Source organism: Onychomys torridus, chromosome 8 (genome assembly GCF_903995425.1).
Source record: "Onychomys torridus chromosome 8, mOncTor1.1, whole genome shotgun sequence".
NCBI lineage: Eukaryota > Metazoa > Chordata > Mammalia > Rodentia > Cricetidae > Onychomys > Onychomys torridus.
The window spans coordinates 4,632,778-4,773,038 of record NC_050450.1 but is presented as its reverse complement, the minus strand read 5'-3'; the positions used below and the strand labels follow the sequence as shown (position 1 = coordinate 4,773,038).

Below are 140,261 nucleotides of genomic sequence, written 5' to 3'. Positions count from 1 at the left end.
CTCTGTGAGTTCCAAGATAGCCAAGGTTATTACACTGAGAGACCCTGTCATGAAAAAACAAAACCTAGCATGCATCCAGAGCCCTCCTTCAGTCTACAAATGGCTCCTCCCACTATGTATGCCACGCCACTGTGCCTGTGCCAACCCTCTTATAGTCACAAGTGGACATTCAAGCTGTCTCTATCTTAAGACATGGGGTGGGTGGTAAGAGGACCGTCATCATTACCCAAGGTTGCATGCAGCAGAATGAACTGCAGAACCAGGCACACTGAGACCTTCTAAGCAAGTCTAGTCACCACCACCCCCAAACTGACCTGCAGATGCCCTGCTTAGCCAGGCTCCAAGAAACCTCTTCAAAGAAATAGCACTTCCTTCTAGCCCACACCCTCCTAGTGATCAGACTCAGGAGGCAGCAGCCTTCAATCTCAGTGGACAAGAGCAGGGATGGGTGAAACCGACACCTCAAGGTCAACAGACCAACTAAAAAGGGCAGAGACATGAGTCCCCTAGGTAAACTGAACTTTATTTATTCCTTCTCACTCCTCTCAGTTTCCAAAAACAGCCCCTTTTCAGGAGCTGCTGATCAAAAGGTACCTCTTGGCTCGAAGCAGCTCACAATCAGGAGTGTCTTACTTTCTTCCTGAATGTCTTTTTTGAGACAGGGTTTCTGTGTAGTTTTGGAGCCTGTCCTGGAACTCAATCTATAGACCAGGCTGGTCTTGAACTCACAAAGATCTGCCTGGCTCTGCCTCCCAAGTGCTGGGATAAAAGGTGCGCCGCCACCACCGCCCAGCATCTTTCTTTCTCTTAATCCTAGGGTTAAAAAATTGCATTAAAATTTCTCAGAAGCCTAGTTCACTGTCACAAACTTTTAATCCCAGCACTCAGGATTGGGAGGCAGATGAATCTCTGTACATTCCTGATCTACCTTGTGAGTTTCAGGAAAGGAAAAATTTACAGCAGATGGTATCTGTTGACTTTGCAGGCCAGTGTGTACTATAAAGACCTTGTTCCCGTGTTGTTGTTGTTTTACCTTTATATGCAAGGACCTCATTAGTGTTCAGTGTCTTTGGAGGCCTACCCCACGTTCCCTGAAACTGAGGTTATATGTGGTTGTGAGTCACCTGGGTCCTCTGAAAGAGTAGTACTCATCTTTGGGTTTATTGGGCTTTTGTTTGTTTGTTTGGGTTTTTTGTTTGTTTTTCGAGACATGATTACTTTCCGCAGCCCTGGCTGTCCAGGAACTCACTTTCTTGTACCCACAAAGATCTGCCCACCTCTTCAGGTGTGCCACCACTGCCCAGATTTTCAACCCTTTGTTATTTAAAAAAAGGTCATAGTGGCACCTGACATTAATCCCAGCACTCTGGAGGCAGAAGCAGGTAAATCTAGGCAAGCTTGGTCTACATAGTTAGACTCTCTCTCTCAAAATAATTTCTTGGGCCAGAGAGATGGCTCAGTGGGTTAAAGTGCTTGCTGACTAGCCTTCTGACTTAACTTTGATCCCCAGGACCCATATCATGGAAGAAGAGTATCAATGCCTGTCAGGTGTCCCTCTGACCTCTAGTAGACTACCTATCTACATACATACAGGGAAATGAATAAAATAATAACACCTCTTAACAAACTCCAACTCCAGTTAAAAGGAAAAGGATATTTCATGTCCTAACCCCACTCCCTCAAGCCTGACCTTGATAGGCAATAAAGACTCACAGGAAGATTGCATAGCATTCCCTGCAGCTCAATAATGCAAACCCTACTGCTCTCTGTCCACAACAGCTGACTTCAAGTGGATCAGAGGCTGTGCTTACTAACAAAATGAGAAATTTGATATGTGGAAAGAAAACACTATGTGAGGATTAATCTAGGATTGCAGCTTGTGAAAAAGGCTAGGGCAAGACCAGGAAGTGAGGAAGGCATCCTGCCTACCTGTCCTCAGAGCAGGCACTCCGTGGCAGAATGGAATACTTCACCTCTGCCCGCCTGCACTTCATCTCCTCCTTCCAGGAATTACAGCAAATCATTTTGGCTCTCCTTTAATTCAAGGCAGGGCTTGCTCTCTCAAGCTGCTTTTTCCTCTATGTGAAGCCAGCAATCAGAGAAGATTTTTCTTTTCAGGAATTGCTCATAAAAGCTCAGTGACTAATAATAATATACAAGTCCCAACAACTGGCAGGAAAACACAGCAGAAGGAATTCTGGGCACATAGCAGCATTCAAGCAGCCAGAGAAGCTGGTCGACAAGCACTCTCCAACACCTAACAACTACACTGTAAAAAGCTGAGAGCCAGGCGGAAGGCTGAGCAAAGAGCACTGACCCCACTCACTGCAAGCAGGTAGGCAAAGGCAAAGACTCTTCTCAGCTTTTCCAGAAAAAGCTTGTAGGTTTTCATTAGAACTTTAACTGCACAGGGCAGAAAGATCACCTGCAGGCAATATGACTTCCTGGGAAAAAAAAAAAAAAAAAAAAAAAACCTAGTCTGAAGGGCTCTGCTGCCACATCTCTAGAGACCAGGCTGGCCCATCTGCTTTATTTCAGACTACTCCAGAAGCTCTGCTCCACCCAGCATACTTTTTCTCCTTGAGCCAGGTCTACAAAGTGGTCACATAGCCTACAATCCTAAAAATGTCTGTTTGAAAGCCACAGATTCCAGATACAGGAAGATAAGAACAGGGGAGAGGCAAGGCCAGGAAGAATCAGAAGCAATAACAAATTCGGCATCCCTCTAGGATTTGGCTCCACCTCTCCATCCTGTGTCCCAGACGGGAAATCCCAAGTTCAGACTAGAAGGTGAACCCCTCCACTACCTGCCTGATCTCCCTGCGCTAGGAGCAAAAGACGCAGCTAACAAAACCCCAGAAACAATCCACAGCCACAGGATTCCTATAGGCAAGGAACCGCCCCTCCCCCACCGCCACATATGTCAGAGGGGGTGGCCTCTCCGTGTTCCACCCCTCCTGCTGTTTGGGACTGAGGGGCCTGTAACAGCTTTCCAAATGCGCCTGACAATTATAACTAGAAAAGACACCGTGAAGAGGGAGGCAGAAGACATAAGTAAATAACTTCTAAATCTCTCCGGCCAGCCGGGATCAGCTCTGGACTCTCGTCTCGAGGCAGTCCGAAACTGTGCTGGGTGGGGCTGCTGGGAGTATTATCTGGCCTCAATCCCTCCAAGTACGTTAAGTCAGTGCCCCCCTGGGAGAGGCATTTCTCCCAGCACACACACCCAGACCTGTGTGCATATGAATGAACCATTTTGGAAGATAAACAGAGAATGACAAGCTAGGGCCCCTCAGCTCACTCCCTGAGCCAGCCAGTCCCTTCCTCTTGCCACCCGACCCCCTCCCCCAAGCCCATCTCTCTTCCTGCCAGGCGGCTGCCTACAGCAAAGGTCTGGGGGCAGGGCAGAAAGCCCACCCAGCCACGGAGCCGGGCCCTCCAAGCCGTGTGTGTCCCTGCCACGGCCAGTCTCCAAGCCAGGAAGGGGACTAGAGGAAAAGGACAGCAGACCATACACAAGCGCGGTTCTGGAAATCGTCAAACCTTCCAGCTAGGGGCAGCCGCAGGCGCACAGCCCTTTGCATAATGGGAGTCCGCCCGCCTGTCAGGCAGCACAGCTCGCCCGACGCCGTTCGGATTAGATTGCTAATGAAAAGGCACAAAGAGCCGGCGCCCGCTACCCGGTCGACCCCCGCACCACAGACTCGCGCCCCAAGACTGGCGCGGCCCTGGGGGCTTTGTGCCCGGAGTCCCATGCTGGCCGCAACCCGCCGGGCACCTGGGCCACAAAGCCCCGGCCGTCCGGGGTCCCGCGTGCGCCTCGGTTCAGGACTAGGGGCCGTGCGCGCGCCTCGTCCCACGCGCGCCCACGCCCCCCTCTTCGGGAGCGCGCCCGGCCCGCGCCCCCCTCACTCGAGGACACGGCTTACCTCATGTGCCTGCCAGCGGCCCCCGGTCTTCGGCGCCCGGCCTGCGCCGCACGCGCCTGCCCTGTCCGCCCGCCGCCGGCCCCGCTCGGCTCCCCGCCCAGCGCGCCCAGAGCGCCGCTCACAGACGCCCGCTCCGCGCCATCTTGGAAGCTTGTGACGTCAGCTCCACCCGCTCACCCCTGACCCACATCTGAATGGGCAGGCAACGGGGCGGACCCTCGTGGGGCGGGGCCTCGTTGGGGGCGGGGCCTCGTTGGGGGCGGGGCCCTGGGGCGGGGCGGAGCCGAGGAGAGGTCTGAGTACAGAGAGGGCCCGGCCGCTGCTGGACAGCGTAATGGGGGAGGGGCGCACGGGAGACCCTGGGAGCCCTAACCAGGACGCCGACCGGATCCCGACCCAGGTGCCAGAACGGGGCGACGGCAACCTCATCTCGAAATACTTGCCCCGCACACCCTGTGGAACAGGGACTCTGTTCTCTATCACATGCCTATGCCTAGCCCCCAAACGGAAGAATGCTGCGTTTGGAGCCTGACCCTGACCCTTCAGAACCCACCGACACGGTCACCACCTACCCGGGTCAGGTGGCCTACGCCTCGCCTCTTCCATCTGTTTGCGTCCCTTGGTCTTCATCTATGCAGAATAGCCCAAGTCTATAAGGTTTAGTCCCCAAAGACTGCTAGCTCCACGGTCTGGGATGTAGGAAAGCCTGCGTGGTTCTGACTTTTAAAAAAGCCCAGGCATCCTAACCGCAAATGTCTCCTGGGGTCCTTGGTGCCCACACCCACGAAGGTCGACTTGGCTTGCTCAGAGGGCCAGGAGGTCCCTGTACACCCTTTGCTTATCCAGAGTCTTCCGGTGACCGCTGACCGCAGCAGGTCCTGGGAGTCAAAAGGCAGCCTGTAAGACCCAAGGCTTCTGACCACCTAAATGTATTGGGGCTCACAGGGAGTGAGTCTCTGTGGGTGGGGGGGAGCTACTGAACAGCCCTCTCTCTACTAAAGGAAGCCACCACTGTTAAGGTCAGTAAAGTCCTAGCCAGTGCCCACAAATGCTCTATAGGGAGGTAGTGACCCAGGGCCAATCAACATTGAAATCCAATTCAATAACCCTTCGCAGAGACTAATAGTGCAACTATGCTGTTCTCATGTACAAACTTAATTCCTAGTTCACCCAAATAATACATAGCTAAAAACAACTATCATCGCCAGTCAGTGGAGGTGGCCCACGCGTTTATTCCCAGCACTCGGGAAGCAGAACCAAGAAGATCTCTGTGAGTTCAAGGTCAGCCTGGTCTACAAAGCAAGATCCAGGACATGCATCAAAAATTGACATTGAAATTTCATCTCACACCAGTAAGAATAGCTGTCATCATAAATTAAAAAAAAAAAAAAAAAAAAAAAACAAGCTGGTGATGATGGAGGGATCTTATACTCTGTTGGTTGTGTTGTGGCCACATCTCCAGACCCTCAAGCAAGACCTCCACAGAGCCAATATCTGATGCAAAACACACAGGGGTTTATTGGTAACAAGCAAACCTGGGCTTGGTCCTCATCCAACACATTGGCTAGGCAGGTGAAGGAGGACAGCCCAGAGCTCTCACAGTGAGGGTTTTTTAAAGGGAAAACCGGCAAACAGGGTGGTACAAGCTTTGGCGTCATATGATTGGGTGAGGGTGTGTAACCTTTGAATTTACTGGTTGGGGGTTACAGTTACCATTTTGGGGCAGGCCTGGACAAGTCCCAGGCTTTGTCCTTGAGTTGCCGCCATAGGGGCTGGCTGGGCTAGCACATACTGACTGTGGCTGACTCAGTGGCCCAGGCTCTGTCCTTGAGCTGCCATGGAGGCTGACTGGCCTCCCACCTTCTCATTGACCCATACATGTAGCTCTAAGTTGATGAGGGGTCCCAGACAGTAAAGAATTGGCTGAACCTTGAGCAGCCAGAGTACGTGCAGAAAGGGAGCTACTGAAAGGACTATGTCATAGCCCTCCTAGAAACTGCTTCTTCAAGTCTCAGGAGACTGAAATTGAGGCCTGATCTCCGGGAGAAGACTGAGCAGCTTGTTATGGCATCTGCTTGATCCTTTCAGTTGAAATGTAAATCAGGCCAAACACTCTGAAAATTAGTATGCAGTCTCCTCAAAATACTAAGACAAGGGGCCTGAGAGATGGCTCAGTGGTTAAGAGGACTGGCTGTTCTTCAGAGGACCTGGGTTCAATTCCCAGCATCCACATGGTTACTCACAACTGTCTGTGACTCCAGTTCCAGGGAATCTGACACCTTCACACCCATGCACATAAAATAAATTAAGAAAAAATACTCTAAGACAATGGACTGGAGAGATAGTTTAGCAGTTAAGAATACATACTAGCTGGCATAACTGAATGTCAACATGCAGAAGATTGCAAATAGATCTATATCTGTCACCATGCACAAAACTCAAGTCCAAGTGGATCAAAGACCTCAACATAAACCCAGTTACACTAAATTTAATAGAAGAGAAAGTAGGAAGTACTCTTGAACGCATTGGCACTGGAGACCACTTCCTAATGGAGACCACTTCCTAAATATAACACCAAGAGCACAAACACTGAGCACAACAATTAATAAATAGGACCTCTTGAAACTGAGAAGCTTTTGCACGGCAAAAGACACGGTCGGCCGGGCATTGGTGCGCAGGTCTTTAATCCTAGCACTCGGGAGACAGAGGCAGGCGGATCTCTGTGAGTTCGAGGCCAGCCTGGTCTCCAAAGCAAGTTCCAGGGAAGGCACAAAGCTACACAGAAAAACCCTGTCTTGAAAAACCAAAAAAAAAAAAAAAAAAAAGACATGGTCAATAAGACAAAAAGACAGCCTACAGAATGTGAAAAGACCTTCACCGACCCCACATTTGACAGAGGACTGATCTCCAAAGTATATAAAGAACTCAAGAAATTAGACATCAAAACAATCCAATTAAAAAATGGGCTAAACAGAGAATTCTCAAAAGAAGAATCACAAATGGCTGAAAAACATTTAAAGAAATGCTCAACATCTATAGTGATATTTTATTTGTACTGAAATGTGATTTTATTTGTATATTAATAAAGTTGCCTTGGGGTCAGAGCAAACCATAGCAGAAGCTGGGTGGTGGTGGTGTACGCCTCTAATCCCAGCACTTGGGAGGCAGAGCTAGGCAGATCTCTGTGTGTTCAAGGACACAGCCAGCATGGAGACACCTTTAATCTCAATACCAACCATAAAAGACCTGGAGGTCTATATACAGACAGGCAGTGACAAGGAGGTCATGTGGCTGGGTTTACAACCAATGAGAAGGCAGAACAGAAAGTCTATACAAAAGAGAAAAAGACAGGAAGTAGGTCTCTTGAGGAGAGGAAAGACAGAGCAGCAGTGAAGGGTAAGGTTTTCTGCTCTCAGCTATTGCTCTGACCTCTTGGCTTTTAACTCTGCAATTGGCTCTGTGTTTCTTATTTAACAAGTCGGTTACATCTACAAACATCCTTAATCATCAGAGAAATGCAAATCAAAATGACTCTGAGATACCATCTTACACATGTCAGAATGGCTATGATCAAAAACACTAATGACAGTCAATGTTGGAGAGGATGTGGAATAAAGGGGACACTCCTCCACTGCTGGTGGGAATGCAAACTTGTACAACCACTGTGGAAATCAGTACAGCGGTTTCTCAGAAAATTGGGAATCGATCTACCTCAAGACCCAGCCATACCACTCTTAGGCATATACCCAAGGAATGCTCAATCATACCACAAAGATGCATGCTCAACTATGTTCATAGCAGCACTATTTGTAATAGCCAGAACCTGGAAACAACCTAGATGCCCGTCACTGAAGAATGGATTAAGAAAATTTGCAGGCAAATGGATGGAACTAGAAAATATCATCCTGAGTGAGGTAACCCAAAACCAGAAGGACAAACATGGTATGTACTCACTCACAAGTGGATTCTAGATAGAAAGCAAAGAACAATCAGACTGCAACCCACAGAACCAGAAGGCTATATAGCAGGGGGGACCCTAGGATGACTGTGGCTTATAATAAGTTTTGGTTTTACTCAATTACTGGGCAAGCCTCAAGCAAACATTTCACTATTAGGATAAGAATTTATACTGTACAAGCTGATAATAGAAAAATAAATTAATTAATTTTTTAAAAAAAAGAATACATACTGCTTTTGCAGAGGAACAGAGTTCAGGTCCCAGCATCCATGTTAAATGGCTCACAACTGTCAGTAACTCCAACTCCATCCTCATCTGGCTACTTGGGCATCTGCACTCATTTGAACATACCTATACACAGACACATCATAGAAATTTTTTTTCCAGGCAGTGGTGGTCCACACCTTTAATCCTAATACTCAGGAGGCAGAAGCAGTCTCTGAGTTAGAGATCAGTCTGGTCTACAGACGGAGTTCCAGGACAACCAGGAACAGAGAAACCCTCTCCGGAAGTGGGGGTTCTACTTTTTGAAAATAACAACAAAACTATAACCTTTCCACTAGCAGGGGAGAAAGACTCACAGGTCCTGCCAGTCCCTAGGTGACGGTTGTGGGAAGGCACATTTTCTTCAGTCATGGTAGATTGCCCTGACTCCCATTAAATAAAAGTCACTTATGCCACTGTGAGTAGTTCTAATTAAATCTACTATGTCACAGAACATGAAGAATGAAGTACAACCAAGACAGATTGGTAACAGGAATGGGATCAGAGGAAATGGGAAGAGACAGAGGCAATGGGGGAGCTGTGACCAAAACACACTATATAAATGCGTGACAATGCCACAGACACATTATTACATGTACTTAGTCTATGCTAATAAAAACCTTAATAAAAATGAAAAGCAGGCCAGGCGGTGGTGGCACACGCCTTTCTTTAATCCCAGCACTCTGGAGGCAGTGACAGGCGGATCTCTGTGAGTTTGAGGCCAGTCTGGGCTACAGAGTGAATTCCAGGACAGCCAGGGCTACACAGAGAAACCCTGTCTCAGAAAAAAAAAATGAAAAGCAGAACTCCCACATGGTCCAGCTGTACCACTCCTCTGGTAGCTAGGTCAGCTGGCTTCCTGAGGTACCTCCAATCAGCACATCCTTGATTATTGTAACTTTTTTTTTTATAGAATATATTCTGATCATGCTTTCCCTTCACCCATCTGCTGCAGCTCCTACACACCATCCTTGTTTGTTGCTGTTAATCCCCCCAGGGTGGAAGGGTGTTATTTGGGGTTTGTTTGTTTGTTGCTTTGGCTTTTTTTTTTTTTTTTTTTTTTTTTGTATTTTGGTTTTTCGAGACAGAGGAGTTTTATAGATGTAACGGTCTTGTTAAATAAGAAACACAGAGCCAACTGCAGAGTTAAAAGCCAAGAGGTCAGAGCAATAGCTGAGAGCTGAAAACCTTACCCTTCACTGCAGCTCTGTCTTTCCTCTCTGCAAGAGACCTACTTCTGTGTGTGTTTTCTTTTTATAGACTTTCTGTTCTGCCTTCTCATTGGTTGTAAACCCAGCCACATGACCTCCTCATCACTGCCTGTCTGTATATAGACCTCCAGGTCTTTTATGGTTGGTATTGAGATTAAAGGTGTGTGTCTCCATGCTGGCTGTATCCTTGAACACACAGAGATCCACCTAGCATCCGCCACCACCACCTGACCTCTACTATGGCTTGCTCTGACCCAAGGCAACTTAATTAACATACAAATAAAATCACATTTCAATACAAATAAAATATCACTATAGAGTTTCTCTGTGTAGTTTTGGTGCCTGTTCTGGATCTCGCTCTGTAGACCAGGCTGGCCCCTGAACCCACAGAGTTCTGCCTGGCTCAACATCCCAAGTGTTGGGATTGAAGGCGTGTGCCACCAACGCCTTCCCAGCTGTTTTTTTTTGTTTTGTTTTGTTTTGTTTTTGAGCTGAGGATCGAACCCAGGGTCTTGCGCTTGCTAGGCAAGCTCTGTACCACTGAGCTAAATCCCCAACCCTGTTTTTGTTGTTGTTGTTGTTTTTAAATGACTTTTTTTATTTTTATTTTATTTTATGTGCACTGGTGTTTTACCTACATGGATGTCTGTGAGGGTGTCAGATCCCCTGGAGCTGGAGTTACAGGCAGTTGTGAGCTTCTACGTGGTTGCTGGGAATTGAACCCAGGTCCTCTGGAAAAGCAGTCAGTGATCTTAATGGCTGAACTATCTCTCCAGCCCCCATTTGTTGAGATGGGGAGTGGGGGGGGGGTTGTCTTACATGTAACCTTGACTGTCCTAGAACTTGTTAAGTAGACCAAGCTGATTTCAAATTCACAGAACTCTTCCTGCATCTGCCTCCTGAATTAAAGGTGTGCACCTCTAACCATGGCTACGCACGACTTCAATCCCAGCACTCAGCAGGCAGGGGATGGTGGATCTCTGAGTTCGAGGCCAGCCTGGTCTACAGAGCGAGATCCAGGACAGGCTCCAAAGCTACAGAGAAGACCTGTCTCAGAACACAAAGCAAAACAAACAAACAAAAAAGCTAATATCCACATATCAGAAAAAGGGTACCATATTTGTCTTTTGGGGTCTGGGTTATCTCACTCGGAATATGTTTTCTAGCTCTTATCTATTTACTTGTGAGTTTCAGAAATTTTTTTAAGAGTTGAATAATTTAATTTTCTAATGTGTAAATATACCACATTTTAATTATCAGTAGATGGACATCTAGGCTGTTTCCAGTTTGGGACTATTAGGAATGGAGCAACAGTGAACATGGGTGAGAATCTCTAGTAAGATGAAGACCCTAAGGGTGGTATAGCCAGATCTTCTGAGGACTCACCACACTGATTTCCATGGTGGCTGTACAAGTTTGCATTCCCATCCACAAGGGATGAACGTTCCCTTCCCACATCCTCCACAGCGGGAGCTGCCATTTCTTTTATTAGTTTTATTGATCTGGGCCATTCTTGATGATGTAACATGAAATCTCAAAGCAGGTTTAACTTGCATTTCCTTGAAGGATAAGGATGTTGAGGATTTCTACAAGTGTTTCTCGGCTGTTTATGCTTCAACAACTCTCTAGTTAGTTCTGTACCTCTTTCTTCCTTTCTGTCTTTTTTGTTTTTGTTTTTTGTTTTTTTGTTTTGTTTTGTTCTTTTTCAAGAAAGGATTTCTCTGTGTAACATTTCTGGCTGTCCTGGAACTCACTTTGTAGATCAGGCTGGCTTCGAACTCACTTAGATCCACCAGCCTCTGCTTTCCAAGTGTTGGGATTAAAGGTGTACGCCACCACCATTGGCTTTTTTTTTTTTAATGTTCATTGGTGTTTTGCCATGGGTATCAGGTCCCCTAAAACTGGAGTTACAGACAATTGTGAGCTGCCATGTGGATGCCAGGAATTGAAACCCGGTCCTCTAGAAGAGCAATCAGTGCTCTTAACCACTGAGTTATCCCTCAAGCCTATTCTTTCTTTTTTTGAGACAAGGTCTCTCTATGTAGCTCCGGCTGTCCTGGAACTCTCTATGTAGACCTCAAAGTCACAGAGACCCGCCTGCCTCTGCCTCCTGAGCCCTAGGATTAAAGACATGCGCCACTACACCAGGCTTGATTATTTTCTTGATATTCAGTTTTTTTAGTTCTTTATATATAAGATGTGGAGTTGGTAAAAATCTTTTCCCCTTTTGTAGCCTGCTGCTTTGAACAAATGATGACGTCCTTTGCCATACAGAAGCTTTCAGCTTCACAAGGTCTCATCTATTAATCGTCACTCTCTCTATATATCTATATCTATATATATCTATATACATAGATATAGATATAAATTCTGTATTACAGCTTGAAATCTGAGATGGTGATACCTCCAGTAATTCTTTTATTATTCAGAATTGTTTTAGCTATTCTGGACATTTTTTTTTTTTTGTTTCCATGAAACTGAAAATTATTTATTCAATTTATTGAGAGTTGTGTTAGAATTTGGATGGGATTAAGTTGAATCTGTGGATTGCTCTCTGAAGGACGGCCATTTTCACTATGTTAATCACATTGATCTATGAGCACTGAAGATCCTCACCTTCTGGTGTGTTCTTCAGTTTCTTTATTAAACATCTTAAATGTTTTATTGTGCCAGTTTTTTAACTTTAATTTTATTGCATTAGTGTTTTGCCTACACGTATGTCTACGTGAGGGTGTCAGAGTTCCTGGAGCTGGAGCTACAGACAGTTGTGAGCTGCCATGTGGATGCTGGGAATTGAACCCGGGTCCTCTGAAAGAGCATCCAGTGCTCTTAACTGCTTAGCCATCTCTTCAGCCTGGTTATACTGTAGTAGGATATTTTAAGGTGTGTTACTTTTGTTCATGTTGCATTTGTTTAACTCTGTGAAGCTGTGTTACTGTGCTTGTGTAAAACACCTGATGAGGGCGGGGCGGTGGTGGCGTGCACCTGTAATCCCAGCACTCGGGAGGCAGAGGCAGATGGATTTCTGTGAGTTTGAGGCCAGCCTGGTCTACAGAGCTAGTTCAGGACAGGCTCCAAAGCTACAGAGAAACCCTGTCTCGAAAAACAAAAAGAAAAAGAAAAAAACAAACCTGATGGTCTAATAAAGAACTAGCCAATAGCAAGGCAGGAGAAAGGATGGGCGGGGCTGGCAGGAGAAAGTATATACAGAAGGAAAAAACTGAGGGGAGATGGAAGATCTGGAAGCCAGAGGAGGAGGACTCCAGAGGCCATCCATCCATCCAGCTACACAGCCAGTCATGGAGTAAGAGTAAGATTTATAGAAGCCAGAGAGAAGGAAAAGCCCAGAGGTAAAAGATAGATGGGTAAAGGAAAGCTGGGTAGAAACTAAGCCAAGTTAAGGCTAGGCATTCATCATTAAGAATAAGCCTCTGAGTGTGATTTATTTGGGAGTTGGGGGTGGGGGGCAAGAGCCAAACAACAATCTAGGATATTATACAAATTTGTCATCTGCTTGGTTAGAGTTATCTTCAGATTTTTTTTTTTTTAGGCTATTGTGAAAGATGCTATTTCCCTGATTTCTTTCTCTATCTGTTTGTCATTTCTATATAGAAAGGCTACTGATTTTTGTGTGTTAATTTTGTACACTGTCACTTTACTAAAAATGTTTACCAGCTGCACGATTTTCCTGGGGGAGTTTTAGGGTCTTTTATGTGTTAAATCATAACATCTGCAAATAACTTTTGATATCTTGGACTTCCTCCTTTCCTATTGCATACCCTTGATCTCCTTCAGTTGTCTTATTGCCCTAGCCAAGACTTCAAGTTCTATGTTGAATATGTGTGAGGAGAGCAGACAGCCTTGTCTAGTCCCTGATTTTAATGGAAATACTTTGAGTTTCTTTCCATTTAGGTTGGTATTGGCTATGGGCTTGCTGAAAACTGCCTTTGTTTTGGTTTTTGTTTGTTTGGTTTTTTTGCCTTATGTCCCTTATATCCATAGTCTGTCCATGACTTTTATCATGAAGGGATATTAGATTTGCCAAAGGCCTTTTCTGTTTCTGAGAAGATCATATGTTTTTGTTTTGTTTTGCTTTGTTTTGTTTTCCACACAGGGTTTCTCTGTTGTAACTGCCTGGAACTGCTTGAAGACCAGGATGGCCTGGAACTCAGAGATCTGCCTGCCTCAGTCTCCTGAGTGAGTACTGGGATTAAAGGTGTGCTCCATTACTGCCTGGCCTGATCCTGTGGTTTTTGTCTTTCAGTCTGTTTGTGTAGTGGAGTACTTTTATTGATTTATATATGTCTAACCATTCTTGCATCTCTGGGGTGACACCAACTTGATCAAAATTGACTATCTTATTAATGTGTTCTTGGAATCAGTTTGCAAGTATTTTATTGAGAATTTTCGCATCTATGTTCACAAGGGAAATTGGTGTGTAATTCTCTTTCTTTGTTGGGTCTTTGTGTGGCTTAGGTATCAGACAGATAATAGTACCTTTGTGAAAAATAGGAAATGCTTCTCCAGTTCCCATTTTACAGAATTAATGAGGAATATTCACATCCATTCTTCTCTGAAGGTCTGGAATAATTCTGGGTTGAATCCTTCTGGCCCTGGGCATTTTGATTGGAAGACTTTTAATTACTGCGTGTGTGTGTGTGTGTGTGTGTGTGTGTGTGTGTGTGTGTGTGTGTGCACGCGTGCCACTAATTACAATAGCCAAGAATCAGGTCAAAGTGGCCATCAGCAGCTAAATGGATAATGAAATTGTGATGGGTGGAGGAGGTGGCTCAGTAAGTAAAGGGACTGATGTGTAAGCTTGGGGGCTTGTGTCTGAATCCCTAGCACCCAAGTACAAAGGTGGGCATGGGGCATAGTCTGTAACTCCAACACTTGGGAGCAGATGGATGAATACCCTTGGAGCCACTCTAGCTGAATCCATGAGCTCCATGTTCAGTGACAGACTCCCCATCTCGACAAAAGTAAATAAAATAGAAAGTAATAAAGGAAGACACTTCTGGCTTCTCCACCTATGTGAATGCACAAATACCCACATGTACACATATACACATACCCACACAAACACACACACACACACAAGAATACATGCTAAGCTAGGTGTATACCTGTAGCCCTATCCTTCTGGAGGCAGAGACAATCAATCTCTCCAGGAGTGAAACCAAGTGAGCCGCAGGGCAAGTAAGACCACCTAGTGAGACCTTGTCTCAGAGAGAGACAGAAAAGAAGGAATTATGTACGTACACACACACACACACACACACACACACACACTGAACTATTTAATCGAAGAAAACTTAATCAAAGAAACATTAGTCATAATTTGAGCAGAGAATAGTGGTGCACACCTTTAATCCCTGCACTCATGAGGCAGAGGCAAACAGATCTCTGAGTTCCAGGTCAGCCTGGTCTAAGAAGTGAGTTCCAGGAGAGCCAAGAACTGTTTCACAGAGAAACCCTGTCTTGAAAAACCAACCCCTGCCCCAAAAAAAGGAATATACAGCCAGACGGTGGTGGCACACGCCTTTAATCCCATCAAGTGTGAGGCAGAGGCAGAAGGATCTCTGTGAGTTCCAGGCCAACCTGGTCTACAGAGTGAGTTCCAGGAAAGGCATCAAAGCTACACAGAGAAACTGAAAACAAACAAGAGAGAGAGAGAGAGAGAGAGAGAGAGAGAGAAGAATATACATATATTCATTTTTTGTTGTTGTTTTTTGTTTGCTTTGTTTTGTTTTTGTTTTTTGTTTTTTGAGACAGGGCTTCTCTGTGTAGCTTTGTGCTTTTCCTGGAACTCACTTGGTAGCACAGGCTGGCCTCCAACTCACAGAGATTTGCCTGTATTTGCTTCCCAAGTGCTGGGATTAACGGCGTGTGTCACCACTACCCAGCTTCATTTAATTTTTTTTTTTTCTTTTGAGCTGAGGATCGAACCCAGGGCCTTGTGCTTGCTAGGCAAGCGCTCTACCACTGAGCTAAATCCCCAACCCTATTTTCATTTTTTGAGACAGGGTTTCTCTGTGAAGTTCTGGCTGTTCTAGAGCTTGCTGGCCTCAATGATCTGCCTGTCTCTGCCTCCTGAGTCCTGAGATTAAAGGCGTGCACCACCTCTGCCCAGTGAAACAAGCCAGATTTAATAAGACCAATAGCTCATATTTTCTTTCATATGTGCTTATGCAGAAACTAGATTTTGAAAAATATACAAAAGCAGAAGAACTATTTAGGAAATGAATGAGGACAGAGAAATGTGGAAGGGATATGACAATGTTTGGAGGTGAATGTGATCAAAGTTATGCCCTGAATAAAAGCATCATTAAACCTTTTGCTTTTAAGACAGTCTCCTGTATCTCAGTTTGTCCTACAATTTGATGTCTGGCTGACGATAATTTTTAACACGTGGTCATCTGCTTCCACCTCCCTGGCGATAACATTAAAATGACCCACCATGCCAGGTGGTGGTAGTACATGCCCTAAATCCTAGCACTCAGAGACACAGGCAGGTGGATCTCTGAGTTCGAGGTCAGCCTGGTCTACAGAGCAAGTTCCAGGATAGCCAGAGCTGTTACACAGATAAACCCTTTCTGGAAAAACCAAAACAATAATAATAATAACAATAAATGTACATGCAAATATGTGTATGTACATACATATATATACTTGTATATTTTTTATTCGAGACAGGGTTTCTCTGTGTAATTCTGGTAGTCCTGGAACTTGCTCTGTAGGCCATGCTAGCCTCCAACTCAGAGATCAGCCTGCCTCTGCCTTCTGAGTACTGGAATTAAAGGTGTGTGCCCCCACACCCAGCAAAATAAGTATATCTTTTTTTTTTTTTTTTTTGCCAGAGCTGAGGACCGAACCCAGGGCCTTGTGCTTGCAAGGCAAGCACTCTACCACTGAGCTAAATCCCCAACCCCAAAATAAGTAAATCTTTTAAAAATTGTCATTAATGCCAGGCAGTGGTGATGCATGCTTTTAATTCTAGGATGCAGAAGCAGGCAGATCTCTGTGAGTTGGAGGTCTACAAAGTGAGTTCCAGGACAGCCAGAGCTCCTTCACAGAGGAACCCTGTCTTGCAAAGCCAAACAAACAAAAAAATTGTCATTTATTGTGGTGTTTTATATTGATTGTCAACTTGACAGGCTCTAGACCCACCTGAGAGACAAGTGATTAAAGGAACTATCTAGATCGGGTTAGTTATAATGGGAAACCATCTTGATAATTTTCTGGGTTGAAGGAGAAAGCAAGCTAACACTACACTCATTGCTCTCTGCCTCCTGATGTGGATGTAATGTGACCAGTTATGCCATGTTTCTGCCACCGTGACATCCCTACTGTGGCGCCCAAATAAAGCCTTTTTCCCTAAAGTTGTTTGTAACTTTAGGAAAAAAGTAACATATTCATATTAATTTTAAAAAAATTGCGAGGCAATAGTGGCACATACTGTTAATCCCAGCACTCAGAAGGCAGAGGTAAGTATATCTCTGTGAGTTGGAGGCAAGCCTGGTCTAAATAGTTGGTTCCAGGACAACCAGAGCTATATACTGAGAACTGATCTGAAGTAAACAAAAGAAATTGTGAAGCTTCACATTAAATCTTACACTTTCATTATCAAACATATTTTATAAATTTATCAACCACCAGAACAAAACAAAACAAAACAAAACAAAACAAACCTGACAGGATTAGAACTAGGAAAACATTAGCTTATCTCCTTTTGTAACTAGTGACGTCATGCTGAGCATTTGTTTTTCAAGACAGGTTTCTCTGTGTAGTCCTGGCTGTCCTGAAACTTGCTCTTAGATCTGCCTGCCTCTGGCACCTGAGTGCTGGGACTAAAGGCATACACTACTGGGTTGGGGAAAATTTTTTCTTTTTCTTTTTTCTTTTTTTTTTTTTATATATATATAACAAATTTCCATCATCCATTTATCTGTTGATGGACAGCAAGGTTGGTCCTAATACTTTTCTTTTTTGGGGGAGGGGAGGGGATATTTTTTTGATACAGGTTTTCTCTGTGTAGCTTTGCGCCTTTCCTGGAACTCACTCTGTAGACCAAGCTGGCCTCAAACTCACAGAGATCTGCCGAGTGCTGGGATTAAAGGCGTGCATCACCACCGCCCAACCTTAATACTCTTCCATAGTGAAAAAAGGACTGATAAACAGGAGTGTAGATGAATTTCAGATGGGTGGGACACAGGAAAACTTTCAGCTACACAGGGGTGTGTGCATATATCTCTGGTAGGTCATGGAGTTCTCTGAGTATATGTCCTGGAGTAAAATAGGTGGTCATATAGTAGGTCTATTTTTATGTTTTTCTGAGAAATCCCCCAACTGATTTCCACAATGTCTGCATTAAATTTCATCCCCACCAGCAGTGAATAAGAATTCCTCTCTCCATATCCTCCCCGGCATTCCTTCAGCGCTCTTGATGATAATCATTCTCACCAGGGCCAGACATCACCTCCAAGTAGTTTTAATTTGCATTTGCCTGATAGCTAGGGATATTGGACAAAGAATAAAATAGTTATTGGCCATTTGTCCTTCTTTCTTTGGATTTCTGTTTTGTTTTGTTTTGAGCTGAGGATCAAACCCAGGGCCTTGCGCTTGCTAGGCAAGCACTCTACCACTGAGCTAAATCCCCAATCCTTTCTTTGGGTTTTTGAGACAGGGTTTCTCTGTGTAGTTTTGGTTCCTGTCCTGGATCTCGCTCTGTAGACCAGGCTGGCCCCAAACTCACAGAGACCCACCTGCCTCTGCCTCTGAGTGCTGGAATTAAAGGCCTGTGCCACCACCGCCCAGCCCGATTTCCCTTGGTATTTACCCTCTGTGGTTCTTTGTAAATTTTGGGTATTAGGCCTTTGTCTGCAGTGTGGCTGCCAGAGATTTTTCTCTCATTGTGTTGGATGCCTGTTAATTCTGCTGTTTCCTTTATTGTACGGAACCTTTTTATTTTCTTGTATCTATTTGTTGATACTTGTAGTTAATTTCTGTGGTATTACAATTCCAGTTAGGAAACAATTCCAGTTAGAAGTTCTTGCCTATCCCAATATCTTGTGTTTTCTTCAAAAACTTTGTGTTTCTGGCTTTAAACTAAAGTCTTTTACAGGGCAATCAATGATAGCGCACACCTTCAGTCCCAGCACTCGGAGGCAGAGGCAGGCGGAGCTCTGTGAGTTCCAGGCCAGCCTGGGCTACAGAGCTAGTACATGTACAGCCAAGGTTACACAAGAAATCCTGTCTTAAAAAAAACAACAAACCCTCCCCCCCAAAAAAAAGGATAGACAAACTCTTAGATAATCTAACTAAAGGAAAGAGAGAGAAGGTACAAATTAATAAAATTAGTGATCAAAAGGCTGTCATTATTTACTGAATCTAATAAAACTCAGAACATGATTAGAAATACTACCCTGAAAAGCAGGATACCACAGAAGAAATGGAATAATTTCTAATTGCACAACATTAAATTATAAATTAAATTAACCAAAATTAAGCCCCAAAGACACAAACAACCTAAGCAGACCTTTGCAATGATGAGAATAAAGCTGTTGCTAAAAGCCTCCCTCTGGGGCCGGAAAGATGACCAACAGTTAAAAGCACATGGCAGCTGGTAGTCATCCATAACTCAAGTTTCAGCTCCCTCTCCTCATGTGATGCACAGACATTCCAGCAAAACATACACATAAAATAAATCTGAAAATAATTTTTGTTTTTCTGAGACAGGGTTTCTCTGTGTAGTCCTGATTGTCCTGGAACTAGGCTCTAAAATTGTTAAAGTCTCCCCTTGAATAAAAAGCCTCTAGCCCGCCGGGTGGTGGTGGCACACGCCTGTAATCCCAGCACTCAGGAGGCAGAGGCAGGTGGATCTCTGTGAGTTCGAGGCCAGCCTGGTCTACAGAGCTAGTCCAGGTCAGGCTCCAAAGCTACAGAGAAACCCTGTCTCGAAAAGCCAAAAAAAAAAAAAAAAAAAGAAGAAGCCCCTAGCCAGTAGGATTTGCTGCTGAATTCTACCTAATTTTTAAGGAATATCTCATATCAATTCTTGTAAACTTGTTCCACAAAATAGAAATCAAAGAACACTACCAAATTTATCCTGTCATTGCGATACCCAAGCCAGGTAAGGTATTGCAAAAAAAGGAAGAAGGAGGAGGAAAGAGAGGAAGAGAAAGAGAGAGAGAGAGACAGAGAGAAAGAGAGAAAGAAAGAAAGAAAGAAAGAAAGAAAGAAAGAAAGAAAGAAAGAAAGGAAGGAAGGAAGGAAGGAAGGAAGAGAGAAAGAAAGAAATAGAGAAATAAAGAAATAAAGAAAGAAGAAAAAAGAAAAAGAAAGGAAGGAAGAAAGAGAAAACTACATACCGCCAGGCGGTGGTGGCGCATGCCTGTAATCCCAGCACTTGGGAGGCAGAGGCAGGTGGATCTCTGTGAGTTCGAGGCCAACCTGGTCTACAAAGCAAGTTCCAGGACAGCCTCCAAGCTACAGAGAAACCCTGTCTTGGAAAAAAAAAAAAAAAGAAATGAAAAAAAAAAAGAAAAAAGAAAGAAAACTACATACCAACTTCTCTGAGTGCCTTGAGACAGGATTTCTACATAGCGCCAGCTGTTCTGGAACACACTTTGGAAGACAGAGAATTCATTCAACAAATGGGTTGGTATTTTTTTTTAATAAAATATCTTTTATTTATTATTTGTAAGTATCATGAATATAAGATATGTATCTTTAACATATCCACCCCAAGTCCCCCTTTCTTTGTGTTTGTTTTTACTGAGTCTGCTTAGTGCTGCCTGTTGGAATGTTAGCTGAGCTTGTCAGCACTCTGGAATTATCTATCTATCTATCTATCTATCTATCTATCTATCTATTTGATTTATTTTGCTGGGGAATCAAACCTATGTCCTCACACTTGCTAGACCACAGAGCTATGTCGCAAATCTCATCTTTTAAATTCTATTTCAGTTATTTATTTTTTATATATGTAAGTTTCTTTATCCCTGACTCAACTTCTTTTTGTTGGGTTCTGAGGCTTAAACCCAGGTCCACAGGCTTGTTCTGCAAACACTTTACCAACTGAGTTATCTTTACAACCTTAATCTTACTTTTTGTGTTTTCTTTATTTAGAGTCTGGTAAGACAGCTCAGCTGACAGAGGCTCTGGCTGAAAGCTGGAAGACCTGAGTTCTGTCCACAAGACCCACTGGGCAGATGGAGAGAGCTGACTCCTGACAGGAGGTCATTCTCTGACATCCACACTTGAACCAGGGCACGTGGCGCACACCACCCATAAATAGAGTGTCATTAACAAAAATGTAAAGGATCTATTTATTTTAATTATGTGGGGGGGGAGTATATGCAAGTGAGTACAGGTGCCCAGAGGCCAAAAGATGTCAGACCCCCTGGAACTAGAGTAGCAGGTGGTTGTGTGCTGTCATATGGGTGCTGGGGATTGAACCTGGGTCCTAAGAAAAGCAGCCAATGCTCTTACCACTGAGCCAACACTCCAGCCCCATAAATAATTTTGTTTTGTTGTGTTGGAGACAGGGTTTCTCTGTGTAGCCATGGCTGTCCTGCAACTCGGAGATTAGCCTGTCTCTACCTCCTGAGTGCTAGGATTACAGGTTTGAGTCACCGCTGCCTGGCCATAAATAATTTTCTTAAAGAAGAATATTTGGAGGCTCAGCAGTTAAGAGGGGATCTAGGTTCAGATTCTAACAACCTTATCAAGAAGCTTTCAGTTGCCTGTAATTCCAGCTGTATGGGGTCCTCTTACTGCTATGGGTAAGAGTGTTTGCCAGATGTGATGGCACACACCTCTAATCCTAGCACTCAGCAAGCAGAGGCCGGCAGATCTTTGAGTTCAAGGTCAGTCTGGTCTACAGAGCAAGTCCCAGGACAGCCCGGCTACACAGAGAAACCCTGTCTTGAATCACCCCCCCCAAACAAACAAACAAAAACTTTATTATTTATTGGCAGTCTCCCTACGTGCTTCAATGTCCCCTTGATACACAGCACTCTCATTTCCATTTTTAAATTACAGAAATCTAGGAGGATGTTAATTTTATTTATGTATTATCTGTGTGTGTGTTTACATGGGTGTCAGGGATTTAAACTCAGGTAAGTCCTCATGCTTAAACATCAAGCTGTCTCACTCACTGAACCATCTCCCAGCCCATTCTCTAAATAACGTTTACCCCTGTAGCCAGGACTACGGGAGCGTGTCGCCACTGGAGCCTGCTTTTAGAAAACAGTTGCAATGAGGCTAGAGTGTAATTCAGTTGGTCAAATACTTGCTTAACAAGAGAAGAGCACTAGTTTTGATCTTCAGTGCTGAAGAAATGGCATGTGGTGGTACAGCTCTTTACCTATTCTAGTACTCCGAAGTGGAGGCAGGGGTCAGATGTTGAAGGTCAACTGCCACAAATCATGTTTCAGTCTGGGTTCAACGAGACCCTTCATTTAAAAAAAAAAAGAAGAAGAAAGAAAGAAGAAGAAGAAGCCTGGCAGTGGTGGCGAACGCCTTTAGTCCCAGCACTCAGGAAGCAGAGCCAGGAGGATCTCTGTGAATTCGAGACAAGCCTGGTCTACAGAGCAAGATCTAGGACAGGCACCAAAACTACACAGAGAAATACTGTCTTGAAAAATCAAAAAAAATCAAAAAAAAAAAAAAAAAAGAAAAGAAAAAGAAAAAACAGACAAACAAACAAAAAACAGTAGCATACACCTTTAATCCAGCACTCTGGAGGCAGAGACAGGCAGATTTCTGAGTTTATGTGTTTGATGCCAGCCTGTTCTGAAGAGAAAGAAAGTCCCAGGACAGGTAGGGCTATACAGAGAAACCCTGTCTCCTGTCTCGAAAAAAACAAAAACAAAAAACAACAAGAGAGAGAGAGAGAGAGAGAGAGAGAGAGAGAGAGAGAGAGAGAGAGAGAGAAGGAAGGAAAGAAAAGAAAAAACCGAGAGGAGTTTCGTCTCTGCCTCCTGACTCTGGCTAAGTGCACAATGTACGCAGCTGCCTCAGAAGCCTACCAACACCACTTCCGGTTGCGGGCTGTAGCCTCAAACTATAAGCCAAAATGAACCTCTCCTTTCTTCCTTAAAAAAGAAAAGAAAAGAAAAAAGCCAGCGAGTTTTACCCGATCAGTCTTAAAACAACCTTGTCCATCTCTGTTTCACCTGACCCTGGATTTCCCGAGTCCATCACTTGACCGTCAGGGTCTTCCTGGAATCTGTCCATAGGGTGCTGTGATCCAGGGACAAATGTGAGTAATGGTGAGAGCAGTGTACTCAGAGGCAAAGATCACACACACACACACACACACACACACACACACACACACACACGTTCACTTCTGTGGGCACCCCATGGCTTTGAATCCTAGTATATTGCTGACCAGCCTGTTGCCCCAGAACTGACCTCCGTGGGCTGTGGTTTTCTCACCTGTAAAATGGGAATAAATAGCCATATTTACTTTTTAGGCTAGGGTGAATGTGAGGAAGGCAGATAGGCAGGCAGCATAAGCTCAGCAGTCTCCATGCATGGCTTTGTAGAGAAACGGGCATAGAGGGTATTCCAGGGGAAAGGGGGTACAAGGTTAGGCCACATGCCAATTCCCTACCCAAGGTTCCTTCCCAGCAGCTGAGAGGACAGAAATAGTGAAAACAGATTTCAGTGTACAAGGGGTGAGGGTCCGAGGCACCAGGAATCTCCAGGAGGCTAGGAGCTGACCAAGAACAGGTGGGGAGAGGCTCAACATGTCCAAATCTCAATCCTCCCCCATCACCAGGTTCTGATGGTACTCTTGTGGTAATGGGGGAAGGAGCTATCTCCTGCCTGGCCAGGACACCAGGAAGCCCCAGGGCCCGGGACAGGAGCCTTTGGTCATAATCACAAGGGAGGCTGGGCCTTATTGCAGCTCTTATCTGGCCTGACCTTGTGGCGGCTGACCACTCCCAGCTTCTGGAAAAAGCGCCCTCTACCCTCTCTGAGGCCTCTCTCTCCTGGGGTGGGCCCTCATCACCAAGTTCTACCCCTTGGCCTAGCACCTTGGGATGCTTTTTCGGGTCCCCACCCAGATCTCTCTGAAATCTCTGCTTCCACCTGGAATCCCTTAGGAGTCTCTGACTCAGCAGGCAGGATTTGCTCCAGGCCCCTTCCAAGCATTGCTAGGCTCAGGACCCTGTTGCCCAAGTCCTAGCAGCTGCCACTCCCTGTCCCCTCCCCCCCAAGTCCTCCCAATTTGAATTCCTAACCTTCCCTCTGCCTCCTCCCTAGACCCTGTTCCTTCTTTCCGGTGGGTGGGGAAGGAATCTTCCAGATAAGGACAGGAGGGCAAAAGAACACACCTGGTTTCAGACCCAGGCCCTGCCACCCACTTGCTGACCGACCTTGGCAGATGACCTCTGCTCTCTGAACCAGTGTTTCCCCATCTGTAAAGGAGAGCTGAACAGAACTCTGCATGAAGCTGCTTGGAGTAGAAAAATGTGAGCTAAGGCACAACGTTAGGACTCTGCAGTCCCCAAAGGGCACTTAGAAGCCAATGCTTTCTTGACGTGGTCTCAGCCACAAGTTGATTGATCCCTTCCTAAGGTACTGTGCTATATACCACAGCCAGCCATAAATGTTGACAGTAAGGTAAAGGCATTGTTAGTTGGGGGAGGTACTGGGGTAAATGAGTAATTCTAGGGACTGGGTTTTATGCCTGGGGGCTGTTCCAGCATGCAGGAAGGTCAGTTAATCAGGAAGGATTGAGATAAAGATAGTTTCCCCAAGAGATGATGAGGAACAGTATTTTTGTTTCTTTTCTTTCTTTCTTCTTTCTTTTTTTTTTAAGCAAGTATCTTCCTTCATCTTATTTCCCCCAGGGAGCTATAGCAAATGCCAGGTTGACTGGAGCCTTTCTGGGCAGTGAGAAAAACAAGCTCATTCACTCATAGTAAAACCTGAAGTTTCCACCCAAATTAAGACTCTGTGGATTTCGTTTTTCTCTTCCTCACCATTTGGAATTTTTTTCCCTTTTTTTTTTTTTTTTTTTAAAGATTTTATTTATTTATTATGTATACAGAAGAGGGCGCCAGATCTCATTACAGATGGTTGTGAGTCACCATGTGGTTGCTGGGAATTGAACTCAGGACCTCTGGAAGAGCAGTCGGTGCTCTTAACCTCTGAGCCACCTCTCCAGCCCTGGTTTTCTTCTTTTTAGTCAGGGTCTCACTATGTAGCCCAAACTGCCCTGGAACTCACCATGTAGCCCAGGCTGGCCTTGAGCTCACAGAGATCTGCTGCCTCTGCCTCCTGAGTGCTGAGATTAAAGATGTGTGCCACTATACCACTAAGGACAGTTTTTTGAGACCTGGTCTTATATAGACCAAGCTAGCCTCCAATCAGCTTTGTAGCTTAGGCTACTCTTCAACTCATGCCCTCTCTGTGCTTCCCCAGTGCTGAGATTATAAGGTAACTTTTGAAGAAGATGGCAGGATCTAGTTGAAGCCTCAGTGCAGATGGAAGGCCATTAAAAAAAAAGAAAAAGAAAAACATTAATTCTCTCTGTCTCTCTCTCCAATTTGCATTGGAACAATTGGGCCGTCGTCAGCTATCTCTTTCCACAATGTGGGTTATGAAGATTTAATGTAACTCACTAGGCTTGGTAGCAATCTGCTTTGCCTGCTGAGCCATCTCATTGGCCCTTCAGAAGGCCATGTTTGAGAGGAAACTCAAGCTGAGAATCAAACAAAAAACTGCTGGTGGGTGGAGAGAAGGCTCAGCAGCAAGATGCAGACTTTTCTTGTACAGTACCTGAGATTGGTTCCTGTAATTCCAGCTCTAGGGGATCTGATATGTTATTAGCCTCTGTGCGCGCGCGTGCGCGCGCGCGCGCGCGCGCGCGCGCGAGAGAGAGAGAGAGAGAGAGAGAGAGAGAGACACACACACACACACACATAAAAGACACACATCTTTTTTTTTTTTTTCCATTTTTTAAAATTTATTTATTATGTATACAGAAGAGGGCGCCAGATCTCATTGCAGATGGTTGTGAGCCACCATGTGGTTGCTGGGAATTGAACTCAGGACCTCTGGAAGAGCAGTCGGTGCTCTTGACCATCTCTCCAGCCCTTTTTTTCATTTGTATTTATTTATTTTTCTATTATCAGCTTGATACAGTTTTTTGTTGTTGTTGTTTTGGTTTGGTTTGGTTTTTTGAGACAGGGTTTCTCTGTGTAGCTTTGCGCCTTTCCTAGAACTCACTTGGTAGCCCAGGCTGGCCTCAAACTCACAGAGATCCACCTGGCTCTGCCTCCCAAAGTGCTGGGATTAAAGGCATGCGCCACCACTGCCCAGCCAGTATAAGTTCTTTTAAAATATTTATTTATTTATTTATTATGTATATAATGTTCTGCCTGAATGTATGCCTGCAGGCCAGAAGAGGGCACCAGATCTCATTACAGATGTTTGTGAGCCACCATGTTGGTGCTGAGAATTGAACTCAGGACCTCTGAAAGAACAGCCAGTGTTCTTAACTACTGAGACATCTCTCCAGCCCGATACAGTATAAATTCTTATCCTAATAGTGAAATGTTTCACTGAGGCTAAAGGCACACATCTTTAATCCCAGCACTTGGGAGGCAGATCTCTGTGAGTTCAAAGCCAGCCTGGTCTACAAATCAAGTTCTAGGACAGCCAAAGATGTTACACAGAGAAACCCTGTCCTTGAAAAAACAAGAATTAAAAAAAAAAAAATCTTTTTCTAAGAGCTGGAAAGATGACTCAGTGGTTAAGAGCACTGGCTGCTCTTCCAAAGGTCCTGAGTTCAATTCCCAGCACCCACATGACAGCTCACAACTATCTGTAACTCCAGTTCCAGAGGATCTAGTACCCTCACACAGACGTGCATGCAGGCAAAACATCAATGCACATTAACTAACTAACTAAATAATTTTTAAAAAACCTTTTTCTGTGTATGGGTGGGTTTTCTTTTTTGTTTGTTTGTGTTTTTGTCTGTATGTATGTCTATATGCGTGTCTGGTAGGTCAGAAGAGGGCATCCTATCCCTGAAACTGGAGTTACAGAAGGTCGTGAGCTGCCATGTGGGTGCTGGGAATTCAACACTGGTTGCTGGGAGAACAACCATGGCTATTAATGGCTGAACCATTTCTCCACCCCCACGGTTGACTTTTTTTTTTTTTTTAAGATTTATTTATTCATTACGTATGCAGTGTTCTGTCTGCATCCCTGCATCCCTGCAGGTCAGAAGAGGGCACCAGATCTCACTACAGGTGGTTGTGAGCCACCATGTGGTTGCTGGGAATTGAACTCAGGACCTTTGGAAGAGCAGCCAGTGCTCTTAACCTCTGAGCTATCATCTCTTCAGCCCATGTTTTTGTTTTTTGAGAAAGGGTTTCCCTAGGTAGTCCTGGCTCTCTTGGGACTTGTTTTGTAGACCAGGGTTGTTGGTTAAATTGGTGCTGCTCATGGCTGGCGGGTGGTGGCCATGCTGATGGAGGAGTGCTGGTTGGCGGAAGAATCACAAGCCATGGTTACCTTTCTAGAGCTTTATTGGGAGAGAGGGGGAGGGGAGAGAGATAGAGGGAATGAGGGAGAGAGAGAGAGAAAGAGGGAGAGAGAAGAGAGAGAGAGAAAGGACCAGAGAAACAGACAGACAGACCGTGTGTTCGCGAAGGCAAGAGAGCAGAAAGAGAAAAGGGAGGCACACAGAGGGCCCACCTGCCTTTTAGGCTGGGCCACATCCTAGGCTGATGATGTAATTAAGGACAGAACCCTTACAAGGGTAGCCTCTGCCTCCTGAGTACTGGGATTAATGGTGGTGCCACCACAGCCAGTTTTTTCTGTGTTAAATAGAATCTCACACAGACAAGGCTAACATCACACTCTATATGTTACTGAAGAGAATGATCTTAAACTCTTCTTTCTGCCTTGCCCCTCTGAACACTGGGATTGCTGATGTGTACCCTGTGCCCCATGGTATTCAGTGTGAGGAATCAAACCTAGTACTTCCTGTCTACCAAGCAAGCACTCTACAAACTGAGCTATGGCTCCAACCCTGCTTTGTTTTAAGACAGGGTCTCTTACTCTTACCTAACTGGATGGAACAGTTCATCTTCAGTTTTGAAAATACTCAGGTACAGACAGTGACAGGAGCATCAGGAACAGGTAGCATGGGGACAATTGGCAAAGGTGTTAGTCAACACCAGCTCAACGATCCCTATACTTAAGTTCTTCTGCCCACGGCATAAGCCCTTCAGGTATTCCTTAGCTACCTCCTGAACAGGAGTGAACTTAGGGTCTCTATGTTGGTTAAATCGGCACTGCTCATGGCTGGCTGCCACCCAGGGCAGCCATGCCGCCGGAGGAGTGTGCTGGTTGGCGGAATAATCACAAGCCATGGTTACCTTTCTAGAGCTTTATTGGGAGAGGGGGAGAGAGGAGGAGAGAGGGAGGACCAGAGAAACAGACCATGCTCGGAGGGAAGAGAGCGGAAAGAGAAAAAGGGGGACACACAGAGGGCCCGCCGCCTTTTAGGCTGGCCCGCAGTCTCAGGCTGATGATGTAATTAAGGACAGACTCTTTACACTCTAGCCATGTGGTCAGCCAGGCATCCAGGTCCTTCCTGGTTTGCTTATAGCCTTCAGGACCTCACAAGACCCACACAGCCTTCGCCTCTTCCCCGCTCAGGGTCTCTAGCTCCTCAGGGTTCTTGAAAGAACCAAGCTGGATCAAAAACAATGCCTTCCTGTCCCAGTGTTCTGCTGAGGCCCTTCTTCAGCCTCCTGTCCCTTCCAGTCTATTTTAAAAATTATTTACTGAAATTTCCTATGACCTCTGGGATTTAAGATGTATGGGAGCAAAGCTGTGAGAAGATTGCAGCTTGCTGCCAGGCGGTGCAGGCCTGACTCGTTTTCAGTCCCTAGAGAAATGATTCCTGTGGGTGTGTGTGGTACATTCTAGTGTGCTCTAAGAGGGTATGGGGTGGGGAGAGGAACCAGGGATGTGGCTCAGTGGGTAAAAGTGTTCCCAAACCTAAGGACCTGAGGAAGATTTCTGGGACCCACAGGATAAAAGTGATCATACACTCCAGATTGTTCTCTGACCTTCACATGCATGCCCTTCCCCAATACATGTGTGGGGAGGGGAGCCAGCTGGATTCCAGCCGTGAAAGGTGAAAAAAAAAAAAAAGAAAGGAAAAATCCTGTTTTCTCTGACATAAGGTCTTACAACGTAAATGTGGCCCAAACAGGTCTGCCCTGATAGAATGTTGCAGAATAGACAAGGAAAATGGCGGTGAGAACTCCCTGCAGGGGCCTGGTCACAGCTCTGACTGAAAGCACTCCAGACCCTGTTTCAAAGCAAGTTAGTGGTTAGGAGGAGCTTGGGGGCAGGAAGGGCACTATAGTTTGGTAGATTTAGTTTCAGTTTCTGAAAGGAAAAGTTCCTGGGACTTTTGTTGAGACTGTATAGTTAAAAGTGGTTAAGATGGTGGCCCATATCTTTAATCTCAGCACTCAGGAGGCAGAGGCAGGCAGATCTCTGTGAATTCGAGGCCAGCCTGGTCTACAAAGGGAGTTCCAGGACAGCCAAGGATTGTTACACAGAGAAACCCTGTCTGGAAAAACACAAAAACTTAAAACAAAACAAAACAAAACAAATTTTTTTAAAGAGGCTGTGGTGGCACAGGCCTTTAAGCACTTGGGAGGCAGAGGCAGGTGATCTCTGAATTTGAGGCCAGCCTGTTCTACAGAGTGAGTTCCAGGACAGCCAGGGCTACACAAAGAAACTGTCTCCAAAAATTTTAATTCAAGGTGCTTTTTTAGCATGCTAGGTTTCAGACACAGGGCCTTGCACATTCTAGGCAAATGGTCCACACCAAGTTACATCCCTAATTCTTGCAATACTGAATTTTATATTTTGGTTGCTTTTTACATTTTAATTTTATTTTTAAGGATTTATTTATTTTATGTATATGAGTGTTTTGCCTGCGTGTATGTATGTGCACCATGTGTGCCTGGTGCCACAGAGGCCAGAAGGAAGTATTGGATGCACTAGATCTGGAGGTCCAGGCAGCTGTGAGCAGCCATGTGGAACTGAACCCCGGTCCTCTGGAAGAGCAGCCAGTGCTCTTAGCTGCTGAGTTGTCTCTCCAGCCCCTTCAGTGGTTTGTTGTTGTCGTTTTGATCAGGGAGTGGTACAGGGTCTCTCTCTATAGTTCTGGCTATCCTGTAACTCGATATAGACAGGACTGGCCTTGAACTCACTAAGATCCACCTGCCTCTGCCTCCTGAAAACTGGGATTAAAGGCATAGGCTATTATGCCCAGTGGGGTTTTTTGTTTGCTGGTTTTTGTTTGTTTGGGTTTTTTGTTTGTTTTTGTTTTTGTTTTAATGGAGCTGAGGACTGAACCCAGGGCCTTGCGCTTGCTAGGCAAGCTCTCTACCACTGAGCTAAACTCCCCACCCTGCCCAGTGGGTTTTTATATTTACTGTGCATGTGTATGTAGGCCTGTGAATCCCACGGCACAAGTATGGGTCAAAGGACAACTTGAAAGAGTTCTCTCCTTCCACAATGTGGGTTTGGGGACTGAATTCAAATATGTAAGGTTGGCTGCAGATGCCTTTACATACTGAACCATCAGCCCCAGCATAACAATTTTTAAAAACTTGTGAGGTCTCTAAGATGCCTCAGCAGATAAAGGTGCTTGCTACCAAGCCTAAATCCTTCATTGCATCATTGGGACCCATATGGTGGAAGGAGAGAACTCATTTCCACAAGTTGTTCTCTGATCTACACACACACATACAAATACACTGATTAAAATAGTGGAAGGCATTGTTCACAGCTGGAGTAAGAGAAAAGAAAAGGCCTGCCTGCTCTCCAGAGTCAGAGGTTATGTCCAGCAAGCTGAGCAGTTCACGGTACCCTGATTAGCTGCAGAGCCAGCCTGAGACTATTCCTCCTGGGTCAGAGACTGAAAGAACAATAGCCCTCAGGCCATGGGGACTCGGGTGGATTTCCTCTCCACTCTCAGCTCTCAGATGGTGAAGGAGTGTGTGGCTGTACACCATGGCTTTTAGACCTCTGAGGGGTCTCTGTATTGCCCCCTTCTTCTTCCCACTGTCAGTCAGCAGCCTTCAAGTGTAGGTTAACCTCCTCCACGTGGAACAGAGATAGCTCACTGTTTTTGCCTCGGGGGCTTCCAGTCATTTCTGGCTACACTAGGAAAGGCAGAGTTCTTTCCCTGACAACACTGTTGGATCTGAAGGAAGAATAATAAAGACCGCCCTCCATGTTCACTGGCCTGGAGAGCCCTAAAAGCCCATGGGAGAAGGTGTGTGATTCCAGACATGAACCATTTTTTTCCAATCCCCATAGATCTTTCTGCAAGGTTTGGCATGAAATACTTTCCCAAGCGAATCTCTTACAAAGCATCATGGGGGCAGCATCAGTAAGGAACACTGACTCCACCTAACAGTACAGAGCCCCAGCCCAGGGACTTCTCAGCTATGTCTTTGAGTTCTCTTTAGCTGGATCAGCCTGCCCTGAGTAAGGCTCAGCCTAGGGCAAGGATGTGCCTTCCTTTTCAGGAAAATGCTTCTGCTGCCATTTCACACCCACTGGGCAAAGGGGAACAGAGAGGAGGTATATATGGTCTTGTTCCCTGGGTCATGCTTTAACTTCTGAAGTGCTCTCTTTTTCTATGAATTGTATTTCATGTGCATTCATATGTTTTGTGTGAATGTATGTCTGTGTGAAGGTGTTGAATTCCCTGAAACTGGAGTTATGGGCAGTTATAAGCTGCCATGTGGGTGCTAGGAATCAAACCTGGTTCGTCTGGAAGAGCAGCCAGTGCTCTTAACCGCTGACCACTTCTCCAACCATTCTATGAACATTTTGTTATTTTGTCTTTTTTTCCCCTCCAGAGCTGAGGACCAAACCCAGCTACCACTGAGCTAAATCCCCAACCCCTCTATGAACATTTTGATGAGGGTTAAACATAAAATAGGAAAAATAGTATACTGATTGCTTCTTTATTTTAAGATGCAACTTTTCTTGAGACTTTCATACAAGGCAATGGATGGATAATGTTAGCCTGCTGAAGAAATCATGCCGACCACAGAAAAAGGCAGTTCTAACACCTGTCGTGGTTGTTCATGTCTGAAACAGCCTATCAGACTCTCAGGGCTTGGCTGGCTTAGTTTTCTTTTGGAAATAACCCAGATTCAGTCCCGCCTCTGTTGGACACCTGGATATCTGAGGACTGTTAACACTTTCAGGTGATGCTGCCTGGAGCCAGTGTTGCTCAAGGTGACTGGTGAGGAGGGGTGTTATGTGAAAGTACACGTGCTTGCTTCTCTTTCCAAGGGGTGTGGGCAGCCAGAGGCTACCACCCTACAAAGGAGTCGTGCTTACTCTCCATGGACAGGCAAGTCATCCAGCAGGTGGGCTGGGACCAGGCCTCTGTGTCCACAATACTCACCATAGTAGAATCCCTTATTATCCACAGGCCCATAAACTGTGACCACATCACCAGTCCTCAGCACCAGCTTGCCCTTTGCCCGGACCCCTGCTCTGCCATCCCTGGGGTCATAGTCCAGAGCTGCCACCATTGTCTTTGGGGTCCACAAGGTGGGTGTTCTGGAGTTCCCTTGAAGCATGAAAGGTCCCTGGAAGTTGGTTAGACACTCCAAATCTTCATGTTGAGCCTCAGAATGCAGGTGCCCTTGTGGCAAATGCCACCTCTCCCCAGTCTGCTCAGTGCCCACCTCCACCTCAACTATCAGGTGCCCAGGAATTTTGCCCACTTGTCCATTGCACTCTCCACGGTAGAAGCCATGGGGATCCCGTGAGCCCCACACTCTCAGCAACTGTCCTTTCCGGAACACCAGCTCCTCCTCTGTAGCCTTGGAGTTGACAGACATCACCAGGGGGCTGTGATCGAAGAGGGCCATAAAGACCCTGACTGGGCTGTTAGCTTCTGTCCCCAGCTGCTCTGGGACACCACAGGCCATCTTAATGACTTTGCTGGTTGGCACTGGGCACAGCATTGAGGTAGGCTCCTGAAACTGGCACTCTCTCTTGCCTCCTGGAGTCTCCTGTCTTTGTCCACTTTGGAACTGGTTCTTTTTTTGCCCGAGCTTCTCTGTGCACCGAGAACTTAAACACAGAGCCTCCTTCTCCTCCAAAACATGATGGAGGTCAGCTGTCAGGCACAGGATGGAGCCTTGCTGGTGAGGAGGGAGCATTGGGGCATACTGCTTTTGAAGAAGGGCTTTCTCAAGGTCAGGCTTCTCTGAACACAGTCCTTCCCTGGGCACAATCTCTGGGGAGAGATGGATGAATCCTGGAGCAGGTCTTCCACTGATGCACGTGTGCAAAGAGCGGCCTTCGTCCACCCCAGACTGGCCAAAAAGCAGAGGTGGCTTGTGCTTCTGGGGACTCTCCTGAAAAGATGGGCCCTTTTCACAGTCCTTCCAGGCTACCTGGACTGGGTTGTCTGCCCCTTCTGAGCTCAGGCTGGATACTGGTGAATGCTTCCTTGGGGGTTCCTCAGGGAATGTTTCTAAAAACTTAGCCTGAGGCTCCTCACAGCTTCTAGGGTTATGGGGGCTGGGCTTGGTAGTCAGAGAAGCTTGACCAACAGGGAAAACAACTCTGCAGGTAGAAGGGTCACCATCTGTGAGGCTAAAGGGAGGTGTCTCCAGGAACGGGTAACAAGAGAAACAGTCCTCGGGGATCTGAGCTGGTACAGAATCCAGAGACTCACCATAGAGTGACATGGTCCTCACAGAAACCTTCTGACATGCTAGGGGAACATGAAGCTGGGAAAATTCTAGCAAGGTGTTTCCAGCAGTGGCATCAGCAACTTCTGTCACCTTGAACCCATCCACATACACAGCATAACCAGTGACCTGCACTCCATTGGAGGACCCAGCTGAGTCAATAGTCACAGGGAGCCAACTGACCACCAGGACACCTGGAGAGGCATGGTGCTCCACCAGCACATCCAAAGGAGGGTCAGGGGGTCCTGCTAAAGGGGTATCAAAAGTTACAGTGGAGGACATTGTTTCCCAGAGCACCTGTAGCAGGTCCCTAGGTAGCTGCACCCCCACTCTCACCCGGTACCGTGTGCCAGGATGTAGGCCTTGGAAGGTGTAGCAGCTCACACCTGAGGGAGTCAGGGTATGCTCTTCATCTTCCAGGTACACCACATGGGGGTATCTATTGCTGCCAGAGGCCCATGTAATCGTGGCAGAGTTAGCTGTGACATTCTGTAGCTGTAATTGCATGGGGGCCAGACAGAATACTCCTTTAGCCTCCAGAAGAGGTCTGGAGAAACTCTGCTCATCCATGTTAGGTTTCAAGCCCAGCCAGCAGGCTTCTGTCTTGGTTTCCAAAATCTTTACTGCCATATCTGTCTTAGTGTTGGCCCTTCCCACCTGGCACAGGCCTCTCTCCAGTGACCCCTTAACTTCCCCAAGTAATAGGGGGCCTTTCTTCAAGGCTTTGCTGTGCTCAGCTGGTAGTGCAGTGGGACCGAGTTCCGGGGACTTGGGGAGTAGGTGGCTCAGGACAGGGCTTCCTGAGATCTGTTCCACCAAGTTGGAGGGCACCAGACCGTGCTGCCCATTCACAAGCTCCCCTTCATAGAAACCGTCCTCATTCATGTCCCCAAAGACATATACATGATCTCCGGCTGTGAGGGGCAGCTCGCCTTGAGAATGCTCACTTGGCCCTTCAAACGGATTGTAGCTATACCTAGCCAAGAAGATCTTGAGCTTGGGAGTGGTGGGAGCCTCAGCGCTCCTCATTTCCAGGGGAGTGGACACACTGTCTGGTTCTAAATCATCCACTTCACTTGCTGTGTCCATGTCCAGAGAAAGGCAAGATGGCACTGTAGCCCACATGGACTCTACCTCAGAGGAGGAATTTGAGTGTGAACTGGTTTTCTTGGCTTGGGGCCTGGAGTCCAGAGGCTGACTGGTAGGATTTTTGTCTGACACTTGGAGGACACCAGCTGGCTCCCCAAAGGTAACTGAGTTCTCCTGCTGGGGGAGACAAACGGGAGGTTGTATGTCTTTGGTAGGCAGTGACAATGCATGTTCTTCAGACTTTGGCTTGAACTTGGACCTCCTGCTACCCCTGGCTTGGGACTCCGAAGCTTGGGTGGTCTCCAGTGTCTCCGGGGGTTGGCCAGGCTGACACTGCAACCCCTGCATCTCTTTCCCGGAAGCCTGGAGGTCACTCGGGGCTTTATTTTGGTAGTACTGCAGCTGCCACCACCTGTCTTGCACATATCCCGCATGTTGCAGCAGCTGCTCAGCCAGCAGGCCATTGGCTTCGAGTTCCCGCCTCAGCCTGGCGTGGTTTTGCTGCCGGGGAACATTGCTGTTCTCATTTGCCATCTTCTTCACCCAGTTGGCCAGAGCCTGCAGCCTCATGTTCTCCTCTGACAGCCTGGCACCCTTGTGCAGAGCAGCCTGCAGTTGTGCCTCTTTCTCCTCCTAGCGCCGCTCTGCTGCGGCTGCCTGAGCGCTCAGCTTCTCACATTCCCGCCACTGTGCACCCAGCTGCTGCTCCAGAGTCTGCACCTGGTGTCGTGCTGTCTCGGCGGGTGAGCTGAGGCTGCCTGCGTCCGCCCGGGCGCCGCCGGCTTTACTCTGATGTAGAGTCAACTGTCTTTGCAGACGCAGCACTTCCCGCTGAGACTCACGCTGCAGCCGGTCCAAGTCATTGATGTTGCACCATTGCGCGCAGGTGGTGTCCTCTCCAGGAAGCGAAAAGCTGCAGAGGTCCGCGGCGATGAGCGCCAGCAGCAGGTGGCACTCTCGCCTCAGTGCTTCGATCTGCAGGTCCTTGGCTTGCAGCACGCCAGCCTGTTCTGACAGGTCCTGAGCGCGATGATGGGCAAACACTTGGCCCAGGTCCTGCAGGCTCTCACCAGGTACAGGAGCGCTCACGGCCCGAAGGTTGGTCTCCTGCAGCTTGCGGGCCCTGTCTTCAAGACGCTGAGCGAGATGGGTCAGCTCTGCGTGCTTCACCTTGAACCACTTCACTTTCTCATGGGCCTCATCGGAGAAGCCCGCGCGCCGCAGCTGCAAGTTCTCTTCGCGCAGGCCACAGCAGCGGCGAATCAGCACCTGCAATGCCTCGCGCAGGTCACAGCATCGGCGAACCAGCACTTGCAATGCCTCGGCCAACTCTGAGTTCTGCCTCACCAGTTCGTTGTAGTCCTGACCGAGCTTGTTCTCGGGTCTTTCTTCCTGCAGGTCAGTAGGTTTTCTATGTATTGATGGTAGCTGGGGCGGCGGATGGGGACTGGAGGTGTCTGAGATGGGTGCGCTGGTCGGAGAGGCTCCTATCTCGGACTCGGAAGCCCGGGGACAACTCAGTGTGCTGTCGAGTGAGCAGGAATGTGCTGTTGCTAAGTATTCGAGGGAGCTGGCGCGTGTGGGCAGCAGGTCGTTTGGAGAGCTAACCCTGACGCCACTGCTCAGGCTTTCGAGAGATCCGAGGCGACGAGCAGGCTTTGGGGTGCCACGAGTGTTGCTCTGGGCTTCTAGGGGTGGCTCTTCCAAAGGATGCGCGGCTTGGGGGTCCGTGAGTTCCCGCAAAGCAGGCTGCCAGCGGAAGTGATCTACTATGTATTTACAAAAGAGCTGGCGCTCCGCGTCCAGCGCCGCCTGCAGGTGGCGGATACGCGCGGCTTGCTCGCCGTCGGTCTCCCAGCGCAGCAGCGCCAGCACTTCCTGCAGGCGACAGTGGCATTGAGCCGCGGAGGCTTCGGGTGCCCCCGAACGTCCGCAGTAACCGCGGTTCACTAGCTCCTGGGCCAGTTGGCGCTGGAGTTCCCGAGCCTGGCGCACTATAACATCGCGCTCCTGGTGCAGCAGCTGCTGCAGCTGCCGAAGCTCTGCCTCCTTCCAGCGCAGCAGCTGCCTGATCTCGGCCTCACGCTCGCGCTGCACCTCCTCCTGCAGCTGCCGCAGCTCCCGGAGGCGTCGAGCCTCCCACTTAGAGCGCAGATGGTCAGCCAGCTGCTGCCGCTCCTGCTCGGCGGACTCCCGCAGCTGGCGCGACTGGGTCGCAAAACGCCGCCGTTCCGCCCGGCTGCGCGCGCGCTCGGCCTCCAGCTCTGCCCGCAGTTTTTCTAACTCTCGCCTCTGCTCCTCCAGCACTGCTGCCGCTGGGCCAGGACTGCCTGGCTTCTTGGGCGGCGCGCGGCCACCACCCAAGGGAGTGGGTGAATCCTTTGTCATTGTGGCCGCAGCAGGGCAAAGAAGCCAGAGCTAGCTTGGAAGGCCAGTTAGCCAACGGCCGCCGCCCCCGGCCGCTGCCAACCGCCCCGCGCGCCCCTTCCGGCCGCCCTAGGGACCCTCTGCGCGCCCCTTCCGCCTTGGTGGTGGTGGGGTGTCTCTCTTACAACCTGCGGCTTCTCCCTAGGCAGGGCGCGACTCCTGAGACTCCTTTCAAACTGGCCTCGGGATACCTTGGGCATATTTTTGAGTTCACACTTCATCTGCTTCATGGCTTTTGTGACGCATTCTACTCTCTGCTGGACACTGTGCAATCCCAGTGAGATTACCCAGAGTGGCTATAACATTTCTGTGCCTACTCTTCCAAGGACCCCAGCTTGCTAACCGTTTTCATACATCAACTGAAACTTTTATGTCTTTTTTAAAAAATTTATTTATTTATTATGTATCCCTGCATGCCAGAAGAGGGCACCAGATCTCATTATGAGTGGTTGTGAGCCACCATGTGGTTGCTGGGAATTGAACTCAGGACCTCTGGAAGAGCAGTCGGTGCTCTTAACCATCTCTCCAGCCCACTTTTATGTCTTTTTACAAATGAGAAGTCACTATGCTTGGGCTTAGTGTCATCTGAGGCACCTATCTTTCAAGACTTGGGATTTGTACCTGCATACCAGTGAAGTATTCTCTTACTGAGTTCCAGCCTCAGCCCTTTGATGGCCTTGAACTTCTCATTCTCATGTTCCTACCGCTCAAGAGCCAGAATGGTGCTATCACTACTGGCTTCCTGTTTTTGTTTTTCTGAGACAGGGTTTCTTTGTGTAGCCTGACTGTCCTAGAACTAGCTCTGTAGACCAGGCTGGCCTTGAACTCCCTGCCTCCGCTTCCCAAGGGCTGAGATTAAAGGCCTGTGCCAGCATCACCTGGCACCACTGGCTTCTTGATTCATCTTTACCTTCATCTAGTAAGGATGCTCAGAGATGAACTTTCCATGGCCACACAGCTGGGAAGTAGCTAAGTGGGGATTCAGACTAGCAAAATTCTACCTCCAAAGTCCATGAGTATCCTCTCTCTAATTGCTCCATCTCAGGGTCACTTGTGAGGACTCCCTTCTCAGTATTTTAGCAAGGCCATTTACAATTCTGTCTCAGCCTCACTTGTTATTTGCACTGAAAAAAAAATTTTTTTGACAAGGTTTCTCTGTGAAGCTTTGGAGCCTGTCCTGAAACTCACTCTGTAGCCCAAGCTGGCCTCACAGAGATCTGCCTGCCTCTGCCTCTCAAGTGCTGGGATTAAAGATGTGTGCCACCACCAACCGGCTTTTACACTGAATTTTTAAAGTTTTTCTTATGATTTTTTAAAAATTTTGTGTGCAGTGGTATTTTGCTTACATGTCTGTGTGAGGGGATTGAATCCCCTAAAGTGGAGTTAGAGATAGTTGTGGGTGGACATGTGGGTGTTGGGAATTGAACCATGGTCCTCTGGAAGAGCAGCTTTTAACCACTAAGACATCTCTGCAGCCCCTGCACTGAATTTTTAGATTAACCAGTGCAGTGGTGGAAGCTCAAAGCTTCTTAAGTTTTTTCCAGCCTGGGTCCTGTCTTGGACATATGTCTGAGGACTTTTCTTTGTTCCTATGTTATTTTGTTTGTCTGTTGGTTTTGAAACAGGGTCTCTCTTCATAGCCCTGGCTGTCCTGGAACTCACTAGGTAGACAAGACTGGCCTCCAACTCACAGAGATCTGCCTGCCTCCACCTCTTGAGTGCTGGGATTGCAGGAGTTGACCACCATGTCTTATATCTGAGCCTTTGAATCAGAAAGGAGGCAATGACTGAGGCTTGATTGCACCCAGAACCACAACCATGCTAGACAAATGTTATACCACTGAGATACATATACTCAGCTTCTGTGTGTGTGTGTGTGTGTGTGTGTGTGTGTGTGTGTGTGTGTTGGAGATAAGGTCATGCTATGGAAGTTGTTATGTAGACCTGGCTGTGTAGATGAGGCTGACCTCAAACTCACAGAGATCAGCCTGCCTCTGCCTTTCTTTTCTTTTCTTTTTTTTCTTTTCTTTTCTTCTCTTCTCTTCTTTTCTCTTATTTCCTTTTCTTTTCTCTTCTTTCCTTTCTTTTTCTTTTCTTTCTTTTTTTGGTTTTTTTTTGAGACAGGGTTTCTCTGTGTATCTTTGGAGCCTGTCCTGGAACTCACTCTGTAGCCCAGGCTGGCCTTGAACTCACAGAGATCTGCCTGGCTCTGCCTACCGAGTGCTGGGATTACAGGCGTGTGCCACCACCGCCTGTGCCTCTGCCTTTCAAGTACTGAGATTAAGAGTATGTGCCTGCCACCATACCCAGCTTATTTATTATTATTATTATTATTATTATTATTATTAATTTATTTTTTTTTTTTTTTGGAGATGAGGATCGAACCCAGGGCCTTGTGCTTGCTAGGCAAGAGCTCTACCACTGAGCTAAATCCCCAACCCCATTATTATTAATTTTTAAATTTTTTTGAGACAGGATTTCTCTGTGTATCACTGGCTTTCCTGGAACTATGTAGACCAGACTGGGCCTCCACTCACAGAGATTTGCCTGCCTCTCCCTCCTGAGTGCTGAGAGTAAAGGCATGTTCCCCCACCTTCTAGATCCCTTTAAAGCTGGATAAAGACCTAGGACCAGACGGACAGGAAGGACAGATGATGCTGTCCAACTTGGTCTTCTGGCCTGCTTAGCTCCAACACTTGGATACCACCTGTCAGCAGGGCCTGGAGCTTCAGGGTGTATACTGGCCATCAGGGTGTTGGGCAGAGGCCGCAAGATGCAAGGAGTGAAGGCCAGTCTTCAGCCAGGTTGTTGGCAAGGTCCATTCCCCAAAGGAGATGCAACAGACTCTCCTCCTTCCCCCAAAGAGAAACAAGACTCCCCCCACACACACACACAAATCACCTATGTACTTCTTCTTTTTTTTTTTTTTTTAAGATTTATTTATTATGTATACAGTATTCTGCCTGCATGTGTCCCTGCAGGCCAGAAGAGGACACCAGATCTCATGATAGATGGTTGTGAGCCACCATGTGGTTGCTGGGAATTGAACTCAGGACCTCTGGAAGAGCAGTTGGTGCTCTTCACCACTGAGCCATCTCTCCAGCCCACCTATGTACTTTCTTCTGGCTATTTTTGTGGCTCATAAACTCTCCTTCAGTCTGGTTCCTTCCTCTTCTCTAGGCCTTGGCATTAAGTGGCTTACAAGGAACACACCAACACCTGGCATTCTGTATTCATACATTCCATCAGAAACTCCTTATGGTGCCTGCCTAGCCTAGGAAGCACTGGGCCTTACAACTAAGGTGTGTACTCAGCACCTGACCTTCTGATTGCTATACTTATTTTCCATACCAGAGTCCCCTGAGCCTATAGCAAATACCGGTGGGAAACAAAAACATGAGAATTATGGTTCAGGATAGTCATTTCCAGAGCTGACGCAGATGTGGTGTGAGGGGGGCAAGTGAGAAAGTAGGATAATGTCCTTAGCCTTGACTTTGTCATGGGTTACAAGGGTCATTTTTTTTCTTTTCTTTTTTTTTTTAATTAAAATGTTTTCCATTTTACATACCAACTCCAGTTCCCCCTCCCTTCACTTCCCCTGCCTCCTCACCTCCCTCCCACTCTACCCCCATCCACTCCTCAGAGTGGGTAAGGCCTCCCATGGTAGTCAACAAAGTCTGGCATACCAAGTTGAAGGAGAGCCTAGCCCCTCCCCATTGTATCAAGGCTGAGCAAGGTATCCCACCACAGGGAATGGGCTCCAAAAAGCCAGTTCATGCACCTAGCATAAGTCCTGGTCCTGCTGCCAGGGACCCCACAAACAGAACAAGCCACACAACTGTCACCCACATGCAGCGGGCCTAGTTCGGTCCCGTGCAGGTTCCCGGGCTGTCAGTCCAGAGTCAGTGAGTTCCAACTAGCACCCGTCAGCTGTCTCTGTGGGTTTCCCCATCGTGATCTTGACCCCTTCTTCTTCCTCTTCTTCTTTTGTTTTTTTGTTTTTTGTTTTGTTTTTGTATGTGGAGCTGAGGATCAAACCCAGGCCCTTGCGCTTGCTAGGCAAGCACTCTACCATTGAGCTAAATCCCCAACCCCTGTTTTTTGGTTTTTTTTGAATGCCAAATGCCATTTATTGAAGGAGGGAGGAGGTCTTACAGTACAATGGGAGAACCCTGGAGGGCAGAAGAAGTTTGCTTCTGATTTTTTTTTTTTTTTTTTTTTTTTTTTTGAGCTAAGGATTGAATCCCTAGGCATGCGCTCTACCACTGAGCTAAATCCCCAACTCTGTTTCTGATGTTTTACAATCTTGCATCTAAACTGTTAACGCCCAATATGCAGGATACACAGACAAGGAACATCCCTTAAGCATTCAGGAGGGTGGAATCTCGCAGGGAATTAGCATAGGGAGGATATTATAAGGATCATTTTTATGGAGCCCTTACGGGGAGGGCACTGCTTTACAGAGAGGATCCATGGTGTAGGTGGCTTTCCAGGGCACCTGGCAACTAGCTTGTTATTTCATGGTGGTGGGGTGGTTTCACAGCTTGTGTGACTTGCTGCAGCCTTAAGTGGGACCTCAGGCAGGTAGGTCTGTCACAGGGGGAGGGTTTGAAATGGATCATTAGAGTCCCTACAGTCATCATCTGGGCTAGTCATGCCAGAACCCTCTCAGCATGTCAGAGGTGTTCCAGAAGATGGTGGAGTGTCTTTCTTGGTCTCCACTCTGTTCTTTTGTGAGACTCAGGACACCACTGTACACAAGCTATATGAGAGTTACTGTTTTCTCTGAATCTCTGAATCTGAATATGTATGTACCACTAGGTGTATGTAGTGCCCTCAGAAGCCAGAAGAGAGTCTCAGATACCCTGAGATTAGAGATAATTGTTATAGATGGTTGTGAGCCATAATATGGGTGGTAGAAATCAAATTTTGGGGCTGGAGAGATGGCTCAGAGGTTAAGAGCACTGGCTGTTCTCCCAAAGGTCCTGAGTTCAATTCCTAGCAACCACATGGTGGCTCACAATCCTCTAAAATGAGATCTGGTGCCCTCTTCTGGCTAGCAGGCATACATGCAGGCAGAACACTATAAATAATGAGCAAATAAATCTGAAAAAAAAAAAAAAAGAAATCAAACTTGGGTCCTCTGGACCAGCAGCACCCGTGTGTGTGTGTGTGTGTGTGTGTGTGTGTGTGTGTGTGTGTGTGCATACATTCTCATACATGTTTGTGGGAAAATAAGAGGTCACTGATTCTCTTCTTCTACCAGACTACATAGCAAGCCTTTTTCTTAAACAGCAACAACAAACAAACAAACAGAAAAGACTTATATTGTTTGAAACAACTTTGACAGCCTCTGAGTTAAATGCCCTCCTGAAAGAATAGTTTGAGTCAGCCAATGGATAGCAAGGCGTTCTCCTCACACCTCAGCTGGCCTCACATTGCCAGCTCTGTATTTCTTATAGTGTCTCCTTAGAGCCCCAGCCCTTCTTGAAACATGGGGTCTGAGATCTCTGTGGCCTAGTACACCACTCCTCACTGGTGTCATGTGATTTCTCTTGGGAGACTATTCATCCTAGATAGAAAGGGCACCAGAAGACCGAAGGAGATTCCTGCTGAGGAGTTGATATGTTACTGATGGGAGTACAGGTAACTCAAAGGCACTCCCAGCACTTGGAGTTTAAGGTCATCTTCGGTTTAAATAGTGAATTTTGAGGCCACCCTGGGCTACAGGAGACCTTATCTACATCTCAATTTCCCCCAACAAAACCTCTGCGCTGGCAAAACACTGCCTGTGGTTAGCATCTAGTAGTTTCGTTCTCTTTGGCTCTTTCTGCTTCACTCTCTAAACTGCTAGAGTCATGAGATGATAAGTGTGTGACACTACTTTTGACAGCTACTACTATTTTTGAGATAGATTCATCCTATGTAGCCTAGGCTGGCTACAACTTAATAGTCCTGCCTACCTCTCAAGTGCCAGAGTTAAAGGCATAATCCACTTATGTTTGGCTGTTTTTTTTGTTTTGTTTTGTTTTTGTTTTTTGTTTTTTGTTTGGTTAAGATTTATTATTTATTATGTATACAGAAGAGGGCGCCAGATCTCATTACAGATGGTTGTGAGTCACCATGTGGTTGCTGGGAATTAACTCAGGACCTCTCGAAGAACAGTTGGTGCTCTTTATTTTTTCGAGACAGGGTTTCTCTGTGTAGCTTTGCGCCTTCCCTGGATCTCGCTTGGTAGACCAGGCTGGCCTCGAACTCACAAAGATCCGCCTGGCTCTGCCTCCCGAGTGCTGGGACTAAAGGCGTGCGCCACCACCGCCCTCTGAACCATCTCTCCAGCCCCGCTGTGTGTCTCTCCCTCCCTCCCTCCCTCTCTCTGTCTCTCTCTCTCTGGTTTTTTGAGACAGGGTTTCTCTGTAGCTTTGGAGTCTATCCTGGACTAGCTCTGTAGACCAGGCTGGCCTCGAACTCACAGAGATCCACCTGCCTTTGCCTCCCGAGTGCTGGGATTACAGGTGTGCACCACCACCGCCCAGCATGCTCTCTTATTCATACTATTTCTTCAGTGAGACTTCCTGAAAGTAGATTCTTGTAGTTACTTGTGTGTGGAGGCTGTAATGTGAAAGTCACACAACACACACACACACACACGCACACACGCACGCACGCACGCACGCACGCACGCACACGCATGCACGCACACGCACGCACAGACCTGAGGGCCACAGTTGTTTTTCCATGCTTGCACTTCACAGATTTTCTTTTTGAATCTGAGGCTCACCCATTTAGTTAGACTGGTTAGACAGAGAACCTCAGGGATCTGCCTGTATCTGTCCTCCTCTAGTGCTTGCTTTTTATGTGGGTATCTAAACCCAGGTCCTACTTGGACATGCAGGCACTTTACCGACAGTATCACCTCTTCAGTCCCACAGTCATTTTCTCATCTCCCAGTTTTATTTCTTCACAGTGTTTAGCAGTGCCTGAAATATCTTGATTATTCAATTATTTTATGTACACAATATTTATAGTGCACCTACTACGTGCCAGGCACCGTATGTATTGGCCGTCGGATTGGAGGCTACATAAGGCAAAGGCCTTTAGTTACCCGGGTCATTTATGTCTACACAGGACTCCCCAGCACCGGGATCCGCACACAGTAGGCACACGCCTCTGCTCGGCGCTCTTCCCGGTTCGCCCCTCCCCCGTTCCAGGAAGTGAGGGGGTTCTAGCCGCCTGGCCTACCGCGATGCATTTTGGGAAAGCAGCAGCACCAGATCCAAGATGGCGGCCAGCAGGAGGCTGATGAAGGTAAAAGCCATTCTCTGGCGCTGGCCAGGCGGGGGGCGGCGTCCCCGGGCCGGGACCCCCACGCGGGCCGCGGCTCCTTGGGGCGTCGCCACCCTCCATCCCTGGTTACGTGGCTCCGCAGTGCCGCTGTGCCGCGTGTGGAGGAGAGCTCTAACGGGGCCGCCTAGGCCGCAGCCTGGGCGGGAGCGCAAGGCCGCGCCGGGAGCCGCCGCCGCCGCCGGCCCCTCGGATCAGCTTGGGCAGTTCTCGCGCCCCCTCCTCCCGGAGCGGAGCCGGGCCCTCCGTCGCAGCGGCCGCGGTCCGGGTCGAGGACGCCGTTGATGTGTGGGCCGGGCCTGGAGGCCCCAAGCTGGGCGCCCTCGGGGAAGAAAGCCGGAGCCCCGGCTGGGAGTCCGCGCCGCGGAGCCGCCCGGTCCTGGGCCGCGGTCGCCGGACTCTGAGCCCCGTTCCGCCAGCCCACAGCTCCGGGACTGGGAGGCTGCGAGGCCCGAGACGGGAAAGGAAGGAGGAGGGCAGGCGGCCAAAGTTAGGTCAGTTAGTTGGTGGTCTTTTGAAATTGTGTTGGGTCCTCGCAAACTGTCGCCTTGTGACTGCAGAGTCACACAGCGGACAAGTTCCAACTCTAGGAAGGCGTGGGGTCGTCCCCCGTCGCAGCTGGGCTCTCCTTCCTATCCACCTCTTAGTCATCCTGATCTCCTTCCCCCGATGAAGCAAAGTGACATTTTTGAGGTGGGGGTGGGGGTTGGCTTCTGTCGTTCGAATCAAAACCGGCCAAAGTTTACAAAAATAACTTGGTGTACGCACTTTGTATCTTGAATGTAGCAGAGTGTCATCTCACTAATTGGCTCCTTTGGTGAGACATCCATGTGCTCAGTTGATTTCGGTTTTTCACTGGTAGATTTGCCGACATCCTCTAAAGATAACCCCGCCAGTGTTTGAGTGCTACCTGGTAATGCAGTGGAGCTACCGCCTGACCGGAAATAGGAAAGCCAGGGAGCTGGCCCCTGAGAACAGATAGCTGGGCCTCATCCTGGCCCGAGTTGTATTTGGTTGATGGAGTCACTGGAAACAAAAAACCGTTTATTCACTGAAACCTAGAGAGAACATTTAACTAAAACTAGAGTGGAAATGGGCACAAAACAATTGTGACCAAGCTCCTTATCTGCTCTGCACTCCATCATTTTCCTAAATGAAAGGAATGCTAATCACTTCCGTGTTCAAATTCCCCAAAGTTGTCGTGCCTCTAGACTTGTAGATTTCAATTTAGGAAGATATGTGAATGCATGTTGTTTCTCCTGATTTTATTGAAATTACTTGAATTCATTCCCCTCTTTCAGGTACCCTTCTACATATTTACTTTTCTCTGACTACCCTTCATGGACTGGAGTTCTTTTCTCTAAAGCAAGTGTTTAATTTTTCCTTCTGGCTAAAATCCTCTATGGTCTTGTCTGAAACAATTAATTTTAACTTTAAAAATTTAAAAAGAAATTATTAATTTTAATTTTATATGCATTGGTCTTTTACCTGCATGTATGTCCGATCTGTGTGAGGGTGTTGGATCCCATGGAACTGGAGTTACAGACAGTTGTGAGCTGCCTTGGGGGTGCTGGGAATTGAAGCAGGTCCTCTGAAAGAGCAGTCAGTGCTCTCTCTCCAGCTCTCCTAACTTCTTTAAAAATGTTAAGGTGCATTTCTTTCTTTTCTTTTTGGTTTTTCCAGACCAAAAAGTTTGGTGGCTATCCTGGAACTCACTCTGTAGACCAGGCTGGCTTTGGACTCACAGAGATCCACCTGCCTCTGCCTCCCAAGTGCTGGGATTAAAGGCATGTGCCACCACTGCTGGGCCATTTCTTGATATGTGTGTGTGGACAATATGATGTGCCTCAGCATCCATGTGGAGGAACTTGTTAGTTCTCTCCTTCCACTCTATGGCTTCAGTGTGGTCCACTCAGGTGGGTAGGCTTACTACACTGTCCCATTTTAACTTACTTGGCATAAAAGACCTTTCATTCTTTTATTTGTTCGTTTGTTTTGAGACAGGGTTTCTAAGAAAGACCTTTCTTAGGGATCAGTCTCTTGGTCTCACTCCAACTTAAGAGGTTCTGGATGCTTTTGCACCTAATTATTGCAACAACTACCAATTTTCCAGTTTTTATTGTGTGCTTCATGTTCATGATGGTGTTTAGTCTTCCTTTTGAGTTAGATATTATCATTCCAATTCTGTAGATGAGAAAAGAGAATGCAGACAGATTCTTTGGCTTGCCTCTGACTACCCCACAAAGGAGAAAATAGTATGTGATGTAACTAATTTCTGTGAGTCAGTCCCAGACAAAGCTTAATGATGGTACTCACTTTGTGATCTCCCCTTTGTATGTGTGTTTGGCCTGAGAAAAAGCAGTCTTCCCAATTTGCTCTCCTTCCAGAGGAGTCCTTGGGGTCACCACCTATCCCTGCAACTGCGAGCTTCCCCTCCAACATGGAACTACATTTCTCTTTGTAACAGTCAGATTTCTGTCGTATGCTGTGTTTTCTGTTTCTGAAGGGCAGGAATTGGCTTTGTTCAGTTTTTTCTTTTTGCCTCTTGTTTTTGGAGACAAAGGCCTTTCTCTCTGTATTCCAGGCTGACTTCAAATTCAAAGTAATTCTCCTGCCTCAGCCTCCTGACTGCTAGAATTACAGGAGTGAACCACCTAATTTCATTCTGGTATCTCCCTTGTCTAGCCCTATTGACCTAGTTTGGAATCCCTAGGCTGTCAGACATCTAGGAGGGGAATTATAGTTTTTAAATTGTTTTCAAAAATTTGAGCTCAGGAAAAAGTTTAAGTACTTACTAATTCAAGCTTATTTTACTTAAGTTCTTTTTTGTTTTCTACACTCAAAATTAGTCTGTTGTCACCTCTATTTTTGCAAATGAAGCAGTTTTGAGTTTGGATAGATTGAGAGAGTTGTAACTAAGGAGGAATGGTAGATCATGGTGAGGTGAGATGATGAACTTAGTCTCCCTGGCTTCAAGTGTGAAATCCTGCATTCTTTGCCAGATTGCCTCCATTTTTTTCTTCAAGGCTCAGGGAAGGGTGTGTGTGTGTGTGTGTGTGTGTGTGTGTGTGTGTGTGTGTGTGTGTTGTGGATGGAGAGTCCGTTCAGGCAGGGAATTTTATTTATATGTTGCTGATCACTGGCTTTGAGGGTTTAAACCTGGTTAGTTAGTTCTGGCCATTCTGGAACTCACTGTATAGATCAGGTTGGCCCCAAACTCACTGAGATCAGTCTGCCTCTGCTTCCCAAGTGCTGGGATTAAAGGTGTGCACCTGGCTTTTGTTATTAGCATTTTGCCTGGGTGTTTGTCTGTGTACTATGTACTTCCCTGGTGTCAGCAGAAGCCAACAGAGGTTGGATCCCCTGGGACTGGGGTTGCAGACAGTTGTTGAGCCACCTGTAGGTTTTGGGAATTGTATCCAGCAGTCTGAGCTCTTAACCAGCGACCCATTTCTTTAGCCTTTGATATTTCTTTATAATGATGGTTAACACGTATTATAAATACAACAGTAATAAAAAGCACAGTTTTGTCAGACAGTGGTAGTGCATGCTTTTAATCCCAGCTCTCAGGAGGCAGAGGCAGATGGATCTCTAGATTTGAGGCCAGCAGCCTGGTCTACAGAGTGAGTTCCAGGACAGCCAGGGTTACACAGAGGAATCCTGTCTCAAAAACAACAACAACAACAAAAAATAAAAAAAACAAAAAACCCTGACACCACCACAAAAAAGCACATTTTTATTTATCTTCTTTGTATTTATACCTATGTATAAATATGACTGAGAAGTTATTTAGGAAAAATGAATTTGAGAAAACTTGTTTTTTTTAAAGGTATATTTACTTTATGATTGTTTTGGATGCATGTCTTTCTGTACGTCACTTGTATGAATGCTACTCTCAGAGTCAGAAGAGGGTATTGGGGCACTCTGGAGGCAGAGGCAGGAGGATCTCAGTTTAGGGCCAGCCTGGTCTACATAGTGAGTTCTAGGACAGCCAGGGCTATGTAGAGACCCCATGTCAAAAAAAAAAAAAAAAAAAAAAAGGGAAGAAAAAGAAAAGAGAATATTGGTTTTCCTGGAATTAGAGTTATGGGCAATTGTGAACTCTCTTGTGGGTGCTTGGAATTGAACATGGGTCTTGTTTAAGAACCAAGTGCTCTTAATTCTTGAGCCATCTCTCCAGAGGGAAGTTTTGAGAAAGTTTTAAATTTCAACATTAGCAAGAAAGATTTACAATGTTAACAAAGCATTAAATACATTTTAATTTGCAAAGCAGCTAAATTCAATATTGAAGGCAACACCTAGATTGTAACCATTGCTTCTGTCAAGAACAAGAAAATAGCTACAAAGCCCAAAGCAAATACTCTGTGTAGAAATTGATCGGGCTGATCATGTGTTGATGGCCTCACACTACACCCTGCGGCCCTCCCATTGAGTAGCTACCCACAGGGACTTTTCTCACATGGAACTTTGGATTTACAGGTGGGGAAGGTACATTTTATTAGTTATTGTGTTATAATAGTTGAGCCACAGAACTGAAATTTGTAGCTTTTTTTAAAAAAGATTTATTTATTTATTATATATACAGTGTAATGTCTGCATGTATCCCTGCATGCCAGAAGAGGGCACCAGATCTCATTACAGATGGTTGTGAGCCACCATGTGGTTGCTGGGAATTGAACTCAGGACCTCAGGAAGAGCAGCTGGTGCTCTTAAACGTCTTTTGAGTGCTTTTTGTTTGTTTGTTTGCTTTGCAAGACAGGGTTTCTCTGTGTAGCTTTGGAACCTGTCCTGGAACTTACTCTTATAGACCAGGCTGGCCTGGAACTCATAAAGATCCGCTTGGCTCTGCCTTAAAGGCATGCACCACCACTGTCCAGCTAAGAGAGTTTGTTTTGTTTTTGTTTTTGTTTTGAGCTGAGGATTGAACCTCAGGGCCTTGTGCTTGATAGGCAAGTGCTCTACTACTAAGCTAAATCCCCAACCCAGAAGTTTTTTTTTTACATGATGTTATACATGATAAGCCATTATCAATGACTTGAATCCATTTTGGGAGTAGATTCTGGGGTTTTGAAATTGAGAAAAATAATTGCTTTTGTGTGTGGTGTGTGATGGGTGGTGTTTGACTTAGCGGTCTACATATGTAGACATCAGAACAAGTTTTGGGAGCTTGTTCTCTTCTTCCATTATGTGCAGATGAAATTCTGAATGGTCGTATTAAAAAAGAAGCACAGAGCCGAATACAGAGTTAAAAGCCCAGAGATCAGAGAGCAGTAGCCAAGAGCTAAGACCACCTTCTTATCACTCACTGTCGCTGCCGTCCTTCCCCTGAGAAAGAGACATTCTCCTGTGTGTCTGTCTTTTTATTGCCTTCTGTTCTGTCTTCTCATTAGCTGTAATCCCAACCACATGACTTCCTTGTCATTGCCTGTCTATACAGACCTCCAGGTCTCTATGGTTGGTACTGAGATTAAAGGCTCGTGTCTCCATGCTGGCTGTGTCCTTGAGCACACAAGAGATTCTGCCTGCTATGTGATCAGGATTAAGGGCATGTGCTACCACTACCAGATTTCTGCTTTAATGGCTTGCTCTAGCTCTGATCCCCAGGCAACTTACTTTGTTTGTTTGTTTGTTTGTTTGTTTATCTATCTATCTAGTCTGTCTGTCCATCTGTTCGTCCGTCCGTCCATCCATCCATCCATCCATTCATTCATTTATTTTGAGCTGAGGATCAAACCAGGCCTTGCGCTTGCTAGGCAAGCTCTCTACCACCGAGCTAAATCCCCAACCCCAGGCAGCTTTATTTTTTATTTTATTTTATTTTATTTTATTTTTTTGGTTTTTCGAGACAGGGTTTCTCTGTAGCTTTGGAGCCTGCCCTGGACTAGCTCTGTAGACCAGGCTGGCCTCGAACTCACAGAGATCCACCTGCCTCTGCCTCCCAAGTGCTGGGATTACAGGCGTGTGCCGCCGCCGCTGCCGCCACCACCACCCAGCGCAACTTTATTAACATACAAATAAAATCACATTTCAGCACAAATAAAATATCACCATAATTATGGGCTTGGGGATCAAACTTATATCAGGCTTACATGGCGGAGAGTCTGTTGAGCCATCTTGTCAGGTCCTACACCCACCTGTTTTTTTGTTTTGTTTTTGGTGCTGCTGGTAGAACATGAATGCTTTTGCAGGTGTGTTACATTGAGCTATACCCCTACCTACCTGTCACATTTGCATTTTTATCCTAAGGTTATTTATTCTAGTAAATTGAAACTAATTCAACTAATTCAGCCATCCTTATTGATACTGGTCTATGGGTGTGGGTGTGTGCGTGCACGATGGATACCCAGGGTGCATGGTAGGTGAGCATCCTACTATTTAACTATATGCCTTCCCATCCCTTCTTTGTCATTTCATTCATTCATTTATTGTTTTTTCCAGGACAGAGTTTCTCTGTATAACCCTGGCTTGGCTGTCCTGGAACTTGCTCTCTAGACCAGGCTGGCCTTAAACTCAGAGATCACGGAGTGGGGGGAAAAAAACTCAGAGATCACCTGAGCACTAGGATCAAAGGCGTTTGCCACCACTGCTGGCTTATTTATTTTTGAGACTGAGCCTCAGTGTATATCTCCTGGCTGGCCTGGAACTTGCTATGTAGACCAGACAGACTGGCCTTGAACTCAAAGAGAGTTGCTTGTTTCTGCTGGAGTTCTAGGAGGATATTTGTTGGTTGTTTGAACTTGGTTTTGATGTGTTTCTCAGATTGACTTTGAATTCACAGCAAGCAGTTCTGTTTCAGCCTACTATTAAGTGCTGGGATTATAGAGGCAGTCCACCACTTTTTTTTTTTTTTTAAAGACAGAGTCTCCTAGCCAGGCTAGCCTCAAACCCACTTTGTAGCCGAGGATAACCTTGAATTTATAGTTTTCCTGCCTCCACTCTGAATGCTTGAATCACAGATGTATACCACAAGCTTAGTTTATAATAAGCAGTGCTGGGATCAAACCAGCATGCTAGGTAAGTACTCTACCAATTGAGCTACATCCCTTGTCTCCACCAGAAGAGATCCTGCTGAGCTATGCCACTAGTTTCTCTTCTGTCTGTCTCTGGTGGACCATCTGCATGTTTCTAGGATTCTGTTTCAGTCTGTCTTTCCTGTTATATACAATTCCTGCCCAGCTATGGTCAAAGTGTGTGTGGTTGTATGAGCTGCCCAGGTGCATGCTCAGAGATTGGGATTGAAGGAAGGAAAGCAAAGGTGAGGCTGAGACTCTGGTTTAACAAGTTTACATTCCTTAACGTGTTCCTTCAAGATCTGATTTCCAGCTTATCTGCTTCCCACTTGGAAGGGAATCACCTAAACATAGTGTGCTGTTATCACTGAATTTACTATTATTATTATTATTATTATTATTATTAGGTGTCTTGAGACAGGTCTCTGTAGTTTTGGTGCCTGTCCTGGAACTCGCTTTGTAGTCCAGGCTGGCCTCAAACTCACAGAGATCCTCCTGGCTCTGCCTCCCAAGAGCTGGGATTAAAGGCGTGCGCCATCACCGTCCGTCTTCTGGACGGCAGTCTTTATGTAGAGGCCAAAGCATGGCTTATAGAAGTTGTTTCCTCCTTTCACCAAGGCTTCCGAGTTAGGCTTGAGCTACATGCCCTTTTATCTGCTGAGCCACCTCTCCCTGCTACTCTGGATTGTTTCTTTTGAAACAATTTACCTATTTTATATACATGAGTATTTTTGCATGAATGTATGTCTGTACACCATCTGTGTAGTGCCCACAGAAGCCAGAAGAAATGTCTGATCCCTTTAGAACTAGAGTTACAGGCAATTGTTAAGTTACCATGTTGCTCTGGGAATTGAACTCTGGTCCCCTGGAAGAGCAGCCTGTGCTATTAACTGATGAGTGGTCTCTTTAGCCCCAACTCTGCATCTTTTTTGTTGTTTTCCCACACCACCTGTCCTCTCCACCCCTCTGCAGTACCGGCCTCTCCCTCAGGGCCTTGTAATGCTATCACTGAGCCCTATCACTGACCTCTAACTCCCCTTTTTTGGCGTACAAGGAATCTAACCCAGGGCCTTAAGCATGTCAGGCAAGGCACTCCACTCTAGTGTGATGTGTGTGTATCTTCTCTGTACCGAGTGACTTCTTAAAGAGTCCTTTGAGACTCTGCATAAGGGGTACTTTCTTTGAGCCCTGGCGAGTGAGGTATGAAAAATGGTATACCTCTAGCTCTCAGAAGTTCCATCTGTCCATTGGGTATCCCATGTCTGCCAACTCAGTGATGCCCATCCCCCAGCACTGAGGAATAGGTGGCATATGGCTTAGTCCTGTAAGAATTAAATAAACTTCCAGTAGTTGAAGAGAAAATCCTTGTGGAACTGCACATTTTTCTTGCAGCCAGCCTTGGCCTGCTTAGAATATAGTCCAGTGAAACTCCATTCCTCTTCTCCCAGAATGGTTATGGGCAATGGCTCTGAGACCTGCCCTAAGGAGCCCCAGAAACTTGGGTGAGCTTCCTAAACAGGCAGCCTACTTCTGATACTGTATTGTATCCTTAATTTTAGTTAGGCTAGCCCGTCGGTGCTTTCCACAAGCACCGAGGGACTGGTGCTTTGGGTTACCTTTGGGTTGGCTGTACAGCGTCCCTTTGCTCTTAAGCCGTGAATCTTGGCAGGCCAAGTTCTCCAGCCAGCTTCTGGAAGAGATGTTACAGAAGGTGATGCTGATGGACTTAATGACAGGTAGTAGAGTTGCCTCATAGCCTTTAGGTTTCAGTTGAAGTCCTAGGAGTGCCTGGAGGGGATGGGGGATGAGAGAGACTGAGACTCTCCTTTTTGGACTGCTGAGAGCTAGACTTTGTGGTTGAGAGCTTAAGTTCTCAATTTTGAGTCTTGGACCCGCCACATGAGAGCAAGTAAGTGGTCCTGAGCAAGTTAACTTCTCTGCCTTAAGTTACTCGATCTGCTTGTAGGTTAAATGAGTCAAGATCAGTCCTTGGCAGAGTATTTGTCATATACTAAGATATTATAGATATCATTAATAAAAGTGAAAGGACACTGGGTATCATGGTACACTATGGTCTCACTGTGTAGACCTGGCTGGCCTCAAATCACAGAAATTTGCCTGCCTCTCAGGTACTGGAGAAATAAGGTGTGTACTACCACACCCAGCTGTTTTTTTTTTTTTTTTTTTTTTCTTTCTGGAGCTGAGGACTGAACCCAGGGTGTTGCGCTTGCTAGGCAAGTGCTCTACCACTGAGCTAAATCCCCAACCCTGCTGTTTGTTTTTTAAACTGAGAAAAATCCCTGAACTAAATAAAATGTCTTCAGTATCTCATCCTGTGTGTGTGCCTTTTTCTTTGTTTTTGTGTACGTGTGCAGTGTATGCACGTGTGTTGGTGGTGTGTACATCCATGTGCGTGTGTTTAGAGGTGAGGGAGAACCAGCTGTGCTGCTTTGTCACTCTACAACTTATCCCTTGAGACAAGGTAGCCCACTGAATTGAAGCTTGCTGTTCTCGGATGCTAGTCTACATAGAGTTCTAGACCAGCTCAGACTACACAGTTTCACCCCATCTCCCCCCAAAAAGATTCTCCTTTACAGTCTCTTTGAAAAAAATAAAAAGGGCTAGAGAGTTGGCTCAGTGGTGAAGAGCACTTGTTGCTCTTGGCAAAGGTCCCAGCACTACATGGTGGTTCACAACCATCAGTCATTCCACCTCTAGTGGATCCAACAGATCCTCTGGAGCTGGAGTTACTGATGATTTTAAGTCATCATGTGGGTACTGGAAGCTGAACCCTGGTCCTCTACAAGAGCTCTTAACCACTGAGCCAACTGCCTGGCCCACACATAGTCTCTTTTAGGGTTCTAGAACTCTGAGGGCCCTTGGAGAGCAGGTGCTGACGGCCTTAATTTAAAATTGAGGAGACGGATGCGAGCTTTGGAGCCATGGCGCTCCACTGTCTGCTGCCCTGCTCTCAGCACTTTGCTCCTGTTGTGTGAGTAGCTACTCTTGGGTTTAGAGGACAGGGTGGTGTGGATTCATTCTGTTGGTTTTTAAACAGTTTTGGGATAACCCCCTGGGTTCTAGACGAGATTATGAACTACTCACTAATTCTTGTGCTAATTTTGACAGCTCTATGTCTGTATTGATTATTGTCTTCTGTCCTTCATTGTCTTGCCAGATTTTGCTTCTACCTTAGCATAGTTCAGCAGCAGTTTTGATAGCTATTAGCCCATTAGGTACATACTTAACCAGACAGACACTAATGTTGAAGTTAGTGCTTTTTGGTAGGATTTGTATATTTTCTGCAAGGGGACACTGCCTGATCTTGTCACTGGTTGGGGAAGAAAGTATAACTCGGGCTGGAGAGATGGCTCAGTAGTTAAGAGATGCTGCTCTTCCAGAGGTCCTGAATTCAATTCCCAGCAACCACATGGTGGCTCACAACCATCTGTAATGAGATCTGGCACCCTCTTCTGGCCTACAGGCATACATGCAGACAAAACCCTGTATATGTAATAAATAAAAAAACTTAAAAAAAAAAAAAAAAGTATAGAAAAGTATAGCCGGGCAGTGGTGGCACACGCCTTTAATCTCAGCACTTGGGAGGCAGAGCCAGGCGGATCTTTTTGAGTTCGAGGCCAGCCTGGTCTACGGAGTGAGATCCAGGAAAGGCGCAAAGCTGCACAGAAACCCTGTCTCAAAAAACAAAAACAAAACAAAACAAACAAACAAACAAAAAAAGTGTAACTCAGAAGGCTAATAGACTCTGAGCCTTTTCTAAGGTGGTAACTGGCTGCTTTACGATGCACCCCTTGCTATGAAAAGTCAACCTAAGCTGTATTACAGGAGCCCCTCCAGCACTACCATAGGCCTACTTTTTCAGCTCTCCTCATGTGTCTGACATAGGCAGCTCCTGGTGTTTTTATTCTGTGTCTCTAGGTATGTGGTGGGCAGACTTAAGGCTGTTTGTTGTCCCAGTCCTTGAGCTCCCTGTTTAGTAGGAGTGTGTAATGTAGGTCAACAATGCTAAGCACACCCTTGTTCAGATGAAGACAAACACATTCCAGGAGCCCGGCCTATGGGAAGCTGCCTGCCTGTGGAGCTGGGGCCCTGACTGGGCTTGCCGGGGGTGTGTAGGCAGCATTCTCCTCTAAGCGTGAGTTGTAATCGCCTTCAAGCATATTTTGTTAGACTGACTTGAGGCCTTGCAGTATTGCTGCAGTAGAGTAGCAGGGACCTAAACTTGGATGTTGATTTCTGCTTTTAACTCATTTGTGTTGTTGCTTTGAGACTTGGTGGGTATCCTCATAAAGAGTATAATGAAATGACCCCATAGAATTGAGATAATAGTCATTATGTTAGTTGTAATAATAACTAAGTGTAAGCATGTAACTGATTATGAGTGGGCATGAATCATTCCTTCCTTCATTTGCTGAGAGTTAATTGAAATGAGATTTACATTTAAGCACTCGGAAGGATTATGTTTAAATTTGTAGGATATGTAATTATATTAAAATAATAATTTCATTGCCAAGCAGTTTCATTGTACAGGCTTAGAAAGTTTCCACTAATGCTAAAATTAGAAATTTTAACTTTAATATTTATTTGTTTTGAGACAGAGTCAGTTGCACTGTGTAGTCTTGTCTGTTGTGGAAATCACTATTTGGCCAGACTAATCTGAAACTCAGATCAGCCTGCCCCTGCTGGGATTAAAGATGTGTGCCACCACACCAATTTTTTATTTATTTTTAAAAGTAATTCATTTATAATTTAAATTTTATTTCTGTGTGTCGGCATGTGCCTGTGAATACACAGTGCTCTCTGAGGTCAGAAAAGGGCACTGGATTCCCTGGAGCTGGAGTTGCAGAGAGTTGTAAGCTGCCTGTCATGGGTGCTGGGAATTAAAACTTGGGTCCTTTGTCAAGAGCAGTGTGTGCTTTTAGCTGCTAAGCCATCTTTCCAGCCCACTTTTATTTTTTGAGAAAGAGTTTCAGTATGTAGCCTTGGTTGGCCTGGAACTGGGAGATTTGCAGGTATATGCCACCACTCCTGGCAAAATTAGACATTTATGGAGTCACACAAATCATAGAGCTGCTGTTGTACATTGTTAATGCCCTACCAGTTGTGTATGTAGTGTTTGAACTCTTCTTACATATCCAACTCCAATCTGCTAGGTTTTTGTTTTCGCCAGATAAGAAGAGCTTAGCCAGGCAGTGGTGGCGCACACCTTTAATCCCAGCACTCGGGAGGCAGAGCCAGGTGTATCTTTGTGAGTTCGAGGCCAGCCTGGTCTACAAGAGCAAGTTCCAGGACAGGCTCCAAAGCTACACAGAAATCCTGCCCCCCTCCCCCACAAAAAAAGAGGAACTTAAAAAAAAAAAAAAAAAACATTACCATCCTATATATGTATGTCTGTATGTTCTTATATATGTACACATACATACTTTAAACATTTGCATTTATTTATTTCAGATTAGGGGAGGGCAGAGGCACATTTTTCTGCCTTAGTGCTGTGGAAGGCAGAGTACAACTTATAGGAGTTGGTTTTCTCCTTTCGTCATGTAGGTCCTGGAGATTGAACTCGATTGTCAGGTTTGGTGGCAAGCTTCTTTACCAGCATTCTATTTTCATTTTTATTTATTTTGCCTTAAAAATATTATCTTTGGCCAGGCGGTGGTGGCGCACACCTTTAATCCCAGCACCTGGGAGGCAGAGGCAGGTGGATCTCTGAGTTCAAGACCAGCCTTGTCTATAGAGTGAGTTCCAGGACAGCCAGGACTACACAGAGAAACCCTAAAACAAACAAAAAGTGAGCACCACTACACCCAACCTATTTTTTCTGATTATTGTGTGTACATGTATTTACCACTGTGTGTGTGTGTGTGTGTGTGTGTGTGTGTGTCTGTGTCTCAAATGACAACTTTGGGGAGTTGTTTCTTCCTTCTGTCTTTGGGTTTCTGGTATTGAACTCGGGTGCTTAGGTTTGGGTGGCAAGTGCCTTTACCAGATGAGCCATCTTGCTCCGTCCGTTTCTATGGACGTGTTGACTAGCCTAGCCCAGTGCTTTACACAGCTGTGGTGGCTGTGGAAGAGTTATTCTGGTCTTGGGGCAGCTCTGCACCCGCTTTATTAGAATTCTGTGACTTGGGCTTCTCTGAGCCTTGCTTTACCTCTATAGAATGGGCCATTTGTACCTGCTTTGCTCTCATTCTGGTATTTAAAGCTCTAATCACTGCCAGGTGTGTGGTGCATGCCTTTAGGAGGCAGATCTCTGTTAGTTTGAGGTCAGCCTGGTCAACAAAGGTTGTTCCAGGACAGCCAGGGCTGTTATACAGAGAAACCCTGCCACAAACAAACAAACAACAACCAACCAAAGCCCTGATCCTAGCTCCTGTGCTGTATATTGTAAACAGTGTGGAGTGTTGTCATGATTGCCCATCCCTACCTGTTGTCTGCCTTTTCCTGGGCACGTAGTTCTGATTGTTGCTGGAATTTTGGATGATACTCGGAACTGATGATGCCTTTTATAAATGTGGTAGTGACGGGCTTTTAGCAAAAACCATGCCTTGTTTTCAGTTCATTTCAGAAAGCTTTGTTTTAATAACCATAAACACCCTCCTGTGGTGCGTTATGGACAGTAGAAAATCTATATTGTTGAATTTTATATTAAGAATCAGGAAAGGGATGAAGTTAGTATATATGCTAAGTAGATAAAAGCTTCCTGTAAATAATGGTAAAGCCCCAAGTAATGGGTTTCATTTTTTTGTTTTTGGTAAGACAGTAGAATCTTCAGGTGAGGGTAACACCTGGGGGTAGGGTGTGTTCAAGCCTGGGCGTGTCTGACTCTATAGCATTGCTTCTTCCTATGAACACTAACAGTTTAGCAGCCAAATCAAAACATCACTTATAAGTATGATTAAAAAGAAATTGATGCTAGAGCAGTTAGGAGTGCTCACTGCTCTTGTAGAAATCCTGGGTTTGGGCTGGAGAGATGCTCAGTGGTTAAGAGCTATTGCTGCTAGCTAGTCAGGTTAAGAGGACCTGACTTTGATTTCCAGCAGTTGCATGAGATAGCTTACAACAGCCTGTGTGAGTTCCAGGTCCAGGGAAGCATGATACTTCTGACATTCATGGACTCTGCACTTGCCTGCACACCCCTCCCCAGACTAAAAAAAATAAATCCTGAAGAAAATGGGTGGGAACTGCATATTCTCATTTTATTGTCTGTAATACTCCTCAGAATAGGAGGACATGCTACTGCCACAGAACGAGTTGGTGCTAAAAATTTGTGTACAGGTCCTGGAGATGGTTCAGCAATTGAGAGCCCTGGCTGATTTTCCAGGACCTGAGTTAGTGTCCATATGAGGTGGTTCATAACTGTCTGTCACTCAGTTCCAGGACATCCAGTATCTTCTTCAGGTCTTTTTGGGCATCAGGCATGAACATGCCATATAAACATACATACAGGCAAAACACACATAAAATAAAAATAAAAATAAAAAATCTTCAGAGTATGTTGTGGAATATTTATGTAAAGATGTGTTACATTTGTTTATGCTGCATTTAACTATTTAAAGATATGTTTCATTTGTTTCACCTTGCCTGCTAAGGTACAGGTACAGGTCTAATAAAAGGCTCAATGGCCAATAGTTAGAGGAGAGATAGGCAGGGGTAATGGGCAGAAGGAAGAAGTAGAAGGAGAGAGCCGAGAGAACAAGGGAGAAAGAGGGGGAGCGGTCCAGAGCCAGGCAGCTATCCAGCCAGGGAAGAAACAGGAAAGGTAGGACATACAGAGGAAGGAAAGGTAAAAAGCCCCAAGGCAAAATGTAGATGAAGAGAAACAGGTTAATTTAAGTTATAAAAGCTAGCGGACAAGCATAAGGTAAGGCCAAGCATTCATAACTAATATTAAGCCTCTGTGTCATGATTTGTGGGCTGGCAGTCCAAGAAAGCCTACTACAAGAATACTGACCAATTTGATGGCACACTTGCTGATGAGCCTGATCTGAGTTTACTCTCTAAGGTCATATGATCTTCACATGTACGCACACCAGTAAGTGAATAAATGTAATTGTATCTACGACTGTATTTTAAAAAGTCTTTAGTATAGGTCTGGGCATATAGCTTGGTTGGTTGAGTATGTTTCTATCATGCACATAACACTGGGTTTGACCCCAGCACCACAGAAGACTGGGTGTGCTGGTACACATCTGTAGTCACATATAGGTTAAGGCAGGAGGACTAGAAGTTCAAGGTCATCTTCAGTCAGCCTAGGCTCCATGGGATCCTGTTTCTCATACACAAAGACAGTCTTTAACTCCCCCACCTCCCACCCAGGGGTCCTCTGTGTAGCTCTGGCTGTCCTGGAACTAGCTCTGTAGACTAGACTGGCCTTGAACTCAGAGATCTACCTGCCTTTGCCTTCTGAGTTAAGTTTTTATTGCGTATGTTTGGATGCTTGTGTTTATTTTTGCGTGTTTATATGTTTGGATGTGGGTGCCATGGCCTGTCAGGACAGCTTTCAGTGGTTGGTTTTCTCCTTTCATTATGTGGGCTCCAGGAGTTGAACTCAGGTCACCAGGCTTGTGCAGCAAGTGCTTGCACCTGCTGAGCCATCGTGCTGGCCCCACACTTGCTCCTTCTCTTCCCAGGGTTCCTATGTATCCTAGGCATTCCCATGTGTCTTAGCATCTTCATTCTCCTATAGTTTCCTGAGTGCTGGCAGTAATATTTACTAAATTTTAAAAAATTGAGAAAAATGTCTGAGTTTCTGATCTCAGACTTGTAGTCAAAGGGATTTTTTTTCATTACTTCCATTGTCTAGCTCAGTAAGTTAGTAGCACAGAACCCTAGTGGGGTTCTCTTAGGAGGAGAACTGATGGAAAGAACTACTATATTTATATATTAGTACGGGACTTATTAGAGTGGCTTACAGGCTGTGGTTGGAGTAGTACAATAACAGCTGTCTCCTGACAGGAAGGCCAAGAATCTTGCAGTTGTTCAGTCCAGGAGACTGGATGTTTCAGCAGTTCCAGTCTGGTGCTGATGTCCCAGGGAGGTCCTAGAGAGCACTAGTTTTCAGTCCATGTTGGAATCCTGAAGGAGTAGGTTCAAACAACAGCCAAGGAATGGGTCAGGGTAGATCAACTTGTCAGTGAGAAATAAGGGCAAGCAGACAGAAAACAGTTTCCTTCTTCCAGGTCCTTTTATGTGGCTGCCACCAGAAGGTGTGGCCCAGATTTAGGGTGGGTCTTCTGGCCTCAAATGACCTGGTTTTATGGTGGGTCTCCCACCTCAAATGATCTAATGAAGAAAAATCCCTCACAGGTGTGCCCAGCTGCTTGGGTTTTAGTAAATTACAGATGTAGTCAAACTTGACAACCAAGATTAGCCATCACAGAAAAATTTGCCTTATTTTGGGCTTAATTTTGGATTTCTTAAAGAGGATCTTGGTTACATATTACTCAAAAATCTCTGGCTCTTTAGAGTTTCTTAGACCTGGCCTTGCACAGGCATAATACTTGGGGGGATTTTGAATAGTGTGTCCATTTGCTTTTTCTGTCTCTTACCTCTTCCTTTTTTTCTGTGTATGGCCTGGCTAGCCTTGACCTCATGATCACGATCCTCCTACTTCTACCTCCTGAATGTTGGAATAGTAGGAATGTATTACCAAGCCCAATTTAACACTTAAACTACCATAGCCAACTTTCCATGGTAGATAGAACACGGTTTACGAACCCCCATCAGAACAACAAGGGGGTTGGGGATTTAGCTCAGTGGCAGAGTGCTTGCCTAGCAAGTGCAAGGCCCTGGGTTTGATCCTCAGCTCCAAAACAACAACAGCAACAACAACAACAACAGAACTTGGTGGGGGTTTTTTGGAGTGGGGGAGACTATCTGAGTTGATTGGTGAGTTCTGTTTCAAAACAAAAAAATGTCATACTGGCTGTGCAGGGTAGTCTCTTTATTTTCCCTAATCCTATAAAGATTTGGGAAAACTGGTTCCTGTGATGACCCAGATCCAGCACTCTGATTCTGCCAACTGTACTTGGCCTTGCTGTTGACATGTGGGCATCCAGGTCCCCCCCCCCCCTTTAAGAAGTGGAAGAGGCCGTCTTTGTCATGGTCCTATTGCTGTGGTCAGACACCATGACCAAGGCAACTTTTTTTTTCTCCGAGACAGGGTTTCTCTGTAGCTTTGGAGGCTGTTCTGGAACTCACTGTGTAGACCAGGCTGGCCTCGAACTCACAGAGATCCACTTGCCTCTGCCTCCTGAGTGTGGGATTACAGGCGTATGCCAGCGCCAAGGCAATTTATAAAGGAAGCATTTCATCTAACTTATCCAACCTTCTGTCTGTCTGCCCACCCACCCATCCATCCATCTATGTTTTTGGTTTTTTTTTTTTTGTTTTTCTTTTCTTTTTTGGCTTTTTGAGACAGGGTTTCTCTGTGTAGCCCTGGCTGTCCTGGAACTCACTGTGTAGACTAGGCTGGCCTCGAACTCAGAGATCTACTTGCCTCTGCCTCCTGAGTGCTGGGAGAGCTCCACCACCACCCTGCTAAAGGAAGCATTTAATTGGAGACTTTCGTAGTTTCAAAGGACTAGTCTATTATCATGGTGGGGAGTATGGCATCAGGCAGGCAGGCATGGTGCTGGAGTAGTTGAGAGCTCACTCACGTCTGATCTTCAAGTTGCAAGCAAAGAGAGAGTGAAACTGGGCCTGGTGTGGGCTTTTGAAACCTCAGCATCCCTCCCCATCCCCTGGTGACATACTTCGTCCAACAAGGTGACACCTCCTAATCCTTCCCACTAACTGGGATGAAGCACTCCAACACATGAGCCAGTGGGGTCATTCTCATTCAGACCTCCACAGGCTGTAATTTAGTATTTGAATGCCTGTCTGCCTAGCACATTTGAGGCCCTGGTATCTCTCTCTCTCTTACGTGTGTGCGTGCGTGTGTGTTAGGAATATAGTGTGGACCACTACACTTGTTGAGGCCCTGGGTTTGATATCTGGCACCACCTAAAACAAAACAAAACAAAAACCCCACAGAAACTGAGCAGTAGCCTGTATTTTTTCAGGTTCCTTCCAAAGCTGTGACCAGCTGGATTCAAAGAGGGACCTCACTTGGGCTTTTCCCTATGTGCTGCTTGCCCTCTAGCAGAAGGGACTAAGGAGTTGGCTGGTTCTGCTTTCTCCCAGCTCATCTTTTGGACATCAGCATTGCACTATCAGCCCTAAGCAGCAGACCCCAGGTTGCTTTTGGCATTGAGCAGAACTGAAATAAATCTTTTGGGGAAGTGTGTTCTGTAAGCTCATGTCATTCTTGGTTAGATCTTTCAGACTTTGTTCTCAAAGAGTTGGGCTTCTGCTCTTTTGTTTTTAAATTACACTTTACTTATAATTTGTATGTGCCCATGTGTGCTTTTGTGTATGCTCATGTCACACGTGGATGTGGATGTTAGAGGATGGTTAGCAAGAATCTCTTTGGAGATGGAATTCAGGCTGCCAGACTTCTGTGGTAAGCACCTTTAGCCTCTGAATGTCTCATCAGCTTTTCTTAATCAGTTCCTTTCCTTCATTCTTAGTAGTAAAGCCTTTGGACTTCAACCTCTGAATTTACATGGGTTTCTTGAAATTCTTTCCTAGGTCATTATTAGGACCATTTTCAGTTATAGGGGCACAGTTGTATTTTTAGATATGTCATCTTGAGGATTCATGTAATTTTCTCTCAGCTCTTTAGATAGAACCTCTAAATGAGCAGTGTGGCTCCTCCGTTTGCCTTCCTCAGTGAAGGAGGAGGCAGCTCTTGTCCTCAGAACCTTGAGCAATGCAGGAATTGGAGCATGCTGGCCACCCTTAGTGCCAGTTGTTCTCAGTGAAGGCTGCAAAGAATGTTAATCTCAGTGGGATGGAGCCACAATGTCTGGCATCTGTTTTATGCTCAGGGCTCAGAATGCTGAGGTGCATGATTCTGTTCTGGGTCCTGTTGAGAAACACTCTTCTATAGGGTACCCAGCATTCCCAGAAGATGTCAGGGCTTGTCTCTCTTGACTCTCACTTCTTAGAATCAGTTCTTTATTGGTTAGAACTGTGCAAAGAGAAGTTGCCTTTCCTTCTTGGGTACCTTAACCTGATAGCAAAGGAGTTTATCTGATCACTCTGCTTTGGACTTCCTGAACCTCCAGCTCAGTACTCATTAGTGGTGTCCTTCCTTCTGTGGCCAGAGGCTTGGAACTTTGATCTTTGTTTAAGTATCTGTTTGATATCTTGACACTGAGGCACTTGATATCCCAGCACCTAGGCACATAATTTCATAGGTTTTCTCCCTTTTTTTGGTATAGTGTACTCCAGGCTATTCTTGAAACTCCCTATGTACACCAGGATGGTCTTGAATTTACTCTTTTTTCCCCCAAGATCTTTATTGACAAATAATTCACATAGTATACAGTTTTCCTGTTTGCACAATTTGATAGACTTTAGTCTAGCATCTTCATAGGCCCATGACACCATCACCACTTCCTGTTTTAGAACATCGCGCTGTCTTCAATTTCTTTCTTTCCTTTTTTTTTTTCTTCCCCTGAGACAGGGTTTCTCTGTGTAGCTTTGTGCCTTTCCAGGAATTCACTTGGTAGCCCAGGCTGGCCTCGAACTCACAAAGATCCGCCTGGCTCTGCCTCCCGAGTGCTGGGATTAAAGGCGTGTGCCATCATGGCCAGGCTTTTTTTTTTTTCCCCCCTCATGTCAAATGCCTTTATTGAAGGAGGGAGGATGTCTAAAATACAATGGGAGAACCCCAGAGGGCAGAAGGAGGGTGGAATCTTGAAGGGAATTAGCATAGGTCAAGGTCAGCAAGCAAGGCAACAGTTACCCAAAACGGGCCAGGGCCCTACAGGCCCCCCCCCCTTGAAACTCCCTATGTACACCAGGATGGTCTTTTAAAAATTAATTGATTAATTTTATATGTATGTGTATTTGATCTGTGTGTCTGTGCACCCCGTGGTCCAGGAGAGGGTTTTGGATGACCTGGGATTGCAGTTAGAGTTGATTGTGATCTTCCCTGGGTATAGGACTTGAACCTCAGGGCTTTGTAGGTGCTAGGCAAGCATTCTATGAACTGCACCACATCTTCAGAAAGCTGTGTGCCTTTTATTCCTTAGTAGTTTTGTAGTACTGGGATTGAGTACAGGATCTTGTGCTGCCAGTCGACACACTTGCCCTGCTGCTGAGCTTCTACAACCTAGCCTGCAGTCCTTAAACAAGGTTGGGTTTTCCTGCCCTGTTAAAACGAAGTCCACCTGGGCAGTGGTGGCACACACCTTTAATCCCAGCACTCGGGAGGCAGAGCCAGGCGGATCTTTGTGACTTCGAGGCCAGCCTGGTCTACAAAGCAAGTTCCAGGAATGGCGCAAAGCTACACAGAGAAACCCTGTCTAGAAAAACAAATAAACAAATAAACAACTAAGTCCAGCTTGCTCCATCTTTGTAATTCCCATGAAATTTGTGTTACATCAACCTTACTTCATATTGTTAGCATAGAGTGCCAGAGCTACAAAATATGTTTGTACAGGCCATTTTAAAATTCCATTTCTTTTATGAACACTAAATATTTCCTTCCTTCCTTCCTTCTTTCCTTCCTTCCTTCCTTCCTTCCTTTTTTCTTTCTTGTTGTTTTGTTTTTTAGTTTTTCAAGACAGTTTTCTCTGTGTAGCTCTGGCTGTACTGGAACTCACTCTGTAGACCAGGCTGGCCTTGAACTCAAGAGATCCACTTGCCTCTGCCTCCCGAGTGTTTTTTGGTTGTCTTGATTTCAAAGTTCTATTTGGAATATTTTACCTCATGTGTCTGTCCTGCCCTCGTGAAGCTAAAGTTCTCTTTGAAGAGTAGTGGTTAGTGAAGTGGGAAACTTTCCCCTATTTCATAGTTCCCAAACAACTGTTTCTGATGAGTTCTGAGTATCAGCTGGAAGCCCAACATGGTAGTTGGCAGTTACAGTAGTCTTTCAGGTTCTGTGATGCTGCTTTCTCTGTAGAGCCAGTAGGCTCTCTCACCATATTGTCCCCTGGTGTAGATCAGAGGCCTGCATATTGCTAGGTCTTCCTGAGAACTGAACTGGTTAAGCATGGGAACACCCTTTCCCTTCTTGTACTACTTACTAAAAATTCCCATATTAAGACTCTAGCCACACTTGCTGGACTAGACTTTCCAGAGTTGATCCAGGTGCTTATAGTAGGCACGTGAGGTTGATAAACAGGCAGCATCCTGTGGGACACATTCCTCCTCCTCCTCAGCTCATTCTGAGTTAGGCCTCTCATATGTCTTCCATGCTTCACTGTACTTTAAGAATTATTCCTTCTGTGACTTTCCAGCTCTACTAACTAGAAGTAATGTCTTGCAAACTATTGTGGCATGGTGGGAATATGTGGTGCAAAGAATCTTTTGATTTTGGTGACGTAGAAGCCAATAGGGTGACCTTTGCCATTTTGAAACATGGCTGCTTAAGGAGGGGGCCTTTCCTGTATTAGCGGGCATTGTGGGCTGGGACAGAGGGGATGTAGCCTGGTAGATGAGACAGGGCAGTGTTCATGTTGTAGGTGAGAAGGCATCTTGGGTAGATGGGAGACTATCATCTCATTGATTGTGAGGCCTGATGGTAGTGGTGGGGAGTGGCGGTCTAGGAACTTGGAGGAGGTGACCATGTATGTGTATGTGTGGCCATAAGTCATAGTATGTCCTGGGTGGCTTGGGTTAAGATGATGCCTACAGTATACTTATTGGTGTTGGGGAAGCAATGGGAAATAGCAGGTTGATACACAGTGGAAAGACAATCTTAAAGACACCTTAAACAGAATTCTGAAATAATTTGTCATGGTGGTTGTATTTTGAGTGACCTTTGCTACATTAGCTATTTATGAGAAGCCCCTAGTTTCTGAGTCTGTTATGATGTAGTTTCCTGCTCGTTGTCTTTAGCTCAGGAATTTACCACCCCGTTGGTAGCTGACGAAACGAAGCGTCAGTGCTGGTTCTTTGTTCCCCTCCCCATCCCATACTGGTCAGTTGTGCTCTTTGCCTGTGCCTATCCTGGGATGGAGTCCTGAAATTGCTCTTAACGTGTTAGGTAGGGAAGGTTTGTGGGTACCCATTGGCCTTTGTTTGTCTTCTAGTTCCAGACTTACTCATCTTTAGAGCCTTAGCTTCTCGCACATAGCTAGTGATGGTTTGGGAAAAAAGTTAGGTCTGTAAGCACCTCAGGGTGCTGTTGCATGTCTGCCCCTGTGTAGTCAGGGCACAGCTACTTCATTTCAGTTCTTCTGTTTATTTCTTTTCTTTCTTTTTTCTGTTTTTCTTCAGCTTCTTTGTGTGTGTGTGTGTGTGTGTGTGTGTGTGTGTGTTTAATTTACTCATTTTTTATGAGTGCTCTGTCTGCATGTACACCTGCACGCCAAAAGAGGGCATCAGAACTCACTATAAATGGTTGTGAGCCACCATGTGGTTGCTGGGAATTGAACTCAGTACCTCTCTGGAAGAGCAGACAGTGCTCTTAACTGATGAGTCATTTCACCAGCTCCTTTATCTTCCTCCCTCTCCCCCCTCCCCCCTCCCTCCCCCCTTCCTCCATCTCTTCGTTTTTGATACAAAGTCTCACTCTGTAGCCCTAGCTGGCCTGGAACCCATAGCAGTCCATCTTTGTTAGCCTCCCAGGTGCTGGGATTACAGGTGTGAGCTACCTGGTTCTGCTGAGGCTAAACAGGCAGCATTACTAGCCCAAAGAGGAGGTGGTATATCTGTAGAAGCATGGTTCTTCTCATTGTATTCAATGGGTTGCTTGAGACTGGGGCTTGGCTTGGTCTGGGGCAAGGGTCTATAAGAGGCAGTAACATTACAGATGGGACTAACCTGGCTCTATGCCTCCTTACCTGATGAGGTGTGTTCTGGTGCTCACTCAAATGTTGTCATTGGTGATGTTGTCACCAGGTTTAATTTGAGGGAATCAGGAGGGATCTTAATATGTGGTACTTTTCCCGATTTGACAACCCTTTATGCTTTGTTAATCAACAGGAGCTTGAAGAGATCCGCAAATGTGGAATGAAAAACTTCCGTAACATCCAGGTTGATGAAGCTAATTTATTGACTTGGCAAGGGCTTATTGTTCCTGTGAGTATTGAACACTTCCACTCCTTACTAGATTATTCTTTCAGGTGGTGTGCTCCTACTACTGGCTCTGTGTTCCTCAGTAAGTTCCTAGTCTGGGCAGCCCACAGATGGGCAGAAGTGGGCAGTGGCTACAAGGTGACAAGTAGGGTAGGGTGTGGCATTAGGTAGGCTCTTGAGTAGAATCCTGGCTTTGCACTGGTGTTTAAAATTGCAGATGTCCTAAATCCCCCAGATCTGTAGTTACTAACAAAGGAAAAGGAGTATGCATCTGTGCTCTTGTTCTTGCTCATCTCCCCTGGTTTCTGAATGGCTTGCCCTGTTTGTCAGGTTGAGACCCTTCTGTCGGCTTTGGAGGAGAGCTGCCTTCCCATATAGACCTTCGCTGGCTTTCTCCATTGATTTTTGCATCTGTGACTTTATTCCTGGTGCATTCCAGTACGTACCTCTGTTTGTCTTGAATAGCTGTTCCTGATTGCCTGTGTGTTCTCCCCTCCACTGTGCTTTCTAGAACCTTTTCTCCAGTTTCTACTCCAGATAGCACTACATCCTTTAAGGAAGCCATCCAGTAGGCTCAGGTTCCTCCTCAGAAGGCTTTGCTTTGGTTTTGTCTTTTTGCCTCGTCTTAGATCCCCTATGGTTCCTGACACTTGACCTCTACTTTACTTCAGCATACAATTCCTGCTTCTCCCTCTCGCCTGAAGTGCTTCCCACTAAGCACACGGGGCCCTCTCAGTTGTCACATGCCTGACACTTGCTTGCCTCTGAAGCTTTGAGCCTTTGGCAGGACCCCCAGTCCTGGAACCTATAGTCAGTTTCTTGACTTGCTGACTTGCTACTGCTTTCTCTTCACCCTAAAGCTTGAATTCTGTTAGTCTAGCTTTCTTCTCTCTCTTTAAATCCCTGGGGACTCTTCTAGCATCAGGTTTCTTACTATATGTGAAAAGTTCTACCTCTCTCTTCCCCTGCCTTCTCTCTCAGAGCTGCACAGTTTGTCCATTGTACAGCCCCTACTTGCACACTGGTGACTTCTAGCCCCCTTAGCCTATAACTTTGATCTACATTGATATGCTCTCCTTCTTCTTTCCTTCCACATTCACTACCTTCTTCCTTTTCTACTTTGCCCATCTGAGCCTCAGGTTCTTTCCCTGTATCTGATACTCTTTCCATTGTTACTTATAGTTATTTCTTGTGGAGAGACTGCCTCCTTTACCAAGGAAGAATGTAGAGTGTACTCAACCGCAGATGCTTTCTTCTCAATTCTGGTTTTAAGATTAGACAGAAAATACTGGCTTAGAAGTTTTAAATCTGCGAGTTTCTAGGTCTAGATTTGGAAATAACATCTTCTGGGTTTCTTTAGGCTTAAAGGTGGGTGGGCTCGCCACATAGAGAGGGTGGATGCAAAGCTTTTATCTAGTAGGGGCTGGCCTGTGTCTATAGGCCTGTTATTGTGACCTGTCGGGTAAGTAGAACCATCTGATCTCTTCCTTCCTTCCTTCCTTCCTTTTTTTTTTTTAATTTTTTTTTATTTTTGTGGGGGTGGGGTGTTCAAGACAGGGTCTCTCTTATAGCCCTGGCTGTCCTAGAACTTGATCTATAGACCAGGCTGGCTTTGAACTCAGAGGTCCACCTGCCTTTGCCTCCAAGTGGTAGGATTTAAGGCATGTTCTACCTGGCATTATCTGTGCCCCTTTCTCTTTTTCTTTTTCCTGAGACCAGTTAACGGCCCTGGCTGTCCTGAAACTTGCTTTGTAGAAACACACTGGCCTTGAACTCACAGAGATCTGCCTGCCTCCTGACTGCTGGGGTTAAAGGCATGTGCCCCCCACCCCTACCCCCACCCTATCTGTCCCTTTTCTAATTGAGATTGTATGTTACTAAAATGTGAATGGCTAATCCATGGTTCTTTTGGGAAATGAAGGGAATGAATGAATGAATGAGTGAATGAATGGTGGTTTTAGGTGGTGCTGGGGTAGTGTCATCATATGAGCTCACTGTCAACAAATTTTGCCTTCAGCTCACACCAAGGCCTGGCTCTGAGCCTGTGTCATAGTGGTCTGAGGGCTCATTATGATAGAGATTGACTAGTCAAATCCTAGTGTGTGTTGAGGCTCTGGGAGTATCTAGGCCAACAATTTGCCTCCATTTGAGGCAGCTGCACCCAGGACAGCTGTGGCAAGGGCTGCTCAGATCTTGTCAGTGCCCCATCTCCCTTCTGCCATCACTGTCCAGGGCATTTCTCCCTTAGGATGATTAGTGTATGTGCTTCCTCCCCTGGGCCTTAGTTCTTTTGCATCACAGGGACTGGGTCAGCATGGGAATCTTCTGAAGTCTGTCCAATGGGGGTGAGAGCAGAGCTAGCTCAAAAACCATGGTACTTCAGCTGTGTTCTACTCTACCCTTCCACTTTATAGGAAGATACTGATCTTTAGTCCTTGAGCCTGGCTGCAGCAGTCAAGGGGTGAGGTGGCTGAGTGGCTTTTCCTACAGACAGTGCATCATTACTATTGGCAGTGCAGGTTTATTTATCTGTCTGCTGTGGTACTGGGGACTGAACCTAGAACTTTGCATATGTCAGTACTCTTGTCATTGAGCTTCCTGTTGCCTTCTCCTTTAATACTTTTATTTTATATGTCTGGGTGTTTTGCCTGTATGTGTCTATGTACAGTTTGCATGCCTCGTGTCCTCAGAGGCCAAAAGAGGGCATTGGATTCCCTCAGAACTGCATTGTTAGCTTCCTTGTGGGTGTTGAGAACCAACCCCAGATTAGTCTGTAAGAATAACAAGTGCTCTTAACTTCTGAGCCATCTCTCCAGTCCCATCATTAAGTTTATTTTAATTAATTAATTAATTCTGAGATAGGGTCTCTCTACATAGTACTGGCTGCTCTGGAACTCTCTATGTAGACCAGGCTGACCTTGAACTCACAGACCCAGCTGCCTCTGTGTAGCTGAAGTTTTTCTGGTCCCGCAACCACTCAGACCCAGGTGAACACACAGAGGCTTATATTATTTTAAAACTATGGCCATGGCAAACTTCTTGCTAGCTAGCTCTTATATTTTAAATTAACCTATTTCTATAAATCTTGCCACATGGCTTGTGGCGTACCAGTACATTACCACTTGTTTCTCCTGGTGGCGGCTAGCAGTGTCTTCTGCTCTCTTTCTCTCCTGTCTCTTCAGTTAGAATGGCCTGCCTAACCTTAGTCTGCCTCACCATTGGCCAAACAGCTTTATTTATCAACCAATTAGAGCAACACATATTCACAGCATACAAAATGACATCCCCATCACCTCTGCCTCCCCAGTGCTGGGACAGAAAGTGTATACCATGGTGCCTGGCTCCACCATCAAATTTTAAACTGAGCCACACACCCCCTCCCCCAAACATAGTATCTCTTTTGTGTAGCCCAAGCTAGCTGAAGATGACTTCTTGTCTGGATCTTCCAAATGCTGGTAATACAAATGTAGTACCACTCCTGGCTCGTTTTTGGCTTTTGTGGCAGGGTTTCACTTTGTAGCTGAAGCTAGCTTTGAAATGACAGCAATCCTGTAGCCCTTCCCTCCCTCCCTCACTTCCACAAAGTCTCACGTGTCCCAGGCTGGCCTTGAACTTATAAAATTGTGTGTAGCCGGAAGTTTCTCCAGTCCTGACTGGCAAGGTCAGACAAATCTCTCCCACCTGAGTCCTGTATCCACTTGATCCCAAGTAAACACACAGAGGCTTGTATTATTTATAAACTGTATGGCCTATGGGTTAGACTTCTCGTTAGCTACCTCTTATAACTTAACTCAACCCATTTCTATTCATCTATATATTGCCATGTGGTCTGCTGGCATCTTGTTGCTCCTTGGCGGCAGGCTGGCGTCTCCCTGACTCCTTTCTTCTCCTGTTTCTTCAGTTTGAATGTCCTGCCTAGTCTTATTCTTCCTTGCCATTGGCCAAACAGCTTTATTTATCAGCCCATCAGAGTAACACATATTCACAGTATACAGAAAGACATCCCACAGTCTTGAATTCTTGGTCCTTCTGCCTTAACCTGTTGAGTGCAGGCATATGTGGACTGGGATCAAGCCCAGAGCATCAAGCATGCTAGGTAAGCATTCTGCCAACCGAGTTACGTCTATAACCCATAAAGGTTTGCTTCTGGGCTTTCGATTTGTAAAGAAAGCTATCTTGGACTGGAGAGATGGCTTAGAGGTTAAGAGCACTGACTGCTCTTCCAGAGGTCCTGAGTTCAATTCCCAGCACCCACATAGTGGCTCACAACCATCTGTAATGAGATCTGACACCCCCTTCTGTACACATAACAAATAAATAAATAAATAAATAAATAAATAAATAAATAAATAAATCTTAAAAAAGAAAGCTATCTTTGTGGGTTCGGGTAAGGGTGTGAGTGGCATTCAGAGGACAGCTTTAGGATGTCAGTCCTCACCTACCTTGTCTCATAAAGGATCCTTTTGTTTCTTTTTTGTTCTGTTTGGACTTTTTGGCTAAATATAGCAGAGCTTCTGATGATTCTTTTGTTTTCACCTTTATCTCTTTGTAGGAGAGCTAGGATTACAGACCCCTGTTGTGTGGCATCTGGACACAGTGAGCACTTGAGCTGTCTCCTTAGTCCAAAGTTCTCTCTCAGCCTTAATTCTGTTGGTACTGTCCATTGACTCTAGAGCTACATTGTTTGCTAGTAATGCTTGTTTCATTTTTGTTCTGTTTCCATTTTTGGGGGGAGGGGAGGCTGGCCTAGCACCATGTGTGGCCCAGACTTGCCTTGAACTCATAGAAAGCCTCTTGTCTCAGCCTTCCAAATGCTGAGATTTCAGGTGTGAACCACCATAGTCAGCTTATAGTATGTTTTGAAATCAGAAAATGTTATCCTTCCAACTTTAGTCCTTTTACCACTTGATTTGGGTGGAGGCCCCTGGGAACATGTCCTGCTGTCCATGTTTTCTGTTTTTATATGTATGACTGCATGCTGGTTCCCACAGAGGCCAGAAGAGGGTGTCAGATCACCTGGAACTGAAGTTACAGATGGTTGTAAATGGAACCTGGGTCTTCTGTAAGAGAAGTCAGTGTGCTCTTAAAGGCTGAGTGGGCCACCACATTAGGCTTTTTTTCAGGGACAGAACTCAGGTCACCAGAGTTGCTCAGTGAGCACTTTTACTGTGTGGTCAGCCAGTTCTCTGTCTTTACTCTGTCTGTTTGATAAGGTCTTTGAAATTCAGGGGGCATTTTATAATAGTAGCACACCTCAGTTTAAAAGTCATTTTCCAAGTGTATAGTAGTTGATGATAGTGAGTGGTTGCCTTACTTTGCCTAGTTTCATCTTTGGTCTACCCCTTTGCTCACTCACATCATTTTGCCCTCCTTTGTGTAATTTGCTTTTTCTGTGTCCCCAACACTATTGGTTTAGTAGGATTGCATTGCTCTTTGGCATGTACATGGGGTGTATCTTGTCCATTAGATGACATAAGCCACACTTGCCTTTGGAATGTCTTTAAAGACACTCTCATGCAATTCTAAGTCTCCCCAGAAGGGATAACACTGGCCTTCAAGGAGAACCACCTCCCTTGAGTTGGCTTGATTGTGTTTTTAAACTTTTGGTGTTGTGGGTTTTGTTGTTGTTGTCCCCTCCCCCAGCTGAGGACTGAACCCAGCCTTTGCTGCTATCACTGAGCTAAATCCCCAACCCCGTTCCGTTGTTGTTTTGAGACAGAGTTTCTCTGTGTAGCCCTGGCTGTCATGGAACTCACTCTGTAGACCAGGCTGGTTTCCAACTCAGAGATCCACCTGCCTCTGCCTCCTGAGTGCTGGGATTAAAGGCGTGCGCCACCACCGCCCAACTACTTTGATATATGTGTTACAATCCATATAACTACAGAGGAAGGTGCCTAGTAAGGGCCTGGTGTGTCACCACTGCCCAGTTGCTAGGTTTTTGTTTTTGTTTGGTTTGGTTTGGTTTTTCAAGACAGGGTTTCTCTGTGTTCCTTTGCTCCTTTCCTAGAACTCACTCTGTAGCCCAGGCTGGCCTCAAACTCACAGAGATCCACCTTCCTCTGCCTCCCAAGTGCTGAGATTAAAGGCATGCGCCACCACCACCTGGCTTTTTTTTGTTTTTGTTGAGACAGAGTTTCTCTGTGTAACAGTCCTGGCTGTTCTAGAACTCGCTTTGTAGACCATCAGGCTGGCCTCGAACTCACAGAGATTTGCCTGCCTCTGCCTCCCAAGTGCTGAGATTAAAGGAGTGCACCACCACCGCTCAGCTACTTTTGTTTTTAAAAGTGGTTCAAGAGGGGCTGGAGAGATGGTTCAGAGGTTAAGAGCACTGGCTGCTCTTCCAGGGGTCCTGAGTTCAATTCCCAGCACCCACATGATGGCTCACAGCCATCTGTAATGAGATCTGGTGCCCTCTTCTGGTCTGCAGTCATACATGCTGTATACATAATAAATAAATAAATCTTTAAAAAAAAAAAAAAAAAAGAGTACATGCTTCTCTTTGGAGCAGTGTGCTTTCTTCTCTGTGTCTTACCTATATCCCCTGTCTTATGTGAGAATATAGGTTTTTCTGGTAGTAAAGGATGTTATTTTGGTACATATAGAGGCTGAGTCTTAGAAATAGAATGAATATGTGCCTTTTCAGCTTGCTTGGGCAGTATTTATCATGTCCTGTCCCTCTTGGAAGGGGTGCTACCTCTGGCCAAATGTCCTAACCTTGAAGTTTAATTTAATTAGCAACACTATATGATCTCAGTCTGCCCTTTGTGCTTTTGTGGGATCATGGAGAAAGTTTTGAAATTAAGAAAGAGTAACATGCTCTGTTACAAGCATACTGAAGGCTACTAGTTCCTATGAGCATTATCCCATTTAAAAGCTTTTTCCAGGCTGGAGAGATGGCTCAGGGGTTAAGAGTACTCCCTGCTCTCCCAGTGGTCCCGAGTTCAGTTCCCAGCAACCACATGGTGGCTCACAACCATCTGTAATGAGACCTGGTGCCCTCTTCTGGCTTGCAGGTATACATGCAGGCAAAACACTGTATACATAATAAACAAATAAATCTTAAAAAGAAAAAAAAAAGCTTTTTCCGTTTGTAACAAAACCTAAAACTTGCTGATGTTATGAGGACATTTAGATATCCATTACAGAAGCTGCTTTTGTTTGTTTGTTTATGACAGGGTCTCACTCTTCCCCAGTTAGAATACATGGTGTCAGAGCATTCTACATCAGGAGCTAGAGGCTCCTGACTTCCTTTTCGGGACCAGTGATAGATTCAGAGAAGGAAAGACCAAAGGTAGAATGTAATCTGGGGATTCTTATTTTATTTCTAGGCAAGGTTTCTCTGTGTAGCTCTTGGAAATCACTCTGTAGACCACGCTAGCTTCAAACTCACAGATAGCCAGCCACCTGCGCCCCACCCCCCCACCTCTAGAATGCTAGGATTAAAGGTGTGTGCCACCACCACCCGGTGTAGGAATCTGGAGATTCTTTAAGGGGTGCCTTGTAGAAAGAGTAGGAGCTGAGTGAGGTGGTCCATGATTGGCATCCCAGCCAGACTGAGGCAGAGTTCTAAGGGTTAGAAGCCAGCTGGCTATAGTAAGACCTTGTCCCCACCCCAAAGAAAGAAAAAAGGGTAGGAAGACCATAGATAATTTTGCTGTATCGTGAAAAGCTTCTTAGATTTAACTGCCATAAAATGGCTTTGTGGCTTGTAGATTCATACCAAGAAATGAAGAATCTGAGATGTTTACCTTTTCCCAAACTCAGGGGTAGCCTGCCATTTTATTTGGATACTCATCATACATCAGACCCCAGACAAAATGCAGAATCCCATGGTATAACTGGGAGTTTGCTCAATCACCAATCAGTCCAAGTACCCCAGAAGACACAAACATGGATACTTGCAAGTACTGCAGGTTACATTAAAGGAGAGGTGTCTCTGTTTGTCACAGCATGGGTGTGTGGGTTCATGCGGACCTATGGAAAGAAGGGTCAGAGGCATCTTAACAATGAATCTAGCCTCTCATGACTGCAGGGGGCCGTGGGTCCAGCCTCAAAGGTCTGATGCACCTTCCCTTCGCTTGGGGCATTTTTATTTTCTCTCTATTTATAGTTTAGCCAGATAATTTCCATATGCTCAAAACAACCTGAAAGGAACTCCCAAAGATACAATGCCAAGTGTAAATTCCTCAGTTCTCAGGTGCCATGGTTTTCTGGGTTTCCTGAACTAAGTTTTGCATAGACTTTGTATCCTTAGGAGACTCTCAGACAAGATTCACATAGGGCAGCTAGAGAAACAAAAGATGGGTTAGGGCTAGGTGCTATGGTCTGGAGCCAGGCTCGGTGCAGCTCAGCAGGAATGCAGCCATAGAGAGGGAACTGGAGTAGTTCAGGGTGTTTGGATTTGTTATTCAGCCACTGTTCTGCTTATCAGACTTCCAGGATGTGGATAGTGATGGCATTTGCTTGTTGGACTTGCTTGACAGAAAATCATTGGAATTCCAGTGAAGTGATATAGAAGTGTTTTTGCCTTTTCTTAGCTATACTGTTTGTAAATAAATATTTATAAGTTATTTTTTGTTGTTATTTTTTTTTTAGATTTGATCTCATTATGTAGCTTAGGCTGGACTTGAATTCTCTCCAACCTCCTTCCTCTGCTTCCTGAGATTATAGAATATTAGAATTATAGGCATGCATACTGTCTTAGTCAGTGATCTGTTGCTGTGAAGAGACACCCTGACCATGGCGTTCTTATAAAGGAAAACATTTAGTTGGGGCTTGTAAGGAGTTTTTCTCTGTCCTGCCAGCCAGTTCCTAAATAATAACACTGAGACTTGCTTATTAATTGTGAAAGGTCAGCCCATAGCTTAGGCTAGTTCCTAGCTAGTTCTTATAACTTTTTTTTTTTTTTTGGTTTTGGTTTTGGTTTTTCGAGACAGGGTTTCTCTTTGTAGCTTTGCACCTTTCCTGGAACTTGCTTTGGAGACCAGGCTGGCCTCGAACTCACAGAGATCCACCTGCCTCTGCCTCCTGAGTGCTGGGATTAAAGGTGTGCACCACTACCGCCCGGCTAGTTCTTATAACTTAAATTAACTCATTTCTAGTAATCTGTGTGCTGCCATGTGTCTTGTGGGTGTTACCTCTCCTCTTACATGTCTTTCTGTTCTCTGTCTCCTGACATCTCTCCTTCTTCCTCCCAGCATCCTCTCCATCTGGAGATCCTGCCTAGCTATTGGCCATTCACCTTTTTATTAAACCACTCAGAGTGACACATCTTCACAGTGTACAAAAAAATTATTTCACATAAGAACAATTATCAGGTAAGAATTACATTCATGCCAGGTGGCAGTGGTGCATGCTTTTAATCCCAGCACTCGAGAGGCAGAGGCAGGTGGATATCTGTGAGTTCCAGGACAGCTAGGGCTGTTATGCAGAGAAACCCTGTCTGGAAATCCCCTCTCCCCACCAAAAAAAAAAAAAAAAAAAAAAAAAAAAATTACATTCACAATGTTTAGTCCATTTGTATCTGACATATTCAGAGAAAATATTTTATTGTCTAACATATCTTGTTGAATTTAAAGTTTTATATCTATGCCTTTTTTTTTTTAAATCATAACTTGTATTACCATCTTTTTGGTTTTTCAAGACGGGGTTTTTCTAGTTTTGGTGCCTTGTTCTGGATCTCGCTCTGTAGCCCAGGCTGGCCTCGAACCCAGGGCCTTGCGCTTGCTAGGCAAGCACTCTACCACTGAGCTAAATCCCCAACCCATATTAAAACATTTTAAATGCTGTATTTTGTAGGCCTTTGAAGTATTTGAAGACCACCTACCTATCTAAAGTATATCTTTGTATGACCTTGAAAACACACTTGACTGTAAGTTTGGTTGTTATAGATGACAAACTACTAACCTGTATTTCTTTATTACCCTAAATAGCTTTCAAGGACTAAAACTTTACATGACATTTTAAAACGAGCTTCATAGATGCGGTATCTTTTTTTTTTTTTTTTTTTTTAAGATTTATTTATTTATTATGTATACAGAAGAGGGTGCCAGATCTCATTACAGATGGCTGTAAGCCACCATGTGGTTGCTGGGAATTGAACTCAGGACCTTTGGAAGAGCAGTCAGTGCTCTTAACCTCTGAGCCACCTCTCCAGCCCAGATATGGTATCTTAAACAAGAATAGAAACATATATATATACAGCATAACAAAAAATAACCCTTAAATTTGTTTCAGTATACAAGACTAGTGATTGTTCAAAAGTAGTCTCAACAATCTACCCTTCTATCCCATTATTTCTATATGATATCCCCCTATTTTTCTTCAGAAAGAGATCTCTGAATCTAATCTCATTTGTTAAGTTTTTCTTTTTTCTGACCATGACCAATAACAATTTAACCAACCCTCCTAAACAATGACAGACATCCATAACCTACCAAATGACCGTCTCTTGAGAATGTGGGCGTTGTGTTATCTAGAGTGCTTCCTGTTGTCTGGGGACACTGGCATTTTTAGGGGACCTGAGAAAAATAGGATAATGGTCAAGTCCTTGATAGAATAGGCTGTAAGGTTGGAGCATCCCAGCCTGCAGCCTTGAAGGTGTTCTGGATGCAGAACTCTGAGGAAACTGCAACAGAGACACTCTGAGAGGCTGGATCGTCTGGGCCACCCCTGGATTGGATTGATGTCCGATCCCTTAGATCTGAAAACACATAAACTTTCAAAGGTACCATACATATCTTCATTAACACAAGTATGAATTGTATGTTGTACACAAGCCAGCTAAAGATGATTTTTTGTTTTGTGCTTAACAGGTAAAATATACATCACCTGTCTTGTAGTATTTCTAAGTTTATATTTTTATGTCTGTAGTCAGGATTTTCAGGGGGTCTTCCCCAATCAAATCTGATCTCTATCAACTTTGAATGAATCCTGTAGAAACAAAAGAATAATCTCTTCCCCAACCTAACTTTTTTTGACTTCCATTTTGAAATTAAGACATTTTAAAAATAAATAGGTTGGTTTAGTAGTTTTTATAATTGATGTCTCTCAGCAGCTATTATTTGCTCATCAGCAATCAGAAAAATTAAAGTCAACATAACACTGTCATATAAGATGCAGACTTCCTGTGTATTTTCTATCTCTACATGGGTTATTCTTTTTTTTCTTTCTTTCTTGTTTTTCAAGATATGGCTTCGCTGTGTAGCTTTGCACCTTTCCTGGAACTCACTCTGTAGACCAGGATGTCCTTGAACCTTGAACTCACAGAGATCTGCTTGCCTCTGCCTCCCGAGTGCTGGGATTAAAGGCATCTGCTGCTGCTCGCTCTCCCCCCCCCCCCCCCCCCCCCCCCCCCGTTTGGGTTACCAGCTCACAAAAAATGACAGAGACTTATTATTAATTATGAAAGCTCAGCCTATAGCTTAGGCTAGTACCTAATGTTCTTATAACTTAACCCATTTTTAGTAATCTATGTGCTGCCATGTGGCTCATGGCTGTTAACCTCTCCTTTTGCATTTCTTACTTGTTCTCTGTGTCCTGGCAGCTCTCCTTTTTCCTCCCAGAGTCCTCTCTATCTGGAAATCTTGCCTAGCTATTGGTTATTAAACTTTTTATTAAACCAATCAGAGTGACACATTTTCACAAGTGTACAAAAAGATTATTCCACAACAGGGACTTGCTTACAGTTTCAGAGGTTTAGTTCATTATTGTGGCAGGAAGCATGGCAGTGTACAGGCAGACATTATGGTGCTAGAGAAGTTGAGAGTTCTGTATCTCAACTCAGCAGGAAGAAAGAAGAGAGAAACCTCAACCCTTCTTCCCCACACCCAGTGACACACTTCCTCCAGCAAGACCACACCTCCTAATCTCAAGTAACACCAATTCAAATGATCAAAGCATTCAAATATTTGAGCCTGTTGGGGCCATTCCTATTCAAACACCACATATACCATACCTGACTAAAAAAAAAAAAACATTTTGAGATCAGTCACTTTCTTATGTAAAGAGAAAGTGGATAAAGATTCTCTTAGAACTGATTTATTTTTGTAGTTCTGAGGACTGAAGGGCTCTCTGTCCCCGAGTGTACCACAATGGCTAGTTTACTGTTACTGGGGATGGAATTCAGGGCCTTGTACATCCTAAACAAGCACTTGACCAACTGAACTACACCCTCAGCCTCTTGTGTTGTTTTGTTAGTTTGATGTCTTTCTGTTTTGGTTTGTTTGTTTGTTTTCTGGCCTAAGTACACATCTGATTCCACAGCCATCTCTGTATTTTGATGAATTTATCTGAAAGGCTCACTGAAAAAGACATTTATCAGCTAATAAAAAGCATGAGGATACAAATAAAGAGATGTTTTGAGCAAGGCATGGATGTGCTCAGGGGTGTGACGATTCTGAGTGCAGAGCAGAGGGATAGCTGACAGAGACCAGAGTCTGACCTCAACAAATGACACCGTTTTGTTTTTTGTTTTTCCTCCCAAACAGAAAGAGCAGATATTTTTCCAGATGGAATAGGGAGTCTGTGGTCTTCGGAGAGGGAAGAGTTTATGTGGAGCTCTGGGAATGAAGACATTAATGCAGATGAAGGGAACTATTTCCAAACCTTTGGTCCCCCTTCTTGGGTTATTTGCTCAATTGGGACAGACTATCTTGGAGAGACAGTTTTAGCAAAACATTTCTCTTCTTTGACTCATTGATGGTGGTTTGAGCCAGGCCAGCTGTAACCTCATAGGAATTCTGTTTTTACACCAAGGCTATGTATGTTTCAGGGAGCACAGAGAGTCCATGCCTTCTTGAGCATACTCTTTCCAGGAGCCTCTACATGTTCAGTTGTCTGGAAACTCTTCCTCCTTGTTTTGAAGTTTTTTTTGTATTGTTTTGTTTTTTTAAGATTATTTATTTATTATGTATACAGAAGAGGGCACCAGATCTCATTACAGATGGCTGTGAGCCACCATGTGGGTACTGAGAATTGAACTCAGGTCCTCTGGAAGAGCAGTCAGTGCTCTTAACCTCTGAGCCACCTCTCCAGCCCCTTGTTTTGAAGTTTTATGGCTATTTCATGGCCTAGGAATGGATAGGTGTGGACAGACATGTGATCTTCTACAGACTGAATAGGAACCCAGAAAGTCTTATCTGTTCAGATCCTGCCTCCCTCCCTCCCTCCTTCCCTCCCTCCCTCCTTCTCTCTGTTTGTTGTTTCTGTTTTTGTTTGAGACAGTTTCTCTGTGTAGCCTTGGCTGTCTTGGAACTCTGTAGACTAGGCTGGTCTTGAATTCACAGTGATCCGCCTGCCTCCGAGTGCTGGCGTTAAAGGTGTGTGCGCGCGCGCGCACACACACACACACACACACACACACACACACACACACACACACACACCCCGGGGGCTATGCTTCACGTCCTTTCGGTGCAGTGTCTCTTCTTCTAGGGACAAGAGGATCTTCCCCTTCTCTTTAGATAGGGACTCACTTTGTAGCTCCAAATGGCCTTGAACTCTCTATGTAATACAGGCTGTGTAGCCATCAGCCTCACAGAGATCCAACAGCTTCTGTCTTCATGGTGCTGGCATTACAAATGCGTTACCACCACTCTTGGCCCATGGAGGATCTTATAACATACTACCACACAAGATGAGTATTTATTGGCAATTCTGAGGGAAGAGTAAGAGTTTCTTTGTAAAATAATAATGATAATGAGTAAAATGGGCCACAGAGATGGCTCAGGAGATGAAAGCACTTGCTGCTCTTCTAGAAAACTTGGTTCAGTTTTCTAGTACCCACATCAGGCTGTTTACAGCCAGCTATAATGAGCTCCAGGAGTCTGACATCCTCTTCTAGCCTCTGTGGGTCCTCATACATACCTGTAATACAAATACACAGACACATACACTTAACATTGAAAAATGTAAACAAACTGGGCTGGAGAGATGGCTGAGAGGTTAAGAGCACTTCCAGAGATCCTGAGTTCAATTCCCAGCAACCACATGGTGGCTCACAACCATCTTATAATGCAGTACAGTGCCCTCTTCTGGCTTGCAGGGATACAAGCAGGCAGAACACTATATACATAATGAATAAATCTTTTTTTTTTTTTTTTTTAAAGTATCCCAGACAGTTTTTCAGATGCCTTCTCCTAGGCCAAGTTTAGCTCTAAAATGTCACATATTTACTTGTGGTGTTAATCTTCATTGTGAACTTGGCTGGATTTAGAATCACCTGAGTATGTATGGATGAGATAGAGAGAACGCCCAAGAGCACATTTCCATAGAGGACTAAGTTGGGATGGCTGATTCTTGTAAATGGACATTTCCTGTCCCAATTGTCTGTTTCCAAATAACCGTTCTGAGGCTTATATGAATTGTAAATGCTCGTCAAATAGCTCAGGCTTATTATTAACTAGCTCTTACATTTTAAGTTAACCCATATTCCTTATTTACACTGTGCCTTTATTAGCATGGAACATTTATCTCCTGTTCCCTCTGCATCTACTGATGACTCCTGGCTCTGCCCTTCTCCTTCCCATCATCCTTAGTTTGGTCACCCTATCTATACTTCCTGCCTGGCTACTGGCCAATCAGCGTTTTATTAAACCAATTTGAGCTACAAATCTTTACAGTGTATAAGACAGTTATTCCATAGCAGATTCTGAATTGAATGACACCATCATGAGCTGGATGGAGTGAACGAAGAAAGCCAAGGGCCAGCATTCTCCCCACACCTACTTTCTCTCTGCTGTAATGTGAATTGTTCTGCCATTTTTATCCTGTTCGGGTAGACTGATCTCCCTGATACTGAGAGCCAAAATATATCGCCTCTCAGTTGTGTCTCACTTTGTTGTAGGGATGAGAATCCAGCAACTTTACCCAAAAGACAAACAGTATGAATTTTATGCCCTTTCACCAAAAATAACTTGGTCAAGCTGGATTTTGTGGCAACTCCTGTGACCTCAGTCAGTACCAGGCCATTGTGGACTGCCAGTCTGTGATTTGTACACACCAGAGCCACTTCTTTGCCTACACAAGTGTCTTAGGGTCCATTGCTGTGCAGAGACACCATGACCATGGCAGTTCTTCTAAGGAAAGCATTTAATTGGGGTGGCTGCTTACAGTTCAGAGGTTCAGTCCATTATCATATGGCAGGAAGGATGGTGGTACACAGGCAGAAATGGTGCTGGAAAAGTAGCTTGGAGTTCTATATCCAGTTTGGCAGGCAGCAGGAAGAAAGAAAGAGACACTGGGCTTGGCTTGAGCATTTGAAACCCCAAAGCCCACCCTCAGTGACACATTTCTTCTTACAAGGCCACACTTCCTAATAGTGCCCCTCCCTTGTGACCTAGCATTCGTGTCTGAGCCTATGGGGCCCATTTCTATTCAAACCACCACCACCACAAGGAAAGAGGCTCATAGTAGTTAGGTGAGTGTGGCCATGAGCCCTTGGTGAGGATAGCCTCTGTTCTTGTAGCAAGAGAGTCCCTTTGTGCCAGGCACAAGGAGCTTCACAAATCTAGTTTCTCATTGCCAGTACCTTTGATGCATGCTCTAGCTACTCCCATTTTACATGGTTGAACATGTTCTCAGACTTGTCTCTGGCTAGGAAGTAATAGACCCATGTTAAAACTGCTGTGGCCACTCTCAACTTCCCAGCTTCTTGTACAGAGCATGATGAACAGCAGGAAACAGGAGGTTGATCAGTCCTGGATGGTGAATGAAGACATTTAGCAGCTCTCATCAGCCAGCAGTCTTCAGGAGCAAGCTATATATTTACATGGCTAAAGCAACATGAACAATGTTTTTAGTTAGTTGCACCCTAAAGCAGCAGAGTTTAGTTGTCCTGTCAGAGTACAGACAGGACAAGCTTTTGGAGTGATCTAGAAAACTGTTCCTTAAAGAAAGAATTGAAGGAGCACAGAGAAACCTTGTTTCGAGAAAGAAAAAAAAAAAAAAAAAGAATTGAAGGATTGGTAATTGAAGACAGCGATATTCTAAAACAGGAAATGGTGATGGTTTTATGGGCCTATGAGAATGCTGGACTAAAGTCTATCAAATTGTGCAAACAGGAAAATTGTATACTATGTGAATTATCTGTCAATAAAGATCTTATTTAAAAAAAGCAAGGAAAAGAAAAAAATCACATTTTACATTTAAAAAACAAAAAAGGAAGAATTGAAGGATTGGTAGAGTGGCTCAGCAGGTAAAGACTTCTGGCACCGAGCCTGTGTTCTGAAGGAAGGGTGAGTCCAGGCTAGGGGTGGGGGATGGGGGTATGACCCTGTGGTTTCTAGCAGTGCAAGGCTGCCTTCCGCACACAGGCGTGCTTGACTTCACCGTTCCCGAGCACCCTGCTCTCGCTGGTGTGTTTCCCCCACTCCCAACCAGCCTTCCTGGTCGTTTCTGGGTGTTGAGAGCCTTGGTTTCGGCTACCATTTACAGCCATAGTGGCTTCTTAGCAGCTGTCTGCTTGCATCCTCCCAGCATCCTGTGCTGTCCCATCAACCTGACATCTGCTAGAAGGCCTTTCCCTTCCTTTGCTCAGCCTGCCCCTCTCTTCCTTAGGACATCATGCAGTGCCTCCCTTCCCTGGTTGCAGGAATCTGGGCACTGGGTATGTGTCAGGCTCAGCTCCCAGTAGATACATTGCTTGCTGTAGAGCTTTCACTTAGGCCCAGGATGTGAGGGGGTAGGGTGAAGTATGGGATCCCAAATAGAAGAAGAGCAGGACAGTGTAGAGGGATTCTTCAGTTCTGGAGGAGAACAGGATGGAGGTCCCAAAGAGTTTAGCTTCAAAAACACTTATCTGTAAAGAACTCTTGGAATATTCTGCATTGAGAAAATGAGACCATTGAGAATAGGAGAAAACATTGGAAAACAGGGAGGTAGAGTGATGATACTGTTTTGGGGATAAGGACTTTGCACCAAAGCTTGGCCTGGAGGAAGGGAGGGCAGGTGTATAAGAATGTCTCTCCTCCATTCAGGAATAACCATGTTGACACAAGAGCTCTTGCAAGTCCCTGAAAAATAAGGTGAACACACAAAGCTTAGACACCACGTGTGAATATTATGGGTCCTTTTATAGTTTCTCCTCCAGTCTGCAAATAATGTATCCAGATGTATGAGAGATTTTACCGATGCCCCTCAAGATAGTTTAGTGGGTTTAAGGCATTTATTGTCAAGCCTGATGACCTGAGTTCAGTTCCTGGTGTAAGTAGATAAGATGAAGTATGGGGCTGTCGCCGTGCTCCTGGACATCTTGCAAACCAAGGAGCCCAAATATAAGGAGAGCAGTATAATGTGGAGGGATTCTTCAGTTCTGGGGGTGAGTAGGGTAGAGGAAATGCCACAGAGTTCATTCTTGAGGACTCGGGGGCCATCACATGGTAGAAGGAGAGAACTGACTTGGATAAGCTCTACTCTGATCTCTGTATGTGCACATGCCCATGCACGCACGCACGCACGCACCCACACAAAATTTAGAAAGAAAGTTATCTCTGGCCGGGCAGTGGTGGTGCACGGCTTTAATCCCAGCAACTCAGGAGCCAGGTGGATCTCTGAGTTCGAGGCCAGCCTGGTCTACAGAGTGAGTGAGATCCAGGACAGACACCAGGACAGAGAAACCGTGTGTGTGTGTGTGTGTGTGTGTGTGTGTGTGTGTGTGTGTGTGTGTGTGTGTAGGTGTGTAGGTGTAGTTATCGCTCCCTGGGGTGGTGGTAGCACATGCCTTTAATCCCTGCATTCGGGAGGCAGAGGCCGGCCTGGCCTATAGAGCAAGTTCCAGAACTACACAGAGAAATGCTGTCTGGGGTGGGGGAGTGACCTTTGGTGGGGAGGGGGAGAAGGGAAAACCTAATGTAAACTAGGAGTAACAACAAAATCTTCACTCTCAAAGGAAGGTATGCAGGCAGAGCATAGTGATGTATACTTGTAGTTCTAGGCACTTGGAAGGTTGGGGCTCAAGGATCGCTTGAGCCCAGTATTTTAGGGATATCTTGGGCCTGCGTAGCATGATGAGACCCTTCTCTTTTTTTAGAGAGTAGCAACTAAGGCTAGGTACGGTGGCATATGCCTGTAGTCTCAGGGCTCTGTAGATGAAATTCTAAATGGTCTTATTAATAAGAAACACAAAGCCAAATACAGAGTTAAAAGCCCAAGAGATCAGAGCACTAGCAAATAGCCTTTAGCTTACCAGTTTCTGCCGTCCTTCCCGAGAGAGAGAGAGACCTTCTCCTATGTGACCCATCTTTTTATTGCCTTTCTGTTTTGCCTTCTCATTGGCTTTAAACCCAACCACATGATTTCCTAGTCACTGCCTGTCTATATACAGTCCTCCATGTCTCTATGATTTGTACTAAGATTAAAGGTTCGAGTCACCGCTTGGCTGTGTCCTTGAACACACAGGCTCTGCCTGCCATGTGATTGGATTAAGTGTGTGTGCCACCACATGGAATTCTGCTAAATGGCTTGCTTTTAGCTCTGATCTCCAGGTAACTTTATTTATTAACTTACAAATAAAATTACATTTTAGCACAAATAAAATATCACCATAGGGCTCAGGAGGAAGAGTCAGGAAGAGTGCAAGTTCAAAGCTAGCTTCAGCTGCCTAGAGAGGAGGGAGCAAAGAAAGGGCTGATCAGTAGGTAGGAGTGCTTACTACCCAGCCTAATGACCTGAATTCTGTTCCCTAGACCCACAGGTGGGGGAAGACCCCATGTGTACGTGCATGTGTGTTTTTTCTTTTTAAAAGAAATTTAAAGAGAAAACTATACAGAAGGCCAACTTAATATTGTCTGTCATTAAAAAAAGAACTTGAAGCAACAGTGACTTGCCACTGCACATCTCCTAGTGTGACAATAACACATTGTCAGCTTTAAGTGCAGCTAGGACTGAAGCGATGGGACTGGTGACCATTGCTGAAGGAGTGCAGTGGAGCTTAGGAAGAGGGTTGGGCAGTGTTTGCGGTTTGGACGGAAACACCCTCCCTCTACAGGGCCTGCAAAGATGGCTTAGTGCCCACCCACATCCAGGAGCTCACAACCATCTCTAACTAGCTCAAGGATCTGATACCCTCTGGCTTCTATAGCTACCCACACGTGTGCATGTACACACGAAATGAATCTTTGAAACTGTATCCTCGCGAACTCATGTTCAAACTGGTGGCTTTCAGGAGGTGGTGGGCCTGGACGGTGGCAGTAAGCCACCAGGAGTGGGCTCTTCGTCCGGGCCTACTTCTACTCTCTCTCCTCTGTGCCTTAATGTGGAGGGTGAGCCAAAAGAGCATGTGTCCCTGCAGGGCAGAAGAGGGCGCCAGATCTCATGACAGATGGTTGTGAGCCACCATGTGGTTGCTGGGAATTGAACTCAGGACCTCTGGAAGAGCAGCCAGTGTTCTTAACCTCCGAGCCATCTCTCCAGCCCCAAAAGAGGCCTTTTTAAGTTGTTTCTCTCAGGATTCTGTCACATAGGCAGTTTTATGTAGAACCAAACACATTCTTATAATATGAGCCAGCAATGGTGCTCTGTGCTCTTTTTGTTTGTTTTCGTTTTTTTCAAGACAGAGTTTCTCTGTGTAGCCCTGGCTGTCCTGGAACTCACTCTGTAGTCCAGGCTGGCCTTGAACTCACAGAGATCCACCTGTCTCTACTTCCTGAGTGCTGGGATTAAAGGCGTGCGCCACCACCCAGCGTTGCTCTTTTTTATCTGGACAGAAACCTACACAGACATGTCTGTAGCAGGGTTATTCGTAATTGCCAAGATGTCCATCTGTCCTTCTTTCCTTCTCTCCTTCGCCCCTCCCCTTCCCCTCCCTCCCTCCCTCCATCCTTCCTTCCTTCCATCCGTCTTTCAAGACTGTTTCTCTGTGTAGCCCTGGCTGTCCTGGAACTCACTCTGTAGACCAGGCTGGCCTCCAACTCACAGAGATCCATCTACCTCTGCCTCCCGAGTGCTGTGATCAAAGGCGTGTGCCGCCACCACCCGGCAAAGTGTCTTTTCTCTTTCTTTTTTGATTTTTTTGAGACAGGGTTTCTCTGCGTAATAGTCCTGGCTGTCCTGGAACTCGATTTGTAGATCAGGCTAGCCTTGAACTCACAGAGATCTGCCTGCCCCTGTCTCCTGAGTGCTGGGATTAAAGACATATACCACCACTACCTGGCAAAATGTCCTTTCTTAAGTATGTTCAGACAAATGTCATTTAGTACTAAAGACAAGAGCTAATTGCCTATTATCATGGAAGAAGCCACTCAGAAAGCTACTATCTATATTTATTCAGACTGTTGTAACAAATTACTGTCAACTGTGTGGCTTATAACCAACAGAAACATTTCTCCTAATACCAGAGAGGTCCTGAGAAATATTAGTTCAAGTTATTGATAGATACAGGATAGTTCTGGTTTCTTTTTTTTTTTTTTTTTTTAAGATAAGGTCTCTCTGTGTAGCTCTGGCTGTCCTGGAACTTGCTTTGTAGACCAGGCTGTAGACCACTGTCCTGGTGATTTTATTTTGTTGTTTTAAAATTTTACTTATTATTAGTATGTGTGAGAGAGAGGGGAAGGAGTGGATGAGAGAGACTATGGGGACATATTTGCTACAGCACACAGCATTTTGTGGAATCAGTCCGTGCCACCACCACCATGTAGTTCTGAGGTTTTAACTCAGATTGTCAGAGTTTTGCTGCAGGTATCTTTACCCACTGATCCATCTCATCATCTCATGATTTGGTTTTAATGGGTGAGTTTGGGAGGACAGACACATTTAGGTCAGAGCAGCTGTACAATATATGATTCAAGTTTTATGGTATGCAAAACACATAAAATGTGTAACTTCCGGTCTTAAACTTAATAGTAGCCTCCAAATGATAAAGATGTGCAAGTGTAGATCCATGGATGGTAACATTTTACTCTCTTAAGAATGAATAATAGTTATTAGTAAGGGAAGAGTTGCATATTGAGGGAAATTAAGTCACTGGGCTGTCTCCCCCACCCCCAGTACTTTCAGCTTTATTGTTTACTTAAAGCTACTCTAAAAAAGAATAAACAGTCTACTTGTCTTAGTTGTTTCTACTGTTAGGAAGAGGCTCTGTGACCAAGGCAGCTTATAGGAGAAAACATTTATTAGGGCTTACAGTTCAGAGGGTGAGTCCACGATCATCAGGGAAGCAAGGCTTCAGGCAGGCAGGCGGTGGGGCTGGCAGGTAGGCATTGGAGCAGTAGCTGAGAGCTTACATCTGATTGGCAAGCACAAGGCAAAGGGAGCGGTAACTGGGAATGGCATGGGCTTTTGAAAGCTCAAAGGCCACCCCCAGTGACACACCTTCTCCAGCAAGGCCACACCTCCTAGTCTTTGGCAGACAGTTCCACCAAATTCAGACCAAGCATTCAAACATGAGCTTATAGAGGGTGGGGGGGCTTTTCATTCAAACCACCACACTATTTAAAAACAATAAGGTTAGCCGGGTGATGGTGGCGCACGCCTGTAATCCCAGCACTGGGGAGGCAGAGGCAGGCGGATCTCTGTGAGTTCAAGGCCAGCCTGGTTTACAAAGCGAGTTCCAGGAAAGGCGCAAAACTACACAGAGAAACCCTGTCTCAGAGGGAAAAAAAAAAAAAAGATAGAAAAAAAAAACCAATAAGGTTATTATGACATTGATTTCGGACCTTTTCAAAATTCATTGGGCATCTTATCTAGAAATACTGGTTGGTTGTTGGATTACCTTTTGTGTGGCAGGGCTCCAGTCAGTGTACTATTGGGAATAATTAATGAACAATTACAGCAGCCCTGCTTGGCCATAGGTGTATGGACTTTGGTGTGTTTACTTTGATGTGGCTTTTTGTCCCCCACCCTTTTTTTTCTTTTAGGACAACCCTCCGTACGACAAGGGGGCCTTTAGAATTGAAATCAACTTTCCAGCAGAGTATCCATTCAAACCACCCAAGATCACATTTAAAACCAAGATCTATCACCCTAACATTGATGAGAAGGGGCAGGTCTGTCTGCCGGTAATTAGTGCTGAAAACTGGAAGCCAGCCACCAAGACTGACCAAGGTGAGCCATGCACCTTTCTTCTCGCTGCCTTAGATAGGTCTCTTTTCTGGGAATACTGCTTTGTGATGGGTGCTTGAAAGTTCTCTCTTTCAATACTCTATCAGACAGAGTTGAGAGAAATACTTACTACCTTAGCAACCCAAGCAAACACAGAAGTCCTGCTGAAACCCCATCAGCCCTGTGGGTTTGCCTCATCTCAGTTGAGCTGTCAGCTGTGCATGGACACTGACCTTGGAGGTGATCAAGGATTGTGATACTGCCTAGATGGGGAAAGTGAGGAAGGTATTGGATGCACACAACACTTAGCATTTGGAATATCTTAGAAGAAATATTAGTGAGGACATGCCAGGCTTAACAGAAGGGTTGAACCAAATCCTGTAGCTCCCAGTATGTGCTTTGGGGGTTCAAGACCAGACACAGTCAGACTTGGGTAGCATTCCTATGAAAGCACATAGTTGGCTACAGTGGCTGTAATTCTTAGAATTAGATGTGACTATATATGTCCATGCTCATTTTTCTTAGAAAAGTATTTGATTACGTGTCATGATGTTCTCCTTGTCTCTTTCTTTCTTTCTTTCTTTCTTCCTTCCTTCCTTCCTTCCTTCCTTCCTTCCTCCTTCCTTCCTTCCTTCCTTCCTTCCTTCCTTCCTTTCTTTCTTTCTTTCTTTCTTTCTTTCAAGGATTTATTTATTTATTATGTATACAGTGATTGTTCAGTCTGCAGGCCAGAACAGGGCACCAGATCTCTCATTATGGATGGTTGTGAGCCACCATGTGGGTGCTGGGAATTGAACTCAGGACCTCTGGAAGAACAGCCAGTGCTCTTAACCTCTGAGCCATCATCTCTCCAGCCCCATCCTTGTCCTTTTATCACTACTTCCAATAAAGAGACTTTATATTGGGAGATTTATTAAGGCAGCTCCACATAGTTAAAAAGGAGGTTTATTTTTGGGTAACTTACAGCCAGTAAAGGGGTTGGTTACAGGATCTGGGAGAGGTGTAGCGCAGTTCCAGCAAGGTTCTCTGGAGAACTCTGCTCGGTCTACCATCCAGTGTTCAGGATCACCAGGAACGAAGAGAGCCAGCACATCCAGATCTTGGGTCTTTTTTTTTTTTTTTTAATATTTACTTACTTACTTACTTATTTATATTCATTCATTTATTATTTATTATGTGTACAGATGAGGGTGCCAGATCTCATTTCAGATGTTTGTGAGCCACCTTGTAGGTGCTGGGAATTGAACTCAGGACCTCTGGAAGAGCAGCCAGTGCTCTTTTTTTTTTTTTCTTTCTTCCAAAGATTTTCATTTATTTATTTATTTATTTATTCATTCATTCATTCATTCATTTATTTATTTATTATGTATGCAGAAGAGGGCACCAGATCTCATGACAGAGGGTTGTGAGCCACCATGTGGTTGCTGGGAATTGAACTCGGGACCTCTGGAAGAACAGCCAGTGCTCTTAACCTCTGAGCCATCTCTCCAGCCCCCAGATCTTGGGTCTTAAGGGCTCCTGTCTTGGTCCCGCCCAGGGGCAAGTCATAGGTAGGCGTGGGGAGAAGGGTTTCTATACCAGGGCCTCTGGCACTGACCAGTTTAGAGTCTCTTTTACCTGGGAATGATGGCATGAAGGCCTGGGCCAGGGGGCTCTCAGGCCTGGGTGCAGGTGCTTTACTAAGTCTTAGTCCCATTTTATCTTCACATCTAGATTCATAGCCTGCTGCAGGTTCAGGTTGGGGCTGTGCCCCTCCCTCCAAAGAGCCAGATAGGTTAGGGCTAGTTTTCATTTTTGGTTTTTGAGACAAGGTTTCTCTGTGTAGCCCTTGGCTGTCCTGGAACTCGCTCTGTAGACTAGGCTGGCCTCAAACTCACTTTGAGGCGATCCACTTCTTCTGTCTCCTGAATACTGGGATTAAGGCATGTACTACCACCTCCCTGCACTTCAGGGCAGTGCTTTAAGAATTTCATTTCAACTATAGTGACAGAATTACTGGTTTTGTGATTTGGGACAGTTCAGAGCTTCTTCCTAGAAAACCAATTGCTTGTTGTAGTCTTTGTAGTGCAGCTTTGATTCTGTCAGTAATAGCACTGACAGGATTCAGGATGGGATGCCATATTCTCCTATTTTCTGTTACCTATGCTGTATTATAACCCCCATTGAAACTTAGTGGCTGGTGACTAGAGAGATGATTCATTCACTGGATGCAGTTCCATGGGAACTGGGCTCAATTCCCATCACCCTTATGGCAGTTCACAACCGCCTGTAACTCCAGTTCCAGGGGTATCTAATATCCTCTTCTGACCTCCAAGAGTACCAGGTTTGTACATGGTACACAAACATACATGTAGGTACAACTCTCATCACATAAAATTAGGGACTAGAGAGGTGGTTCAACGGATAAGAGCACTGGCTGCTCTCCTAGAGGACCTGGGTTCAATTCCCAGCAACCACATGGCAGTGCACAACTGTCTGTAACTCTATAGTTTCAGGGGATCTGACACCTTCACACAGACAATACATACAGGCAAAACACAAACGCACATGAAATAAAAGTAAGCAAATTATTTTTTAAAGAGCTAACTAATTAAAGGTAAAATGAGCCGGGCGGTGGTGGCGCATGCCTGTAATCCCAGCACTTGGGAGGCAGAGGCAGGTGGATCTCTGTGAGTTCGAGGCCAGCCTGGTCTACAAAAGTGAGTTCCAGGACAGCCTCCAAAGCTACAGAGAAACCCTGTCTCAAAAACAAAAACAAACAAAAAAGATAAAAATGAAACAGTGGCTTAAAGTTACCATTTTTGTTGCTTTTTGTTTTTCTCATTCTGTAGATTGGCTGTCTCAAACAGGGGTGGTTATTCTCAGGGATACTCAGCTACTCTTATTGGGGATAAATTGTGCCACAGTGTGGCAATGGGTGCTGGCTGGGCACTTGGCTTTCTGTGTGTGTTGCTTATTCTCCATGAAGTAGATTGGACTTTATAGCAGTGGTGGAGCTCTAGGTTGAAAGCAGAAGCAACAGGCTGCTTACACCTCAGTGTAGTGTTAGTACTGTTGTGTTCCTCCTCCTCCTGGGTCCTATTGGTCAAACAAGTACAGTCTTGTACAGGGAAGTAGACTGAGTCTTAAAGTAGTTAAGGAGGGATTCAGGACGGGAGAGGCGGGTACACAGGCAGAGGAGGGGCCACTGGCACTGAGTACCTTACTGTCTCTACATGCTTTTTCTTTTCCTTCTTTTCTTAAATGTGTTCATTTGCCTGAATGTATGTATGTCTGTGCACCATATATATGTAGTGCTGAGGAGGTCAGAAGACGGCATTAAATCCCCTGGAACTGGAGTTACAAATGCTTATGGGATGCTATATGAGTGCCTCCATCCCTCTACACACTTACGTGTGTGGTACTGTTGTGGCCATATAGCAGATGCTGTTGTGTTCATTGTCTTGGTTTGTCTGGTCCTATTTTCTGACTGCTTTCCAGCCATTATCATCCTATAATCATCTTTCCTTTTTGTGTGTGTATTTTCTTTGGGGGGGGGAAGGGGGAGTTTCCGAGACAGAGTTTCTCTGTGTAGTTTTGGTTCCATCCTAGAACTCACTTTGCAGCCCAGGCTGGCCTTGAACTCACAGAGATCCACCTGCCACCCCCACCCCCACCTCCCTAGTGCTGGGATTAAAGGTGTGCTCCACCACTGCCCAGCTTCATCTTTCTTTTTTAATATCTTGCAGTTCTGTTGCATTTGCTAATGTTGAAGTGAACAAGTCACTTGTTCTTAATAGCATCTGCTTGTGGTTTATTCTGCCTATGTCCTTAGAAGCATTTCCATTGATGACTCCTTTCAGATCTAGCTTCCTATTCTTGGGTCTTTTTAATGGGATAGGCTCTAGCTCATGCCAGTCATCCACCATACAGCCTTTTGTTGATCTCTAGATTCTCTTAGGGCTTTCTGTCTAGAGAGTCTCAAAGTTGTGTTGTTAGTGTTACTATTTTATATGTATGGGTGTTTTGCTTTCATGTATGTCTGTGTACCTTGTGCATGCTTGGTATCTAGGGAGGCCAGAAGAGGGTGTTGGATCCCCTGAACTAGAGCTACTGACAGTTGTGAGCTACCATGTGGGTGCTGGGAATTGAACCCAGATCTGGAGGAACAGCCAGTGTTCTTAACCACTGAGCCATAATTTCTCCAGTCCCTCAAAGCTGTGTTTTATTAGACAGACATGGAAAATAAAAAGGATAAGATTGGGAGCTGGAGAGAGAGGGCTCAATAGTTAAGAGCACTTACACTTCCAGAGGACCATAGTTCAATTTCCAGCATACATATGGTGGCTAGCAACCATCTTTAACTAGAGTTGCAAGAGATCCAGTGCCCTCTGAGGCATCCATGAACACTGTATATGCACAGTGCTCAGACATATATGCAGGCAAAACACTATGCACATAAAATAATATATAAATTTTTTTTTTTTTTTTTAATTCAGAGCTGAAGACAAAACCCAGGGCCTTGCGCTTACTAGGCAAGCATTCTACCACTGAGCTAAATCCCCAACCCCGATAAATTTTTCTTTTTAAAGATTTATTTATTATGAATACGGTGTTCTGTCTGCATGTATGCTTGCAGGCCAGAAGAGGGTGCCAGATCTCATTACAGATCACTGTAAGCTTCCATGTGGGTGCTGGGAATTGAACTCAGGACCACTGAAAGAGCAGCCAGTGCTCTTAACAGCTGAGTCATCTCTCTAGCCCTAGATAAGTCTTTTTTAAAAAGAAAAGACAAGAGAAAGATAAGACTGTTGACAGCAAAGTTAGAATGGTCTTTTAACTAAATGGAGAGATTCCTCAGCAGTTCCTGAATTCAGTTCCCACCAGTCACATTGGGTGCTGACAGCTCTGCAGCTCTGCAGCTCTTCTGGGCCCTGAAGTCACATGCACAAATGTGTGCATTCTAACACGAAGACACAGACAAATTAAGCATAGTGGAAAAGCAACATGAAAAAAAATGCTTCTGTGATCCAGCAGGTCAGTTTTTAGTTGTGTATGCCCCCCACCCCCCATGAAACCATGGGTTCACACAAACATTTTTATTAATTACATTCATGTGTTTATGTGTGTGTATGAGTGCATGTCACAGCATGCATGTGGAGGTCAGAGGACAACTTGAGGGAGTCAGTTCTCTCCTTACCCATGTGAATGGCAGGAATCTAGCTTAGAGGCAAGAGCTTTTATCTGCCAAGCAAGCACACTCCTCTGTCCTGAAACAGTTGTCTTCATGTTCCTTGCAGCTCAAGCCATACTAGGCTCAAATAAATGGATATACATAATGGTGTCTAGTCTGCTTTCCATTGCTGGGACAAAGACACGGTGACCAAAAGTGACTTGGGGAAGAAAAGGTTTATCTCAGCTTATAGCTTACAATCCATCTTGAAGGAAAGTCAGAGAAGGAACTTAGAGGTTAGAACTGAAGCTGAAGTTAGCGGTGGTGGCACACTCCTTTAGTCCCAGCACTCTAGAAGCAGAGGCAGCCAGATCTCTTAAGTTTCAGGGCTATACAGAGAAAAGGTTTCAAAAAAGAAAAAGTTGAATTCAAGTAGAGACCATGGTAAAGTACTGCTTACTGGCTTGCTTCTTATGGCTTGCTCAGTTTTTTCTTATACACCCAGCACCATCTGCCTAGGGGTGGTACAGTCCACAGTGAGTTGGGCTCTCCCATGTCAACCATTAATCATGCTCTATGGACTTGACTACAGGCCATTTTCTCAGCTGAAGTTCCCTCTTTCCAGATGAACCAGGCCTGTGTCAGGTTGACAAAAAAAACTAATCAACTGTGGTATTTCTATATAGTGACAATATATAGCCATAAAAAAACATAATAAAGCGTGGATTCATGGTATACAAACTTTTAAAATAGCATGGTACATGAAACAATTACAAAAAGACAACATGGCAATGTGATTCTCTTTACAGTTTATGGATTCTGGCTAAGGACCTTCTTGTCTTATGCTTTTTTCTTTTCTTTTTCTTTTTCTTTCTTTCTCCCCCCCCTCTCCCCCCCCCCCCCCCCCGAGACAGGGTTTTTCTGTGTAGTTTGGGTGCCTGTCCTGGATCTTTCTTTGTAGGCCAGGCTGGCCTCGAACTCATAGAGATCCGCCTGGCTCTGCCTCCCAAGTGCTGAGATTAAAGGCGTGTGCCACCATCACCCGGATTGTCTTATGCTTTTAAGTGAAATAATTTAAACTGTGATGGCACCACATCTAGTTACAGGTTATGATTTGGGAATTTGTATGCTTTCTTATCTCTTGGTCACTTGAGCACTTTTTGTGGTAAATCCTGTCTTCGATACTTCCTCTAAGGTGGGCTTATTGCTCACAGACAGGTGCAGCTTCATAATGCTCTTTTTTTCTTTCTCATGATTGGAAGTACCCTATTGAGCGGAGTGTGTCATACTGACCCACCACACACAAAGCCTGGAGAGGTGACCTTATGTACAGACCCATAGAGATGTGAACAGGCCTGCTGTCCCCAGAGCACAGGAGAAGGGGCTGACAAGGGCCAGGACCTCCAGATGTTTTGTACTTTTCAGAAAATGATCTGTACTATCCACATTTTCAGTTTTGAATGAGTAAATTTATTAAGAGCAAGCCAGAGTAAAAGAATATATAGTGCTGGGTGGGAGGTACACACCTTTAGTCCCAGAAATTGGGAGGCAGAGGCAGGGGGATCTGTGTAAATGCAATGCCAACCTGACTGACTTAAGTGAGTTCCAGGCCAGCCAGGGCTGCAGAGTGAGAACCTGTCTAGAAACATCGGGGATAGGTAGCATGACACCTACATGGGGGAGTGTCCTTTTGTTAAACATTATTTCTTTATTGATTCTCTGGGAATTTCACATCATGTACCTCAATTCCACTCAACTCCTGGTCCCCCCATATTCTCCCTTCACCCCTGTACCTCCTCAACAGAAAATTAAAAAAACAAAACAAAACAAAAAAACTAAAATAAAACATAACACAAGTCTAGAACAAAGCACCCCCAAACAACCCTCTTGGCTTCTCTATCTTTCCCACCTCTCCAATACCTTTTCATTCATCCTGGTGGCATTAGGAACCAAAGTGTGTCTCACAGTGTGCCCTTTTGTCCAGTCAGCTTTACTAGCAAAATGTTCATTGCAATGAGTCATTGATCTGGTTCATGGCCTCTGGTTTCTGGCAAGGGTTATCCTTCTTTAAAGGTAGCCAGTTGGAATCTGCAAGAGAGAGTCCCAGGCAGCGTAGTCTCCAGGTGAAACTGGCACATAAACAAATAGCAGATAGATAGGGGTGGAGGTGTCAACTGGAGCTCCGGTTGAGCTTTCTTTCCATGCTGAACTTCCAACTCTCCATGTCTTTCCCATTGCAGGCATTTTTATGTCATGAGATAAACAGCAGTAACTTGGGTTGGAAATTGTTTACCTTCTAGCTGTTCTCAGTGTATTTACTCCTAGGCTGTTTTGCTATTCTCTGCTCCCTGTCACTGAGACTATAGTACATCCTCAGATAAGGGACCTTGGAGAACACTTGACATTGGAGTCTTCCAGAGCCAGCTTCTCAGTTCAAAACAGCATATGACAGTTTACCAATACACTGCGTTTCACTACATTTCAAGCCTACAAGGCTTTTCTGAGGCTGGGGATCAGTCAAGCTGTTAAGTTAGTGATCATCTGTCTCTCTCCTGATTGATTACAGAAGAGATGGTTGAGTTCTGATGTTCAGAATAAACAGAAGGCTGCTTTGTCTTTAAAGCACACTGTGGACATGGGATGTAGCTCACTTGGGACAGAGCCACCCTTGCATCCATTAAAGCACTGACTACGAAACACTCCCAACACTCAGCAGGGTCAGGAATTCCAGGTCATTAGAAAGAAGGAGTGGGCCGTGAGGTGGTGGCGCACGCCTGTAATCCCAGCACTCGGGAGGCAGAGGCAGGTGGATCTCTGTGAGTTCAAGGCCAGCCTGGGCTACAGAGCGAGATGCAGAAAAGGTGCAAAGCTACACAGAGAAACCCTGTCTCAAAAAAAAAAAAAAAAAAAGGAGCAACCAGGATTTCAGTCAGTGTAGAGATGGCAGTTTTTCCCGAGGCCAGTAGCATCTTACCTGTACCCTCTCTGAGTCTGTTTTAACCTCAATGCCTTATCCTTCTTTTGGCAGTAATCCAGTCCCTCATAGCACTGGTGAATGACCCCCAGCCTGAGCACCCACTCCGGGCTGACCTAGCTGAAGAATACTCTAAGGACCGTAAAAAATTCTGTAAGAATGCTGAAGAGTTTACAAAGAAATATGGGGAAAAGCGACCTGTGGACTAAAATCTGCCATGAGTGATTCCAGCAAGTTTGAGCAGAGCCCCGAGCAGTACTCAGATACCCCGCAAAGCAGGACTCTGTGGAAAATTGACACGGGCCCCCACCTGGCGTCCGCTTGTGGCAGTTACTAACTTTCTACAGTTTTCTTAATCAAAAGTGGTCTAGGTAACCTGTAAAGAAGGATTAAACAATTCCGATGTTCTAGTTCTGCTTGCTTTGTTTTCAGAATCACTGCTTCAGTCTACTTCAAAAGAATGGCATTTCTTTTCTTGCCCAAAATTTACTCAAAGTTACAGTTAGCCCAGGTTTTAAAAAGAAAAAAAAAAGTCTGGTTCCCTCTCCCTGTTGCCCTTTCCCCTTTCAATGCCCTTCCACAGACAGGCCCCAGCTCCCCACAGAAGTAGCAGGGCCGGCAGCTCTTCTCCTGTGCCACACTGCCTGTGGGTGATAGCTCAAGTCCCCCTCATGCCACCTTATTAATGTTCTTTAAAAAATTATAAAACAATATCAATGCCCCCCCCCAAAAAAAACCCAGAATGTCTGTGCAAAGGGAAGCTGCTTTTACATAAAATCTTAGCAAGTGTTTCCACAGTAACAGATTCAATGGGCAGACCCCCACGCTTCCAACCCGTGGTCAAGCTGTGCCCAGTCTTTGTAGAGAACCCTGCAATACCAGGTTTGTGGTGACCTTGGAGGGAGGGTCTGCCAGCAGAGGGCGCCATGCACTCGTGTGATGATGTCTCCAGTCAGCAGCCCTCCCTGCAACTGTGGTAGATGGCCTGCTGGTCATTGCAGGCAAAGCAAAAGCCAGGATATTCTTTTGAAATCTCAAGCTTCACCACCACCAAGCTCTGCTGAGTTGTGCCAAGGAGCCCCAACTCCTCAGCACAGCAGGCCACCACTGTCTCCCTCCGCATGGTTTGCCCTTTGTGGGATCAGCATTGGTGGCTTCTGCTTTGTAACCAGCTGCCCCTTCCTCAGAGCAGCTGCTGATGCAGCCCAGGAACAGGATGGCCTTTCCAGAGTCAAGCTCCACTTGAAGCTCACTCAGTAATATCTTTTCAATATGTTTTATATTGTTTTCATTGCCTTTTTTTGTAGAAATAAAATTTGACCTTAGAATTTATCATCAAATGAACTTTGTCAAGATTTGAATGTTAATGTCTTTTCAAGGCAAGTGGGACTGTCCTTGAAGCAGTAGTGATACCCTGAGGAAGCTGTTGGCCTGACTGCCTGTGTTCACCAACTCACTTAGGGGTCTAGATCCTGTGAAGAAGATTGCCTCAAGACTAGCTTCCTGCTTTAACCTTAGCTCTTTAACTTCAGGGTGACCTGGGGCTCACCTACTTGGAAGACAGCTCAGCTCTGGGTTTTGCCTATAAAGGAGTGAGACAGGTTCTCTCAGGCAGTGTAACACTATAGTTTTCCAAGTGTTTGGCTCCTTTGGTGCATAAATGAACTGTGCTTTAGTTCTAGGTATGCATGGGGCAGGTTTCTGGAGACTTCATGTGCCCAGGATGGCCAGAGCACCAGGCCTGCGTTTCTACATCTGTCTCTTCATTGGCAGAAAAGTGACAATGGATTTTATTTTACTCACATTCAGATTTGTAATAAAATGCCAAATTCTGTCAGAAGTTGTCCAAACAAACCATTTGTTCTTGTTGCTTTTCTGAATCTAGAGATAGTCCAACTGTCTGATAGCTTAGTTCTACCTGCCTGTTACCCCTCACTGCTCTCTGCTCACTATGGGAAGGTACCCTTATGCCAGCAGACCCTCAGGGACTCTCAGCCCTAATACTGACAACCATGGCCAGCCCTGGAAGCAGGGCTCTGGCTTGGAGTCAGTAGTGTCCCTCTGGGCTTGCATGCCTTGCTCTTTTTAGCCCCACCCTGGAGCAGGCTTTGAGCAAGCTGGCAGGCAGCTCTGGCTACTCCAAACTAAAGAAGAGCTGGATCCTTTAGAGAAGGGGATGTCTGTGAGCAGCCAGCCAGCCACCCACCCCTGACACAAGTTGGCTCAGGAATTCACATCCCCCTGGTTCCTTGAAGTGCCCGGGTCTTGTCCTGCTCTTTCCACGATGGCAGAGAATAGGCTTTCTAAGATGCTGTGACCCCATCTGTCCTTAATAAAAATGTTCTCAGACACTAGTTTGGGTGTATGGGTTTCTTCCTTTGGGGATGGACATGGCTGGGGGTCTGTGCTCTTGGAAACTAGAGAGAGTAGTTGTCTAGGCCTCTGGTCTCTTTCCTCTGCTTGCCAGCCTCTAAAAGGAATACAGGTGTCTTGCCAGGTAGAAGTAGATGGGGCGGTCAACACTGGGAAAACTGCAGAGACTCTATGGATATCGAGGAGACTGACAGACACACAAGATGTCACTTCATCCTTATAGCCACAAGAAAATGTGAACTGCATTTAGCAAACGTGAGAACAAGTTGAGAAGGGTTTGATCAGGGGCTTGAACTGAAGAGTATATGTCTTTGAATCATAGCCATATCTGGAAACTCACTGGGTTTCCCAGACAGCTACTAAGACACTACAGCGCCAGTCAGGCCTGTGACAAGGGGGCACCAGATGAGGTGAGCTTACCTTCCCAGCCGGGTCTGTAGATCTTGGAGGAATACTTCCTGGGCATTGTTTTACATTGGCTTCCAGACATTCCTGGAGCCTTGCTGGCTTTGAACTCAGAATCCTCCTCCTCCCTTGTTTCCCTTCAAATAAGTATTTAGCTCCTAAGTCCCATACCCCCTGCATTCTGACTGTTGTAACTCCTGTAGCCAAAGGCCTAGTTTCCTTGCTGCTGAGTAAGCAGCTTGTAAGCCATTCAGCTTTTTTTGGCATGTCACTTCCTCTAGCCTTAAGAAATGTGTCCCCACACATGTTGTGCAGTCTAATCTAGGGAGAAGTCAGACAGTTTGATTTGACCTGCCCTGCCCATGTCCTATGTGAGCAAACAGCACTGCCCCCAGACAACAAAGTTGAGGAAGAAACTGACACTGTAACATGGTGCCCAGCCCAGGCCATGTCTTGTAAATGGTATTTCCTGGATGACTCAAGACAGCAGTCCTGGAAAAGCAGACATTACAGACCACTTACCCAGCACCGTGCTCAAGGTCCAAAGAAGGAAGCTTACCTCTAAAGAACCTTTCTCTTCTTCCAGTGTGGCCCAGATCACACTGATTTGCCATTTGTAGGCTGGGCAGTATCCCAGCAGAGCCTTCTCTTCTGAGCACTCCATTGTAGAATCACAATCTAGGAGCTGTCTGTAGAAACAGTCTGCCCTTGTACTAGACCTCCAGCCAACAGCCAACAAGAATGTGTGCCCGAACCACAGGAGTCAGGTGAGGAGGTGAATGGTAGACAAAGGAATCACTGCCGAAGTCAAGGTCGAGGAAGGTTATAATAGACTGAAGCCAATCAAGGGAGGAGGAGGAACAAGATCCCTTCAGAAAGCCACACGTCTTAGCAGCTCAGGTGGGAGTTTGCTTCCCTGACCTCCTTTCCCCCCAATTCCAGGATGGATGTAGGCCACGTCAGGTAAGTTCAAAGCCCTGCTCTACAACCCCCGCTTATAAGTTTGTGGTAGGGAACTGACACGGCATGCATGAAACTGGGCTTCGTCCTAAAAAAAACGTAAACTGGGAGTGATGATGCACAGCTGTAATCCCAGACAGTCTGGCTTTGCCTTAGCATTCATGTGGTATTCCAGTTTCCTTTCCATCCTCCAGAATGGTGTAAAGCTGTGTTCCATCCCTTCCTATCTCCTCCCTCCCGGCAGAGCGTCCATATAGCAGATGTAGCTAGAATCCCAGTTTCTCATTTCTGCAGAAGACTACCTCTCCTGGAAAAGTCTAGACACTCCTATAACTTGCAGAGCCTCTTTGTTCCCTGAAGTGGCTTCCATATAACAGGTTACCTCCCCCTCAGACAACTAAAACTCCTGCTGTAGTGGGTGTGGGTGTGTGGAGTCGAGGGAGGACAATTTTGAGAGTTGGTTTTTCCCTTCCACCAGTCCTAGGGATCAAACACGAGAACTTTTACACACTTGGCCATCTTGTGGGCCCTCAGGTAACATCTTCTTAAATGAAACTAATGCTTGTTACCATATGCCTCCCCAAAACACCCTAATGGGGATCTTTTATTCCCTCCCATTAAAAGAAAGAAAGAAAAGAAATGTAAGCATTGCTAGATCACAGTGGTCCGGGCTGCAGCCCAGCTAGCAGGAGGTGATGGAGGAGGAGTCCTGGAGCCCAGGACTCCAAGGCCAGTCTGAGCAACGTGTTAAGACCCCCATTTCAAAAACAAAACATATGGACCATGGTATGCATGTACCCCCTCCCAACACAAGCGCATGCATGCACTTTTTAAGGGATTTAAAGGATGAAAAATAATTAAAATTAGAAAGTGAAGATATTTTTTGCATATCTTGGTTTGAGCCACAAAGGAGTTCTCTGTGCCCACTCTTATTTCTGCGAAGGTTACCTGGACTATAAACCAGCCAAATCTGAAAGACATTTTATTAACACACCAACCTCTCTCCACTGCTCCACTAAAGAAGTGTTTTAACTGCAACATGAATTGGCATCAGATGCTCAAACAGGCCTTAAATCCAGATGTCACAGACTAGCTTGCCTGCAGCAGTACTCAGCGGCGAGGACCTGGGTTAGTGACTTGTCATTCTAAGAAACTAGACTCTGTTCCAAGGCCTGGTTCCAGGCTGAACCAGGCTGAACCCTGGCCTTCCTCCACAGTGAGAGGCAGTTCGTAGCTAGCTGGTCTTTGGTGTCAGGGTAGGGAAGGTTCCAGGAAGGGCTCAAGAGTTGCCTCACAGGGGACCCCTTCCCCGGGCCTTTTGGAATCCAGGTCGTCTAGGGCGCAGAGCTGCACACCATTCTGGGCCAGCCGAGCCCTCAAGGTGGGTGCAGTGAGGACATGCAGCTCATGCAGCCGCTCCCAAGAACAAGAGAAAGCATCGGGGCCCTCACCGCATCCCCCTGCTGGAGGCACACTGGGGTATCCTGGGTGTGCCATCAGTTCGGCAGTCAGGGCACGGCCAGCGGGGATATCTTCGAGGGCCCGTGCCAGTGACGCCAGGACTCGGTGAGCAGACATGTGGCGGCCACAAGTGCTCAGGCCCACAAAGGCGTCGGTCCACCTGTGAGTGCCAAGATAGAGATGTTGCCTGAGTACCGGTAGAACTAGGCAGAGGGTGAAGCAGGACAGCAGGTCAATTCCTAACTTTTTTGGCCGAGAAAAGGGCACAAGTGAACCTGGCCAAGTGAACGCACTAGGACCTTTGGGAACTCGGCAGGGTTGGATGGGGTGGAGGAGGGCGGCGCTCACCGAAGGCCGTGGCGGGAGAAGGGGCCCATGGCAGCCCGGGCATCGCGCTCCACAGTGCAGGCGAAGGCACGCGCTGGTGCTTCCAGCCACGAGCAGCTGCCCACGCCGCATTCTACTGGCAGCCGAGTGAAGCGCACCCCGAACGCCTGCAGAGCCTCGGCGAACACCTGACACACTCCTGCTTGGAGGGGTGGGCTCAGCATCGACCTCCCACCAACCCTAGAATGCAGCCCCCCCCCCCCCCCATCAGGGCGTTTCAATCCGCGTACCTGGGAGCACGTGCACATGCTGGTGCCCGTCTACGTGCGTGGGGGACCTGCCCAACAACTCCCGGAAGCGGCTGAGTTGAGCTTCTAGTTCCTCCCGCACCTGGAGGGGCACAGATACCTTGAACTTCTGGAACGAAGAACTCCGTTTGGTGCCACGGTGTGACTGCTCCAGTGTTTGAACTAGGAGCGTATCCGCGTTTGCCCCAACGACTTCCTTTAAAACCTCTGGGCTGAGCTTTGAGGATCTTGATGAGCATCCTCCTGCAGCCACGCCTCCGCACCTGGGGCAAAGCAACGTCTCCAGCAGCTAAGGCCTCCCGAAATCCCATCTTCCCGAGAAAGAAGCCTTCTGGGCTGAGGAGCGACGAGGCGTTGTGGCGGGCCGGACCCACAGGACGGCCCTCAGACAGGTTGGCGTGGAGGCCCGTGGGAATGCTGTGTCTGCAGGCGGAACGCGAGAGCGAGCAGTCTGCCACCGAGCGGGCGGCCCCCCAAACCCGCCCGGTCCTGCAGGGGACCGCCCTTACCTGCGGGCCAGCTCGGCCGCGCTCTCTGCGGCTGTGCCGTTGACCAGCAGTGACACGCTGGTCACAGTTCCTGCCAGGAAGGCCTCCACGATGCCCTTATCGCGCCTCGGGCAGTAACCAAAGTCATCAGCGGTGACAACCAGCTGCACGCGGGGCCAAGCCATTGCTGCCAAACGCTGTCTGGAAACCGGAGGGAAGGGGCAGCAGCATCCGGACTCCGCCCCTGAACGCTGCCAAGGCCCCACCCCGACGCACACACCTAAATGTGACTGCACGCCGCGGTTGCTTTTGCCACCTAGAGGTCTCTGCGAGTACTGCAAACGCCCGGGTCAACTGCTCTGCAATTTTTTTTGGCCCATGTCTATATCCTTCTCTCTCTCTTCTCTCTCCTCCCTCCTCTCTCTCTCTTCCTCTTTCTATCTCCCCTCTACCTCTCCCCCCTCTCTCTCCCCTCTCCTGTCTCTCTCCTGTCTATCCTCTCTGTCTCTCTCTGTCTCTGTCTCTCTGTCTCTCTCTCTCTCTCTCTCTCTCTCTCTCTCTCTCTCTCTCTCTCTCGTATGTGTCTAGGCCTGCTGAGACTTAGGAAAAGGCATAGGATCCCCTGGAACCGTAGTTAATAGATGGTTGTGATTGATTCACATATAAACACACGCTGGGACCTGAGCTCCAGTCTTTTGCAAGAGCAGTAAGCTCTTTACCACTGAGCTAGCTCTAGCTCTAAGAAAATTTGATTTTTGAAAAGTAATTTTTTTAATGGTGAAAACAAGAGAAATACTCAAGAAAAATTCCCCTTGCTCTTCTTTACCATTGCTAAGTTTCTGGGCAGTACTGTCCTTCAATTATTTTCTCTAAGAAAAGATGCTCACCTACTCTTCTCCATCTAAGGGATGATGCCAGGTTTTTTGTTTTGTTTTGTTTTGTTTTTTCGAGACAGGGTTTCTCTGTGTAGCTTTGCTCCTTTCCTGGAACTCACTTGGTAGCCCAGGCTGGCCTCGAACTCACAGAGATCCACCTAGCTCTGCCTCCCGAGTGCTGGAATTAAAGGCGTGGGCCACCACCGCCTGGCAAGATGGCAGGCTATTTCCTCCTTGTGATGTTGATTTTTTTTTTTTTTTTTTTTTGGTTTTATGCAGTGCCTATGAGCTTTTTCTTGTTATTAGATGTTCTTACTTTTTTTCAAATAGTCTGTTCCTCACTGGCTCTAACTGGGTGGGAGGCTTTTTCTTACTAAAAGCTCTTTTTTTTTTTTCTTCCTGAGACAGGTTTCTCTGTGTGGCCCTGGCTGTCCTGGAACTCACTCTGACCAGGCTGGTCTTGAACTCAGAGATCTGCCTGCCCCTGCCTCCTCAGTGCTGGGATTAAAGGTGTGCACCACTGCCTGGATGTAAAAGCTCTGCGTGACAGGAACACAAGCATGCAGAGCAGTGGCTACACTGGAGAAAGCCTTAGCCCACTTCATCTTGATCTGCAGGCAACGTTTTCAACACCTCACATTTGCTCTTTGTCCAGTAAGGTTTTCTTACCCATGACTTACCAATAGTCACCATGGTGACAGCCAGCATTTGGTAATGTGGCTGTCTTGATATTGTTTGAAACACAATCTTATGTATCCCAGGCTGACCTCACTATTCATTCAGCTGGGGCTAGCCTTGAACTTCTGACCCTTGCATGTGCCACCACACCTGGTACAGGGAATTGAACCAAAGACTTCATGCATGTTAGGCAAGCACTCTGCGAACTGAGCATGCCCAGCCTGTCTTGGTTTCTCTTGTGGAACACCTGTTACTCAAATCAAGCCTGTGATATTGGTAATTTTGTTTCTGTTTTACAGCCAAGGAACCTGAAGATTCACCAGAGAAGTGAGTGGAGCAAGAACTGTTCTCTACAGGTTGGAGCTTGACCTGTTCTGGTTACCCCCCACCTTATCTGACCCCCTGGATCACAGGCAGAGGGGAAAGAGTATAGTTTAATCACAACAGTACCTGATGATGCTTTGTAAGGGTTGGAGGCCTCAAAGTACCCTTCAGCCAAGTTCCTGGCGCAAACACTGCTGGGTCCAGTCATAGTGATTGTTGAACCCTCAGGCACCATCCAGTCACTGTGCCCCTCTGGGAGGCTGCTTTCTGAAAGGCCAGAGGCCTTGAGGCCCTGGGCCCTGAGAACCACAGATGGAGAAGAGGAACTACTAAGCACCTATTGTGCTGGGAGTGAATGGAATCATCAGAGATTAGGGCTCTTGGCTTTAATGCCTGCCCTAAAGAAGAACCAGCTGTTGACGAGAAAGACAATGTGGCAGTGGAGGGTGAGCTGGCTGTGAATCTGTTGGGAATGACAAGCTTCTATGATGAAGGGGAAAAGAAAAAAGTTGAGGTGAGTTTATATGGGGTTTCCATAAGGTGCAATGTATATTGAAAGATCTTATGCGGCCGGGTGGTGGCACACACCTTTAATCCCAGCCCTCAGGAGGCAGAGGCAGGCGAATCTCTGAGTTGGAGGCCAGCCTGGTCTACAGAGTGAGTTCCAGGACAGCCAGGACTACACAGAGAAGACCTGTCTCAAAAACCTATATATAATGTAATACTCACTTGTGGAAGGGTGCTCAGCTCAATTTACAGATGAAGAGGCGGTGTTGAGAGGCTGAGTCACATCAGCAAAACAAACCAAAAACAGGGGCAGGAATTGAAGCTAGGTCTATGTGGAAAATCAGGACTCTTCACTGCTTCCAAAAAGAAAGACTTGCTGGCTAGTCCACACTGGTTGAGGGAAGAAGCCCTGGAAGGAAGCCAACAAGAGTCGGAGGTCCAAGTCTGTACAGCGACCAGGGATGAACTGAGGAAGGTGTTTGTATCCTAAGTGGAGGCTGTGGCTTTCACTGTGAAGATTAGAGAAGCAAGCCCCAGACTCAGACCCCTTGGCAGAATAAAGTCAAATCTATAAACATCCCCACACACGGTTTAGCTGGCTTGAGAGAAAAAGCCAGCCAGGTGGGGGAGGAGCCAATGTGGGCCCCACCCCGAACCATTGTGTCGGGGAAGATAATGAACGGGAGGCCAGATTCTGGCCAATCAGAATGAAGTATGTAAATTAACACCCTCAGCCGCTGGGGGTGTGTGTGGGGGTGGGATTCCAGGGCACTGTGCGGTAGGTAGTCCTTAAAAGGGTGCTGACCGAGCGAACCCTGAGAAGCGCACAGGAGACTCTGGTGAGCTGGTGGGGCTCCCAGGCGCCTCGGGTCTGAAAAATTTGTTGGACACGCTAGTCGTCCCAGACAGTCGCAAACAGAAGGCAACTGTCCGCAGATGCCTGGCAGGTCCCAGCAGAGAAGGGTGGGATGTCTGAAGGACAGAGCTTACAGGAGTGAGGGACCCATGGAGGCCTGGATTTACCTTTATTTCCTCTCCCGCTCTATGCAGAGGAGTCTGTGTCTGTGCTGTCAAACCTGAGAAAGGAAGCAGAAAACAAATTTAATTACCCACATCATGGCAAGGTACCGCCACCACTCAGGATATCTGGCTGACGACGAAGCTGGTCACAACACCTACACGGCTCGGGTAAGTTTGTCCAGCTGACCCGACGTTAGTGTCTGGACCACTTCCCACCGCTTTCTCATTTCCAGTTTATCTTACTGGGTCACCTGGTAACACCCTGATCTTAGCTTTCACTCCCCTTATGCCTGCTTGCCGAGCCCAGACCACCCTCTCACACGCCCCTCCCTGCGGCCCTCAGGTAGTACTTGGGTGGGCTGGAAGACTTGAGGAGCATGGAGTCAGCGTGGAGACTCAGCTGGAGAAGTCCTCAAGTGTAGTGCCCCAGGGAAGACAATGCAGGGTTGTGCTGGAGACAGGAGGAGGTAGAAGAGGAGGAAGGGTCTCATAACTGCCCTCTCATACCATGAACACAGAATTCCATTTTCAGGCTCCCAGCTAGGCCTGGCGTATATGAAATATAGGCATTGGGGACCTTCAGGCCCTCCACCTTGCAGAGGAGGCCTGAAGGGGAGCTGTTCTGAGCACTGTCACACAGCCGAAAAGTAGCAGAGCTGGGATTCAAACCCAGGATTACCAGACTTTTAATGTAATTCAGAGCTGGGGGATGGTTCAGTGAGTTAAGGCACTTGGCATCAACACTGATGGCCTGAGTTCCATCTTCAGGATCCACACGGTAGAAGGAGAGAACCAGTTACAATCGATTGTCCTGTGACCTCCACACGTGCACTAAGGCACACACACATGCACCCACAGATGTTATAAAAAAATCAAATGCATTCAGTGGTTGAACATTTGCGGAAACATGTTCAAGGCCCTGGCTTCAAGCCCCAGTACCAACAAACCTAAAAAGAGAAAAAGTTTTTCTGATTGTTCAGTCCCACCCAGCACCTTAGGAGGACTGCAGAAATAACCCCTACCCCTTGCAGAGCATCCTGCCTGCTATGACAAGTCTGTCTGTTCAGATGCAGCTGCACAAGAGGCACCTGCTGCCAGAAAGGGGGTCAACCTACAAACTTGGACGTGTGCCACACCTACCATCGATGAACCAATACTCAGAGCACCAGGGCCACCAGCAAAAGCCTAGGCGCCCTCAGGTGTTTGGCACCTTCCTGGATTTCCTGACAGAGGGACAGGTACTGGACAGTTTGCAGACAGTGGTGGAGCAGGCAACAGAGCGTTTGGCTGCCACAAAGACAGAGGCTGGAGTGCCACTGGTGGATGTACAAGACCCATTGGAGGTGCCAAGTGGTAGGCAGCGAGCTCGAGCCAGACCCAGCATCAACTCTGTGCATCGGCACCGCACTCGGCCCACGCTGTGTGCTGGGCGCCCAAACAATTACCCATCTTGCTCCAGCTCCGTGTCTGACTGTCATAGCAGCATCACAGCTGGCTGGCTGGGGTCCCACAGCCAGGACAGTGACTCTGGTGCTCGAGCCATAGGCTCACTGCCACCTATGAGGGACAAACTCCTGCTTGAGAAAAACCTCAAGAGGCTACTGCGTCTGGAGAACAAAGGGGTGAGATCTGTTGCCTTGGCTAATGCTGGTGCAGGGTGGGCCTGAGCTCAGGGCTGGGGTTGTTAGGCCTGGTTGGACACTGCTCAGCCTTCCTTTCTCTTTGCAGAAAGGCCTGAATCAATCCTGCTCCCGGAAGGGTTCTCTGCTGTGGGACTCACTGGGCAACCATACCAGCTGTCAGTGGACCCGGGAGCAGCCCCTGTCTTGGTTCTCTGGGCTTTGGGGCTCCAGCTCAACCACCCCTGAACCATCAGAGTTGGGACTCGGAGAACAGGAGATGATTTTCCTTAAGGAAGAGTTAAACAAGGAGATGAAGTCACTGTTAAACCAGCCAGCATCCTTCAACCTGCCTGCCTATTGTTCACTCAGGGAACCCCATTGTACCCTGGACTTCCTGGCTGAGCATCGCCTCTTTCCTGCCCTGCAGCGTGTGGTCAGCCAGGCCGTTGACAAGCTCAGCCATGCCTGCCGCCACGATGGCTTCCCCCTCTTCTCTGTTGCCTCAGAGCCCACCTCAATGCTGCCCGGGAACTCTGATCTTCTACAGCCGGACTCTAAGGCATCCGTACCCACCAGCAGGGAGGATGGGGTGGAGCCTTGTGATTCTCCCACTACAGCCTCCAGCCTTAAGACAGCTCGCAAGAAAAGCAAGGGCAGACGGGAGACCCCCCCCATGTCTAATGCCCAGATGACTACCAGATTCAGGCTCAAGGTGACGCCTACACAAGTGTCTAATGTCCCTAGCCCCTCACTCCACTCCGTGCAGGAGTCCCCTGACTCGGATCCCAAATTGCAGAAACCACCTGTGGCCCTGAACTCCAACCAGATAACTCAGCCCTGTCACGGCCTGCACCTCACCCTGCCCGCCCCTGGGATCACAGTGGAGGTTGCCTCTGGCCGCCTTAGAGGCCCGATCTAGCATCCTCTTCCCTCCCCCACCCCCTTCCTTGTGTTCTCCCCACGCCTTTTTTTGGGAAAAAGCTTCTCCCTTCCTCTACTGCAGTGTGTACAGAAGTGGCCTCCCAAGTAGGGCTGGGGGTCTTGGAAGAACATTCGCAGGGAAAGGGCTCCTTCCCCCACGTCTGGTAGCCATTGTTGCTGATGCCCAAGGACAAGATCTTTTGCCCTGAATTGCAGAAATCTCCTGGGGTAGATACAAGCTGCTGGGGACCAGGAAACCTAGCCTATCTATTTCCCCAGGGGTTGTCAAAGATTAATAAAGGCTATTTTTACCCTGCAATTTTTTTTTTCCCTCTGACAGGGTGTCATGTAGCCCAGGCTGGTCTTTCAAATTGATTACATAGTAGGGGATGACCTTGGACTCCTGATCTTCTTGCCTTTACCTCATAAATGCTGGGATTACAGGCATGCATCACCATGCCTGCAATTTGGGTATTTTTTAAAAATTATTGTTTGTGAGCCTCTTTGTAGCCCTGACTGTCCTGGAACTCTCTCTATAGACCAGGCTGGCCTTGAACTCAGAGAGTTCCCTACTTCTACCTCTCAAGTGCTGGGATCAAAGTCGTGCGCCACCACTACCTGGCTTTGTGAATCTCAGAGACCCTCGCACATGTCTCCTATGAACAGGAGTCTTTGCCAAGAGCACCACTCTGTATTCTAGGGTCGAGCAGGTCAAGCTGTCCTAATCCAGCTGTAGAACTCTCCAGTCTTTCTGCTTGGTAAAGGGGACATTGGTCAGGAAATGTATATGAAGACATAGGGAGCCTGACCCTTGGAGGTCCTGAAAATCTCTCAACCCTCCATCATCAGGCTCAGATGTGATTCCTCCTGCACACTAGCTTGCAGGAGCACAGGCTGCCCAGGCTGGTGGGCATTGTTCTAGCCCTCATAGTTGAGGCATGGAGAATGAATGTTGTGGCAGAGCAGGTGTGGCAGGTCTGTATCCTAGTGTGTGTGTGTGTGTGTGTGTGTGTGTGTGTGTGTGTGTGTGTGTGTGGCCTCCCTGTCTGTAACAGGGATGATTGGTAAAGCTGCCAGGAGGCACAGAAAGATGCTTCTCAAAGCAGCAGAGGTGGCAGCAACAGGGCTAAACATCTCCCTCTCCCCCTTGCCTGTCACACAGAGCCCTGGCACCAAGTTTCCGAGGAAGAAGCCTCTGCCGTCCATCTCATCTGTGTCCAGCTTGTCCTACATCTCTAACCCCTGGTTTGAGGAACTCACTGGCTTTTTGGTTGAGCAGGCAGTCTCTTTGCTTATCTGCAAGTACAAGTTTGAGGAAAGCCTCACTAAGCAACTTGGCTTCATTTCCTTTCCTATCACTGAGGTTCTCATGGACATCTTTCTGGGCTTCAAGAAGGTGAAGGGCACCCACATCCGTTTGTCCTCAGACATCAACTGGACCTGCCTTCTGCGCAAATTGGAAGAAGCTGAGTTGGCAAGGCAGGCCATGAGGCATGCCTCCAGGCCAGTGGCCTCCCACCCTAGCCCCTCTCGTGTAGGCACCTCCCGCCATAGCTCAGAATCCCCCTCTGTGCAGCCCAAGCTTACTGGTGACACCAATCAGGACCAGAGTGCAGGGTCCAGATTCTCCCTCCGCCCTGAGTTGCCAATCCGCCAGCTTCTCAGCCCTCGGGATCCTGGTATAGTCCAGGATCAGATGCCCAGGAGCCCTTCAGAGCCCAAGCTGTCTGTGTTCTCCAGTGCTGGTATGGGCTCCAGATCCTCCCAGTCCAAGGAAATAGTAAATAGTGAAGAGGGTGAGGGCAGTGAAGAGGAGGAGGACGAGGGAAGTGAAGAAGATGAACTCAAGAATTCCTCTGAGGATGAGCATCCTGAGGTTAGCCTGCCTGAGCCTGAGGTGGAGGACTTTATCAATGAGTCCATTGTAAAGAGCTCCAATGACTCCCCTTGAGACCCTTGGAAGCCACACAGAGTGCTCCCCTCTTTGCCTCCTCCTGCCCTACCCCAGTAGCTGGCCACCCAGCCAGCCCCTGTCCTGAGTAAGGGTCAGATAATTGGGTGCTCAGCAAGAGTTCTGCCAACGTTATCAAAGGAGCCAAGAGACAAATGGAAATAAATGGCACGTTGATGGACACAGTTGTTGGGTCCTGGGTGTGTGATATCTTTCCTTGACCTGGATGGATGCCTACACTTGAATAGCACTTGCAGGGTAAGCCAGCCCTGATGTTACATACTTTTCTTTGGGATATAAGACAGAGCATTAATGACACACCAAAGGAATAATTTTACCCAGGTCCAAACAGCTCCATCACCAAACAGTCTCATGCCGGTTTGGACAATGACTTGACAATGGCTGCATAGACAGGACCCCCCACTAGGCTCTACTTCCTCCACACTGTATAGACTAGTACAGTGGCTCTCAATATCCCTAGTGCTATGACCTTTAGCACAGTTCCTCATGCTATGGTGACCCCCCAACCATAAAATTATTTTTGTTGCTATTTCATAACCGTAATTTTGCTGTTGTTATGGACTGTAATGTAAACATCTGATATTTAGATGGTCTTAGGCAAGCCCTGTGAAAGTGTCATCCAACCCCCAACAGGGTCATAACCCACAGGGTTAGAACCGCTGTTCTAGTGTATTCAGAGACCAGGAGACCACGTGCACTGTGGGTAGAGTAGCAGCTGGAGAAGTATGGTAGGAGTGGCTGTGTTCCCAGATGCAGGTCCCTCCACTTCTATGTCAAAGGGCTCAGTCTTGAGAGGCCTTGTACAGTCTCAGCTGCTCTGATGAAGACAATAATGGCTGCTGTGCTTAGAGGACAGTGTCTACAGCACCTGGTGACAATGGGCCTCTATGGCAACTGATGGTACTTGGACTCCAGAGCTGCGTTACTACTTCTTGTCTCTCTTCTATACCCTATTTTGCAACTTTCTGGCTCATCAAGCCTATCAGGGCTCCTAAGTGTCTCTTCACAGCTGGAGAGAGAGAGAGAGAGAGAGAGAGAGAGAGAGAGAGAGATTCATTCCATAAGTTCTGTAACTCTATAGAGACCCCTGACTAATACAGACAGATTGTTTATGAATAGTTAATCAGTGTATGTAAATACTAGCAACTGTGGCTTCCTCCCAGATGTTAACATCCTGAGGCTGCTTACCTACAAAGATCTCCTACCCAGACTGTCCAATCCATTCCCTTGTGGTATACATAATAAACATGCTAGGGTTCCCGGCTGTGTCAGGTAGAGAACCCCACATGATACCAGCTTGCATGTGTGTCTGTATGTCTCTTCTTCATTCCTTTGGCACCCTGAGTCAGGGTTTCAGGACCCGTGCCTTTCTGGTAATGGCAATGTCTGCTTTGGGAAGATCTTCCCTCAGTTGGGGTAGCTTCCTTCTTACTTTGATGTGCTCCAACCTCATCTTGAAACTATGGAAGAATACAGCCACACTATTCTGACCCTGGCAGGGCTTTCTTTCTAATTTGCTTTGCTGTCTCTAATTCCAGAGACTGAATTTTTGGGCCAGGCCATACCGTGGCTGTTGGTTGGCCATGCTGTGGGTTGGAGGATTCAGGATCAACATAACTGTCCAGCAACAGTTCTTGGTAGGAAAGGTGTATTATCAGGGTTCTCTGGAGTAACATAATTTATAGAATGAATCTCTTTATAAATATGTATAGAAATGGGGTTTATTAGAAAGATTAACAGGCTATGGTCCAGCTAATCCAAAAATGGCTGGCTATGAACAGAAGGTCCAAGAATCCAGGCGTTGTTCTGTCCACAAGCCTGGGTGTCTCAGCTGTTCCTCAGTACACACTGAAATCCTGAAGAAGCCGGCTCTAATGCCAGTGAAGAAATGGACTTGCTAGCAAGATGAGAGCAAGCAGGCAAAGAGCAAAAGCTTCCTTCTTCCATGTCCTTATATGGGCTTCCAGCAGAAGGCGTGGCTCAGATTAGATCTGGATTAAAGATCTGGAATAAAGATGTATCTTCTTGGCCAGGTGGTGGTGGTGCATGCCTTTAATCCTAGCACTCGGGAGGCAGGAGCAGGTGGATCTCTGACTTCAAGGCCAGCCTGGTCTACAAAGAGAGTTCCAGGACAGCCAGAACTGTTACACAGAGAAACTTTGTCTCGAAAAACAGAAACAAACAAATAAACAAACAAAACATGGTGTGTTCTTGCCTCAAAGATCTAGATTAGAAGTTGTAGCATGAATCCTAATTGTTTTTAATAAAAACCCAAAGCCAGATATCAGGGTAAGTGCAGAAAGATCAGAGACACAAAGGAACAAGCCACAGCCACCTCTCACCTCACCAACTCCTCAGCCAAAAAAGCTGAACTCCTGTCTCCTCCAGCCTTTTATTCCTTTCTCCACCCAGCTATGTCACTTCCTGTCTCAACCTCCCTAGTGCTGGGATTAAAGGTGTGTGTGCCTCCCAAATACTGGGAGCAAAGGCATAAAGTCACAAGTGTTGGGATTAAAGGTGTGTGCCACCACTGCCTGGCCTCTATGGCTAACCAGTGGCTGGCTTTGCCCTCTGGTCTTCAGGCAAGCTTTATTTGTTAGAGCACAAACACAGTATCTCCACAAGAAGTGGATCTCCCCACTTCAAATTAAGCAGAAATTCCTCACAGGTGTGTCCTCTATTTTGGGGTTTTAGTTAATTCTGGATGTAGTTAGTTAACAACTAAGAAGAGCCATCACAGAATATCTTCCTCAAAGGGTCTGCAGCTTCCACTGACTGGCAGCTTTCCTGCTAGACTCTTCTAGAGATGTGGCTCAGTTGGAGTGCTTGCTCAGGATGCACAAAGCCCTGGACTCCATTTCCAGTACCATTCAAAATAGATATAGTGGCAGTCCTAAAACCCCTGCACTTGGGAAGTGGAGCAGGAAGGTTAGAAGTTTAAGGTCAGCTGGGCGGTGGTGGCACACGCCTGTAATCCCAGCATTAGGGAGGCAGAGGCAGGCGATCTCTGTGAGTTCGAGGCCAGCCTGGTCTACAAAGCAAGTTCCAGGAATGGCGCAAAGCTACACAGAGAAACCCTGTCTAGAAAAACCAAACAAGTGACTTCCAAAAATTTTGAGAAATGACAGAAACAGCTGGCTGCTTGGACAGTCACCCAAGGTTTCTCTGAAATGTTGAGGCATCCATCTTTGGCCTATAGGCTTAGCATATTTGACAGACTCATCTGTGAAGCAGGATTTTCTCAAGGGCTGTCATACTTTGTCTTTGCAAGGTTCAGCAGTCCTTTCTTTTGTGTCCTGCTTCTCCATTTGGACAGCACACTGTCAGCAGTCGAGGCAAGGGCAGTTTCTTGCCCAGTGGCTAATGTGGCACAAAGAAAGTAAACTCCATAAGGAGTTTCTTCTGTGCCCATCTTCTCTGAAGTAGATTGGTGCTGTCAGGAGCAGACGTCTCATTGTCATAAAAAAAATCTATGTTATTAAAACATCTTAAATGCTATGTTCTGTAGGTCTCTGAAGTGTTTGAATATGACCTATCTAATATATATCTCTTTGAACTTGAAAACATACCTAATATGACTACAAGTTCCATTGTAATATACTAACTTTCATTTCTTTATATCCTAATTACTTGGTAACAATAACTTCCAAGGACTAGAAAATTGCATTACATTGTTAAATAAACCATATAGGTACAATACCTTGAACAAGATTAGAAGTGAATGTACAGTATGTTCTAACAAAAATAATCTCAAATTTGTGTCAATATATAAAATTTGTATACAATATACAAAAATCCAATCCAATGTAAAATATTTAAAACTACTAGTTGCTTTTTAAAAGTAGATTCAATAATCTACCTTTTTATCTTATCATATCCATATTCTCTCTTTTTTTGTTTCAGAGTAGATTCAATAGTCTACCCTTTTATCCAATTATTTCTATATCTTTTTTTCAGAGTAGATTTAATAATCTACCTTTTATCTTATCATATCTGGTCACTTTGACATCTGCTAACAGGAATGAGAGGAGCCAATACCTTTATGTATGTTGACAAATATGCTGACAAGCCCCAAAATGAGAGATGTTGTTCACGACCACGTTTGGAGACCAGCTGTAAACCCTTCAGCAGTTGGTTGGACCTGGAGCTGTCTGCTGACTCAAGCTGAACTGTTCAAACTGCCTTGAGAATCTGAACCTAGAGACAAACTATGATTGGAAGGTGGAGGGCATTGGAGATGCCATGATCATACCTGTGGGAGTAGTCCTCACAGGTGAGCAGCGGAGGCACAAGAAAGAAACACTTACAAAATGTCAGAAGGCTCTGACAGAGTTCAAAAAAATATTAGTTCCCTCAGTTTGGCTCTGGAGTCTAAGCTATCTACCTAAAAGAAAACCAGAGAGTCTCCAAAAATATTCTCAATGGATATGCTATCATCACGTTTGAACATATTACAGGAAGTTGAGGCAAAACACATTTTAAAAGGAGAAATGGAAATTACAAAATGATTTCATAACAACAATTTTGGGCTACAGGGATTAATAATAAATATGGTGCCAGTCTGAGATTAAACAGGGGAGTGTGATGGCTAATCTTGTTTATCCATTTGAAACAATTGGGAAGAGAAAACCTCAGTTGAGGAACTGCCTCCACCTCATTGGCCAGTGGAGATTCCTGTGGGGGAATTTTCTTGATTCCTAATTGATGGAGTAGGGACCAGCCCACTGTGGGTACTTGCCCTGGGTTGTATAAGAAAGCTAACTGAGCCAGGCGGTGATGGTGCATACTTTTAATCCCAGCACTTGGGGGGTAGAGGCAGGCAGATTTTTGGAAGTTTGAGACTAGCTTGGTCTACATAGGGAGTTCCAGGACAACCAGGGCCACATAATGAGACTTGGTTTCAACAACAACAACAACAACAACAACAAAAACTAAGAAAGCTAACTGAAACCAGTCACCAGTTGTAGTGACACACATCTTTAATCCCAGCACTCAGGAGACAGAGGCAGATAAGTATCTGAGTTCAAGGCCAGCCTGGTCTATAGAGGGATACAGAGCAAGTTCTAGGACAGCCAAGGTTACACAGAGAAACACTGTCTAAATGCAAAGAAAGAAAGAAAGAAAGAAAGAAAGAAAGAAAGAAAGAAAGAAAGAAAGAAAGAGAGAAAGAGACGAAGGAAGGAAGGAAGGAAGAAAGCGAGCTGTGAGCAGTGTCCCTCCACGGTCTCAGCTTGGGTGTTTTATAGCAGCAACAGAGAGCAAATTCAAACAGTAGCTTCTAACCAGACGTTCTCAGAGAGACACTGAGTGTGAGGCTGTGGCAGCCTTTGTGCAAGGCTGCAATTCTTTTTTTTTTTTTTTAGTTAATTAATTTTTTTTGAATGATGAATGTCGTTTATTGATGGAGGGAGGAGATCTTAAATATAGGCTTACAGCACAATTGGAGAACCCCAGAAGGCAGAAGCTCGCTACCAATGTTTTACAATCTTGCACCTAAGCTGTTAATGCCCAATATGCAGGATACACAGACAAGGAACTTCCCTTAAGCATTCAGAAACCTGCAACCCGGCAGGGAATTAGCATAGGGAGGATATCAAGGTCAAGGTCAGCAAGCAAGGCAACAGTTATCCAAACAGGGGCCAGGACCCTACAGGTCCCCCCTTTTACTAAAAAATGAGTTTCTGACTTAGGTTGCGCGGGACATCAGCAGGTCACCTTGCCTGTCATGGAGACACCTATTCAGGCCACACAGGCGCTCTGTCTTAGGTTGGTGAGCACCTCCCAGGCATTACCCGTCTCTGAATCCTCATTATCATACAGGCTCAATCCTGTGAGAGCTGCAGAGTTAACAAGGCTGCAATTCTGGCTGAGTGTTTTGTAGCTTATTCTTGTCAGACATACATGCATGAGATCTCTTCCTTCTCAGCCTCCCATATTTACATGTTAATTTTGGGTAGGGGCTTGACAAAGTGACTCTATTTAGATTCTAGCAATTTTGACACAGCCAACTTAGAAAGCTATTTCTTCTGTGTGTCTGTCTGTGTGTCTGTCTGTCTGTGATGGCACTTGTATCCTTGCCATCTTTGATCCTAAGTACAATGAGGAAAACCACTTCTTTCTCTTCTTTTGAGTCAGGGATTTAAAGATAGCCTTGGACTTGATGTACCTGCTTATGCCTCCAGTTCCAAGCATATACCACTATGGCTGGTTTACTGTGTTATTGGGGATTGAACTCAAGGCTTCATACATGCTAGCCAGCCACTTTACCAACATAGTAGAAGCAGGCAGATATATTGGTAGGTATCAATTAGTAGAGGAACAGAATAGTTTATATTAGAACAAGGATGGGACACTTTGAAGAAATATCATAGAATCCATTTAGGACATATAGACATTCTTTCTTGTGGACAAAGACAAGAAGTCAGCTACATAGTTAGGATGATGTCCTGCACTTAGGAGGTGGAAACGGAAAGACCACTAATTCAAAGTTACCTTTGGCTACAAATACAAATTGAGGCCAGTCTGGGCTACATTTGACCTAGCAAAACAACAACTCGCGGGAACTGGAGTTCTAAGTCTCAGGTTTTTGTGTTTTTATTACATTTATTTGGGGTGTGTGTGTGTGTGTGTGTGTGTGTGTGTGTGTGTTCATTGAGCCATCTTGCCAACCTCCAAGTCCTGGAACTCACTCTATAGACCAGGCTGGCCTCAAACTCACAGAGATCCTCCTGACTTGGCCTCCTGAGTGCTGGGATTAAAGAAATGTGCCACCACTGCCCGGCATTTGGTGTTACTTTTTATTGAGCCTTGGAAACTTGACGGAGGAGCAGTTTAAGGGAAGGGACAATAACTCTGCCTTAGACATGCTAAATCTCAGATCTCTGCTGATGTTTCCAATAAGACATTTTTAAATGCATCTCAGACTGTACTCTTACCCTCCTGGCTGGACCTAGATCATTTAAGGGCATGGTCTGCCAAGTGCAGAGTAAGGTGCCTTATCCCATATGTAATCCAGAATAAAATAAGCACTAAATGTGGAAATTCCACATTGCATTGTAGATGTAGATCATCAGGAGGTCTTTTGATTACCTAGGTTAAGCTTTGAGTTCAATCCACAAAATCACACATAAAACCTGAATTACCATGTTGTTGTCATTAATGACTTTTTTATTTTCTGAATGCAAAATTCTAAATAATTTAATTCAATATGTGTAGCTGGAGTTTTTCTCCCCAGCTCCTACCAAGCCCCGCAGTCCCACAGCCCACTTATAAAATAAACACACAGACGCTTACATTACTTATAAACTGTATGGCTATGGCAGGCTTCTTGTTATCTAGTTCTTCTATCTTAAATTAACCCATTTCTATTAATCTATACTTTGCCACATGGCTCATGGCTTACCCGTACCTTACATCTTCCTTGTCATGGTGGCAGCTGGCAGCATCTCTCTGCCTCAGCCTTCCACTTCCCAGAATTTTCCTCTCTGCTTGTCCCACCTATACTTCCTGCCTGGCTAATGGCCAATCAGTGTTTTATTTATTAACCAATCACATTTAACATACAGAACATCCCACAGCAAATATGAATTTTTCCAATCTTTGACAAATGGTCTCACATGTAGCTTCGGGTGGCTTGAAACTTTCTATATAGGTTATATTGGCCTGAAACTCTGAAACTCAAACTGATTTTCTTGTCTGCCTCCTAAGTGTGCTACTACTTTTGGCCTAAACTTTTTTTTTTTTTTTTTTTACCTCCCAGAGCTGAGGACCAAACCCAGGGCCTTGTGCTTGCTAGGCAAGCACTCTATCACTGAGCTAAATCCCCAACCCCATTGTTTTTTGTTTTTGAGAAAGGTCTAATGTAGTCCAGCTTGGCCACTAACTCTCTAGGAGGATGACCTTGAACTTCCGGCCTCAAACTTCCTCTTTAATTTTCGGCCTCCACCACTTGAGTGTATATATATATATATATACTAGGGGTCAAATCCAGGGTTTTGTGCTAGCTAGACAAGCACTCTACCAACTAAGCCACATCTCCAGCCCCTAAACAGAAACTTTCATGAATATCTAGCTGGTGCTCCAGGTACATACTTCATCAGCCTCTTGGTAATGTAGTCTGGAGGTAGTTCTTCTGTGGAACCCCAACATAGGAAAAAAAAATACATTACACACACACACACAGAGCTGTCTTCTGCTGACCCAGTCAGTAACCTTGGTTTCTGCCACCAAATTACTCAAGTAGCTGCAAGGTCAAGGGAATCCAGAAACTCTGAGATCCAGGAGCTGACATGACTCAGTGACAGTTTGATTAACTCCTGGGCCCAGGAGATTTCAGTAACTTTGGGATCTGTCCACTTTGTGACCATAAAATCTAGTGATTCTCGAGACTCTGCAGCTTTACGCCCAGGATCTGAGTGCAGAGACACACGACCGAAGTCCAGGGGTCAAATGGGGTCTTGAACCTACACCCCAAGGGCTTAAGACAAGGGGCCAAGCGACTGTTGGCAATAAACCTCGCGGTGCTCCACTTAGAGGCCTCTGGGAGCTGCTCGCCGCCGCCGCTGCTCTCTGGACGTTCATTGGCGGGTCCTCGGAAGCGTGGACCAGTTAAAACCCTTCTGTGTCTCCAGCCCCCTCTCAGCTACCTCCCTGAACCCTGGGGGTGGGGCTCTCCACAACGATCCAATAGTAGTGCAGGAGGGGCGCGCGCGCGCGTGCGATTGGCTGCTAGGAGAGGGCGCTGTCAGAGCCGGATTGGCCGGTGTTGAGGACGGAAGCGCCGAGGTCCGGAGCGGCTGGAACCCGGCTGGCCGTCGGGATGCGGGGCGCGAGCCGCGGCGGGGTAGCTGGGGCGCTGCTGGGGCTGCTGCTGGTGCTCTCGGTGCGGAGCGGTGGCGCGTCCAAGGCGAGCGCCGGACTCGTGACCTGCGGGTCAGTGCTGAAGCTGCTCAACACCCACCACAAAGTGCGGCTGCACTCACACGACATCAAATACGGATCCGGTGCGCGGGGTGGTGCCTGGGACCGCCAAGGGGCCGGAGGCTTAGAGACCTAGTGGTCCTAGTGGGATCTGTGGGCTGTCAAGAAGCGGGGTAGTTGCGACTCTAGACTCGCTTGCAGGGTCATGAGAGGCGAGCCTCGGGACTTAGGATGTGAGGGACCATCGGGACTTGGGGGTCCGGCGGGAGCCGGGGCTGGGATGAGCCCTTGGGATCCTGTGTTAATGGGGGCTGTAGGAGGAACTTTTTAGTGTTCAAGGTTAGGATCCGGAGATCTGCAATTGACAGAGACCACGGGTGGGCTGTCCCTCTTCAGGCAGCGGCCAACAGTCGGTAACCGGCGTGGAGGCGTCCGACGATGCCAATAGTTACTGGCGGATTCGCGGCGGCTCCGAGGGCGGGTGCCCGCGCGGACTCCCAGTGCGTTGTGGGCAGGCAGTGCGGCTCACGCACGTGCTCACCGGCAAGAACCTTCACACGCACCACTTCCCGTCGCCGCTATCCAACAACCAGGCAAGCCCCCTTCCGAACCTGTCGAAGCTGAGCGGGCAGGAACCCGAGTGACAGCGGGAGGGGTGTAGGGGAGGGGACTCATTCTTCAGCTGCTGTAAAATGGGAGTTTTTTATTCAGAAGTTTATGAAGCTCCTGCTCTGGGTCCTGTCCCCAGGAACTTCCACCCCAGAGTTAAGAGAAAGACTGAGAGAAGTCAGTGCGATTAGCTCCCATGAAAGAGAAGTAGAAGTTTCCCCCAGTCTTTTCCCTCTGTGGAATAGCTCCTGCTAAAGCATGGGGGCAGGTCACTGCTGATATCCTGGGAGGGGCGTGAGAAGGAACTAACTGGTTGGGGAGAGTTTCTGGGGGAAATGGTGTCGATAGGGAGCTTGGCCATTAGCCTGGGAGCTTGAGGGATTTACCTTCACTAGGTTAGCACAGGAGTCTGTGGGTACACAGACTGATACAAGAGGCTCTATATGCCACGTGGTGGTGGTGGTATCTGCGGTGGCACATGCCTTTTAGTCCCACATTTGGAAGGCAGAGGCAGGCGGATCTCTGAGTTCTAGGACAGCCAGGACCTCATAGAAAAACCCTGGGCCACAAAGAGAAACCCAAAAAACAAACGAACAAAAAACAGAGGCTCTATGCATCTGAAGAAACCTTCAGTGGGATGAGAATATGTTGTTTATTTTTTTGAGACCAGACCTCTCAACATAGCCCTGCCTGTCCTGGAACTCACTAGATCAGGCTGGCCTCAAACTCACAAAGATCTGGGACCAGAGGCCCAGGTTACTAGGTGTAAGTACTACTGCTAGACGTGCAGCTTATGGGGCTCTGTGCCCCATGTGTGACTGTCTTCCATACTTTACACTCTCAGGAGGTGAGTGCTTTTGGGGAAGACGGTGAGGGTGATGACCTGGACCTGTGGACAGTACGATGTTCTGGGCAACACTGGGAGCGTGAAGCCAGCGTCCGCTTCCAGCACGTGGGCACCTCTGTGTTCCTGTCCGTCACTGGTGAGCAGTATGGTAACCCCATTCGTGGGCAGCATGAGGTGCACGGCATGTCTAGTGCCAATGCTCACAACACGTGGAAGGCCATGGAAGGTATCTTCATCAAGCCTGGAGCAGATCTCTCTACAGGGCATGATGAACTCTGAGAGCTGGATGGGTGAAGGGAGGGAGGGGGGCTGGGTAGGGATTCTGTAGGGTCATTCTTGTGTGAGACTTTGTTTGTAGGGCCCTCAAGTACCTTTATGATTAAAGAATGTTGGTTTGTGATTATATTTGCTGTAACCCCAGGGAAGATCTGAAGGTACCAGCCACATCTGTCCAAGTTACCATCTCCCCATCTCCCCTATCTAGGTGTCTGTTTAAATTTTTTTTTTTTTTTTTTTTTTTTTTTTGAGACTGTCTCACTATGTAGCCCTCGATGGCCTTAATTCCTCAGAGATCCGCCTGCCTCTGCCTCCTGAGTGCTGGGATTAAAGGCGTGCACCACCACTACACAGGCCCCAAACTGTTTTATAAAATCATTTTTATTACTAGTGTGAGTGTATGTGCTGTGTGAATGCTGGCACCTGCAGCTCAGTGCGTGTGTGGACGTCAGAGACCAACTCTGTCTAGGGGATTCTCATCTTTTACCTTGATGTTGTTTCCAGGGATCAAACTCAGGTTGCCAGGATTGTGTAGTGCACACATTAGTTAGCTGCACCTCAGTGGCCCCAAACTTTTTCTTTTTTAAATGCCTGCCCATGCACTATAACGCTGTCCTGATCTCACCTGTCTACCCTACAGTGACCTCATAGCAGTGGATTTTCATCCACACAACTTGAACTTAGGCAGTTTTCCTACTGAGCGACCTTGGCCCTGGGGGCCCCTGCCAACTGGGATGGGGCTCAGGCTCTCCAGGCCACTCATTCCTTATCTTAGGACCCCACTCTTCTGGTGGTTGTGGCAGTCCTGAGATTTATCTTTGGCCAGGCCATGGTGGTATACACCTTTAATCTCAGCACTCAGGAGGCAGAGGCAGAGGGCTCTCTGTGAGTTCAAGGTCAGCCTGATCTATAAGTTGAGTTCCAGGACAGCCAGGGCTACACTGAGAAACTCTGTCTCGAAAACAAAACAACAACAACAAAAAGATTTATCTTTGACCAAAGGCCTGTTGAGAGTTCTGCCTGTCTGCTGGAGAGTGATGCCTCAGGGGCCCACACTCTTGATGTAAAAGGCACTCTCCTTTCCCCAGGGTCCTGGAGAGGAAAGAACTAAGACTGAAGAGATAGCTCAGTGCTTAAGAGCACAGTCCCTTTCAGAGGACTGGCACCCATGTTGTATCAGGTGGCTCACACTCTAACTCCAGTTCCAAGGGGATTTCTCACACCTCTCACCTCTGTGGGCACTTGCTCACATGTGCACAAACTTATATAGACACATGTAATTTAAAAAAGACTGAGAAGAACACCTCAAAAGACATCTCAAGGGAAGATTACCCCCCCAAAAAAAAAACAGATATAGAATCTGAGGCGGTAACAGCCTCAGAGGTGCAGGCAGGGTACTACAGTTTCAAGGATGGAACAGTTGGTACTTGCTGAGCTTGAGGCTATGGGTAGAGCACTTGCTAGCATGTACAAGGCATGGGGCCCATTTCCAGCACCCAAAGTAGATAAAGCAATGCACATAATGCAGCGTGCAGTTTCTATAAGTAATGAAAGCACAAGCAGAAGAAACAGAAGGGCCCTGTGAGCAAGCTGGCAAGCAGCTGTGGTGGTGTGTGTGCGGCCTCTAGAGGTAGTGGAAGGAATGACAGGGAACTGCTGGGGATGGAAAGTGTTGATCTTGAGAGCCAGAAAATGCCCGAGGGGCTGGGATGACAGTTGGCTAGAAGGGACTTGGAATAGGGTGGGAAGAGCAGAAAGCACATGGATTTGAGAAATCAACTCACTATTAAACCGTGAGGGTGAGACAAAAAGCTGGAGTCAGTTGATACTGAGGGGAAGGGGTTATGTCTTGGACAATTACTTTCGCTGCCCTTGTGACACCCTTGTCTTCCCCTGACAAACTTATGGTCTGAAACTCACTAAACCAGGCTGGCCTCGAACTCACAGAGATCCACCTGGCTCTGCCTCCCGAGTGCTGGGATTACAGGCGTGCGCCACCACCGCCCGGCAAACATTTTAACTTTTTTTTTTTTTTTTTTAACAATTTATTTATTTATTACATATACAGTGTTCTGTCTGCATGTATGCTTTTATGCCAGACGAGGGCACCAGATCTCACTACAGATAGCTGTGAACCACCATGTGGGTGCTGGGAATTGAACTCAGGACCTCTGGAAGAACAGCCAGTGCTCTTAACCTCTGAGCCACCTCTCCAGCCCCCCAAATCTCTTGAGATCTGAGAGGATTTAGAAGGAAGGAGATGACTGGGAAAGGATTGCAGTAAATGCTGGGCAGAGTATGGGATTGAGCAAGGGGGAGAGAAAGGTGCATTGTGGGGCCCTAGTCCACCCTAGTACTCAGTCTCACTGGGGAATCTCACTAAAGTTATACCACTTGAGAGGAAAGGAAGCAAGGATATGCACCCACCAAAGCATCTTCTCTCATTGGCTGAGGCTGCTGGCTGGGTGGGAGCAATTGCTTAGCAGCACTTCTTACTTTGTGTACTGGACAAGGGCTCCACCCACCAGAAGACCCCAGACAGAATCACAGGTGGGCTATTTTATCTGAGATGAGCCAAGATTGGGGTAGGGCACTCCAGCATTGCTGCATCCTGCCCACACAAGGGGGTGCTCTTCCTGTCCACCTGGGCAGGCAGTGGGGCATTGGAGTGCTGATTAGGGAAAGAACTCAGGTGGACACCAGTTAGGAATCCTAGGTAACCAATATGCTTTGGGAGCAGAAAAGTTGCTTCTATGCAGAGTGTAGTACATGGCCAAATGTAAAAACAGCAGTAGCAGCCACAAACTTTAAAATTTATTTTCATTTTACTTCATTTTTATGTGTGTGGGTATATTCTGTGCACACAATGCCTTCAGAAACCAGAAAAGGGTGTCAGAACCCTGGCACTGGAGTTACAGATGCTTGTGAGATGGCTTGTGGATGTTGGGAATGGAACTTAAGTCCTCTGGGAGAGCAGTCAGCCCTCTTCATCACTGAACTGTCTCTCCCTCATGACCTGCCCAAGTCAGTATTTCATGTGGCTCAGGCTGGTCTTGAACTTCTGATTCTCTACTCTCCAAATGCTGGGATTTCTGGGTGTTTTGTTTTGCATCAGTGTGGAGAGGCACAGTATAGTGGCCCATGATTGGCGTAAGCACAAGGCTAGCTTAGTCTCCTCAGTGAGTACAGTGAGCTAGCCAGTGGTACAGGATGGACCTTGTCTCTAAAACCAATAGCATTCCCCCCCTCTCCACCCCCACCAAGAAGATAAGACGATGTAGGGACTTCAGAGATTATGGCTCAGCAGTTAAGAACATTGACTGCTCTTCCAGAGGACCTGGCTTCCATTTCCAGCATTCATGTGGTGGCTCACAACCATCTATAATTCCAGTTTCAGAGGATTGAACACCTTCTTTGGCCTCCCTGGACACTAGGCATGCATGTAGTGCACAGACATGCAGGCAAAATATCCACACACATAAATTTAAAATAAACTGGACAACATAATGTTCCTGAAGATTAAAAACCAGCTCTGGATGTTTCAAAAACATTTTCTCACAGCCATGAAATGGGCAAAACAGGAAAAGGCACAGATGCCAGTTGCAACCCTTTCCAACATACACCTAAGTAGAGCTCTTCAGTTATGTGTGCTAGGTGATGCCTATCTTTGCCCCTTATCAGTCCAGAAAGGTCACTCAATGAACTCTTATCCACAAAGTGGTTTCCAGTCTCAGCAATATCAGCGCATTTGCTTCCCTTACGTATGCCAAGGCCTCCCCAGCCAGCTGGAGGTGTCCTGATGGCAACATTCTGAAAAGTTGAACAGAAACGTCTTTGAGTGGCTGTCCCTTCTGGAAGCCTGAGGGCCTATTCGCCGCTGGCTTGGCCAGTGGCTCAGACACTTCCCGGGGATCTCAGCACCCTCCTTAATTCGGTGAGCTATGTGGCGAGCATGGACGCGCCCTCACGAGTATCACTACAATACAGAGAAGCAAGGGAAAAGGCGGGCAGAGCTCCTTTTCATAAGTTGTGAATGAGAAAGTGTTGTAGAACTCATTGTTAAAACGGCGGAGCCAAAACTCGGGCGCCTGGCCAATCGGAACCCGGAGGCTATTTTGAAATCTTCCCAGCAGCAGCCAATAGGTGTGCAGGAAGCGAAGCTTAGTGTTGGCGCAAGCCAATGAGGCTAGCGCTGTGCCTTGCTTGAGGCCTGGGGCTCGGCCCTTGGGACTGTCAGAGGTTAAAGATGGAGCCCACCGAGAGGTCGCCACGAGGGTTGTCCGAGTAGGACAGGACCGGCGACAACCACGATTTCCTCCCACTAATCTTCTGTCTCCACCGTGGGAACAAGGGGTGTCTGTCCATGTGAGTAGCTGGTCTGAGGTGGGGGGTGTGGTGAGGCTGGGGGCCGTCCCAAGGCAGGGGACTCCAGATGGCATGAAGCCCTCGGTCTGCTCCTCCCAGCAGAAGAATCTGTTAGGACAGAATGCAGAACTCATACTGGAGGAACCAACCAACGACCAGGTCTGGAACTCCAAGGGCCTCACCTGCTAGGGGTAAACCATCCACCCCTCCTATTCTAGAAGGAGCTCCAGGCTGAAACGGTACAAGGTAGCGCTAGTACAGGTCCCTCTCCTTTGTGTATGAGCCACCCCACCCCCACCCCCGCCCTTAAGCTCTCTCTGGGGAATGTCTCTTTCACCGGAATCGGAATCATGTTAGGGAAAGTTTAGGTGCCCTGAAGTTCCTAAGACCCTGAGGACTGCATCTGAGCTAGAGCCCCTTCTGTGCTCCAAATCTTGGACAGAGGTCCTACCCAACTATGGTGGTTGACCTTTCAGCCTTGCACACAATGTGGGTGATGGATTGCCTGCTGGCTGCAGGTGCTCTGACTAGGTTGCACTACTGTGCTCTGAGAAGCAGTGCAATGATATTGTCAAAGCATCTGGGGCCAGCCTTGTAGACAACCTCTTCACCCACAGTTCCTCCTTCCCTCTTTCCAGGCCTCAGGCCTGCAGCCTCCCCTCCCCTGCTCATTTTACTCTGTTCTCCATGGAAACTTGAAATTCTAGTCAGGCCTGTGTCTCTGGGGTCAGAGGGTACCCTTGGCCCAGGCAGAGGCCCTGACCCCACCCAGAGAGACCAACAAGGTTTGCTGGACACTCTTTCCCTGTTGCACTACTGTGAGCCCCTGGGGAGCAGTGCAATGATGAAAGGGCATCTGTCAGGCCTGCCCACTGTCCACACTACTCACTTTCCAGCTGAGAAACCTGGGGTGCCCCAAGAGTAAGTGGCTGGACTAGTTTATCTTGCGGGTACAGAGCTGGATGAGACCCCCCCCATCTGAGAGCATAAGGTGGATACTGGGAATCATATTCCAAGGCTGGAGCCAGTACAAAGATGAGACTCCAGATTTGGAAAGGATCTGGTTTCAAGCTCTTGGCCCCCCAGGTTAAGATTGGGAATCCATGCTAGGTATGCTGGCTCATGCCTGGATGCTGAGGCAGGAGCATTGCCTCAGAATTGAGGCTGGCCTGGTCTATGGTGTAATGCTGTCTCAAGAACCAAAACAAAACAAAACCAGAACCTCCAGGACCTTGTGGAGAGAAACATGTTCAACTCTCTGTATGGAAAAGGTTTAACTACACCAGGAAGAACAGGACTCAGCCTTCCTGAATGCCTGAAGATAACCAAGGTGACGAGAGAATGTTCTGAGTGGTGTTTGGGAGGAGGCATGAGAAGGCCCTCAAACCAGGGGCATTGCCGTGGGTCTTGGGGCTCAGCAGGAATGTACTACCTGGGATGGATGGATTGATGGACTTGGAATAAGAAGCCTGCAGAGGAGGCCTGCCGACCATGCCTGCTTGCTCTTTTACAACAGGGTATGTCTTGGACATTGAGGTGTCTGGCATGTCTGCTTTAAGGAAGCCTTTCCTGGGGAGTCCTTGCAGGCTCACCTTTACCAACTAGACCCAGTGAGAAGCTGGTTGTGGAGGCCCATGCCTTTGAACTCAGCACTGGGAAGGCATGGGTTTGAGGACAAGACTGTCTACATAGCAAGTCTCAGGACAGCCGGAGTTACATGGTGAGACTCTGTTTCAAAGCCCTCCCCTGAAAAAAAGACCTAGTGAGGGTTGTTCAGGCCGGTCTCCTTGAGAGGAGAGCCAGGCTGCCAGACTGGCTTTCAGGAATGCCTTCACCCCTGGCTTGGGAAAGTCAGCCACTGTCTGGTACAGATATGGGTCTCAGGCGTGATGGAGGGCTTCGATGGTGAAGCAGCAGCTGGCATGCACTCGCCTTAGAGGCTAGAGTAGAAGAGGCCAGCAGCTCTTGGTGCAGCCTGTCCCTCCTGAGATGCCCAGGAATTCTTACTTGTCCATATCTCGGGCGTGGGCCTGGATTCGAGAGGGCTGGGCCTTGGAGGACTTAGGTTGACTGTCAAGAGGCAGATGGAGACAACTTTAAGAAATGTAGCAGAGGGGCAAGAAGGGAAGGGCAGGAGGACATCAAGACAGAGCGAAGGAGTGGTCATGGGTCCGAGCATGCTGTTGTACACCTTTAATCCCATCATTCTGGAGGCAGAGACAAGCAGACGTCAAGATCAGCCTGGTCTACAGTGGTTTCCAGTATAGCCAGAACTACACAGTGAGACCTTGTCTCAAAAAACAACAAAAAAAGAAGTGGTCGAGAAGGGGAGATCAGGACATGATCTGGAGAGAGATGTGTGAAATGCTGTAGAGTAGGACAGAAAACAGAGGGCGCAAAAGCCAGAGCTAAAGCGCTTTGGGGGCAGAAGGAAGTGCTTTGGGATACTGCCTCGGTGAACTGGAAACCAGATTCAATTACCAGGGCAGACTGGTAAGGCAGGGTTGGGAGGTGCTTTGGAGAGGACCACCGCTAAGAAGGAGATCAAAATCCCATGGGTACCTGGGTACTTCCAGTGGTCAGGAGGGTTGGGGAGGAGGAGCACACCAGCGCGCATGCTCGGAGGGGGTGGGCATTGTCGCGTGTACTGGCGCTGGCCCCGCCCCCTAACTCCTTAAGCACTCCCTGGGGGTAGACCTGGAGGGGGCCGGGTTGTCTGGAGAACTGGAGTCTGCCCCGCCGCTGTAGGGAAAGAGTGGGTGCGTCCTGTAGTCCCCGCCCCAATGGGCTCCTGTCACCTTTCGGGACCTCAGATGTAGCCCCCCCGGGGGGGGGTCTCCTTGCCCTAGGAGCCCTTCCCCGACTGCCGCTCCGCCCCCACTCCGCCCCCAGGCAGCATCTGCTCACCACCAGCAGTCCCTCTCGATGGAAGTCCTGGATGAATACGACAACGAATTCCCCCAGAATGTGACCTTCTGCCAGCTCATCTCCGAGGACGACTTCGAGAGGCAAGCAGCGACCTACACCGAGCGCGCGCTGCGCCGTCTCTTCCGTTCCTTGGACCGCAACCCAGCGCTGGCGGAGAGGGTTGTACGCAAGGACAAGCAGACTGAGATCGAGCAGCGCGGGCTCCTCTCCTGCCTCTGGGTGCGGGCTGCGGGAGGCCCCCATCTCCACCTGCTGTTTTTAGGGCGGAGCATTGAGGGTGGGGCTTTAACTGAGGGATGGATGGGGAGGTCACGGGGGGGGGGGGGGGGCTTGGGGCAGCCAGAAGGGTCTTTCGAAGCCAAGGATGCCAAGCCTGGGAACAAAGCAGGCAAGCGACTCTCTTCTTGCTTCCCGCCTTTCTGCAATCGTTATTGCAGGCGAAGTTTGTCTGCGCTGTCCAGGGAGAACTGAACCAGTGCAACAGCATGGGTGCCCTGGAGATGCATCAGCGCCTGGAGCAGCTGAAGAGGCGCATCAACCGTGTACATCTGTATTCCCAGGGTGAGGCTCAACTAATGAGGGTGTGAGCCTTGGGAAACTGAGCCCAGGGCAACTGCTTCCCTCCCATTTCAGTTCCCATCAACATCTCAGTGTATGTCAAGCATAGGTTGTTGACATCTTAGGTGCAAATGCGGTGCCCATCTGTACTCTCCAGGTTGGACTTACCCCTCTCGGATCATGTCTAATGAAGAGCAGAAAGGAGGGCACATCTCCTAGCCAGATTAGCTAATTTAGAGGCTAACTACTGAGGGGGTCAGGGTGGGGTGCAGACGCCTTTAATCCCAGCCTTAGGATGTGTCTTAATTAAAACAATTTATCTGTTTATTTGAGACAGGGTCTCATTCTGGAGTCCTGCTGGCCTTAAAATTGCAGAGATGTGCCTGCTTCTGCCTTCAAAGAATACTGGGATTAATTAAAAGTGTGCGCCACCACACTTGGCTCTAAAGCGAAATATTATTATTGTGTGTGTATAGTGTATACATGAGTATGTGTGTAAGGGACACATGCGGAAGTCAGGATAACTTGGAGTCAGTTCTTCCACTGTGGGATCTGGAGATTCAATTCAGGTTGTCATGCTTACATAGCAAGTGTCTTACCCAGTGAGCCATCTTGCTGGCTCCTTCCTTCTCCTCCTCCTCCCCCTCCTCCTCCTCCTCCTCTTTCTCCTCCTCGTCCTCCTCCTCTTTCTTCTCCTTCCCCCCTCGTCCTCCTCCCCTACCTCTTCTTCCTTTTTTAAATTTTTTTTTTATTTTTTATTTATTTATTTTTTATGACAGGACCTCACTATGTTCCTCTGGCCAGCCTGGAACAAACTCATTGTGTAGACCAGACTGGCCTTAAATTCACAGAGATCCCCCTGGCTGGGACTAAAGATGTGCGCCAGTACACCTGGCTCTCTGCCCTCAAATACCTTTGTATTTTGACCCGAGGTCTCTCACTAACCGTGGAGCTCATTGATTTGGGTAGGCTGGCCAGCAAGTTTCCAGCGTCTGTCTGCATTCATCCCCAGATGGATTATCAGTGTGGGCTGCTCTGCCCTTTGTTTTCTGTAGGCAATGGGGACCTGAACTCAGGTCTTTTTTTTCTTTTTTCTTTTTGATCTTTTTCAAGACAAGACTTAATGTGTAACAGTCCTGGCTGTCTTAGAACTCACTCTGTAGCCCAGGCTGGTCTTGAACTCAGAGATCTGTTTGCCTCTGCCTCCGGAGTGCTGGGATTAAAGGTGTATGCCACCACTGCCTGGCTTTGAACTCAGCTCTTTATGCTTGTGATGTAGGTACTTTATCAACAGAGTCGGTTCCTTAGCCCCTCCCCTTTTATTTCTATTAACATTTATTTAAAAAAATTTAATCACTTTATTGTGTGTGTGTGTGTGTGTGCATGCATGTATTCCGTGTACTCAATAGATACCTGTGGAAGCCAGAAGAGGGCATTGGATTCCCTACAGCTGGAGTTACAGGTTGTTGTGAGCCACCTGACATGGGTGCTGGGATCTGAACGTAGGGCTTCAGCAAGAGCAATAAGTGAGTGCTCTTAACCACTGAGCCATCTCTCTAGCCCTTCTATTACATTTATTGTATGTGTGTGCTTCTATCTCCTAAATTCTGGGATTACAGGCATACACCACCACATCCCAGCTAATGAACTCTTCTGATGGGCTGTATGAAGTATGAGTTAATATTCAGATGTACTCTCCAGACTCATTCAATGCTGTCCATAAGACCTAAATGTGGAGCAGGGCCTGGCTCAGGATCCTGCCAGGTGTCACTGTCCTCGAACCCACCTTTGCAAGACCTCATTGTGGGTTTTCTTTTATAAGCAGTACCCTTTTCCGCCTCACATGCCTCTGAGGCTTGGGTGCAGACTGAGGCCTCACCATCTGGGGCCTGGATATCCTTGCTGGTGTTGGCAGACTCTGTCTTCCACAATCCTTGCCTGGGGGGGCACAGATTAGCCTACAGGGCCTGGTTCAATCCATCACTTCCTTCAAATTTGTACCCTTAAAGTTAGACATCTTGGCATGGATTCTGCCTGCCCTTTTGCAGATAGGGGATATGGCTCTGCTGGTAAGAGCTAAAAGTAAAGCTTGCCTAGCACACATGAAGTCCTGAGTCTAATCCCAAGCACTATGTAAACTATGTACATATATAATCCTAGCAACCTGGAGGTTGGAGGCAGGAAGATCACAAATTTAAGGTGATTCTCAGCTGCTGTGACTGGCCAGCCTAGGATATGTAAGACCCTGTTAAAGGAGGGAAGAAGCGGGAGAGGAGAGAAAGCAAGAAATTGACTTTGGATCCTTTCTCCAAGGTGTTGGGTAGTTGGTGAGATAGTGCCTGCTGGCACCTCTCAGTGGTGGCCCAGGGTTTTCTAAAAAGCCTGGGAAGGCTTTCCTTTGCTGGAGAGACATCATGAAACCTTTGTGTTGCTGAGTTTGGGTCCTACTGCCCAAGGTGCCAGTACTCATTACACCCTTTGATGAAGGTGCCAAGAAGAGGAGGAGGAGGCTGAAACGAAAGAAAGATCCTATCCTCTTGCGAGACCAGGCAACCTCCCCGTGCCTGCTGCCAGCTCCGTTACCACCACCGCTGCCACCAACACCTGTCACCACCATGGCCTCTGTAGTGGCCACATCACCCTCTGTTTACACTATGCCCAGGGTCTTCGGCCCCTTTCCTACACTATCTGGCAAGCAGGTCAGTGGGGATATGCTCTGCTCTAGTGCTGGGAGTGAATCTTCCCTTCTTCCGTCCTGGCCAAGCAGTGGTTCTCAGATCTCTGCTGACAGGCTCCTCTCAGGCAGGCTTTGGGTATGAACTAGCAGCAGGTTGAACAGACAGGAGGGCCTGGCTGCCCTGGCTGAGGGCCACAGCGGAGGTGAATGGCACAAAGTTCAACCTCCTGTCCACTTGGATGTTCCCAAGAACAGGAGGAAAACCATAGACTTTCTCACATCTTATCCCCATTCCTGCCTCTCTCTTAGAGTGTTATCCTCCTCTGTGCCCTCCCCCTTGCGGCCCTCCCCTTCCTGGCAGCCCTCCCCTTCCTTGTAACCCTTGCCTTGAGGATAGGGCTTCCTCAGTTCCCAGACACCATCTTCTCTACCCCTGAAATCAACTCTTGCTTCCTGTGTAGGGGGATTGCTTTTCTGGAAAAGTGCAGTTTCCACTCTCTCCTGAGATTTTCTTTGTTTCTTATAGATGGAAAAACTGGATATTTCAAGATCTGAAGTGAAATTAAACTGGAATGGTCTTTCATCAACTTCAAAGAGGTGGACAGGATTTTACTCATCTTGAAAGAAACAAAAAGCATTTGGGGAACATCTTGAGTGCCAGACTTGATGGTTATTTTGTCTCAGCCTCTTAATTCTCATGATTTTGGGTGGTGATTGTGCTTATTTCCATAAGTTTGGACTGTGATGGTACCCTTGGACCTGTGTTATAGATAAGCATGCTGATGCTGTGGATGGGCCCACTGCCAACATCCGTTTCTCCTTATCTTACAGCCACATGGTCGATCTGACCCCCTTGGTCCTCAACCCTGGAGGCTTCCATTTCTCATATTTGGCAGGAAACAGTACACACAAGCTGCATTACCCTGGCTTCCCCTGGTGAGTGTATGTACCTTTCCAATCTTGACCCCTGGGCTCTGTTCCAGTGCTGGGGTCCTGCCTCTCACAGGCCCTGTGACCTGGATGCTAGGTTCTGTTCTGGTGCCGTGGGATCATGTGCTCAAGGGCAGAAGTTCATGATATCCCGTCCACTTCCAGACCTCACATGTGATCAGTGTTTGCAGCGGTAGAAGACATCAGGGATTGGCCAAACTGAAGCTGAAAGGAAGCAGCTTCCTGGTTGCCTTGGAATTGTATTGCGTTGCAGGGTTTACAAAATATGGATTGTTAAAAATCACTTATAGAGGGGTTGGGGATTTAGCTCAGTGGTAGAGCTCTTGCCTAGCAAGTGAAAGGCCCTGGGTTCGATCCTCAATGCCAAAAAAAAAAAAATCACTTATGAGATGTAGCTTGTATCACAGCACTTGGGAGGTGGAGGCAGAAGGATCCGAAAGTCAAGGTCATCTCTGCTTATATAGTCAGTGTAAGGCCAGCCTTGGCTACATGAGACCCTGTCTTAAGGGGAGAAAAGTCTCTGTATTCTGCCTATTCATCCTTTCCTTTCCTAAATGCCCCGGCCAGCGGGGTTTCAACGGGGTGACCCACCTGTGGGAGCGAATGAAAGGAACAGGGGACACAAGAGACAGCAGCAAGACAGTATTCTGATCAAGCCGCCAATCTTTATTTTCCTCCACATGGCTTATATAGCATAAGAGGGGAAGGGACATGGAAGGCGTGCAGAACGTGGGAGACATGCAGGTCGTGCAACTGCAAGAAGTCTGCTAAGGTGACTGGTCAGGGGCCATTTGTTCTGTTGCTAGGCTACCTGACCATGGAATGCTCTTTACATTTGGTTGCCATGGCACCTGACTGTGGAATATTCTTATCTTTGGGAGCCTCTGGTTAGTAAACAGGTGTTACTGCTCTAAGGGAGGGTGGTGGGTTTATGACTTGTTCTCTGGCCTAGCTAGTACTTTCCACGGTTCATGTTTGGTTCCTGAAATCTTGGTCCCTAACACCTAAACTCCTGACAACCACTGGTGTGTGTGTGTGTGTGTGTGTGTGTGTGTGTGTGTGTGTGTGTGTGTATACATGCATGCACTATTGTAGTTGGAGAGCTTCTCTCCAGGTTCCACCAAGCCCCCGCGGTCCCACAACCCATGTATAAAATAAACACACAGACACTTATATTGCTTACAAACTGTATGGCCGTGGCAGGCTTCTTGTTATCTACTTCTTCTATCTTAAATTAACCCATTTCTGTTAGTCTATACTTTGCCACATGGCTTGTGGCTTACCAGTGTCTTTACATGTTGCTTCTCATGGCGGCGGCTGGTGGTGTCTGTCTCTCTGCCTTCCACTTCCCAGAATTCTCTTCTCTCTTGTTCCGCCTTTACTTCCTGCCTGGCCACTGGCCAATCAGAACTTTATTTACACAGAGCGATATCCATAGCACACTATATTTATGTATTGATGTTGGTCTGTGCACATGTGTATGGAGGCCAGAATGTTGAAGGCCTTCATCACTCTCCACCTTTTTGTTGCTATTATTGATACAGGGTTTCTCAATGAACCTGTAACTTAATAATTTGACTGGGCTGGCTAGTCAGTGAGCTCCAGGGATCCACCTGTCACTGTTCCCCCATCTCTAGTACTATAGGGTACACTGCTGTGCCTGGCTTTTTATGTGGGTGCTGGGGTATGAAGTCAGGTCTTCTTGCCTCTGTGGCAGGCACTGGCCATCTGTCTGTCTGTCTGTCTGTCTGGCCTTAAATCACCCATCTTTTTCACTGTCTTCATAGTTTTCCTTTTTTTTTTTTTTTTTTTTTTTTTTTCAGGCAGGGTTTCTCTGTGTAACAGTCCTGGCTGTCCTGGAATTCATTCTGTAGACCAGGCTGGCCTCGAACTCAGAGATCCACCTGCCTCTGCCTCCCAAGTGCTGGGATTAAAGGTGTGTGCACCACCGCCCAGCATCACAATTCTGCCCTTTTGAGGCTGCTATATCTAGTTATCATTTGTGTGTGTGTGTGTGTGTGTGTGTGTGTATCTGTGTGAATGTGTACATACTTGTGCATGCACACAGAAGCCAGAAAAGGATGTAGGGTGTCTTTCTCTGTCACTCTCTGCCTGTTCCTTTGAGGTAGGGTCTCTCCTTGAATTTGGGGCTCCTGTTTTTTTAGCTAAATGGAAAGGTAGCAAGTCCCAGCAGTCTTGGCTCCTCTCCCCTGCAACCATGGGGCTCGGGTTCCACTGAGTTCATGTTTTCAGTTTTGTAAGTCTGGCAAATTGTCTATCAAAGTAAAGGGACCACTTTCTTTACATCCCCAGAAGTAATCAATGAGTTCAGATGATTTTTCCTATATTTTTGCATATTTATTTTTTGTGTGTGGAGGCACATTGTGTGTGGGGGTCAGAAGTTAATTTGCAAGGAGGCAGTTTTCTCCTTTTACCTGGAGATTGAATTCAGGTCATCAGGCTTGACCTCCTGAGCCATCTTGTATTTCCTCCTGCCCACGTCTTTTTTATATGTTGTCCAGGCAGTTCTGGAACTCCTGGACTCAACTGATCTTTCAGCTTCAATACTCTGGGTATTTTGCAGTACTGGTATGCACCACTGCACTGTTCAGGTGATTTATACAAGGGAATCACAGTTTCTCACCGAGTTATCCAAAATGACTTACAAACAAGCAAACCTTTATGTCTTAGGCTTCTTTATAGCTGAGAGATGTATACCTGAAATTGAGTGCTAAAGTCCAAAATAGAGAATTGTACTGTCAAGGTTCTTCTTCTTCTCCTTCTCCTTCTCCTCCTCCTTCTCCTTCTTCTTCTATGTTTTATTTATTTTTATTTTATGTACATTGGCTTGCCTGTATGAGTGTGGTGGATCCCTTGGTTTTTTGTTTTGTTTTTGTTTTCGAGACAGGGTTTCTTTGTGTAGCTTTGTGCCTTTCCTGGAACTCACTCTGTAGTCCAACTGGCCTCGAAATCACAGAGATCCACCTGCTTCTGCCTCCGAGTGCTGGGATTAAAGGCGTGTGCCACCACCCGGCTTGGTGGATCCCTTGGAACTGGAGTTACAGATAGTTATGAGCTGTCATGTGAGGCTGACATGGTCTGGAAGAGCAGCCAATGCTCCCAACCACTGAGCCACCTCTTCAGCCCCATTGAGAGAATTTATTTTATTTATTTATTTATTTTAAATTTTGGGGGGTTTTTCCAGACATGGTTTCTTCATGTAATTTTAGAGCCTGTCCTGGATCTCACTCTGTAGACCAGACTGTCCTCGAACTCACACAGATCTGCCTGGCTCTGCCTCCCAAGTGTTGGGATTAAAGGAAGTGTCTCTTTTTAACTATGGAAGCATTACCAAATTCTTTGTGTGAGCCTGACTGTGTGTGTGTTGTTATTGTTGAGAATGGAATCTAGGACTTTGCATATGGGCCAGTTCTCTACCATCCGGCTGCACTTCAGTTTTTTAACTCTTTCTTAGTACATGACCCACACATTTAGGGTCCGATTCAGGTCTAGTATATTAATTACTTTCCTATTGCCGTGGTAAAACACCATGACTAAGGCAACTTATAAAAGGAAAGGTTTATTTGGGGCTTCTGGTTCCATCATGGCAGGAGAAGGGCAGCAGTTCGGCCAGCATGACATGGGAGCAGCAGTTGAGAGCTCAGATCCTCATCTACAAACAGGAAGCAGAGAATACACTGAGCATGGTTGAAGGCTTTTGGAGCCCCAAATCCATCCCTGTGACAGTTCTTCCCAAACAGTTCTAACAACTGGGGATCAAGAATTCAAACACATGAACCTCTAGGCTCATTCACACCGCCACATTGGCTCTGTGGGTAAAGGTATTTGCTGCCAAGCCTGGATGACCCCGACTTTGACCCCTGAGAAAGATCATGGTGGTAGGAGAGGACTGATTCCTGCAAGCGTCCTCTGAGCTCCACATGCATGCTGTGCCATACTTGTACACACTAAAGTTTTTTAGAGGCTCTGAGAATGGTCAGTGTTAACATGTAGTCATCGGCAGGTTTCTCTGTGTAGCCCACCCACCTCTGTGCACTGGAGTTAAAGGTGTACACCACTACTGTCTGGCCTAGATTTTTTACAACTATATGTATGTGTATCTCTGTGTTTATGTGCTTGTGTGTGCGGGTGCCTGAAGAAGCCAGAGGCATCAGATTCCTCTTGAGCTGGGTTGAACTGTGAGTCACCTGACTCAGGTGCCAGGAACAGAACTCAGGTCCACTGTGAGAGCAGTCAGTACATGCTCTTAACTGATGAGTAATTTCTCCAGACCTCCTTGGTTTTTCTAACATCTTTTTAGATGGTGGAGACAGGTCTCTTATCAAATGCAGTTTGCAAATATCTTCTCCTTTCTGCTTTGCTTTTTTGCTTTTTGTTTTTGTTTTTGAGACAGGGTTTTACTTTGTAGCCCTAGCTTTCCTGGAACTCACTCTGTAGCCAGGTTGGCCTCAAACTCACAAAGATCTACCTGCCTCTGCCTCATGAGTGCTGGGATTAAAGGCTATCTTTTCAAGATAGGTCATGAACTATAAAAAGTTCTCAGATTCAGTGAATTGGTGTTTGAGTTTGGTTGACATCTTGGAAACTGCCTCCAAAGCAAAGGTCCTTTGAATACAGCAGGGCTTGTGTATGCCAGGTAAGCGACCTACTGCAGAGCCACACCCTAGACCCTGTCTTGGCTTCTGAGTCACGATCTCACTAAGTTCATCAGTTTGACCTTGAACTTGTGACCTTTCTGTCCCAGCCTTGCTAGATGTGGAATTGATTATATACTCCCATAGAGGGTCTTTGTGAGCCTTACCTTTTTTGTTAGGCTAATCGAGAAAAGACACTTGGTAAAAGTTTATGGTAGTATCAGTTAAAAGAGGGAATGTGGCTGAGCTAAGTGGCACACATCTTTAATCTTGGCTCTGGGGCATCAGTGACAGGAAGATCTCTAAGTCTGAAGCCAGCTTGGTCTACATAGTTTCAAGTCAGCCAGGGCAACACAGTGAGACCCTGTCTTAAAACCAAACCAAAACAGTAACCAAAATCCAAACCAAAACAAAAAAGCACTACTACCACCACCAACAGAAGAAACACAAAGAGAAAATATGAATCCAGGCATGATAACACTTGTCTTTAATTCCAGCACAAATGAGGCTGAGACAGGAATATTGATAGAAGTTTGTCATCAGCCTGTTCAAGAAAAAAAGTTCTAGGAATCCAGACCAACCAAGGTTATGAGGGCTATTATATCGAGACCCTGTCTCAAAAAAAGAAAAAATAATCTAGAAAGAAAAATATGCATTCGTGTTATGGAATATTGTATGGCTATTCAAATTATGCAGAAATAGTTGTATGGCTTTTCTGGGAAGATGTGTGAGCAAATATCTATCCCTCTTAGATGATGTGCTGACGAGAGATCAAAGACATGATTCTACCCACGTCTAGCTGGGTGAACTGGTGTTTACTGTGGTCCTTTTAGGAGTGAGTAAGGGCAACTCAGGGGGTTACATCACTGAAAAGCTAACCCTCATGTGCTGAGGACTCAGGAAAGTGGTGCCTGAGTTCCTTTCCCAATTTGAGGGTCTCTTCCTCAGCAACATTTTATTGCTTATATACTCCCCCCTTTTTTTCTTTGGTTTTTCAAGACAGGGTTTCTCTGTGTAGCTTTGAGCCTTTCCTGGATCTCGCTCTGTAGAATAGACTGGCCTCGAACTCACAGACATCGCCTGCCTCAGTCTCTAAGTGCTGGGATTAAAGGCGTATGCCACCGCTGCCTGGCTCCTTACAACTTTATTAGTTTTTGGAATTTTCTTGAGTTTTATGAGTTTCTCTCTCCAGGAGGAAATGTTTCAATCTAGAGGAAATTGCTACAAACTTGTATTCACAAAATGATACCCAAGTGGCCTGTTAAGAAGCTATGGATCTGCTCAAAGAGGGTTGAAAAATTAAACAGGCAGGTGGCTGATTACATGTACATTCGTGTAACCCTACCCCAAGACCCTGTCTTGGCTTCTGAGGCTGGAGGCAGGAGGATTGGCTGAAAGTTAAAAGCCAGTCTGGACCACATAGTTTAAGGTCACCCAGTCTCCCAAAAGCAAAACAAAACAGCCATTGGGACATTTTCACTTATTTATTTATAAATTTATTTATTTATTTATCTGGTTTTTTGAGACAGGGTTTCTCTGTTTAATAGCCCTAGCTGTCCTGGATCTCATTCTTTAGCCCAGGCTGGCCTTGAACTCACGGAGATCCGCCTGCCTCTGCCTCCCAGACGCCTGGCCATTTTCACTCCTTTAACTGGCAGCAGGACAGCCCGCTGGTAGTTTGCACTGTGTCCTCTAGGTGTCATCCATAGGCAGTTAGATCTGTTCCAGTTTCTACAATCGCAGAGTGCTATAACACAGCAGTGAACAGACTCCATGGGAGAGGTTTCTAGAAGAAATCTTGGGAGACAGCCCGCAGCCTGTGACTTTATTACATGTCTATCTGGCAGCCCTGTGTGCTAGTGTCTACTTCATGAGCATGTGTTGACCATCTC

General features: G+C 46.4%; 7 protein-coding genes across 20 annotated transcripts in view; 4 read left to right on the top strand and 3 right to left on the bottom strand.

Annotated features, from left to right (window-relative positions):
• The window catches only part of Tmem191c (transmembrane protein 191C), a 36,363-nt gene extending 32,351 nt beyond the window's left edge, over positions 1-4,012 (bottom strand). For 6 of the 8 annotated variants that reach the window (XM_036195056.1, XM_036195063.1, XM_036195054.1 and 3 more), the window contains exon 1: positions 3,930-4,012. The gene's annotated coding sequence lies outside the window, so the exon portion shown is untranslated. The remainder of the gene's footprint in view (positions 1-3,929) is intronic. The other 2 variants (XM_036195055.1, XM_036195060.1) reach the window with 2 other exon arrangements.
• Positions 4,013-31,389: 27,377 nt separating this feature from the next.
• LOC118589978 (RIMS-binding protein 3-like) lies at positions 31,390-36,634 on the bottom strand. Its single transcript, XM_036197710.1, is given in 1 exon segment — positions 31,390-36,634. A coding segment is annotated over 1 exon segment (4,851 nt). The 3' UTR covers positions 31,390-31,783.
• A 7,271-nt stretch (positions 36,635-43,905) lies between these two features.
• Positions 43,906-99,697, top strand: Ube2l3 (ubiquitin conjugating enzyme E2 L3). 2 transcript variants are annotated; one of them, XM_036197722.1, is made up of 4 exons: positions 43,906-43,981; positions 67,090-67,185; positions 89,034-89,220; positions 97,398-99,697. In XM_036197722.1, exons 1-4 carry the CDS (start codon positions 43,955-43,957, stop codon positions 97,550-97,552), a joined length of 465 nt encoding a protein of 154 aa, XP_036053615.1. In that variant the 5' UTR covers positions 43,906-43,954; the 3' UTR covers positions 97,553-99,697. The 2 variants fall into 2 exon arrangements, with proteins under 2 accessions (XP_036053615.1, XP_036053616.1); XM_036197723.1 differs by lacking the exon at positions 67,090-67,185 and having other exon boundaries at positions 43,917-43,981.
• On the top strand, positions 89,158-111,744 carry Ccdc116 (coiled-coil domain containing 116). 2 transcript variants are annotated; one of them, XM_036197711.1, is made up of 6 exons: positions 89,158-89,220; positions 105,518-106,056; positions 107,100-107,237; positions 108,137-108,691; positions 108,798-109,403; positions 110,775-111,744. In XM_036197711.1, exons 3-6 carry the CDS (start codon positions 107,166-107,168, stop codon positions 111,561-111,563), a joined length of 2,022 nt encoding a protein of 673 aa, XP_036053604.1. In that variant the 5' UTR covers positions 89,158-89,220; positions 105,518-106,056; positions 107,100-107,165; the 3' UTR covers positions 111,564-111,744. The 2 variants fall into 2 exon arrangements, with proteins under 2 accessions (XP_036053604.1, XP_036053606.1); XM_036197713.1 differs by lacking the exon at positions 89,158-89,220 and adding an exon at positions 105,057-105,194.
• Ydjc (YdjC chitooligosaccharide deacetylase homolog) lies at positions 102,047-106,389 on the bottom strand. 4 transcript variants are annotated; one of them, XM_036197715.1, is made up of 5 exons: positions 106,272-106,389; positions 103,687-103,866; positions 103,160-103,440; positions 102,891-103,068; positions 102,047-102,702 (listed from the first exon to the last, which is right to left on the bottom strand). In XM_036197715.1, the coding sequence occupies exons 2-5, from the start codon at positions 103,848-103,850 to the stop codon at positions 102,333-102,335; spliced, it is 993 nt and encodes a 330-aa protein (XP_036053608.1). In that variant the 5' UTR covers positions 103,851-103,866; positions 106,272-106,389; the 3' UTR covers positions 102,047-102,332. The 4 variants fall into 4 exon arrangements, with proteins under 4 accessions (XP_036053608.1, XP_036053610.1, XP_036053607.1 ...); XM_036197717.1 differs by lacking the exon at positions 106,272-106,389 and adding an exon at positions 103,441-103,600 and having other exon boundaries at positions 103,160-103,259; positions 103,687-103,947; XM_036197714.1 differs by lacking the exon at positions 106,272-106,389 and having other exon boundaries at positions 103,687-103,951.
• Positions 111,745-120,335: 8,591 nt separating the features above from the next.
• Positions 120,336-122,625, top strand: Sdf2l1 (stromal cell derived factor 2 like 1). Its single transcript, XM_036197720.1, has 3 exons — positions 120,336-120,586; positions 120,900-121,096; positions 121,957-122,625. The coding sequence occupies exons 1-3, from the start codon at positions 120,403-120,405 to the stop codon at positions 122,236-122,238; spliced, it is 663 nt and encodes a 220-aa protein (XP_036053613.1). The 5' UTR covers positions 120,336-120,402; the 3' UTR covers positions 122,239-122,625.
• Positions 122,626-128,296: 5,671 nt separating this feature from the next.
• LOC118589981 overlaps positions 128,297-140,261 on the top strand; it is a 12,286-nt gene continuing 321 nt past the window's right edge. Inside the window, exons 1-6 of one of the 2 annotated variants that reach the window (XM_036197718.1) lie at positions 128,297-128,320; positions 129,493-129,747; positions 129,966-130,089; positions 132,574-132,785; positions 133,290-133,360; positions 133,595-133,699. In XM_036197718.1, coding sequence (XP_036053611.1) covers positions 128,318-128,320; positions 129,493-129,747; positions 129,966-130,089; positions 132,574-132,785; positions 133,290-133,360; positions 133,595-133,699 — 770 coding nt within the window. In that variant the 5' untranslated portion in view covers positions 128,297-128,317. Of the gene's footprint in view, positions 128,321-129,241; positions 129,360-129,492; positions 129,748-129,965; positions 130,090-132,573; positions 132,786-133,289; positions 133,361-133,594; positions 133,700-140,261 lie in introns of those variants that run through there. The other variant, XM_036197719.1, reaches the window with a different exon arrangement.

What these genes read in the sequence shown, in the direction of transcription:
- Ube2l3 (XM_036197722.1), top strand. Translation starts at nt 43,955, where the DNA reads ATGGCGGCCAGCAGGAGGCTGATGAAG. An exon ending in CCAGCAGGAGGCTGATGAAG is followed by an intron (nt 43,982 to 67,089) that starts GTAAAAGCCATT and finishes GTTAATCAACAG; the next exon opens with GAGCTTGAAGAGATCCGCAA. An exon ending in GGCAAGGGCTTATTGTTCCT is followed by an intron (nt 67,186 to 89,033) that starts GTGAGTATTGAA and finishes TTTTTCTTTTAG; the next exon opens with GACAACCCTCCGTACGACAA.
- Ydjc (XM_036197715.1), bottom strand. Translation starts at nt 103,850, where the DNA reads ATGGCTTGGCCCCGCGTGCAGCTGGTTGTCACCGCTGATGACTTTGGT. An exon ending in GCGGCCGAGCTGGCCCGCAG is followed by an intron (nt 103,441 to 103,686) that starts GTAAGGGCGGTC and finishes GCTTTGCCCCAG; the next exon opens with GTGCGGAGGCGTGGCTGCAG. An exon ending in TTCTCCCGCCACGGCCTTCG is followed by an intron (nt 102,703 to 102,890) that starts GTGAGCGCCGCC and finishes TGGCACTCACAG; the next exon opens with GTGGACCGACGCCTTTGTGG.
- Ccdc116 (XM_036197711.1), top strand. Translation starts at nt 107,166, where the DNA reads ATGGCAAGGTACCGCCACCACTCAGGATATCTGGCTGACGACGAAGCT. An exon ending in TGCGTCTGGAGAACAAAGGG is followed by an intron (nt 108,692 to 108,797) that starts GTGAGATCTGTT and finishes TTCTCTTTGCAG; the next exon opens with AAAGGCCTGAATCAATCCTG. An exon ending in CTACCAGATTCAGGCTCAAG is followed by an intron (nt 109,404 to 110,774) that starts GTGACGCCTACA and finishes CCTGTCACACAG; the next exon opens with AGCCCTGGCACCAAGTTTCC.
- Sdf2l1 (XM_036197720.1), top strand. Translation starts at nt 120,403, where the DNA reads ATGCGGGGCGCGAGCCGCGGCGGGGTAGCTGGGGCGCTGCTGGGGCTG. An exon ending in CGACATCAAATACGGATCCG is followed by an intron (nt 120,587 to 120,899) that starts GTGCGCGGGGTG and finishes GTCCCTCTTCAG; the next exon opens with GCAGCGGCCAACAGTCGGTA. An exon ending in CGCCGCTATCCAACAACCAG is followed by an intron (nt 121,097 to 121,956) that starts GCAAGCCCCCTT and finishes TTACACTCTCAG; the next exon opens with GAGGTGAGTGCTTTTGGGGA.